Source organism: Saccopteryx leptura, chromosome 8, assembly GCF_036850995.1.
Source record: "Saccopteryx leptura isolate mSacLep1 chromosome 8, mSacLep1_pri_phased_curated, whole genome shotgun sequence".
Taxonomy (NCBI): domain Eukaryota; kingdom Metazoa; phylum Chordata; class Mammalia; order Chiroptera; family Emballonuridae; genus Saccopteryx; species Saccopteryx leptura.
In genome coordinates, this window is record NC_089510.1 from 49,507,076 (window position 1) to 49,651,254 (window position 144,179).

At 41.8% G+C, this 144,179-nt stretch overlaps 1 protein-coding gene across 3 annotated transcripts; it reads right to left on the reverse strand.

Moving 5' to 3' along the window:
- Positions 1 to 879: 879 nt before the first annotated feature.
- On the reverse strand, positions 880 to 108,825 carry GPR156 (G protein-coupled receptor 156). 3 transcript variants are annotated; one of them, XM_066347648.1, is made up of 10 exons: positions 108,637 to 108,825; positions 67,622 to 68,051; positions 67,276 to 67,412; positions 27,203 to 27,338; positions 26,816 to 26,926; positions 23,860 to 23,985; positions 22,830 to 22,925; positions 17,883 to 18,119; positions 9,379 to 9,537; positions 880 to 3,943 (listed from the first exon to the last, which is right to left on the reverse strand). In XM_066347648.1, exons 2-10 carry the CDS (start codon positions 67,715 to 67,717, stop codon positions 2,597 to 2,599), a joined length of 2,445 nt encoding a protein of 814 aa, XP_066203745.1. In that variant the 5' UTR covers positions 67,718 to 68,051; positions 108,637 to 108,825; the 3' UTR covers positions 880 to 2,596. The 3 variants fall into 3 exon arrangements, with proteins under 3 accessions (XP_066203745.1, XP_066203747.1, XP_066203748.1); XM_066347650.1 differs by lacking the exon at positions 108,637 to 108,825 and adding an exon at positions 104,263 to 104,361; XM_066347651.1 differs by lacking the exon at positions 108,637 to 108,825 and adding an exon at positions 83,901 to 83,987.
- Between the last annotated feature and the right edge of the window lie 35,354 nt (positions 108,826 to 144,179).

Consider the following 144,179-nt stretch of genomic DNA (forward strand, 5'->3'; position numbering starts at 1 on the left):
CCGGCCAGGGCACATAGGAGAAGCGCCCATTTGCTTCTCCACCCCCACCCCCTCCTTCCTCTCTGTCTCTCTCTTCCCCTCCCGCAGCCAAGGCTCCATTGGAGCAAAGATGGCCTGGGCACTGGGGATGGCTCCTTGGCCTCTGCCCCAGGCGCTAGAGTGGCTCTGGTCGCGGCAGAGCGACACCCCGGAGGGGCAGAGCATCGCCCCCTGGTGGGCAGAGCGTCACCCCTGGTGGGCGTGCCAGGTGGATCCCGGTCGGGCGCATGCGGGAGTCTGTCTGACTGTCTCTCCCCGTTTCCAGCTTCAGAAGATTAAAAAAGAAGAAAAAAAAAAAAAAAAAGGGTTTCTGCAATTAGCTAGCTGACTACTTGATTAAAAGGAGGGAAGTTTATTTCCTGACCTCACAATGACCTGTGTACATTACACATTATCCAATAAAAATTTGGTGTCGTCCCCCAAAACAGCTGTGATTGGCTCCAGCCACCAGCAACCATGAACATGAGCGGTAGGAAATGAATGGATTATCATACATGAGAATGTTTTATATTTTTAACATTATTTTTTTTATTAAAGATTTGTCTGCAAGCCAGATGCAGCCATCAAAAGAGCCACATCTGGCTTGCGAGCCATAGGTTCCTGACCTCTGTACTAGGAGGAAAGGAGCTGAAGTACCCCCGTGGGTTGAAGGGTCCAGGGTCTCTAGAGTTTCCTTTGTCCCCTGGGGCAGGTGTTTCTGTTACAAATGAAGTTTGGTAGAAGATGCCTTGGAACCCAGTGTGACCCAGTGGCAACTCTGATGACTGTTGGGTGTCCACTCTCTGTGCCTCTACTCCCCAGCCCAAGACCAGAATTTCTGAAGAGACGTGCCTTGGGAGTTGTTTCTCTTTTATTAAGTTATCACTTGGACAGCAAACAAACAGCACAAGCAGAAACTACAAACCCACACACAGAATAAGTTATGACATTGGTATGTAAAAGCAGACGACAGAAGGAGTTGTGCTACCAGGAGGGCCTCCCAATCCAGGGTCTGCAGCCTCTGAAAGTCTGTGGTAATTCTTCTGTGAGACATTTATACCAAATGCCCCCTCCAGGCATGTCTAATGAGACTCAAACTCCTGCTCATGAACATGTACACACACAAGGATAGGGCAGAGGACGGCCTCTAGACAATGACCGAGTCAGCAACAGTGAAGTGGACCCATCTGTGTCTTCCCTGGGGCTCTGGCAGGCGAGTTCCTGCACGCATCCCTCCCCAACCCACTGGCTCCCTGTGAGGTACAGGCAGGCCCCTGAGACAGTGAAGGCTGCTTCCCCGAAGTGTCCCCCAAAGTGAGGAGCCCTGTTTTGTCACCTTGGTGCAGCTGTCCTGGGCTCCAGCTTGAGCACGTCTCAGCTTTCCTCTGCTACCCTTGCCTTAGTTGTCTGGCCTGCCAAGCCCTGCTTGCCACTCCCAGAAGGAGTAAAGAGCTGTATCCCTGGGAAAACCTACCACCTTGGTGTCCCATGAGCTGCGGACAGGCCCCCACATAAGCCACTCTCCAGGGGTATGAAGTTGTGAGAGTTATCTCTGTTCTCGGAGCCTCCATAAAGATGGGAATGGGAGTGTCTTATTTTCCAGGATTGTCATAAAAATTATTGAAATTTGATACTGCCAACTACTGTGCCTGACTCAAGGTAAATTTTCAAAACCTGTTTTATTTCCTGCCTTCTTCTTCCCCGTTTCTTCCTATTTCCCCATTTTCTATCTCCAGGTTTATGTATCCATTGGCAGCCATACAACCCCAATGGCACCAAAAGCACCTCTTGACCAGCAGGGCCTCCCCTAGCCCAGCAGAGCCAGTGTGTGCTTCCTCCCAGTCCACAGCTGCACCACTGGCAGAGCCAAAGGGGTGGGCCACAGGACCAGAGGACGGCCCCAGAGGGGGATGTGGGTGGCCTGTGGTCACATGGAGACCTGACTGTCTCAGGGATGAGGGTGAGCTGCCCTAACAGTGGAAGGACATGAACCACGGTGCCGTAGAGGTGGCTGTGAGCAGAGTCTTGCCAGAAGCTAAAACCCAGAGGCAGTCCTGCTTATAACTGTTAGTAGAAACAAAACCATGACCCCCGAGAAGAACGGGACACCCAAGGATGAAGGAAACTTATCGTTGTAGCAGGTCTGCTACCAAAAGGCCAGTTTGATGCGGCATAGTCCACAACTTTGGTTCTGCAAAAATTTTCCTTCCATCTCTCCATCTGTCTGTCCAGCAGCTACCCATCTGGTAGAGAGTAGGAGTTCTGGAGAACACAGGCTGACCAGGGTGGAAAGGCTGTGCTCAGTTAGCACCTTTTATCCAAAGTGTATCTTTTATGGTCACTCCACTGGAGTCTTTTACAGAATGCCGTGAGGTAGTAACAAGATAGGCACTACCTTTCTTTTTATAGATCAAGAAGTGCTCAAGGTACTCAAGTGAACATAGCTGAAACATGGTAAGGGCTAGTCAAATGCAGGTGCTGGTGTGTTCCCCAAAGGCCAGAACTGGCCTTCCTCCTATAGGCCTTGGTACGGCTTGTCCTGGACTGACCTCTATATCCAGGTCTGCTCTGCTGTGTTTCACACCAGTGTGGGTTTTAAGTCATCTTTGAAGTTCACAATAGGCTTTGAGCGGGCCCAGAGCTTTTCCCAGGAAGCCAGGCCCCCAGCACACTCAGGGTCGATGTCTGATGAGCCGCTGTCACTGGAATCAGAGGAACTCTGGAAGCAGATTTCACAGTAGGGCCGGTGGCAGTGGCAGAAGAAGTCGTCTGAGCTGCTGGACTCGGTGTCCAGGTAGTTGCACGGAGAAGAGAGGGAGGGGCAGCCTGGGGACCCTGGGAGCTGTCGCTGTCGCTGTCGCTGTTCAGGCAGCTCTGTTGAGGCTCTGGATGGGCATGGGCCAGGGGGACACTGTCCCTGGCCAGAACCGGAAGGCTGGTGAGGAAAGCCCCTTCCAGCCGCCTCGGGCTCTGTCTGGCATTGCTCGCTGTCATCGAGGGGGCCTGGCGTACCTTGAGGATTTGGGAGTAGTGAAGGCTTCTTGGAAAAGGGCACTCTGGAATCAACGGCTTGAGGGTCCAAGCAGAGTCTGTCCCTGTTCTGCACACTCAAGCCACTTTTCGTGCCAGATACAATCCTATTTGTCCGATGCCCTACAAATGAGGATACAGAGCCCGGGAAGTGTGAGCGAGCCCGCTGCACTGCCCACCTTCTCCTCACCATGTGTGGGCTGAAGCCCAGCTCCTTGGAGAGCGGCAGCTTCTGGGGGCTGTGGCCAGCGCTGCTCTTCCAGGACTGCTGGGGACAGGACGGGGACGAGGGGAGGGCAGCCTCAGGGCCCAGGCCCAGATCTTGTAGGACTTCCTGCAGCTTCTCCCTGATCACTGAGTTGACCCTTGAGAGCCGCTTTGGGGGCTCCATTGAGTTGTCCAGCTGCCCCTGTTGCTGGGAGACAGGACCTTCTTCACCTGGTAGGAGGCTCTGGCAGGGGGCCACAGGTACCTGGTCTCTTCGTTCTGCACCCTGGTTTTGTTCAGCCTGTGGCTTCTGGCTGTTGCCCAAATTTAAATGATCAGAAAAGTCTTGCAAGTCAGACGTGTCCTTCTGCCCTGGGCAGGAGCCAGTGTCCTTCCCAGGCCCCTTGAGACCTTGTGCACTCGAGGAGGGTGCTGAGGCATTCTGGAGGTCTTGGGCGGATGCGCTGGTATCATTCTGAGAGTCAGAGAGGCATTCCGAATGCCTCTGACTCGCCAGGCCGTGCAGGGCACCCTCGGGGGCTGCAGCCTGGCCATGCTCACTGTGGGGAGAGGCAGGCAGGACAGCCCACTCTGGGGGCTCATAGGTACACTCAGCGGACATCAGCTTCACGAGCTTCTCTTTGGCATTGTTGACTTGTTCCTGCAGGCTTTCGATCACAGCGTTTTTCTGTAAGATAAAAGCAAAACCATCAACCAAAGATGCCACCAAGGGTTTTGACACTCTTCCCTGGTGGAGGAGGTGTGGCACCGGACAACCTTCGTTTACCTCCTGGTTCTGCTGGGTATTAGCTGGTGTCTTTAGACTCTGAGGAGGCACCTCCACAAAGTGGAAAAACGTGATGCACACAAAGTACTTAACACCGAAAATGACACATGGTGCTCGATAAAGTTTAACCGTGATTTACTGTCGTGTGATCTTCATCTCCCGCTAAGTCCGCACTCTGTGGCACTGACTAGGAGACGGGGGGCTGGCTTGCTGCCGCTGCACGCCCTCCTCAGAACTGAGAGCGTCAGCTTGCTCTGCGGGACACCAGTCGGAATAATGGCCCAACTCTGGGTTTATCACACTTTTGCAAATTACAGATGAATTTGAGGCACACTTCAAGGGGATGACTGAATGGAGAAACAAATATTTTGCCTCTTGCTAAACAGACTAGAAAGTGGAAAAACAGAGCGAAAGGCGGAGGTTCCTGGCCAAAGAGGTGAGACTGGAACGCTGAAGGGCCAGTGAGAATGTCAGGTTGGTGTTCTCACCTCCCTTGCTGGGGCTTTGGGGCGGAAGGCAAAGCTGCCACCTGGCACCATCAGTTACTAGTAGCACAGGCATCGGGCTTATTGGAGAAGCTTTTTTTCTTTTAATAGGATTGTTGGACCTAAGTCTCTGATAGCTCGATCCAACGCTCTCTAATGGAACTCAGAGATGAATGCGGCTGGGCCAGTTCTGTTGTTGAGCTGCCCACCTGTTGCGTGGAGGCCTGGAAGGTGCGAGCTGCAAAGGTGTGCTGGTACTAACTGAGCTCACGGGCAGGAAATAGGAAGAAAAGACCAGTGACAGGTGTGCCCTGAGCATCCTCTGTGGTACAGCAGCTGATCCCCCAACTCAGACCTATGTCCATCTTCTGAAATTCCTGTTGATCAAAGGCAGTGGAGCAGGGAACAGGTCACCAGGGGGAGCTGATGGTTTCGGGGCGGACACTGGGGTTAAGGGTTTGGGAAAGATAATAACAAGCACTGTGTTCTAGGAACTGCTTGTCCAAATCCCAAAGGCTGTCTCTTGGTTGCTATCATCTTTAGAAGCTGAGGATGAGCATCTGGTCATCCTTTTATCACACTCTAGAAATAAAAGGATGTTTCTCTTCATTAGGATACCTGAAACAAATTGCCTATGGACCAAACTTGTGGTTCCTTCTCACGTTCACGTGACCCTTTCAGAAAGCAGTGCATTAAGGAACCTAGTCCAGCAACAGTCTCTGGCAGCCACCCCAAGACAGGTCGTCTGCTCCCGTTCATAAGCAGGAAGGTGAGTTCTCTGACGTTGGAACTCCCGGTTATGTCCTGGTTTAGTCTATTCCTTTTATCATCAGGAGAGTCCCCAGCCCAGTGAGTAACTGGTGAGTAAGCGGAAGCACCTGCTTGCCCGGCCTCCCTTTTCCGCACCCACAGAGAGGCGAGGCCTGAGCATCACCGGGGAGGTGCAGATGACTCAGGACTCACCGGGAGCAGAGTGGATGAGTAACTGCGCGGCATTCGTTCAGGCTCTTCATGGTACCTGGTGCCAAACAGCTCAGGACTGTGCTGGTTGTCCAGGAGGACCCCCAACAATCTCCCTCCTCAGAAAGCCCACCCTGCACATTGCCAGGCTAGCCTCTGCTGCCTCACAGAGTTAGGAGGAAGCCACCAACCGGTGACAACCACTCTGGCAAGTGAACTCTGAGTGCTGACCGCTTTGTGCCTTATCTACAAATTGCTTTGAGGGTAGAAAAATCGGATAAATGCTGAGTTGGGAAGAATACTCTTCTCCCAGCAGACCAAACATCTGAAAGTGGCTGGTGATGGATTTAGAAATGTCAGTGTAAACAGTAAATTTCTCTTCTTTCAGAGAAAATAGTGGGCTCTTGTTTTCACCATGGCTGCATGCTAATCAGAGGTGTGGTGTGAGCCACCACCACTGTGACACCAAATATGACCCACCATGGCAGCTGCATTTAAATGAGCACATCTAGGGAAGCAAAACATCCACAGGAGTGTTTCACAAAGAGAAACAGAGACTGACCTGTGGTGGCGCAGTGTATAAAACATCGACCTAGAAGTCTGAGGTCACTGGTTCAAAGCCCTGGTCTTGCCTGGTCAAGGCGCATACAGGAAGCAACTACCATGAGTTGATGCTTCCCACTTCTCCCCCCTTTTCTCGCTCTCTCTCTCTTTCTCCTCTCTCTTAAAAAAAAATAAAAGCCTGACCAAGCGGTGGCACAGTGGATAGAGCATCAGCCTGGGATGCAGAGGACCCAGGTTCAAAACCCTGAGGTTGCCAGCTTGAGTGAGGGTTCATCCAGCTTGAGCACAGGCTCACCAGGTTGAGTGCGGGGTCTCTGGCTTGAGCATGGGATCATAGACATGACCCCATGGTCGCTGGCTTGAGCCCAACGTCACTGGCTTGAAGCCCAAGGTTGCTGGTTTGAGCTCAAGGTTGCTGGCTTGAGCAAGGGGTCACTGGCACGCCTGAGTTCCCCAGTCAAGGCATGTATGAGAACGTAATCAATGAACAGCTAAGGTGCCACAACAAAGAATTGATGCTTCTCATCTCTCTTCCTTCCTGTCTGTTCCTGTCTGTCTGTCTCTCTCTTGATAAAAAGAGAGAGAGAGATACGAGAGAGGGGGAGAGAGAGAAATGGAATCACCCTCTGTCACCCTCTATGGTTCAAGGAAGAAAAATAATAGATGGGTTTCCTCTGCTGTGGAGTATGGAAGGGAGGTCCTTATACTTCTGGGAAGGTTTGACCTGCTGGCTTTGACCCAGCCGGGGAAATCAGTGATGAGTGCTGCCTGAATAGCCTCTGGGGAACCCCTGGCCTTGGCAGCAAAGGGAGCAAGAACGAGGAGGTGGATTTCCTAGATCATGGGAAAGTAAGAGGAAGACAAAGTAAGGGTGGCAGAGGGGCTCCACTGGAGGGAAGCTGGAGTCAGGGTTTGTCACATAGCGAGGCAGGAGAGAGACCGTGTTTGTCCACCGGCAATGCAGAGCTGGGGGGTCAGGTACTGGAACCTCTGTGGGCCTGCTACAGGGTCCTGGGATGGCTTCTGGTTCTCAAGCCTCTTCTGGGAAACATGTACCATGTGTAGGGTGCTGGGGGGAAGCCAGCTTTCCATTGCCTAGGCATCTGCTCCCTATTAGGGCCCTTCCTCTGCAGACACAGGGCAACTCTGGGACAGAGCAGATTCAGTCACTACACGGGAAACGGGTGGTAGAAGTACAGAAAGCAAGTCATAAATGACCATAACGCTAAAGAATCAGGCCACTTGGCTGTTCCAACATTAGCTGATTGTGAATGAAAACCACCCTGGCTGTTCTCACCAAGTTTCTGACCTTCTGTTGCATTGGGGGGAAATGCTTCTTTGAAGACTTCACAGAGTATCAAAGGCAATGCTACTCCCTTGCTGGGTGGGGAGAAATCTGGCTTTGAAACAAAGTCCCAAATGCTTCATAAACTACAGAAATAGAGTCCTACGCTGATTTTTTACCATGGTTCAGACTACAGGCCTGGTGTGGGAGACTACAGGGGCACAGACAGCGGTGCAGGGAAGGCGAAGCCCTTCACGAGCTGAGTCGCTTCGTACCCCACCATCCTCTCACCCAGCAACGACTGACCCCCGTGTGTCAGTCCAGTTACAGGAAAACATCGTTTCCCAAATAGCACCTACTCGGGTATGTTCTGTACTGAAAAAAAAAAAAAAAATAAATAAATATAATTCAGTTAGTATGGAAAGACTAATTCTTCTGGGCCTCGCGCCTCCTTTTTGAGACAGAGCCTCCTCGGGCTTTTTGGAATGCTCTCTGCAAGCCACAGGGCTCCTTTCTGGGAGAGGTTCCAGCTCTCGCTCAAGTGCAGAAGAAAGAAGGGCTGGGGACCACCTGGCCCCCCTTGGGGCTGCTATGATACTCGCAGGCCCCGCTCAGCCCTCCTCCCCATTTTTTTTTTTTTTTTGTATTTTTCTGAAGCTGGAAACGGGGAGAGACAGACAGACTCCCGCATGCGCCCGACCGGGATCCACCCGGCACGCCCACCAGGGGCGACGCTCTGCCCACCAGGGGGCGACGCTCTGCCCACCAGGGGGCGATGCTCTGCCCCTCCGGGGCGTCGCTCTGCCGCGACCAGAGCCACTCTAGCGCCTGGGGCAGAGGCCAAGGAGCCATCCCCAGAGCCCGGGCCATCTTTGCTCCAATGGAGCCTCAGCTGCGGGAGGGGAAGAGAGAGACAGAGAGGAAGGAGGGGGGCGGGGGTGGAGAAACAAATGGGTGCTTCTCCTGTGTGCCCTGGCCAGAATCGAATCCGGGTCCCCCGCACACCAGGCCGACGCTCTACCGCTGAGCCAACTGGCCAGGGCCATCTCCTCCCCATTTTCAGACACTTGTTGACTCTCAGGGTTGGTGGGATGATTGACATCTCTAGTTAGAACCTGGAAATACAGGAAGTGCCCCATAGACCTTGTTGTGGAGCACACTACTCTAGGTAAGGGAAGAATGTACCATACAAAAGAAGCTAGCATCCACTGCGACTCAAGGCTTTTACAAGGCTGTTCCAAACTTGGAATGCTTTTCCCTGCTCTCTTTTCCAGCCAGTTTGTACTTAACCTTCAGCTCTCAGTTCAGAGAGTCTTGGTTAACAGCTCCAAATTAGGTTCCCTTGCTCTTATCACCCATTGTTCTGTCTTACCACCCTGATTTTCTTCTCCATTATTCTCTTGATCAGTATCTATTTCCTCCATTAGACTGTAAGTTCCATGAAGGTAGAGACTATTTGTTTTATTCATCAGCACTTAGCACAATGCCTGGCACATTTCTGTTCAATGAATGAAATGGGTGAGGGTCGGCGATGGGACAGTCACGGGGGAATGTTGAGGCTTTGCATTATGCTAGAGTGGGAGGGGCTAGGAAGTGGGGACATGCAAGGAGAAGAAAGAACATTAGTAATGAGACATCTGGGGCCCACAGGTGCACGATTGGACTTCTTTATAGAGAATCTACCAGGCAAGGGTGTAGGGAAAACAGCTGTGTTAGGCTTTCTTGCTTGCACTTTGCATGCTTAGTGTGTGAGCATGTGGCACAGCCATGTGTGGCTAGTTTATGTAAGGCTACAGGTGCTTGCCCTCAGTGCAGACTGTGGATTGCCTGCCCGCCACTGCGAGGGGCCGTTTTGCTGTCTGTTCGCCTGCTGCTGTGAGAAGCGGTTTTCCCCTGCTGATTTGCTCATCCACCGTTGGGAGACCCTATTAAACAGGAATGGCCCACCACTTTTTGGCTCTGCAGTTCCTCTACTGTCAGCCTGAATTCAGTGAGAACCTGCCCGGCCTCGGCCGCCGGCATTTCACTGGAGCCCCACTTACTTCTGTGAGGAGTCTTTCCATGGAGTCTCTCTCTCCTCTGCTGTGGCAGTTCTGTCCCTCCCCATGCTGGGTATGGCAGCCTCTGCTTGGAGTGCTGAAATATTTGGCCATGCACCTAGTTGTTTGGTTTTCCTCTTCAAATGCCTTCCATTGCTTCAGCTGTTAAAGAAAAGAACACATGCTATTTATTTAATTACACACCCAGAAACACATTCTCAAAAACCTGAAGGAATGACAGTGCTAAACAAACGCACAAACTCTCCTCTCCTCAGAATGCACTTTGCTCTGGAAAGCTCGTGGATTTTAATGACAGAATGTCCAGGGAATAGTAAGTTTCAAAAACGCCAAAGGAAGACAACAGGTAGATGAAATAGAGCAATCTTAGCTTGGCTCACCCATTGCTGACTGGCCCAAGAAAACCAGATTGAAGTATACTCCTGGGGGCATGGTCTAAAGCCAAAGTTTATTAGCTATAAACAGGGTTAAGCAATCTAAACACTATCTGTAACATGTGAAACTTTCTAGTTATATGTAGCTGTTCTTAATTCTCCTCATTTTTTGAGTAATGGTGTGCTTATAGAGATTGAAAACCCAGTTCCTTTTAGGAGGACTTCTAATCTAAATCAATAATCAAGCTCAGATAGTAAACCACAAGTGGCAATAAATATCAATAAAAATAACAGAACACTAGGTCTGTGATCTTTCCTTTATCCTTGACAAATGGAGACTCAGAAGGAGTGTGACTTACCCAGGCCCATGCAGTAAATCAGCGGCAGAGGCACAGCTGTAAGCAGGGCACTGTGCCACACAGCATGACCTCAACACAGCTGATGAAGAGAGATTGTTAACTGTGAAGTCCTAAGGAAAGATTTTCAGGAGAAACTGGTTTGAGAAACAATCTGTGGAAGCATGGGCTAGTTTCTTTTATCTTCTATTGTATTTTTCTGAAGTGAGAAGTGGGGAGGCAGAGAGACAGACTCCTGCATGCACTGGACTGGGATCCACCTGGCATACCCCATCTGGGGCATTACTCCGTTGCAACTGGAGCCATTCTAGCACTTGAGGCAGAGGCCATGAAACCATCTTCAGCACCCAGGCCAACTTTGCTCCCATGGAGCCTTGGCTATGGGAGGGGAAGAGAGAGATAGAGAAAAAGGAGAGGGGGGTGGAGAAGCAGGTGGGCATTTCTCCTGTGTGCCCTGGCTGGGAATCAAACCTGGGACTTCCACATACCGGGCTGACACTCTACCACTGAGCCAACTGTCCAGGGCTGCATAGGCTAGTTTCATTTGATAGGAATGTAACTGAATATAGAATGTTCACATACAGGAACCATCCTCCTGAGTCTTTGGGCCACTGGCTGGACCTGGTGAGTGGCAGTGACGTGGATGCTGGGAAGGCCACAGTGCTGGAGGCTTCTGCTTTTCCCTCAGGAAGTCTCATAGCTGAGAGTCCTAGTGATGTATGCTGGGCACTCCGGCATCTTGGAAACGATGCTGGTGCCTGTGTAGAGCCTTATGGGATCCTGGGACTTCTTTGCTCACTCATCAAAGATCTACTGACCCCAATTTGGTAAATCTCAGATAGGATTCTAAATCCTCCCCTCAATTTCAATACCACTTCTCACCCAAGTCTTTTCCGGGCTTCTGATAACTCAGCATGATTCTCTCATGCTGTCAGAAGTCTGTGTTATCTGTGCTGGGTCAGGCCGGGAACCTCCTCTCAGATGTCCTTCTCAAAAGCCTAGGGTGCCATCAGCTCATCACCCGACTTGGGAGTTATTGGAGCCTGATACCACAGAGTCCCTATATGGTCTTTATATTTTTATTTTTATTTTTTTTTTTGCGTTTTTCTGAAGCTGGAAACAGGGAGAGACAGTCAGACAGAGTCCCGCATGCGCCCGACCGGGATCCACCCGGCACGCCCACCATGGGGCGACGCTCTGCCCACCAGGGGGCGATGCTCTGCCCATCCTGGGTGTCGCCATGTTGCGACCAGAGCCACTCTAGCGCCTGGGGCAGAGGCCACAGAGCCATCCCCAGTGCCCGGGCCATCTTTGCTCCAATGGAGCCTTGGCTGCGGGAGGGGAAGAGAGAGACAGAGAGGAAAGCGCGGCGGAGGGGTGGAGAAGCAAATGGGCGCTTCTCCTATGTGCCCTGGCCGGGAATCGAACCCGGGTCCTCCGCACGCTAGGCCGACGCTCTACCGCTGAGCCAACCGGCCAGGGCTATATGGTCTTTTTAAAAACTTGAAATTGAATTTATTGAGGTGACACTGGTTAACAAAATTATACAGGTTTCAGGTGAACAAATCTACAACACATCATCTGTACACTGTATTGTGTGTTCACCCCCCCCCCCCAAGTCAAGTCTCTATCAACATTGATTGCAATTATGGCAATACATGACCCTCAGGTCACTATTTAAGGACCTCTTCATGACCCTTCCTCCAGAAGGACAGCCATATTCTTGGTTTTTCAGCCTCAGGCTATGTAGGTGTGGTAGGCTAAAAAATGCCCCGAGCCTCCAAGTTCCCCTCCTAACAATCCCTGGGACTTGTGAATATGCTGCCTTACAGGACAAAAGGGGATCTGTAAATGTGCTTCGTTTAAGAATTTTGAGATGGGAAGAGAATTCAGGATTGTACCGGTGGGCCCAATTAACCACAAGCTCTTATGAGAGGAAGGCAGGAGGGTCAGAGTCAGAAACGGAGAGACGACAATGGAAATAGAGGTCAGAAGGAGAGAGCTTCGGAGCTGCCACACTGCTGGCGCTACCGCTGGAGAAAGAAGGCAGGAGACAAGCAGTGCGGGCAGCCTCCGGAAGCCGAGAAGGCATGGAGCTGGATTCTCCCCTGGAGCCTCCAGAGGGAACAGAGACCCACTGACACCCGGGTTTTAGCCAAATAAGACCCATTTCAGATTTCTGACTCCCAGAACTATAAGATTATATTTATACTGTTTTAAACCACTAAGTTTGTATTAATTTGTTACAGCAGCAATTAATACAGTGAGATTAAATCTCAAGTCTTGAACAGGATACACTCAGGCCTTGAGAAGTTCACCGCTTAACCTTCGGCCACTCTCCCCTTCAGTTTGTGCCTCAAAAACTACAAAGATTTGTAGTGCTTCAAACACAGTCTGTTCTCTCTCCTCTTGTCAGAGTGTTCCTCCGTCTGAATGCCACCCACCAGCCTCCCCCAATCTGCACAGTGAACTCTTGCTTCTCCTTCAAGACTGGGCTTCTTTTCTTTTCTTTTCTTTTCTTTTCTTTTCTTTTCTTTTCTTTTCTTTCTTTCTTTCTTTCTTCTTTCTTCCTTCTTTCTTTCTCTCTTTTTTTAAAGATTTTATCTATTGATTTTAGAGAGAGGAGAGAGAGAGAGAATAGAAGGGGAAGAATGGGAAGCATCAACTCATAGTACTTGCTTCTCGTATGTTCCTTGACCAGGCAAGCTTCAAGGTTTCAAACCGGCAACTTCAGCATCCAGGTCAACGCTTTATCCGCTGTGCCACCACAGGTCAAGGTCAAATTAGACTGGGCCCGTTTTCTCTCTCTCTCTTTTAAATTTTATTTATTGATTTCAGTGAGAGAGGAAGTCAGAGAGAGACAGGAACATAGATCTGTTCCTGTATGTGCCCTGACTGGGGATCAAACCAGCAACCTCTGTGCTTCAGGACGATGCTTAACCAACTGAGCTATCTGGCCAGTGCAAGACTGGGCCCATTTTCTGGAACGATGTCATGGAGTTCCTAGACAGGCTGGAGCACCCCTTCCTCAGCATCGTGTAACTTACCTTCCTCAGACTCTTAGAACAAGCGTTATAATTCCTTTAATGTCCGTTCCAAACCCAGATATAGAGCCATGTGCTGAACTGCATGTTCCCAGAAGTTAATGAATGAATGGATGAATAAATGAACAAATGAAGAAAGTTTTCCTTAATAAAGTTCTCCTATCTAGCAGGGGTACTGAGACATACGCAGATAACTCTAAAGTAGAGTAGAAAGTCCTTAGTATTTACATGGAGGGGCAGATGACACTTGATCTTAGCCAAAAGGCTGAGAAGCAATGGAGGAGCAAGTGAAACTCTCTGGGGGTTTGCTGAACAATGTCCTCTCTTACGACCCATCTGCCTCCCAGAGATGGAGGTAGGGAAAGAGAAGGTATGTGTGGGGATGGCTCACATTCAGGTTACCATCAACCAAAGCAGAGGCTGGCACATTGCTGGTGATGACCTCAGTGTCTGGCATAAACACTCAGGCATTTCCTGAGGGCTTGTGTAGAATGCTCCTCGGTCCACTTGTTGCATAATCCATTTCACTCAGCTCGCTACCGCCACCTAGCCGCCATTGAGGTATCTGTGTCTTTGTTTTTATAAACCCCTCCCATGCAGACCAGTCTGAAAGCTCAGTGGCAAGAAGGAAGTCCCCTCCCCCGATCTCATCCCTCCCCATGTAGCTCTCCTCAGATACTTTTCTAAAGTTGCTCAGCTGTCTTACCCTCCTGGGAATACAGAGTACAGCTTTCTCTTCTGCCAAAGGCCAATAAAGCCAGCAAGGAAAGTCAATTCCAGGGCACACACACAAAAAAGACAAACCTTATAGTTACTTTTAGATTTTCAAGAATTTACTTCCTAAACCTAAAATACAATGGACTATAAAATATATAAATTCTGGATTATGGTCCGTTCAACAGGAGAAAAGGTGTGAGAGAGAAAACAAGAGGAAGAGGAAAGACAGAGTATGAGAAAGGAAGCTCCAGACAACTAGGAGGAAACATGGGAAACAGAGAAAAGGAAAAAGAAAGGCCAGAGCCGTCTGCCTATCCTCTTCCTGTATTCCATAGTAATTCTGCTTCCACTCTCACTTCAACAGATCAAATGCTTGTTGCTTAGTTCAGACCTGGAAGTCAGATTTCAAGCTGAAAATCAACCTGCATTTTTTATGTCTGTGTGTAGATGAGATTGTACCTGCTGTTTTTTTTTTTTGTTTGTTTGTTTTCTGAAGCTGGAAACGGGGAGAGACAGTCAGACAGACTCCCGCATGCGCCCGACCGGGATCCACCCGGCACGCCCACCAGGAGCGAAGCTCTGCCCACCAGGGGGCGTCACTCTGCCGCAACCAGAGCCACTCTAGCGCTTGGGGCAGAGGCCAAGGAGCCATCCCCAGCGCCAGGGCCATCTTTGCTCCAATGGAGCCTTGGCTGCGGGAGGGGAAGAGAGAGACAGAGAGGAAGGAGGGGGGGGGGGGTGGAGAAGCAAATGGGCGCTTCTCCTATGTGCCCTGGCTGGGAATCAAACCCGGGTCCCCCGCACGCCAGGCCGACGCTCTACCGCTGTGTACCTGCTGATTTAGGAGATGAGGATTCAAACACCAAAGAGAGCGAAAGTCTTGTGTCCAAGATTTAGGATGCAAAAGTGACAGTGACAAGTGTTCATAGAAGAGATATAAGTAGAGCCATATCATGGAAGTTGCTGAGTCACTGTTTCAGGTGGAGGTCTTGTTTTAGATCAGGAAGTCTTTTCTTCCCATAGTGTTTTGGTGATTACTTCTGTCCCAAATTATTTTTACCTTTCAGAGATTCCTATTAGCTCTAAGTTGGATCGTTAGATTTGTTCTTCATATTTTCTTATCTAGGCTCTCATTTTTGGAACTGTCTCCTTGTGTTCTGTTTCTTTAAATTAACTCACTAATTCAGTATTTTGCCATGTCCAATTGCCTATTCAATGCCTCTACTGGGGTTTTGAATTAACACAGTATTTTTTATCCTTATTTAATATTTCATGATCTAAAATTATGTTCTTCTTGTGATGGTTTGCTCTGGTTGAAGAGAGTCAATATTCTTTAAATCCTACTGACAAGACAAATCTGATGTCTTCTAAAAACCTCTATTTTTTTTTTTCCTGAAGTTGGAAACGAGGAGGCAGTCAGACAGACTCCCGCATGCGCCCGACCGGGATCCACCCGGCACGCCCACCAGGGGGCGATGCTCTGCCCATCTGGGGCGTCGCTCTGTTGCAACCAGAGCCATTCCAGCGCCTGAGGCAGAGGCCACAGAGCCATCCTCAGCGCCCGGGCCAACTTTGCTCCAATGGAGCCTTGGCTGCGGGAGGGGAAGAGAGAGACAGAGAGGAAGGAGAGGGGGAGGGGTGGAAAAGCAGATGGATGCTTCTCCTGTGTGCCGTGGCCAGGAATCGAACCCGGGACTCCTGCACACCAGGCCGACGCTCTACCACTGAGCCAACCAGCCAGGGCTTAAAAACTTCTATTTTATTCAGAGGAAATAGCTTCTCCAAATCTCCAGAAATTTGTAGACTTCTTATGAACTGCATAAGCACTTCATAGGTCCCTTCCCCCTGAATTTACAGTCTTACATGGGAAGAACTATAGTTTCCTAGTAAATACTTTCTCTTGACTTTTCCCTCATCATCACAAGATGGCTGCCACAGCTCCAGACATAACAAACGTTCCAAGTAGAAAGAACATAGAAGAGGTGGAGCCAGCCACACCTGTAGCTTTTTCAGGAAAGGAAAAACTTCCTCAGAAACCTTCCAGAAAACCTTTAGTATTCAAAGTAGTGTCACATGGTCACCTTTAGTTGTAGGAGAGGCTGGACAAGCAAGGGTTTAGTTGTTTCAGACTATATAGTGGAGGTGAGCAAGGAAGAAAGGGTTCGGCAGAGTGGATGGGTTCCTGATTCACAATATGTGCTACCGGGCGTAAAGGGTGGGTTTTCCCCAAGGACCCTCCCCACTCCCTTTCCCCATTCTCCCAGATGCGAATAGCCCTTGCTTTTCATAGCCCTTTTCTCTCCGTGGCTTCCTTTAATGCAGTTCTTGTAATATTCAGATTCAGCAAAAACTCCTCTAGTTTCTGGCACAGAGGCAATACCCATCCTTGGTTTTTAGTGCTAATGCTACAGATACTTCTGTATTTGTTTACTCTTTTGAGTATTTTCATGAGAATTTGTGAAAAGGAAGAAGAGTAAAAGGCTTAGGCCTGTGTCACATGATCATGCCCCAAAGTAAATCACGCCCTTTTTTTTTTTTTTGTATTTTTCTGAAGCTGAAAACGGGGAGAGACAGTCAGACAGACTCCCGCATGCACCCAACTGGGATCCACCCGGCACTCACGCCCTTTTATAAATACCCTCTAAAAATTTGTGGACCTCGTCTTATTGGTCCATTTCATCGGTCAGTGCCCTCATAGCAAAGTCACTCACAGTCAGTTGGAAGCTGCGGTGGGAACCAGAATGGGGGGTTGAGGGGGTAGTGGGATGAGGGAGACCTCAGGCGAAGAGAAGGAGAACTACAGGGAAACAGGAAAGGGTCTGATGCCCCATTCATTAACAGCTGTGTGTGGCTCAGTGGTACCTCGGGCCAAACAGGAACCATTTCACAGCGCCTTCCGTTGATAGCCTGGGGATTCCTTCGCCTCTCCCTCCAACTCCCTTTCTTCCTCTTTGCTGTCAGGACATTTCTGCTTCTACCTCCCTCAATAGTTTTTTTTTTTTTTCCTTTAATCCCCATAATATGAAACACATTTTTATTTAGTTTTTATTTCTCCTTATTATAAAAAGAAGAGGAACACGCTATACTTTTCTAATAATAAAGGAAACACTTAAAATTGCATAAAGCTTCAAATGAATTTTTCCCCGTAAACCTGCAATCCTAAACAGCAAAGAAGGAAAGGCTGTTCACTGCCAGGCAAGTGAAAGAACGACACGATCCACACGAGGAAGGGATGGGGGAGGAGGGAACAGGCTAGAGCAAGGGCCTCAAACTCAACTCAGCACGTGGGCCGCAGAGCAAGATCACAGCCGGGGAAGGGGGAACAGGCTAGAGCAGGGGTCTCAAACTCAACTCAGCATGTGGGCCGCAGAGCAAGATCACAGCCCTTCGGCGGGCCGCACTAGGTCTACAAAAGGCAACTGTTACGCAACACTTTTCTCACTGCAGTTGAAAACAAAAAAAAATCAGTACAACAAGCACAATCGTACATGCAGTTTACTCAGTGTCACAAAACAACCAGAAACTGTAGTTCGCGTCACAACTGCTGTTAACTAAGCTAATGTCTAGCTAGGATGCTAGAGAAATGAAAAATACAAGTAGGCCCCTAGGCTTACTTAATTTTATCCAAAATATTTTGAACTTTGTGGATTAGTCTGCGGGCCGCACAAAATTGTTCGGCGGGCCGCATGCGGCCCGCGGGCCGCGAGTTTGAGACCCCTGGGCTAGAGGGTGGATAGAAGAGCAGGTCTGCAAGTCAGCTGCCAGGGGAGGAAGTGTGGAAACGGGCGGCTGCCCGCCTCGCTGACTGGGAGCGGAGCTGCCTTCCTTCAGCAGAGCAAGGAGGGGAGCACAGGAGCCAGCTCACCAGGAACCCACCTTCCTTCTGACTCTCCAACAAATGGCACCCAAATGTCTTGATAGAAAACACAGTGAGCAACTTATCACGTCCATCAAGTCCTCCGGAGGACCAGCCCTGCCACATTCTCCCGAGAGCATACCTGGGGGATGAAGATGAAGCAGTTGATGGTGGTCGTGCAAACAAAGATTCCTCCAGATGTGAGGCCAAAGACCAGGTTGGGCCAGGAGTGCAAGTATCTGGTGACCACAAAAAGAAGCCCAGCAGCCAGGACCACAAGGTTGACCCCAACCATTATGGTTAAGGACTGATTCACGGGAGGAGAGCTGACGTGCTCAGTCAGGCCAGCCAGGTAGGCACCGTAGAGCAGCAGCAGACCCTGGGGGCAGAGAGGAGAATCAGAGGCTCAGGGAAGTGGAATAACAGATTCCGGGTCAACGAGCAGGAGCGTTGGGACCATTTAAAATAAAGATAATAATACCTACCTTAAAGGGTGGCTATGAGGATTTACTCAGACCCTTAGGGTGGCCCCTTATACCTAGTAAGCGCTTAATAAATGTTATTTTCCTTTCCTGCACTGAGAATTAGTTTACCAGAGGTTGGCAAGACAGAACTCCGCTAGGATGAAGCACAGGACAGGACGGTCTTGGTGGGCAGAAACCCTACAGAAAAGGCTGTGGACACTAGGAGGGCAGTGGACGCGTCACGCTGCTGGCACTGAGGGCTGGCACATCCCCTGTGTGGTTCTGCACTGCGTGGAGCAGAGGGCCATGTGGAAGCTGAAATAGCCCCACAGTCTGCTTGTTAAGCCATGTGCCATAGCAGGGGTAATGCCTGAGGAAGGGTCGCTTTTTTCTAATTTTCCCAAAGGCACCATCTGCTTGCCAAGCCCTGCACCTGCAAGATTGCATCTGCCGAAAGGGGATGACTTTTTCTAATCTACACAAAGGATCACTGGGCTGGCAATGGCTCTGTGCCAGGGGGTGTTTATGGAGGCTGGAGAGTGGAAACAGGAGAACAAAGGCAGGCTGGCACCTAGACAAGACTGTGGCGCAGGCACAGGCACTGGCAGCAGAGGCTCTGTCTACATCTTTCACCCTCTTTGTGACATTCCTGGCCCCCACCACTAGCACCCAGGGCCCTATTCTTTCCTCTTTCCCATGAATATAAAGCTGCTCTCAAATTCCTCATTTGTAGTAAGGAGAAAAGGAAGGAGCTGCATTTAAACAGAAATCAAAGCTTTAATCAATAATATATAATATATAGATTACATAATAGTACAATAACACATAATAATATAATAGATATAATAGTACATAATATATAGAACATATGTTCTCCTGACTACATGCAAAGTGTCAGGCTAGGTGGAGGGCAGGAAACAGTGCTACAAAGAGAAATCAGTTGTGCTCCCGCTTTTCAAGGAGCTTGGTCTGGTGGGGAGACTGAAGGCAAGACCCAAATGTCCATGTTTTATAACTGAATCTGAAGATGCCACGAGGGATGAGGTGGGTGGGAACAGTCGGGATTCGGGGCGAGAACTAACAATGACTCTGAGGTCAGGTATCAGCAAGGCATCTGCCAGTGACTCTGAAATCCCCCGACCTGACCGGCTGAACCTGCAGGGACGGTCCTAATAATAACTTCTGGGAGGACTGACCGTGCCTAGAGTGGAGGAGTCAGCACGGCAGAGATGCCGTGTGGGTGCCCATGTCTGGTGTCACAAATGGAACTAGGTATGCCACCCTGAAACCTTCAGTGGTTAGAAGATACACAAGTCAGGAGGCCACGGGGACCTGTCTTTTGGCTAACTGATGCCATCAGGTGGCATTTGGCAGAGTTGGATTCTTAGTCATTTAATCAAAGGCGAATGAAATGAACTCTTTATGATTCTGAACGGATGAAATTGGATTCTATTTAAAATCTTTAATTCCATTAAAATACTTGTCCAATGGGAACTAGGTATTAATAGAGCCCCTATGTATCCAGGATGCATGCTTCAGTGAATCATGTGTAGTTGTGTGTTGTGTGCCTTCACTGTACTCCTCACTGTACACTTCACAAGTGAGAAGTGTGGGCGGGGCAGCTGGCGGCTGATGGGCTCAGGTGGGGGCTCCTGGAACGTTACGAGGAGATCTGGGTCCTCCGCACGGACTGCTCGTGGACTAGGGAGCCCACGGGGGTCCTGCTGAGCCAGTTTCCTCGTGCTCAGCGCTCTTTTCTTTCTATGTCCTTCAGAAAGATATGACAGTGGAATAAAATAGAAATGGGAATACATAAGAGGTGGCAGAGAAAATAAATCAAGTTGAGTTGCAAAGGGAGTTGCGATGACGGGTGCCGGGCTTCTGTGCTGAGGGGAGCATGCTCTTCTCCAGGGGCTTGGGACCTGCCTGGGAGAGGGACTGTGTTCTTCAGAACTGTCTAGGGAGCAGCAGAAGATTAGTAATAATAACTAACAGTCACTGAGCTCTTACTACAGGCCAGGACTGGTTCAGAACTCTTACCATGCGTGAACTCCTTTGAAACTCAAAACGGTTCTGAGTGGATAGTATCATCATTCCCATTTTCTGTAAGGGAACTAAGGCTCAGAGAGGTTAAATACGGTTCAAGGTCAGCTAGGAAGGGGCTGAGTCAGAATTCCAATCCTGTTCTGTTAAATTCTGAGGCTCATTTTCTTAAGCATTAGCAAGAAACTAGAGATCAGGAGCTGTTCCTAGTGTTTTCTTATCAAAATGTTTCTATATGCACATAATTAAAAACATCTCCCTGTCCCAGCCCCGCCCAGCCCCAGGCCTATTGCTCTGAAGCAACCACTTGAAAACTTACCTTTGGAGACCGCATATTTCTAGGAAAAACCCTACTCTGCCAGCAGTCAACTAGGTCGTTCTGTCCTGATCATCGACAGGCAGCCTCCTGCCACGCAGAGCTGGCCCTGTCCATTGAAACAGGCCTTCCCTGTGCTCCCCAGAGCCAGACTCTCTGTCCCTCCAAGCTGAAAACCAGCTAATAGGACAACTGGGTCTAAGGACCTCCCTTAGTGCCCTGTGTAGGCGTCCTGTACCCCCTGGAAATAATATCCTATTTTAGCCACGTAACAGAGACAAATGAGTCGAATGATGGGAGATTCGGGGTGGCAGACACTTGAGGCAGCTAGAATCACTCAAAGGACACCATGGATAGTGTCATCTGTCTTAGGGCGAGTCCTGCTTCCAACCAGAGCGAGAAATTGGTAGATGAATGGCAGCTAGATACCTTGACAGAAATCTTCTTTGTAGGGATTTTGGAAGACAACTGATATTGCCAAATCAATTTTAACCCTTTGAGTAGTACAAACATTCATGTACGTCCGTCCTTGTGCCTCCTGACCATCCAGAGTACAATTGATTTATTTTAAAAATGTGTAAGGCAACAGTAAAAAAATGGCAAATGTATGTTCTTCTTGTTTCCATTAATTGGTTATCAAACAAACATTTTTAAGTTAATAAAATTGTAACCGGAACTAATCTCATTTTTTAAAAACAAAACAAAACAAAAAATCTCACTCCTGGGGATCAGCAAGCATGAAAAAAACCCACTACTGGCCCTGGCCGGTTGGCTCAGTAGTAGAGCATCAGCCTGGCATTGCAGGAGTCCTGGGTTCGATTCCTGGCCACGGCACACAGGAGAAGCACCCATCTGCTTCTCCACCCCTCCCCCTCTCCTTCCTCTCTGTCTCTCTCTTCCCCTCCTGCAGCCAAGGCTCCAAAGTTGGCCAGGGCACTGAGGAGGGCTCTATGGCCTCTGCCTCAGGTGCTAGAATGGCTCTGGTTGCAGCAGAGCAACGCCCCAGATGGGTAGAGCATCGCCCCCTGGTGGGCATGCTGGGTGGATCCCGGTTGGGCGCGTGCAGGTCTGTCTGATTGCCTCCCTGTTTCCAACTTCAGAAAAAAAAAACAACAAAAAAACCAAACCCCACTACTTAAAGGGTTAAAAACCAGGCCAAGCAACAGATATATGAAAAGATGCTCATCTTCATTAGTTATTAGAGAAATGAAAATCAAAACTACAATGAGATACCACCTCACACCTGTTAGATTAGCTATTATCAACAAGACAGGTAATAGCAAATGTTGGAGAGGCTGTGGAGAAAAAGGAACTCACATCCACTGTTGGTGGGAATGTAAAATAGTACAACCATTATGGAAGAAAGTATGGTGGTTCCTCAAAAAACTGAAAATAGAACTACCTTATTTATGACCCAGTATATACCCCCAAAACTCAGAGACATTGATACGTAAAGACACATGTAGCCCCATGTTCATTGCAGCATTGTTCACAGTGGCCAAGACATGCAAACAACCAAAAAGCCCTTCAATAGATGACTGGATAAAGATGTGGCACATATATACTATGGAATACTACTCAGCCATAAGAAATGATGACATCGGATCATTTACAGCAAAATGGATGGATCTTGATAACATTATACGGAGTGAAATAAGTAAATCAGAAAAAACTAAGAACTATATGATTCCATACATAGGTGGACATAAAAACGAGACTAAGAGACATGGACAAGAGTGTGGTGGTTACCGGGGTTGGGGGGGAGGAGAAGGAGGGAGAGGGGGAGGGGAGGGGGAGGGGCAAAGAAAACCAGATAGAAGGTGACAGAGGACAATCTGACTTTGGGTGACAGTATGCAACATGACTGAATGACAAGATAACCTGGAGATGTTTTCTTTGAACATATGTACCCTAATTTCTTGATGTCACCCCATTAAAATTAATAAAATTTATATAAAAAAAAACCAGGCCAAGAAATGGAAGAAGCAATAGGTGGAGCCCACTTAATTTGGGGGAGAACAAGATGAAGGAGTCCAAAGAGTTGAAAAAGTCTTATTGATCAATGTCACCCCTTTAAATGTAATTTTCTAAAAAAAGTGACCACCCCAAATAGTAGAGAAATAATAGGGGCCGTGACTTTGAGATTTATGTATCAACAGAGGTCTTCCTTGATTTCAAGATTCTTTGCATGAATCACCTCATTAATCCTTTCTTCATATTCATTTTGTTAGTGACAGAGAATACCCAAGGAGATGTGGGTACCCACCTTGCATCCCCAAACGAGAGCAATCCAGACGTCAGAGTACCGGGAAGCGCAGAAGTGTGTGCTGGTCAGCGAGCAGGACACCTCTCTCCCTGTCACCTGGGGGACACAGAGTCAGGACTGTGGGCACGCACGGTAACAGGGAACACACAACAGATCCCTGTGAAGATCCTGGAGCGTGGACTCCTCTACAGCATATATTTTCCCCCTTAATGTGTAAAAGTTATAAAATTTCGTTGGCCCCATTAGATTAATGAACATGACTATTAATTGGAGGAAAAGATGATAAAGTCGGGCTGACATGTAGATGCCGGGTGGCAGCAGGGCTTACGCCCTGTTGTAGGCTTTGCTACCACAATGGTTCACATTGGTGCCTCAGCAAAAGTATAAATTATTTCACATCATGTTCCTGCTATTTGTTAACAGTTGAAACCTTAAATATTAAATCTGCAACGTCAAGATTCCACTGTACTCCTCAGCCCCCTGTGAAGCTGGAGACATACTTCTTATAACTTACCACCAAAGCCCTACGAAACAGGTAGTATTATTATCTCTATTTTACATACATATGAGGAAATAGAGGCTTAGAGAGGTTAAATGACTTTCTCATGCTCACAGAGCTAGAAAGTGACAGAGTTGGGATTTGAACCAGGGTGGACTGACTCCAAAGATGACCTCAAAATACTGCTTTTCCCTCGCAACAATTAGGGGAAGGCAACTTCCTGTTGCTGAAAGTTCTCATTATTGATCATGTGGAAGCCAAGATTACTGCCGGGCAGATTCCAGTCTGCTGACAGTTCGGTGGATGCAGTTGGAAGACACCTGGGGCAGGAGGAGCAGTGGGAGGAGCAGCACACCCTCCGGACAAGGGGCAAGACATTCACAGCAGCCACAGCTCCTGACTCCCCCTCCTCTTTGGGTCCTGTGTTTTGTTGGGAGAATGTCCACACAGTGAGTGCTACTGGGAGAATGGCCCGCAGAAGCCACTCCCCACAGCTCAGGGATTGAATTATCCAGGGACCGGGCCCCTCACCGTCATACTGACACCAAGAATCTGCAGGCACTGGATGGGATCAGTCAATACCCACGTCACGAGCAGGATCACATCAGCTATCACCAGGGCTGCCACCAACCCCAACAGCTGCAGGTCTTTGATTATCTGAAAAAAAAGTCAAGGTCATAATATTCCTTAGCTCACTGGCTCCACAGGGGGCCGGAGTGTTCTACGTGTCGTCTGGGCTACAGACTGTGGGGTTTGCTCTCCCAACAAGCTTCAAATCCAGCCGTCCAAGTTGAAACAGATACTAAACATTTACAATGATTTCTGTGTCTAAATTATCACCATTAAATGTTTTCATTTGTTTATATTTTTCATATCTTGCCTATTTTCACAAAAGACTCAAGGGTTTTATAAAATAAATACTCTATTATTTCTAGATAGGTACATATGAGCAGATAGGGAGATCAAACCCACAACTCTGGTTTTTTGGAACGACTCTCTAACCAACTGAGCTAACCAGCCAGGGCCACAGAGTTTATTCTTGTATTACTACTAATTAATTCTCGTATTATTTTCCACATGAACAAACTGTAAACCTACTTTTGACCCACCCTATACACATGTGAAAATATGTTTAACATTGCATTAGAAAAATGCAAATTAAATCACAGCAAGATACTATTACACACACATACTTATTAGAATGGTTAAAAAAAAAAAAAAAAAAAAAAAAAAAAGACCAACCATGTCAAATGTTGGTGAGGATGCGGAAGAAAGGGACTCTAAGACTCTGATGCTGAGAATGTAATCTGGTACAATCACTTCAGAAACAGCAATTTCTTAAAAATTTAAACATACACCTACCATGTGATCCAACCATTCTGCTCTTGGGTTTTATCCAAGAGGAATGAAAGCATATGTCTACATAATCAGTTGTCCATTAATAGACATAGCAGTTTTATTTTTAATAACCAAACTGGAAACAGCCCCAAACATCCATCAGTAGGTGAATGGATAAACAAGCTGAAGTGTGTCTATACATTGGAATACTACTACTCAGCAATAACAAGGAAGGAACCACTGACACACACAACGACATGGACGGATTTCAAAATAATTGTGCCAAGTACACGAAGACAGAAAAAAAAAAGTACATACTGTATGATTTCATTTATATAAAATTCTGGAACATGCAAACTCATCTATACTGATAGAAAGCAAATCAGGCCCTGGCTAGTTTGCTCAGTGGATAGAGCATCAGCCTGGTGTGCAGACATTCTAGGTTCCATTCCCAGTCACGGCACACATGAGAAGTGACCATCTGCTACTCTCCCTGTTTTCTCTCTCTTCCCCTCCTATAGCCAGTGGCTCCATTGGTTCCAGCATTGGCCGGGAACTGAGTATAGCTCGGCTGGTCCAAAGGCATCAACCTCAGGGGCTAAAAATAGCTTGGTTGATTCAAGCATTGGCCTCAAATGGGGTTGCCAGGTGGATGCTGATTGGGGCGCATGCAAGAGTCTGTCTCACTATCTGCCCTCCTCTCATTTAAAAAAAGAAAAGAAAGCAAATCAATGGTTGCCTGGGGACAGGGACAGGGAATGTAAGGATTGGACAGGAGAGGGCAAGAAAGGTGTATGAGGAAGCTTTTGTAGATTATACACCACGTTTATGAATGTATACATGTGCCAAAACTTATCAAATCACACACTTTGAATATGTGCAGTTCATTGAATATCAATAAAGCTTTTTTTTTTTTTTTTTGTATTTTTCTGAAGCTGGAAATGGGGAGGCAGTCAGACAGACTCCCGCATGCGCCCGACTGGGATCCACCCGGCACGCCCACCAGGGGGTGATGCTCTGCCCATCCGGGGCGTTGCTCTGTTGCGACCAGAGCCATTCTAGCGTCTGGGGCAGAGGCCAAGGAGCCATCCTCAGCGCCCGGGCCATCTTTGCTCCAATGGAGCCTTGGCTGCGGGAGGGGAAGAGAGAGACAGAGAGGAAGGAGAGGGAGAGGGGTGGAGAAGCAGATGGGCGCTTCTCCTGTGTGTCCTGGCCGGAAATCGAACCCGGGACTTCCGCACGCCAGGTCAACGCTCTACCACTGAGCCAACCAGCCGGGGCCAATAAAGCTATTTTTAAAAAAGGAATTGATCGGTGTTCCAGAGGGATGGATAAACTTCTCGTCCTTTAGGCAATCTTCTTCATATGTATCAAAATCTCACAGCAGAGTTTTTGATAAATATTCACCATTATTCAGTAATTTTTTCTAAAAAAAACAAACAAAACCAAAAAGCATCATTCCAGAGAAGCAAGCTCCTACTGAACGATATATTGGGTCTGGGCAGAGCCTATAAACAAAGAGTTTGGTGGTCAGGCTTTGATGTTTGAGCAGCTCTATCAGGGAACCTGATAAAATGGGGGAATGTGGTTAGGATGACATCTGTCAACAGGGACATGTAGGTGACCTGCTGCCACGTTATCTTCTAGGGTTGATTCTGTCTGCTGAATGCTGTCCTCCGTCCTGCTCACTGCTCCAGGCCCAACCTTCTCAGTGCAGAGAGTGGTCTCCTACATGAAAAAGAACTGGACTCCACCGAGGGGAAAACTGCTTACACTTGCCAGAGCTTCTCTGCGCTCACTGCCCCTCCTTCCACTTTTCGGTTCACATCTGCGCCAAACAACAGTCTCTCCAGGCACCTCCTGCTGGTGCCGCATATTGGCCAGCTCAAATCCCGGGAGCAGGACCAGGGCCTTGGGTGCATATGAAGCAGGACCTATGTTCAAGGCCTCTCTCTCCAGGAGCAGTGACATACAGCCTTTCGGGTATGGGGGCTTAGGCCACATGACTCCAAGGTTTGAAGCAAAGAACAGGAACTTTAAACTATTGTAAAAGGGCCAGACCCAGTAATCTGGCAAAGCTTCTCCAGCTTTTAATCAATAGTGAAGCTGCCATCTGCAGTCAAGCAGGACGCACTTGCTGCCTACTTACCACTCTCTTGTCTGGGACCCTCTGGGTAAACACCTTGTAGAGTCGCCAGCTCTTCCCCAGAATGGGTCCAAACACAAGGGAGGTCCCAATGCATAGCATGAACAGTCTTACCTACAGATGGAAAGGGACAGGAGCAAGAGGCATGAGAAGAACCACTGTCATTATCCGCGCATTCTGATCTGCAAAGCCTCAGTCCACAGAGGACATGGGACAGAAAAGTGGGCCTCGTTGACTGAGCATTCCAGGGATGGCCTCTAAAAGTGCCCACACCAAGGACAAAGGTAACCGCCACCCACAGGAGTAGCTGATTAAAAAATTATCGAAGCTTAAAAAAAATTATCAAAGCCCCGGCATTATATTGGAAACAAAGTTTAAGACTTCACTTACCTGAATGAGAGTTTCCATTGAGCTTCCCACTGAAGCATCTCGACCTTGAATCCCAAAGAGGTAAGCACTACTGTAAGTCAGACCGCTGCCCAGTAAGGTCACAACGTTCAGATTGGGACTGGACATCTTCACAATCCTAGAGGAGTCAGGACGAAAGACACTTACAGCCGTGACCCTCTGCCCTGGGAGTGGACAGAGCTTTCCCACCAGCACCATGGCTGATGCAGCCCCGGCACGGGGCCACTGGGAAGAAACCAGTTTAGAGTCCCATAAAATATTGTTATGATTTATTTAAATTTATTTTCAAAGAGTACTAAATTCCAGCACTTCTTGCTTGTATAACTCCAAGTCTTTTATTTATTTATTTATTTATTTTTGTATTTTTCCGAAGCTAGAAACGGGAGAGACAGTCAGACAGACTCCCGCATGCGTCCAAAGGGGATCCACCCAGCACGCCCACCAAGGGGCTACGCTCGGCCCACCAGGGGGCGATGCTCTTCCCCTCTGGGGGGTCGCTCTGTCGAGACCAGAGCCACTCTAGCGCCTGGGGCAGAGGCCAAGGAGCCATCCCCAGCGCCCGGGCCATCCCTGCTCCAATGGAGCCTTGGCTGCTGGAGGGGAAGAGAGAGACAGAGAGGAATGAGGGGGTGGGGTGGAGAAGCAGATGGGTGCTTCTCCTGTGTGCCCTGGCCGGGAATCGAACCCGGGACCCCTGCACGCCAGGCCGACGCTCTACCACTGAGCCAACCGGCCAGGGCTAACTCCAAGTCTTTTAAAAGAAGGCTGATTTCTGAAAGAGTTAGGAGTTTTCCATGAAGTTTATGGTTGCTAAGAGACTGCTGTACGCAGCCTAGTGAATAAGAAACTAGCAGGTAGATACCTAAAGAGATACAGTTGGAAGTCTTTAGAAATGAGCTGTGAAGTAAACTACTATTTGGCAAAAGGTTTGGGAATTTTGTTTTCATACACTATTATTTTATTTGATAAGTAAACAGTTTTCCTGATTCTCCCTGACCAAGAGAGACAGCAGGGATCTAAAGGAGGAAATATGGCAAGGGTCTTTTCTCAAGGGGTTTTATATAAGGTTACAGAGCAACTCAAAGATTAGAGGGAGGTATGGACCATCACAGTCTCAGACAAAGGCTGGATGCCAACAGAGGCTCAGGGCAAGGTAGAAATTTGTAAAATTGGTTAACCTTAGGAGAGATCCAGGCTTCAGCTGTTTTTTGTTTGTTTATTTTTTGTTATGGATAACAATTAAGAAGTAAAAGTAACTGGTAACATCTAAGGAGGAATGTAATTGTACTTCAGAATTTTAGTCTAAATAGTGTATTTTACATAAATGCACTATTTATACTGATTCATATGCTCATTGTACCTAGTTATAATTTTATTTTTAATAATATTTGAGGAGAAAAGCATTGTTATCTCCATACCTGGATTACCTGTGACCACCTGAAAGTCCAGAGCCAAGGCGAAACCATCTGCTCAGAACAGCCTATTTTAATGGCAGGCAAAATATGTATCTAGGAGGCATTAAACCAGGGGTCTCAAACTCGCGGCCCGCAGAACAATTTTGTGCGGCCCGCAGACTAATCCACGAAGTTCAAAATATTTTGGATAAAATTAAGTAAGCCTAGGGGCCTACTTGTATTTTTCATTTCTCTAGCATCCTAGCTAGATATTAGCTTAGTTAACAGCAGTTGTGATGCGAACTACAGTTTCTGGTTGTTTTGTGACACTGAGTAAACTGCATGTACGATTGTGCTTGTTGTACTGATTTTTTTTTTTGTTTTCAACTGCAGTGAGAAAAGTGTTGCGTAACAGTTGCCTTTTGTAGACCTAGTGCGGCCCGCCGAACGGCTGTGATCTTGCTCTGCGGCCCACATGCTGAGTTGAGTTTGAGACCCCTGCATTAAACAGTCTGCTAGTGCTGGATCGCGACCATCGTAACCACCATTGGCCCAGCTTGATTACTTTGTGGCTGGTAGCATAGTTAGGTCCACACAAGTCAGAACACCAAAGCACTGGCCCAGGACACAGGCCCATGTATGGTCACCACGAGCCAGAGTCCATTTGAACTTTCCCTTGTCTTGGAGCAAAAACCTTGACATTTATTTTTCCCCTCTAAAGTGAAAACAACTTTCATGTATTCCCTTGATAAATGGGGATAATAATAACCCTTCCCCTCAAAGTTGTCCCTCACTCTCTATCCCTGCTACTATGTTTAATCAAGATACACTCGTGTTAGGAGCAATGAATGGAACTGGAGCCAGGTGTGACAAATGGGAATCCTGGCTCTGTCTCTCACAATTGTGTGACTTTGTGCAAGTCATTTAACTACTCCTAGGTTCCCATTTCCTCATTGTGAAATGAAGACAATATCATCTTTCATATCCACCGCACAGGTTATTGCAAAGATCACATGAGGTGTGTACCCAAACTGAAAACTCTAAGGTGATGCAAAAATGTTAATTTTTAAATTTACAGGGTAACCTTTTGCTCTCTGTAACACTGTTTTCTCTTGTCCTGATACCTCCTGTACATTATTTTCAGACTTATTTTCTTTTTTAAATTTTATTTTATATTTTAAATTTTATTTAGAATATTAAATTTAACAGGGTGACATTGATCAATAATACATAGATTTCAGGTAAACATTTCTATTGCATTTGGACTGTTGATTATGTTGTGTATCCATCACCCAAAGTCAAATCATTTTCCATCACTGTATATTTGTCCCTCTTTACCCCCCTCCCCCGAACCCCTACCCTACGTCCTTCTCCCTCTGGTAACCACTTCACTTTTATCTATGTCCATGAGTCTCAGTTTTATATCCCACCTATGTGTGAAATCATTCAGTTTTTAGCTTTTTCTGATTTATTTATTTCTCTCAGTATAATGTTCTCAAGTTCTATCCATGTTGTTGTAAATGGCAATATGTCATCATTTCTTATGGCTGAGTAGTATTCCATTGTATATATGTACCACATCTTCTTTATCCAATCCTCTACCGAGGGACACTTTGGTTGTTTCCATGTCTTGGCCACTGTGAATAATGCTGTGAGGAACATGGTGGTACATGTGTCTTTACATATCAATGTTTTCCGGTCTTTGGGGTAGATACCTAGCAGAGGGATTGCTGGGTCATATGGTAGTTCTAGTCTTTTTTTTTTTTACAGAGACAGAGAGAGAGTCAGAGAGAGGGATAGATAGGGACAGACAGGAACGGAGAGAGATGAGAAGCATCAATCATCAGTTTTTTGTTGTGACACCTTAGTTGTTCATTGATTGCTTTCTCATATGTGCCTTGACCGGGGGCCTTCAGCAGACTGAGTAACCCCTTGCTCAAGCCAGCGACCTTGGGTCCAAGCTGGTGAGCTTTGCTCAAACCAGATGAGCCCACGCTCAAGCTGGTGACCTCAGGATCTCGAACCTGGGTCGTCCGCATCCCAGTCTGATGCTCTATCCACTGCGCCACTGCCTGATCAGGCATGGTAGTTCTAGTCTTAATTTTTTGAGGAAACACCATACTTTCTTCCAAAACGGTTGTACTAGTTTGCATCCCCACCAGCAGTAAAAGAGGGTTCCTTTTTCTCTGATGACTCTCCAACACTTATTACCTGTCTTATCGATAACAGCCAATCTAACAGGTGTGAGGTGTTATCTCACTGTAGTTTTGATTAACATTTCTCGAATAGCTAGTGAGGATGAGCATCTTTTTATATATCTGTTGGCCTTTTGTATGTCTTCTTGGGAGAAGTGTCTGTTCAGGTCCTCTCCCCATTTTGGATTGTTTGCCTGTTTGTTGCTGATCTTTGTGAGTTCTTTATATATTTTGGATATTAACCGCTTGTCAGAGCTGTTGTTTGCTAATATCACCTCACATTTGGTTGGATGCCTATTTGTTTTGTTGTTGATTTCTTTTGCTGGGAAGAAACTTGTTAGTTTGATATAGTCCCATTCATTTATTTTTGCCCTTTACTTCCTTTGCCTTTGTGGTCAAATTCATAAATTGTTCTCTACAGCCAAGGTCCTTGAGTTTAGTACCTATGTTTTCTTCTATGTAATTTATTGTTTCAGATCTTATATTTAAGTCTTTGATCCATTTTGAATTAATTCTTGTGAAAGGGGACAAATTGTAGTCAAGTTTCATTCTTTCGCATGTGGCTTTCCAGTTTTCCCAGCACCATTTATTGAAGAGGTTTCTTTTCTTCATTGGGTGTTTTTGGCTCCTTTTTTGAAGATCATTTGTCCATATATATCTGGGTTTTCAATCTGTTCCATTGGTCTGTATGTCAGTTTTTCTGCCAATACCATGCTTTTTTAAATTATTATTATTGTGGCTCTATAGCAGGGGTCCCCAAACTGCGGCCCCTGAGGCCATTTATCTGGCCCCCACCGCACTTCCAGAAGGGGCACCTCTTTCATTGGTGGTCGGTGAGAGGAGCATAGTTCCCATTGAAATACTGGTCAGTTTGTTGATTTAAATTTACTTGTTCTTTATTTTAAATATTGTATTTGTTCTCATTTTTGTTTTTTTACTTTAAAATAAGATATGTGCAGTGTGCATAGGGATTTGTTCATAGTTTTTTTTATAGTCTGGCCCTCCAACGGTCTGAGGGACAGTGAACTGGCCCCCTGTGTAAAAAGTTTGGGGACCCCTGCTCTATAGTATAATTTGAAGTCAGGTAATGTAATACCTCTGGCTTCATTCTTTTTCCTCAGGATTGCTTTGGCTATTTGGGGGTATGTTTCCATACAAACCTGATAATTTTTTGTTGTATTTCTTTAAAAATTGGGATTTGATGGGGATTGCATTAAATTTGTATATTGCTTTGGGTAATATGACCATTTTAACTATGTGGATTCTTCCAATCTATGAGCATGAAATATTTTTTCCATTAAATTGTGTCTTTTTCAATTTCTTTCATTAATGCTTTGTAGTTTTCAGTATATAGGTGCTTCACATCCTTTGTTAAATTTATTTCTAGGTATTTTATTTTTTTGTTGTTGCATTTGGAAAATGAATTTTTTTTTCTGTTCATTTTCCAAAGTTTCATTATTGGCTTATAGGTAAGCAATAAAATTTTTGTATATTGATTTTGTATCCTGTGACTTTACTGTATTGGTTTATTGTTTCTAATGGTTTTTTGGTGGAGTTTTGGGGGTTTTCTATATACAAGATCATGTCATCTGCAAAAAGTGATATCTTTACTTTTTCCCCAATATGGATGTCTTTTATTTCTTTCTTTTGCCTGATTGCCCTGGCTAAAACTTCCAGCACTGTGTTGAACAGGAGTGAAGAGAGTGGGCAGCCTGGTCTTGTTCCTGATTTTAGAGGAAACGCTTTCATTGTTTTCACCATTAAGTATTATATCACCTGATGGCTGGTCATATATCACCTTTATTACATTGAGGTACTTTCCTTCTATACTCACTTTATTGAGTGTTTGAATCATAAACAGATGTTGAACACCTTTTCTGCATCAACTGATAGGATCGTATGATTTTTGTCCTTTGTTTTGTTGACATGGTGAATTATGCTGATTGAATTACATATGTTGAACCATCCTTGTGCTCCTAGACTGAATCCCACTTGTTTGTGATGTATCGATTTTTAAATGTGTTGTTGTATTTGATTTGCTAGTATTTTATTTAGGAGTTTTGAATCTGTATTCATTAGAGATATTGGTCTGTAGTTTCCTTTTTTTTATGCTGTCCTTGCCAAGTTTTTGGTATAAGAGTTATGTTGGCCTCATAAAATGTATTAGGGAGCATTGTTTCTTCTCTATTTTTGGAAGACTTTGAGAAGGATAGCAGATTTTTCTTAAAAATCACCTTCATCACTTAACAAGAGAGCTATATGTATAAAGGATAGTTTTCTATTGTTTGTCTCAACTCTTGTGTATCCAATTTAATATCTAGCCCTAAAATTTTTGGTCACTGTCTTCAAATTGTGGACTCATGGAGAGTAAGTAACCTTTCTTAGTTTCTTTATCTCTTCCCATAAGAAGAGGGAACATGTGGTGAAAATTGACCAATGAGAACAATGCTAACCAGCAGCTCTGCAAAGCATTTTTTTTTTTTTCATTTTTCCGAAGCTGGAAATGGGGAGGCAGTCAGACAGACTCCTGCATGCGCCCGACCGGGTTCCACCCGGCATGCCCACCAGGGGGCGATGTTCTGCCCCTCTGGGGCGTCGCTCTGTTGCATCCAGAGCCATTCTAGCGCCTGAGGCAGAGGCCACAGAGCCATCCCCAGCACCGGGGCCATCTTTGCTCCAATGGAGCCTTGGCTCTGCAAAGCATTTGTTAAGAAGAGAGTCTACTAAATCTGAGAGTCCAGTGCTGCCACTGATTCAGAAGGGAGAGTGCTGTGCACCAGGGATGGGCCACTCAGTGCAGTCAGAAGCTAGGGCACTGGTACTAACCGAGGCCATCCTTCCCTGTGGTCACCCATAAGCTCCTGGGCACCAATAAATATCTAATGATGATCTTCTCAATCAGTGGGTTTCACAACCACATATCTGTGTTTTCGAGATTGCTGATGGGTAGGTTTATTTCTTTATTCCTGCATTCTCTGGACCCATTTTATTTGAACACCACTGTAAAATCAGAGCTCCTTTTGTATAATTCAGTACTGCATGAAATCCTGATTTAGAACTCTTCCCCCTCCTGATTTAGTTAGGAAGAACTCAATCTAGTTATTTTAAACAAAAATATATATTACATATACTTCACATCTCAGAAGTTGATGCAAATTCATTTTTTGAATGGACATGATATGGACTTACATATATGTATGTATATTTCATAGTAAAACAATATTACTGGAAACTTGCCTCAGGAAAAAAAATGAATGAAAAATGATTTACCTATTTTGTTTGACCAAGTTAATACCTGTGAAGTCACTGAAAAGTAAATCATCTCATCTCTAATTCAGTAGGTAAATTATGTATGTCTGTGGAATGTCTTTGCTACTTTGATAGGAATTCTACCAACAATGTCATTTATAATTTTCTATTAAACTAAAAGATAAAACCACATTTGCTGTATATTTTAATCAACCACTAACCCATAATTTCCACCAAGCAAGAAGATTTAAATATTATGTACTTAATTATAAAGAGCGAGTAACATCTAGATTACTTGTGTTTATGAAGAGATAAAAGCTTGGACTGGGTTACTGGCAGTAAAAATCAAGCTGGGTTCTTTTTTTAAAAAAAGGATTACAGCCCTGGCCGGTTGGCTCAGTGGTAGAGCGTCGGCCTGGCGTGCAGAAGTCCCGGGTTCAATTCCCGGCCAGGGCACACAGGAGAAGCGCCCATCTGCTTCTCCACCCCTCCCCCTCTCCTTCCTCTCTGTCTCTCTCTTCCCCTTCCGCAGCCAAGGCTCCATTGGAGCAAAGATGGCCCGGGTGCTGGGGATGGCTCCTTGGCCTCTGCCCCAGGCACTAGAGTGGCTCTGGTTGAGGCAGAGCGATGCCCCGGAGGGGCAGAGCATCGCCCCCTGGTGGGCAGAGCATCGCCCCTGGTGGGCCTGCCGGGTGGATCCGGTCGGGCGCATGCGGGAGTCTGTCTGACTGTCTCTCCCCGTTTCCAGCTTCAGAAAAAGAAAAAAAAAAAAAAGGACTATATAGTATTCTCATCATTTTTCTTCATAAGACAAGAACTTTCTTGATATTTTTATTCTCAAGCAAGTTCTCAATACATAGAAATATAGTCACCTGCATCTGCAGAATTTATATGAACCTAGATTATCATCTCAGTAGTCTATGATGAATTTGATGCATAAGTGACATCCACCAGTTTATAGGCATGATGTTTTAAAGATATATATAAAATATTTGTTTTTGAACTTGGAGGTTTATGATAGTTAGAGTTATAGAGGACTGAGTGATCATGGCATTGTTTCTTTTTAATGATATATAAGAGTTGAGTTTGAAAATATGGCCTGCAAATAGGGCAGATGGTATTTCTTGGCTTGCTGTGACTATCGGAAAACTTTCCTAAGATGTCACAGGGCCATGCCTTTTAAAATGCTACACAAGTTTATATAAATGGTATCATTGAGCTTTCAACATATCTAAAATCAAATATGAACGTCTTTCCAAAAATCACTGTAATAAAGCAATGCAGAATAAATTGTAAAGATTTACTGAATTTCTTCTTTGATCTACTGTTTTTGATCTGTGCTACAATAGGATTATAAATCTATCTCATCTGGTTATATTCCAAACAGTTTTTTTATAATGTTGTTTGGTGTAAGCCTGGTCTGTGGTGGCACAGTGGACAGAGCATAATGTTGTTTGGTGTATTTCAGCAAATGTGATCATTTTTCTATATTGCTTATTTTTAGTCTGTTAGGTTCAGTATCTGAATCCATTTCAAATTCTGTATACCTCAAACTAATATTTGTGTAACCTCTAGTCATTTGTATTAAAACTTTGTATCATAAGGGCAATAGCAGCCTGCCTTTGCTCCTTCTTCTCCTGTCTGTGCCACCATCCTAGTAGACCATCCAGGGGATTTCATGAACCTTTCAACCTCCAGAGTTCTAAATTCTTTAATAATGATTTCATTTTGTTCCACTTTCTGCCATCCATCCTGACAGTCATATCCTGGGTCTTATGATTATTCAGAATGGTACCACTCCAGAAATTTTAAACATCAATCTCCTATTCTCTAATCACAATCCATCCAAAATTTAACTCCTTGTCTTTTAAAAACTTTTATTTTTCAATTACAGTTGACATTCAATATTACTTTATATTAGTTTCGGATGTACAGCATAGTGGTTAGACAATTATGTACTCTACAAAGTGACCCCAATAATTCAAGTACCCACCTGGCACCATACAGTTATTACAATATTATTGACGAAGTTTCCTATGCTGCACTTTATACTCCTGTGACTATTTTGTAACTACCATTCTGTACTTATTAATCTTTTCACCTTTTTCACTCAACCTCTCAACCACCTTCGTTCTGGCAACCATCAGCATGGTCTCTACATCTATGAGTCTGTTTCTGTTTTGTCTGTTCACTTATTTTGTTCATTAGATTCCACATGTAAGTGAAATCATATGGTATTTGTCTTTCTCCATTAGACTTACTTCACTTAGCATAATAGCCTCTTGGTCCATCCATGTTGTTGCAGAAGTTAAGATTTCATTCTTTTTTATGGCCAAGTAATATTTCATTGTGTATATGTACCACAACTTTTCCATCCAATTGTTTAATGATGGGCACTTGTGTTGCTTCCATGTTGGGGACTGAAAAATCAACAGGGTATTTTGCAGTTTGGATTTTGGGGACAGAGCTGACTGTAAGCTGACAGTCTACCCAACCCCCCACCTCACCTGCCTGATTAAGTTGCAAAGGGCTGTGCTTCAGTACTCATCCTGCCTGCCCATGTTCCCCGGAAGGACTGGAAGCTAGTTACTTCTTTGTCTAAAGTTAAGATGGTGGGAGTTTTTCTGCACCTGGTGGTTTTCTTGTGTTGCCTTGGAAATGTGATTGATTTGCTAATGGCCCACCTCATCCAGTAAGTAAAGAAGGATGTTTTCTGAGGGCGGCCATGTGTTTGCAGCTTGGCCAGGGTGGTAAATTTTACTGCTGGCAAGAAGCTGTGGCTTCCTCTCAAAACCCATCCTATATATGTCTTTAAGTCTTTGTTTACTTTTCATTCAATTTCATACTATTCCCACTTGAGACTCTGGAATAGACCTGTCGCATGGGTCGCAGCACTTCCATATCTTGGTTATTATAAATAACTTCAATAAATAGGGGTGTATTTATCTTTTTGAGTTTTAACTCCAAATTTCCCTACTCAACCCATTCCTCTCAAATTCTTCACCAGTTCAGACAATGTGAACCCCATCTTTCTGTTTGCTTGGACCAAGAATCCTTGACTCTTGCTCACTAACCATGTCCAATCTGTCATGAAATCCCACTAGCTCTATCCTTTAAGTACATCCAGAATCCAACTATACTACTTCTTACCACCTCTGCTGCCACCTCCCTGATCAAAGTCTTACTTTGCATTCTCATCTGGATTATTGTAATACTCTCCTCATTGGTCTCCCTGCTTCTACACTGGACCCTCCCTATGTCTATTTTCAACACAGCAAGAGGTGTGCATTAAAGGTGAATCAGATTATTTCACTTCTCTGCTCAAGATCCCACACTTTCTCACTCCAAGGTAAAGACTTTACACATTTGGTCCCTATTATCTCCGTACTTCATTTCCCACTTTGTCTCCCGTCTGTTTTACTACATCCGGGCCTCCTTACCATTCCTGGAAATACCAGGCACTCACATACTTCAAGTCTTTGAACTGGCTATTCACCCTGCCTGGAATATTTAATTCACACATCTGCATATTTATTCCCTCTCTCCCTTAATGTCTTTGTTCAAACGTTACCCTCTCAACTAGGGCTATGATGACAGGCCATTTAAAGTCACACCCTTCCCCCAGAATTCCAAATCCTTCTGATCCTGCTCTATTCTCTCCATCCCTATCCCACCATTGTACTTATCACCTTCTAATGTATTACATAACTTACATATTTATTATTGTTTATTGTCTTCTCCTCCCAATTAGAATTGTTCCTGGCATCCTCCCAGCACTGTAACACTACCTCAAAAGTTAACAGCACTCAATAAATACTTGACGAATGAATGAGTCAGCCTCTCCTCCTCCAGCCGCCTCATTTGCTTGCCTCTAACACACTTGCTCACTGACAGTCTACAGCCCTGTCAGGAAGCTCTTTTGCTGCCTCACAGTCTGTCAGCCTCTCTTCCTTTCTCTACCCACTTTCTCACCTCTGGTTGGTCATCTGAACTTTCCTTTCAACAACACCCAGTTCCTGCTGCAAACAAGCCCTTTTGCTGCATCAGTCCCACAATACTCTCATCAAAATTACAATCCACTGATCTGCTTTTATTTCCATGCAGGTGAGTGCTGGGGGAGAAAAGTATCCAACCTTGCAGACTGTTGCCACCAGAATCAATGGCCTCCAGCAGCAATCAGCCAAGCTTACTGTGCTGTCAGTTCATCTTCTTATTTTTTCTATGAGGCATTTCTTATCATTTTCTTTGTAAGTGACTCACCTCACTGGATTCAAAGAAATAAGAGCACGTATTTGTCTGGTTGGTATCCCCGGTCCAGGTTTGGTGCCTCCCTCTGTGTCCTTATAACACCTCAGGGTATATGAGCATTAGCCAATTGCCAAGATATATCCCCAGCTTTTTAGGTTTAAGTAGAAACTAGCCAGTTTCTACTCCTTAAAAATTCAGGCAGTTTTTTTTTATTCATTTGTATCTCAGGTCCCTGCACAGTCTTAAAATGGCAAGCATCCCATAACCATGTTAGTGATGAAGTGAATTCATTAATAGATATGAAAGGCTGATCTTTTCTTCCTTTCTGTATCCTCTTCCCTAATCTCATTTTCCTTGGCAACGCTCTCTGTTACGTGGCTAATGGCTGTAAAGCAGCAGAGATCCTTGACAGTCAGAGGGAGACTCAGGAGCTGGTCCAATGCCTCAGTGTTAAAACAACAGGGGAATTGTCAGGGGAGTCCCTTTGGCCCCTCCCGCAATAGCTGAGAATTCCCTGGCATTACTGATGAGAAAGGGCCAGAGATATTCTGGGGGCTCTGAGTTCCATGGACTTCCACAGACACTGGGTTTTGACCGTGTGGCAAATCCCCCTACTCTCAGCCTTCACTGAAAACCGTCTTCCTCTGGGTGAGCCCCTCCCTGGCTTCCCCATCAGTGTGGTGCTGAGGGGAGTCTGGAGGTAAAGGAGGGAGTCGTCATGCTTGTGGGGCTTCTGCTCTCCCATTCTCTTTGTATCTAGGAAAACGCAGCATCCTGGGGGGTGTATATTCACATATGTGCACCCACACATGTGTCTACTTGTCTCTAATGAAATCAGGCCACTGGACAGATTCCTTTCTATTGGTTGAATTCTTTCTGGAGAATTCCCCCAGGCAATGCTTTTGTTCAGTGTCTCTTACATCATGTGTTAAAGACCATGTAGATCTGGTGATATGAGGACAGTCCCTGTCAAGCAATTGATGGATGAGACCTCATCTTTACGACTACACAGATTAGACTCTCAGCTTACATCTGCTCAGAGTTCAACAACTGCACGACATTCTGTGGCTTTAGGAAATCTGCTGATCTTGGACCGATCTGCTGCTGGCAGCCAGGCTAGAAAGCACGCCTTCCCTGTAACATCCTTACAGCCAGTAAATTACGTTTTGTCATGAGCAGAACCACTCAGCCCTGCCTATTGTCCTGGCTGGGCCCGGCCTCTCTAAGTGCAGCTGCTTTCCCATAGTCTATTAAGCACTGGTTTAGATTTGTTTTTCATGAAGAGAGTGAGTGTCCTACCCACTGTTCTGTCATTTCAGGCCTACAGTTGCGGAAGCTGGAAAAGAACCAGAAGAAGAGAGGCATTCTGCCTGCACAACAGCTAAATGGTTAGCAACGGTTGGACCTGACAAATCTAAGGTCCCTTCTAGCTCTGCCCTTAACTTATTCCAGAGGCAAATTCCTTTTCACTGTCACTGGCTTATTTCCATTTTTGCTTTTCTACCTGAAATAGCAACAACAGGCTGACCTGGTTACCAGACATGTATTAGGGTTATTTCCCAATCAATTAGGTATCAATCAAGCAAAATATTTAGCTACTAAGTGCAAAGAAAAATTGCTACCTATCCTGCCCCCAAACTCCTTCAAGCAAATGACCTCAGTGTCTTTATGTTTTATTCGTTAGAATCTTTTTAATGATCTCCTTGCGTTAAACATTAATTCAACAATTCCTAAATATCTCCTTGTCAAGGTAAAGAGAACGGGAGGCTGGAAGGCAAATGAAATATAATTTCTGTCCTCAGCTCATTAGGACACCACCTCCCTGCTTTCTAACCTTTTCATGGCAAAGGCAATTTTCTTATTCTGTCTTTTTATCTTTTAAAATAGAGCAAAATTTTAATATAAGCAGTTGTTTTCTCAGGATTCACTGGGCCATTGAACAAAATCAACATACCTGAATGTATATTTATTATAGATGTGTATATGTGAATATGCATATATAAACTTCCAATGTACAATTTCAGAATGCATAGCTCTCCTGGACTATGGCCAGACCTAAGATCAATTTTAAAATGCATCCTTGCAAATATTTTTAAAGCTGAAACGTGAAAATTTAGAAATAATAGCAAATGCCATAACTTCGTTGTATGAGCTCAAGCTTAGGACAGTAGTGAAACATTATACTGGCAGAACCAGATGAGCTGGTGAGGAGAGAAAAGCCCCACGGGGCACCCTTAGTAGAAAACCTGCACGGCTTTAATTGGGAGCAACGTGGCCACATTCCACATCAAGTTTTTTTTTTAAATTAGTTTCCAAATGTATTTTTGTTATGTTTCATGCAATTGTAATATATTTTTTAATGTGTTTTTAAATGCCAGGGGAAAACACTAGAAACAGACAAACAAACAAAAAAAAATCCTCTCAAACTCAGACCCCAGAAGTGAAAGCAGTGTCGTAATTTATAAAGCAGCAGTTTCAACTTCCTTTCTCCCTTAGCTGCGGGAGAAGGCCCAGGGCAACTCCCAGCGGGAGCTGTCACACTTCCCAAAGGGCAGAGCAGATGCCCTGATTTTAAGTGGAGCACGAAGCATAAGCACAATTGGCCACAAGAAACACCCAATCACAGGGAGAGTGCTGAGAACCAGAGCACTATAGTCTACCAGGTGGCACGTAAGATTCTCTCACCTGCCACTGGAGAGGCTTCCTTTCCCTCTTACGTTCTGTCTCTTCCTCAGGTTGGCAGCAGGAGAATTTGGGGCCTTGGTGAATTTGAGAGGAATACTGAACAACTACAGCTGCTGGAATCATTCTCTAATGGGCTAGAACAGGGGTTGGGAACCTATGGCTTGCAAGCCAGATGTGGCTCTTTTGATGGCTGCATCTGGCTCGCAGACAAATCTTTAATAAAAAAAATAATAACATTAAAAATATAAAACATTCTCATGTATTACAATCCATTCATTTCCTATCACTCATGTTCATGGTTGCGGGTGGCTGGAGCCAATCACAACTGTCCTCCGGGACAACACCAAATTTTTATTGGATAATGCGTAACGTACACGGGTCGTTGTATGGCTCTCACGGAATTACATTTTAAAATATGTGGCGTTCATGGCTCTCTCAGCCAAAAAGGTTCCCGACCCCTGGGCTAGAATCTGGGAATTCCTGAAGCAGGGACTGGTTTTTACTTATCTGTGTCCCCATCAGCACATTCTACAGCGCCCTGAACCTAGTGGAAACTTACTAAAAGTTTGCTACCCTGGGTAAATCATTAGACGTAAAAGGGTTCTTAGATGTCCAGTACTAAGAAGAGATAAAAGGAAGACTGCTAGCAAGGCAGGACCTGCTCGCTCCCTACCACTCTGCCCCCATGAATGGCCTAGGTCACAATTTGTTTTGTTTTTTTTATAAATAAATTTTTATTAATGTTAATGGGGTGACATCAATAAATCAGGGTACATATATTCAAAGAAAGCATGTCCAGGTTATCTTGTCATTCAATTATGTTGCATACCCATCACCCAAAGTCAGATTGTCCTCTGTCACCTTCTATCTAGTTTTCTTTGTGCTCCTCCCCCCCCGTAACCACAATTTGAATCTTAAGGTTTTAAGGAACTCAGCTTGAACCAGTGATCTGACCTGACTCTTTCATTTTAAGATGAAGGGACTTTCATACAGTTTTACAGCTACGTAGGGACCACACTGGGACAGCTAATCCAGATGTCCTGTCACCTGGTTCCTCCAGTGTTCTCTTACACCCCCCTACTTTACCCCAGCCACCTGAGACCCAGTGTCCATCTTCCCAATCAATGGAGTTCTGCAAGGGGCCCTCCCGACCCTGGTTTCTAACGTCTAGCATGAGTGCTGGTAGGCCAAGGGTATTCAACTGGGTCTCCTCAGCCGAGCCTCCTCAAAGGCCCCGTTTAGCAAAGATTTATCAGAGGGAGGAGATAGAGAAGTCCTGAGCGCCCTGGAGTGTCTTCCTCCTGCTGGGCTTCACCTGCCCCTCCAATCTGACTGCTGCCTGGGACCTGGGACCTCAGACCTTGATAGGGTTCCCTTTCTGACTCCTGGCTTTACCGACAGGCTGGAACTCCAGACTAAATTCTTGCTACAATCAGCTTTGGGCTTTTGGTTTCTTCCATCCTTGTCTAGTAGCTCCAAGTCTTGGCCCCAGCAATGGCCTGGAAGTGACTGCCCTGGGCTGTGAGGGGTTGTGCGTTCTGTAATCTGATGTGAAAGGAACAACAGTTAGATAATCTCTCTGTGGTGTTTAAGCAGCTTTAATGGATTAGTACAGAGGGAACACGATGTAGTGGAGAAAGTGTGGGCTTTGAAAGCACACTGACTGCATTTACTAGGTGTGGATGGCGGGTGACTTGCCTAACCACGTGGAGGCAGTTTTGTCACATGAAAATGTGCAAAATAATGTTTATTCTCCTGAGGGCTATAAAGGTTAGAGATAATGTATCTGAAGTGAAAGCACATAAGAGACCTGTTATAGAAACTAACAACTGTCCATTTTTAAGTTAAATTATCTGTATTTATACATATATGAACTAAGTACTGAGAGTACTTAGAGTCCAAATGCTGAAGGATCCTGAAATATTTCTGAGTTGTCAAAAATTACATATTACAAAGGTTCTGGCTGTATGTTTTTTCTATTTCTTAGAGTATTAGTAATGACATGGAATAACATTAAAAAGAGTAGCCACCATGTGCACTAGGCAATTGCCAATTGCTCCACATATATTATCTAATGCAGTCTTCATGGCATTCTGAGATAAGTAGTGTCATTACCCCTGTTTTTAAGTAGGAAAATTGGATTCAGCAAAGTTCAATACAGGGATCAAGCCACATGACTAGTAAATGCCAGAGCTGGGATTTGAGGTGGAGTGTGATTCCAAAGCCTGAGAGCTTACGCCATTTAATGTTTGGCTGTTCACATACTTAACCTTTTGTGAACATTGTTAAGGATGAACTCTTATCCTCTCTCTCCGTTTTCCCACTTGGCCCTATTGAGGAAATGGGCTTTCTTCACCCCAGTACTCTCTCTACCCCAGGCAAGTGGGAGTGAGCAGTGGGGCTGGAGAGAGGCCAACAGGCCTGGGCTGAGTTTTACCAAATGGTCTCCAAGGCAGGAATCTCGCACTTGGCTCTTCCTTCCCCGCCTCCGCTGGGCAGGGTGTTCTCCACTGCCTGGGACCCACTTTAGCATTATGTCAAGTAATGCTTTCTAATTTAGCTTTCATCAGAAATCCTGGGGCTTTCTTTTTCTCAAAAAACTTTGTATTTTGAAATTATTTAAAGCTCACAAGAAGTTGCAAAACAAAACAGAGAGTTTCTAAGTACCCTTCACCTAGCTTTCTCCAAAGATAACATCTTACATAAGCAGAATACATGATCAAAACAAGGAAACTGACAGTGGTGCAAGACTATTAACTCAACTCTACAGCCCATTCAAATTTCACCAGTTTTTATATGTATTCTGTGCATGTGTAGTTCTATGAAATTTATCACATGTATAGTTTAATGTAACAACCACCATAATCAGAATACTGAACTGTTCCATCATGTAAACAAAACAAAACCTCCTTCTAAATACTCCTTTATAGTCACCCCTGGCAACCTCTGATCTATTCTTCATTGCTATAAATTCCTCTCTTGAGAATTCAATATAAATAGAATCATACAATGTGTAACCTCTTGAGACTGATTTTTTTTTCAGTCAGCATAATGCCCTTGAGATTAATCTAAGTTGTTGCATGTGTTAAAAGCTTGTTCCACGGTTATTTATTCACCTGATGAAGGAGGTTTGGGTTGTTACTAGTTTTTGATTATTACAAATAAAGCCGTTGTATTTGGATACAGGTTTTTATTCATAGATTTCATTTCTCTAGGGCCAATATCCATGAGTGTGATCGCTGAATAATACAATAAGTGTATTTTTTTTTGTACTTTTCTGAAGCTGGAAACGGGGAGGCAGTCAGACAGACTCCCGCATGCACCCGACCAGGATCCACCCGGCACGCCCACCAGGGGGAGATGCTCCGCCCATCTGGGGCGTTGCTCTGTTGCGACCAGAGCCATTCTAGCGCCTGAGGCAGAGGCCACAGAGTCATCCTCAGCGCCCGGCAAACTTTGCTCCAATGGAGCCTTGGCTGCGGGAGGGGAAGAGAGAGACAGAGAGGAAGGAGAGGGGGAGGGGTGGAGAAGCAGACGGGCGCTTCTCCTGTGAGCCCTGGCCGGGAATAGTAAGTGTATTTTTGATTTTTGTACAAATCGCCAAACTGTTTCCCATGACAGCAGTAACACGTCACACACCCACCAGCAATGTAGGCAAGTCCAGCTTCTCTGCATCCTTGCTGACACTTGATATTGTCAGGATGTGTGCTTTTGGCTTGGGTGGCACATGCCAGCCTTTAAGAGTAAAAACCTTGGACATCATTTGATTATCAGCCTGTGGATTCATATGCATTCTGACTAGACCAGATTCTGAAGGCAAGTGGAGTATGTTTTAGGCTCCAAACTCTTTTTCTTTTTTTTGAGAGAGAGAAAGAGAGAGAGAGAAAGAGAGAGAGAGAGAAAGATGAGACAGAGAGAAAGATGAGACAGAGAGACAGAAAGGAAGAGAAATGAGAAGCACCAACTCGTAATTGAGATACTTTAGTTGTTCACTGATTGCTTTCTCATACGTGCCTTGACCAGGGGCTCCAGCTGAGCGAGGGACCCCTTGCTCAAGCCAGAAACCTTGGACTCAAGCCAGAAACTTGGGCTTCAATCCAGTGATTTTGGGTTCAAGCCAGTGACCACAAGGTCATGTCTCTGATCCCATTCTCAAGCCAGTGACCCCACATTCAAGTCAGATGAGCCCATGCTCAAGCCGGTAACTTCAGGGTTTTGAACCTGGGCCCTTAGTGTCCTAGGTCAATACTCTATCCACTGCACCACCACCTGGTCAGGTTAGGCTCTGAATTCTTATCAAGCATCTCCTATGTGCCAGGTACTGTGGCAGGTGCTAGGAAATACACAAAGACATTGTATTTGACTTTGTGAATTCAGTATATAGCAGAGGAGAATAATAAATGAATAGTTAAATATGATTATAAAAGACTGAATAGGTAAGTGTATAGTAACATAGGTATATGCAAGTGCTATCAGCATTGATAAAGAACTGTGGTTTAGGACGATGGCTCTTAAACTTCAGAATTGATAAGAATCACCTAAAGAGCTTGTTAAAATACAGATCTGGTCATCATGCCCAAGTTTCCGATTCAGTGGGGTCTACAGTAGGACTCCAAGAATTTGTATTTTTACTAAGTTTCCAGATGATACTGATGTTGCTGGTTCAGTGACCACATTTTGATGGATAATATTTTGTTTTGCAGGATGAACAGGAGCTTATCAGGTGGAAATGAGAAGAGTCTTGAAACAAGAAAGAGTGTGAACAAAGGCATGGCGATGCAAGTGCCTGGTATGCTGGAGGAATGGCCATCGCCCTGTATGATAAGAGCACAATTTTACTTAAATGGAATAAGCAGAAATTGTGATGAAGACCACACTACAAAAGATCTTAAATGCTTACCTAAGGAGCTCTGTAGGCAGTAGAAGTCTCTGAAAAACCAAGTCTGTGTTTGAAAAGAAAAAAGGCTGGTAAGAGGGTAATAGCTACATTGGAAATGGAAAAGAGCAGTGAGGGGGCTACTGAATCATTCAGGTGAAAGACAGGTCAGGGCTACACTTGGGCAATGGAGATGGACAAGAGGAGACAGATTTGAGAGATATTTCAGAAGTTTAATATCTAAGACTTGATGACTAAGTGAATGTGTAGGGAAACAAAAAAAATCCCAGATGAGGAACAGATGGATGATAGTGCTATTAACTGAGATAGGAAAGACACAGAAGTGGAAAATGATTAGGGTGAGGTGTGAGTCTGGTTTTTGGTCACCGAATCTGAATTGGCTGAGGTACATCCATCTGACAACATCAACTATGAAGTTAGAAAATGGGATTTGAAAGAGATGGAGCTTGGGGATATATCACAGGAGGGTAAAGACCAAATGAGGGGTATAGTGTAAGAAGTGAATCAAGACTGGAAACCAGGCTGATAATAAACGTTACATGGGTAGGTGAGTTCAGGAGCCAGTGAAAGCAGTTGATAAGAAATAGAGAGGTAAAACCAGGGCATTCATGTATGATAAAGTCAAGAAAGGAGGAACAGAGAAGATGGTTACGTGTTATATAGCTTGAGGCTAAACACAGGATGGAATCTAAAAAGATCAGTTGATTTAATTACTTTGTCAAGCGTCATTTCAGTGGTACCAGGGCATGGGTTGAAGAATGAATGGGAGATGAAGAAGGGGAGGTGGCTAGTAAAAGATCACTCTTTTCAGACGGCTGGTGTTAATAGGAGCCAGAGAGCCTGACCAATAGCTTCAGGGAGAGGCACGACCAAGAGACACATTTCTTCCAGGGGTCTTCAAATGTCTCAAGAGGAATGCCAACAGGTTCTAGTGATTAATTAGTATTAATCTAGTGATAAATCAGTATTTATTTGTCTACCTGACTTAAAATATGCAAAACACAAAATAACTATTTGATCAATAACTACTGATTCATCCATGGGGGCAATTTGAATGTAGTATTCTGGTATCTTTCTCAATAAATTCAGAGGCACATAATTAGTTTAGTCTTATTGACTTTTGGTCTCCGAGAACTCCCTGTGCCCATTATTACTGGCAAAAGATCTCACAGTTATTCTAGTTTTTTCCTTTTAATAGATATAAATATTCCCTTTACGTGTGGGTGTTTTTATTATTATTAAGTGAGAGGCAGGAAGGCAAAGAGATGGACTCCCACATGTGCCTGACCAGGAAGCACGCCCTGTCTGGGGCTGATGTTCTGCCCATCTGGGGCTGCTGCTCTGTTGCTTGGCAATCTAGCTATTTTAGCGCCTGAGATGAGACCATGAAGCCATCCTCAGCGCCCAGGGCCAACTTGCTCATTTGAGCTATGGCTGCAGAAATGGTAGGGGGTTGGGGGGAAGCAGATGGGTCACTTCTCCTGTGTGCCCTGACTGGGAATTGAACCCAGGACCCCCACACGTTGGGCTGATGCCCTACTGCTGAGCCAACTGGCCAGGGCCCCTTTATGCGTTTTGAACTCTCTTCAAAGATGCTTCTCCTGACAAATTCTGTGAGGTCCCTGGTCTCTTGTGGGGAGCTTTTCAGTCTTTGAGGGATGTCCTCTTCCCTCCACTATATCTCCACTTTTCCTATGACTTTCAAAGCCTATCTTTCAATTTTCTTCTTGTTAATATTCATATTTTGTCAGTTTCCTCACTGAATAATTGAGATAAGTTTTCTGGGCTTATGGATTCAATTGTGTCGTGATTACTTGCATTTATTGGCTTACTTATAGTTATCTCCTAAGACCAACTCTTAATAAACAAGCAAGAACCACAGCCAGGGGATTTGCTCTAACTGTAGATATTTTGAAACTTCCTGTTATGGAAAAGTTTATCCTCTTAAAAAATTCTTATTAAAAAGTTCACCTGTCTCTTAAACTGATTAGGCTTTTTAAAATTCAATTTATTTCAATTTTTAACACCTGGCATGATTTCTAAATTTTTAAATCTTTAACGTGTCTATATTTTTATCATCAGCTTGGTCATCTAGTCTATAGCATTTGTCCTCAAACATTGGAATCACCTGCAGAGTTAAAAAAAAAAGTGCTGCTAGTGTATTACCCCCCCCCCCCCAGATATTCTGACTTAACTGGTTTAGGGTGAAGCTTGGGCATCTAAACTTTTAAAAGCTCCCTAGAAGATTCTAATATGAACTGAATTTGAGAAATCATTGGTTTAAGTATATTCTTATGACAAATAGTCTACTTTTAAAAATTGACAAAGGATGTAACAGACATTTCTCCAAAGAAGATATACAAATGGCCAATAAATACATGAAAAGATGCTCAACATTATTAGCCATCAGAGAAATGCAAATCAAAATCACAATAATTTGAGTAAAATCAAAACCACAAAAGCACTTTGTTGGCTAAAACAAAATAGATGGATGATAACAAGTGTTGACAATGATGTAGAGAAATTGGAACCTCCATACATTGCAGGTGAGATTGTCAAATATACAGTTTCTTTAGAAAACAGATCAGCTTTTATGTAAATACAGAGCCACAACCATATGACCTAGCAACTTCAGTTCTAGGTATACAGCAAAGATAAACACACGACCACACAAACACTTGTACATAAATGTTCATAGCAGCATACTATTTTTAATAGCCAAAAAGTGGAAACAACCAAATACCTATCAACTGACGAATGGAAAAACAAAGTGTGGGATATGCATGCAACAGAACATTATTCATCAATAGAAAGAAACGGAGTACTGCTTTCTACTACAACATAGGCGAACCCTCTAATCATTATGTTAACATGGTGCTAAGTGAAAGAAGCCAGACCCAAAGGTCACATGCTTCAGAATTCCGTTTATGAGTATTGATCAGATTAGGCAAATCTATAGAGACAGAAAGTAGTTGCCCGAGGCTGAGGGAAAGGAGGAATGGGGAGACACTGCAAATGGGTATAAGGTTTCCTTTTTCCCTTTTCCTGAGAGAGGCAGGGAGAGAGAGACAAGAACCTCATGCTGCTCCTGCATGTGCCCTGACCGGGGAAATGAACTGGCGACCTCAACACTCCGGGATATTGCTCCAACAGCTGCAGTATCTGGCCAGGGCTTAATTTATTTTTAATTTTTTTTAGAGAGAGAGAGAGAGAGAGAGAGAGAGAGAGAAGGGAGGGGGAAGGAAAGCATTTACTGTTCCACTCAGTTGTGCATTATTTGGTTGCTTCCCGTGTGTGCCCTGATCAAGGATCAAACCCGAACCCACACCCTTGTTACCTCGGGATGACACTATTCACCGACTGGGCTAATCAGCCAGGGCCTGAGGTTTCTTTCTGGGGTAATAAAAATGTTCTGGAATTAGACAGTGGTGATGTTTGCCCAACCTTGTGAATATACTAAAAACTACTGAACCGTATACTTTAAAAAGGTAAATTTCCTGGTATGTGAATTACATTTCAACAGAAAAAAAAGGATAAGTATAGTCTTATTGTTATCTTATGTCTGAGAAATGTTTAGCCATGGAAATTTGAGAAAGACTCTCTTTGCAATAAATTTCTGTTTCACTCCTGTTTGTTGTACATCTCACACCAAACTAGGCCACCTCCTCTCTTTCTTTTTGAGACTCTAAAGTCCAGGGTGAAGTCTCATGATGTGTCAGAATGAAACATCTGGCTTTGGTCACAGAAGGAAAACTAATCCTAGAGAAGGAAAACTAGAATGTCTCTCTGAATGACAGGCCATTATCCAGCCCCATGGGATGTGACAGAAACCTATTAAATCACCATAAGATCTTGAGTATGGTAGGATGAAATTCTGGAATAGCTGAAAGAGAGATACCACTTAAAAATTCAGATATGCAAATTTAGGACATGAAAAATGAAGTAACAATTTCACAAAACATGTATGATTTAAGAATGACCATTATCTCCTAAAAGATTGTGTAGGCAATAAAATATAGTTTAATAAAATGGGCCCATAACTGATTTGACTAAAATGTATTACCTACTAATGGGAACTTTTGTTGCTCTCTCTTTAAAACATTTAAAAAAGTTTTAATTTTGGTAAGATACAATAAAATTACATATGATAAAATGACGTAAAATGACCATCTTAATCATTTTAAGTGTATAGTTCAGTCATGTTCATTATATTTATATTGTTGTTCAACCAACCTCCAGAACTTTTGCATTCTGCAAAACTGAAACTTTATACCCATTAAACAATTCACTGGACATTAACTGAAACTCTGTACCCATTAAACAACAATTCCCCATTTCTCTCTCCTCCTGGCCCCTGACAGCCACCATTCTAGCTTCTATTTCCACGAGTCTGACTATGATAGATACTTCATATAAGTAGATTCACACAGTATTGTGAATCACATAGTATTTGTCTTTTTGTGGCTGGCTTGTTTCACTTAACATAATGTCCTCAAGGTTCAGCCATGCTTTAGGATGTGTCAGGATCTCCTTCCTTTCTCAGGCTGAGTAATATTCCATTGAATGTATGTAATACCTTTTATTATCCATTCATCTGTCAAATGGACACTTGGTTTGCTTGCTTCTTTTGCTGGGAGATGGGCCCAATCACTAAGGTTGATGTCAGAGTATTACCCTGCCTTTTCCTAATAAGGTGTTTGGTAAAATTATCAGAAACAGAAAGACGGTCAGAGTTGGGGCTCATATCATGGCTAAAGGGATTATATCAAGAGTAAATTCAGGAGTCTAGGCAGACTCGTAAGATTAAGACACATATACCAGATGTTGAGAATACAAAAAGTAAGGACAAGCAGTGATAACCTAGGGGTTGAAGATGAAGGGTATTTAAAACCAGGAGATCATTCTGAGAGTCAACAAAGAAGTAAACTGGGAGTGAGAATCAAGCAGGAGCAGGGAGTGCAGAAAATTAGCAGAGGTCCCAGGGAGTGAAGAGGGTACCAGAAAGACCCAAGCTAGCCTAGAGAGCCACAGCAAAGGTCTGGGATTCCGGCGGGCAGTGGGCCAACAGAAAGGAATGAACAGACTCTGAACAAGCACTGGCCGCCACTCTCTAACCTCTGCGCCGGAACATGCTGACCTGATAAAGAGCAGGAGAATATAAACAGATAAACAAGACCTAGGAAATTTATACTGGATTTTGGAACTGACTCCCAACATCCAAAAGGGTGTGACTTTGATGTCCATCCAGGCTGGTATTAGTATCCCAGGGGTTGGATTTGGGGAGGCTACAGGGTATTTATGTGATGGGGATGCTTCAGGTTCAGAGTGTGTTAGTTATCATCTAAAGGTTGTAGTGGGGTCTGTAATAAAATGAATTTATTTCTAGTTTAGAATGCTTATTTTCTTGTGCCTAGAACCAAAGTATGCCCAGATTCTGGGGGTGGGACTAAAATGGTAATTGGGAGTTAAGGAGGAGGGGCAGTTACAAAAAGAAGGGTATACAGGTTAGAAGACAGTCAATTCTTTGCAACCCAGGACACTGGTCCAATGTGAAATTTCTCAGGATGGGAAATAATGGTTCAGATGTTACATAAACAGTATTGCCAGCTTGTCTTTCTTTTCTCTTTTTCTTCTTCTTTTAAAGAGTTCAGAATATATAGGTACAGATGTGCAGAAAAAAACATGTTTCTAGAAAATTATATTCAGTTCTCTAATTTGCCAGTTTTTCTGTGCTGCGGCATGTTTTCCAGCAAACAAAATGTACAAATAAATCTATCAAGGGCAGAAAGGCAGTAGGAGACAGCTGCAGCCGCGGCATCCGGGAGTGACAATGATTAATTCCTAGATCTGCTCAGTCAGATAGAAACAAAGGTCACTGTGCATAGATTAGAATCCTGATCACCACCTCCTACCAAAACCAACACACACACACACACACACACACACACACACTCTATGGTTCACCATTGAGAATGGCAAAACTCAAATGCCTGAGGAATGTTTACTATCTGACAATTCCCCCTCCCCCAAAGCAAGCTCTTTAGTGGAATGGAGATGAAACAAGGCATAGAATAGGATCAAAAACTGATTAATGTCAGATTACTGTCTAATCTTGTTAGCATCCAAATTAAGTAAAATTCTGATGCTCAACTATATTTACAAAAGCAAAGGGAACAGAAAATTTAAGAATAAATCTTGATACAATAATTTGATCAAAGTATGAAAGTCTATTAGGGTGAAACAGTTGAACACATGTGAACATTTGATATTATGTAATGAAGGTATTTGGAAGTTGACTCTGCCCTCATGTTCAATAGTAGTACCACAAAGACATTGTCACTTCCTTTTCATGACTCCTATAATTGTAGATCCCTAACAGATTGACTTTTTAAATAAAAAAAATCTTGGGCTAGAAATAGTATTTTTTTTTTATTTTACCCATTGATTTGAGAGGGAGAGAGGAAGGGAGAGAGAGAGAGAAAAGCATCAATTTGTTGTTCCACTTAGTTGTGTACTCATTGGTTGCTTCTCATACATGCCCTGACCAGGGATTAAACTTGCAACCTTGGGACACAGTAACAATGTTTTATCCACTGAGCCACTGGCTAGGACCTAGAAAAGGTATTTTTAAATGCACAAATTATAAATATTTATCTCAGTGAATTATCACAAAGAAGATACATATGAACTAGCACCTGAGTCCAGAAAGAAAACATTACAACACCTCAAAATCTCAATTCATAATTATGTTTCTCACTAAAGGGAAATCACTGTCATGATTTTTAACACGATACTTTAATTATGCCTGGTTTTGAACTTAATATAATGGGAAGCGTGTAGTACATGCTCTTTGGTGGCTGGCTTTTTAAATTTGACTTTTGTAGATTTTTCCATGTTTTTGGAAGTAATTGTAACTCACTCATTTTCATTGTTGTGTAGGATTCCATTGTAAGACTACACCATGACTTACTTATTCCTTCTACTATTGGAGGTTTTTTGAAGTGATTACAAATAATGCTACTATGAATATTCTTTATACAACTCTCGGTATAAATAAATGTGGATACACTTCTCCTGGGGATAATTTAGAAGTGGATTTGCTGACTCACAAGGTATATGTGTTATTTTAGAAGATATGCCAAATTATTTTCCAAAGTGGCTGTATCTATTTGCACTCTCACTGTGAACAGATGAGAGTTTTATAGCTTTACATCTTTATCTTAACATTATCTCTAAAAGTGAAAGCCATTTGGTGTTATATCTCTGACAAGAGAAAAATCTGAGATGCCCCAAGTTGAATTATAGCAGGCTAGAGGATGAGAGGAAGAGAAAAAAGAGGTTAATCAGTTAACAGCCATGGGTCTAAAATCAACAAAAGACTGCTTCTACTCCTGAATATATATTGGAACTTTGAATCAACTTCCAGGAGGCTATTTCAGTGATTATCTACAAAGAATAGAAGATCACCAGATGCCAGCACATACTGCTTATGCATGAACTTTCTGGACTGCTGTCCACCACCAATTCAAAAGCACCAAGTACTTCTTCTTTATGGATTATTCACCTATTTCAGAACTATTTCCTCTTAACCTTCTCCTCTCCCCCTTATATACAGGCAATATAAATTCTTTCAAAACAATTGACATTTTTCTTCTCTAAACACTGTATTAAAAAGCCCTATGAGCCCAGGGTGGGGGACATGTCCATCTTCTGCACGGAGCCCGGCTGCAGGTGGTCTACACTGGATGGCCTGGGGCCTGGTCCTTCTTCTCTGGCTAATATATGGCTCAATAAACCTTTTCTTTCAGGACAGCTTTCAGCCTTGAAAGTTTTGTTTAACATCTTATTTTAATTTGCTTTTCCCATCCATAGGCAACTGCTAAATTACCTCCTGTCTCTACAGACTTGTCTATTCTAGACATTTCATATAGATGGACAATATATGGTCTTTTTGTGACTGACTTCTTTCATTTGGACATTTGAGTCGTTTCTGCTTTGGGCCTATTATGAATAATGCTGCTATGAACATTCAAATATTTACGTAGACATGTTTTCATTTTCTTGGGTATAACCTAGCCATTTAATTGCTGGGTAATGTGGTAACTATGATTAATATTTGGAGGAACTACCCAATTGTTTTCCATAACAGCTGCACTATTTTACATTCCCACCAGCAGTATATGAGGTTCCAGTTTATCCACATCCTCACCAACACTTGTTATTCTCTCTCGTTTTTTATTCTAGCCATCCTAGAGGATAGAAAGTGGTAACTCACTGTGGTTGTGATTTGCATTTCCTTCATGGCTAATGATGCCAAACATCTCTCCATGTGCTTATTGGCCCTTTGTGTATTTTTTGTTTGTTTGTTTGGAGACATCTATTCAGATCCTTTGCACATTATAAAATTGGGTTATCTTTCTAGTATTGAGTTATAAGCATTCTTTATATAGTCTAGATATATGTCCCTTATCAGATATATGATTTGAAAATATTTTCTCCCATTCTCTGGGTTCTTTTAACTTTCTTGATAGTGTTCTTTGAAGCACAAAAATTTTAAATTTGATGACACTATATGTATTTATTTTTCTTCTGTTTTTTTTGCACTCTCGATGTCATTTACTGATGTTGTCTTGATAAAAAAAATTCTTAGTATTTTTACTGCTATCAGTGGTGCCATAAAATAGTCTTAGGCAATTCACTTTTGCATTTATAGTATCCATTTTATCTTTCAATTTTCATGATACAAAACCTTAAGTGAGAATTTTTTTTGGAAAACAGTATTAAAAAGTTTTGTCTCCACTGATAAGCTGACATGTTTCTTCCTTTGGGATATTTTCTTTGTTTATTTAGGAAACTCCAAGATAATTTTTATAACTTTAATTGAAGAAAAACGTGCATAAGGAATAATATATTAGGCTCTGGTCAGGTAGCTTTTCAACCTTTTTTTTTTCATGGCACAAATACACACTAATTACTAAGGTCAGTGCCCCTGACTAAATACAGCCATTTTCATCTCATGGCACAAATAAATTAGTTACTAAAGAAGAAGAGGTCAGGGCCCCTTTTTCTTTAGTAATTAGTTTATGAGTGCGTAAGAAACAAAGGTTGAAAATCACTGGAAGAGCATCATCTCTGTACACCAGGTTGTCCACACGGTTTGATCCCTGGTCAGGGCACATACAAGAATCAACCAATGAATGCATAAGTAAGTGAAACAACAGGTCAGCGTTTCTCTCCCTCTCTCTGAAATCAATTTTTAAAAAGTACATTATAAGCATCTGACCTGGGTGGCACAGTACAGCTGGACCTGTGTTGACCTGGAATGCTGAGGTCTCCAGTTTGAAACCCCTGGCTTGCCCTATTAAGTTACATACAAGGAAAACAACTATGAGTTGATGCTTCCTGCTCCCCCACTCCACCTTTCTCTCACTTCACTCTTTTAAAAGTAAAGTATATTATAAACATATAATCCCTTGAATTTTTGAAAACCAATACACCTACATGCAACTAGCAAGCAGGTCAAGAAATGAACATTGCCAGCGTTCCAGAAGCCTTCTTCTTGTTACTGAGCTCCCCACCCCCAACCTCTAGAGCAGGGGTCCCCAAACTAAGGCCCGCGGGCCGCATGCAGCACCCTCTGAGGCCATTTATCCGGCCCCACCACACTTCTGGAAGGGGCACCTCTTTCATTGGTGGTCAGTGAGAGGAGCATAGTTCCTATTGAAATAGTGGTCAGTTTGTTGATTTAAATTTACTTGTTCTTTATTTTAAATATTGTATTTGTTCCCTTTTTTTTTTTCTTTAAAATAAGATGTGCAGTGTGCATAGGGATTTGTTCATAGTTTGTTTTTTTATAGTCTGGCCCTCCAATGGTCTGAGGGACAGTGAACTGGCCCCCTGTGTAAAAAGTTTGGGGACCCCTGCTCTAGAGTAACTACTATCCTGACTTCTAACATCATAAATTAGATTTACCTGGTTTTGTACTTCACATAAGTGGACTCATTCAGGGTAAATCTTTGTGCCTGGCTGTTTTTTCTTTTTCTTTTTTTCCTCAACATTATTTTTGTGAATGTTATCCATATTGTTGCACGTAGTTGTAGACTATTTATTCTCATTGTTGTATAGTAGCTGATCATCACATATACAGTGATTTATTATTACTACTGATGGACAATTGAGAAGTTTCCAGTTTGGGTCGATCATGAATAACACTGTTAAGAACATTCTAGTACATCTATTTTGGTGAATACATGTATGCAATTTTTGCTGGAATTTCTGACATGGTGTATGAACATGTTCAAGTTTAGAAGATTATACTGAACCATTTTCTAAAGTGATTATAACAATGTATACACCCACAAAAATGCAGAGGAATTCCAGATGCTCCCCATCCTTTTCAACACTTGGTTTTGTCAAACTTTAAAAAAATTCTTTCTTGTAGATATTCCAGTGAGCATGTAGTGGTATCTCATTGTGGCTTTACTTTGCATTTCTCCGATGACTAATAAAATTGAGCACGTTTTTATTTGTTTATTGGATACCTGGATGTATTTTTTGAAGCAGCTGTTTCTTTTCCCCATTAAAAAATTGTGTTCTCTGTGTTTTTATTATCGATTTATAGTTCTTTATCCTGGATAAATATCCTTTGATAATACTATACATGCATTGTGAATATATTCTCCCACTCTATGGCTTTTTCCTCTCTTAGTGGTATATTTTAGTGAACAAAAGATGTTCTCAGTATTTAGATAGAACAATTTAACAATCTTTTCTTTCATTAATAGTATTTATACTTTTGGGTCCTATTGAAGACATGTTTTCCTGCTCCAAGTTCATGAATATATTCTCCTTTATTATCTTCTTGAAGCTTTATTGTTTGACTTTTGCTTTTAGACATACAGTCCACCTGCAGATGATTTTGTTAGGTAGGATTCCAGTTACATTCCCCGCCCCCCATGTGAATAGTCAGCTGACCCAGCACCATTTATTTAAAAAGTGTCCATATGTGCTTGGGTCTGTTTCTAGATTCTCTGTATTCTGTTCCATCGGACTGTTTATCTATCCCCTGCCCCAACAGCATACTCAGCATGTCTTAATTACTAGCTTTGTAATGGATCTTAATACCCAAAAGAGGAAATTCCCTCATTTTGTCCATTTTTTTTCCCCAGGCTATTTTTAGCCCTTTGAATTTCCATATAAATTTGAGACTCAGTTTGGTGAGTTCACCAGAAAAAAAATGTTGGAACTTTCCTCATAATTATATTAAATTATACATCAGTCTGGGGAGAAATTATATCTTTAAAATACTGAATCTTCCAGTCTAGAAATATATAATTTATTTATTTAGAACTCTTTATAACTTCTCTTAAAATGTGTTATGATCTTCTATGTAGAGATACTGCATATCTTTTCCTAGTGTATTAGATAGGGTTAGATCAGAGAAACAGAACCAGTAGGCTATATATGGATTTGTCACAGGCAATTGACAATAACCATCAAACCAAAAATGATAGATGAGATCCCGGAAATCCTCGTACGGCACAATATAAGTGCAAACTTTCTTTTTTTCTTCTTTTTTTATTTTTTTTTGTATTTTTCTGAAGCTGGAAACAGGGAGAGACAGTCAGACAGACTCCCGCATGCGCCCGACCGGGATCCACCCAGCACGCCCACCAGGGGGCGATGCTCTGCCCCTCTGGGGCGTCGCTCTGCTGAGACCAGAGCCACTCTAGCACCTGGGGCAGAGGCAGAGGCCAAAGAGCCATCCCCAGCACCCGGGCCATCTTTGCTCCAATGGAGCCTTGGCTGCGGGAGGGGAAGAGAGAGACAGAGAGGAAGGAGGGGGTGGGGGTGGAGAAGCAAATGGGCGCTTCTCCTATGTGCCCTGGCCAGGAATCGAACCCGGGTCCCCCACACGCCAGGCCGACACTCTACCGCTGAGCCAACAGGCCAGGGCCAAAGTGCAAACTTTCTCAAAGCCAGCAAACCAGTACTGCCTTCCTTCCCCCCTGGTCACCTTCCCTTCAGCTCCAATTCCTCAAACCACAAAGTGGACAGATCTGAAACAATCGATATGAAAGGCCTACAGCTCCTATCCCTCAAGCAAGGCTTTATTTTCTGAAAAGCTGTCTTTATTTTTATTTTATTGGTTGATTTTGAAAGGGAGGGAGGAAAAGAGAGAGAAAGAGAGAGAGAAAAACATCGATTTGTTGTTCCATGTATGCATTCATCGGTTGATTCTTGTATGTGCCCTGACCAGGGATTGAACCTGCAACTTAGTATATCGGTACAACTCTCTAACCAACTTAGTTACCCAGCCAAGGGCCTAAAGAGTTATTTTTTAAAAAATAGAATATACTTTTTGGATTTGCTCATGTTTTTTTCCACCCAGGTGATGCATTTGAAGCTCTGAAGCTTAAAATCACATTTCCCATGGTCTCCTCAGCATAGTAGGTGTTTAGCTCAGGAAATTTTTACTGTAGATATTGATTAACCTCACTCAGGTGGTAGTATAAGACTTTAAGGAACAGAAAGAACAAACAAAAGATGAGGATGAGTCTAATCCTTTTCAAAAGTGTGTAGACCTTGAGGCCTTTTATTATAATAGAAAATAATGTGAAATCTGGTCTCAGAAGTACAACAACATGCTTGAGAACCATGAGTCATACAATGTGTTGGGTTTTCTGAAGGCAGAGAATAAATACAGCAATGACAGCGAGTAAACTCTCAGAATAAAAGATAGTCTTTTAATTGAACATGTTTAGCTTCATGCAGAACTTTTTTTTTTTTTGTATTTTTCCGAAATTAGAAGTGGGGAGGCAGTCAGACAGACTCCCACATGTGCCCCACCAGGATCCACCTGGAATGCCCCGCCCCCCAGGGGGCAATGCTATGCCCATCTGGGGCGTTGCTCCGTTGCAGCTGGAGCCATTCTAGCGCCTGAGGCGGAGGCATGAAGAATGTAGAAAATAGAATGCATTATTATATCTGACATTAATGTCTAGAAAAGTTATCAGATGGATTTTAGATCACCTAGAAGGATGCTCTGGAAAAGAATACCAGATACAATATACTTTTTTTCTCATAAGAACCTTCTCAGAAAAATAAGAATGTGTGTAGACCACATTTCCAAATAGCTTTATAGAGCCATCCTCAGCACCCAGGCCAACTTTGCTCCAATGGAGCCTTGGCTGCAGAAGGGGAAGAGAGAAATAGAGGAAGGAGAGGGGGAGGGGTGGAGAAGCAGATGGGTGCTTCTCCTGTGTGCCCTGGCCAGGAATCAAACCCAGGACTTCCCCACACTGGCTGACACTCTACCACTGAGCCAACTGGCCAGGGCGCTTCAGGCAGAACTTTTGACATTGACCTTATTTTATGCATATCAGAGGAGGCACTAAGAAAGCTACCCTCTGGGCCTAAAATATCTGCCTTGTTCCAAGAGTTAAGTCATTATGGTCCTTATTAAACTGCATGAAGAATGTAGAAAATAGAATGCATTATTATATCTGACATTAATGTCTAGAAAAGTTATCAGATGGATTTTAGATCACCTAGAAGGATGCTCTGGAAAAGAATACCAGATACTTTATACTTTTTTTCTCATAAGAACCTTCTCAGAAAAATAAGAATGTGTCTAGACCGCATTTCCAAATAGCTTTATTGAGTACAACTGACATACAATATACTGTACATATTTAAAGTCATGATTTAATAAGTTTTGATAAATGTATATACACTTGTGAAACATCACAATCAAGGTAACAAACATATCTATCACCCCAAAAGTTTCCACAAGTTTTTTTTTATAATCCATCCTTCCTACCCTTCTGTCTCACCGGCCACATGCCTGTAGGCAACCAATGATGTGATTTCTATCACTACAGATTAGTAAAGATTTGCTTAATTTTCTAGAATTTTGTATAATTGGAATTATATAATATGTAATCTCTTTTGCCTGGCTTCTTTCACTCAATGTAATTATTTTTAAATTCATCCATACTGTTCTAAGTATCAATAATTCATTCTGTTTAATGATGAGTAGTCTTTTATTGTACGAATATACCACAATTTGTTTACCCATTCACCTGTTGATGGATATTTGTGTTATTTCCAGCTTTGGGTTTTGAGATAAAGTTGTTGTGCCTGATCAGGTGGTGACACAGTAGACAGAGCCTCAACCTGGGATGCTGAGGACCCAGGTTCAAAACCCTGAGGTTGCAGGCTTGATTGCAGGCTCATCTGGCTTGAGCATGGGCCCACCAGCTTGAGCCCATAAGTTGCTGGCTTAAAGCCCAGGGTCGCTGGCTTGAGCAAGGGGTCACTGGCTCAGTTGGAACCCCCAGGTCAAGGCATGTAAGAGAAAGTAATCAATGAACAACTAAAGTGCTGCAACTATGAGTTAATGCTTCTCATCTCTCTCTCCCTTCTTGTCTGTCTCTTTCTCGCTTGCTAAAAAAATTAAAAAATAAAAGTTCGTTGTGAACATTGGTGTACAAGTTTTTGTATAGATATATAGTTTCATTTTGCTTGAATAAAATAGATTATATAGTAGGTGTGTGGTGAATTTTTAAAGAAATTGATAGACTATTTTCCAAAGTGGTTGTACCAGATTGCATGTCCACCAGTAGTGTATGTCAACACTTAATTTAGTCAGTCTTTTAAAATTTTAGCCATTCTAATAGGCATATAGTGGTAGTTAATTGGTTTTAATTTGCATTTCCCTAGTGACTAATGGTGTTGAACCTCTTTTCATATCCTTTTTGCCATTCATATATCTTCTTTGGTGAAGTGTCTGTTCAAATTCTTCACTCACTTTTTTATTGTTTGTTTCCTTATTATTGAGTTCTTAGTGTTTTTTTATATATATATTCTGGATATTTTTTTAATCAGATACATGATTTGCATATATTTTCTTCCAGGCTGTGGTTTTTGTTTTATTTTATGAAGATTTTCTTTAGAAGAGATTTTTAAATTTTATCTCCTATTTACCAATGTTTTCTTTTATGGTTTGTGCTTTTAGTATTGTATTGAAGGAATCTTTGCTTATTTCAAGGTCACAACATTTTTCTCTTATGTTTTCTTTAAGAAATTTTAGTTTTAGGTTTTATATTTAGTTAGGTCTATGATCAATCCATTTTGAGTTAATTTCAGAATGTGATATAAGATGTAGATCAAAGTTTATTTTCTCATGTGAATATCCAATTGTGTCAGCACCATTCGTTGAAAAGACTATTGTCCCTTCTCCACAAACTGGCCTTGGCACCTCTGTTGAAAACTAGTTTCCCATATATATAGGGTTATAATTTCCAATGTTGAATAAAAGTGGTAAGAGCAGAAATCCTGTCCTTTTTCTGATCTTAATGGGAAAGTAATCAGTCTTTTAAAAAGTAATCAGTCTTTTTTTTTTTTTTTTGTATTTTTCTGAAGTTGGAAACGGGGAGGCAGTCAGACAGACTCCCACATGCGCCCGGCCAGGATCCACCTGGCATGCCCACCAGGGGGCGATGCTCTACCCATCTGGGGCGCCACTCTGTTGCAACCAGAGCCATTCTAGTGCCTGAGGCAGAGGCCATAGAGCCATCCTCAGTGCCCAGACCAACTTTGCTCCAATGGAGCCTTGGCTGCGGGAGGGGAAGAGAGAGACAGAGAGGAAGGAGAGGGGGAGGGGTGGAGAAGCAGATGGGCGCCTCTCCTGTGTGCCCTGGCCGGGAATCGAACCCGGGACTCCTGCACGCCAGGCCAATGCTCTACCACTGAGCCAACCAGCCAGGGTGTAATCAGTCTTTTAATCAGTGCATTAAAAATGGTGTTAGCGCCTGACCTGTGGTGGCGCAGTGGATAAAGCGTTGACCTGGAACGCTGAGGTCACTGGTTCAAAACCCTGCACTTGCCTGGTCAAGGCACATATGGGAGTTGATGCTTCCTGCTCCTCCCCCCTTCTCTCTCTCTCTCTCTCTCTCTCCTCTCTAAAATGAATAAGTAAAAATAAAAAAATAAAAATAAATTTAAAAATGGTGTTAACTATTGGTTTTTCATAGATGTACTTTGTTAGACTGAGGAAGTTCTCTTGTATTCCTAGTTTGTTGATATTTATCAAGATGTTTAATCATGTCAAATGCTTTTTCTCTATTAAGATTATCATATATATTTTTTAAGCCATGTTGAATTACCTTGATTGATTTTTGAATGTTAAACCAACATTGCATTCCTTTGTCATGATACATTATCCTTTTGATATTTGGCTGGACTCAATTTTTTAATATTTTGTTTGGAATTTTGGATCTGTGCTCATGAGGGATATTAGCTTATAGGGTTCTTTTGTCATTGCTGTCGTTAGGTTTTCATGTCAGGGTAATGCTGTCCTCAAAATGGGTTAGAAAATGCTCCACTATTTTCAGTGTTTTAGAAGAGTTTGAGTAAAACTGTAACAATACAGGCACTGGGTTTCTCATAAGAATGCTGTCAATGGGTCAGCTATGGCTGCTGTTCTTCCAGGTTTCACTGGGCGGAAATCTGCTTCTACGCTCATTCACATTGCTATTGGAAGGCTTCAGAAGATCTACTGTCAATCTCACTGACATGGTTATTAGTAAGTTTCAGGTCCTTGCTGGCTGCAGACTGGAAACATCAGTTCCTTGCATTGTGGGCCTCTCCAAAGGGCAGCTCACAACATGGCAGATGGCTTCCCTCAGACTGAGTGACTGAAAGAGTGAGACAGATCCAAGATGAAAGCCATAGTCTTTTTGTAACCTTGTCTTAAAAGTGACATCTCATTTATAAGCAAGTCAGTAAGTTCAGCCTATACTCAAGGAGAGAGGATTTCACAAGAATGTAACTATCAGGATATAGGAATCACTGAAGAACATCTTAGAGACTGCCTACCATAGTTGTTCTTTTTTTAAGCATGTGAGAAAGGGGGGGGGCAGAGGCATATAGACAGGAAGAGAGAGAGATGAGAAGCATCAACTCATTGTTGGATCAAGTTTAGTTGTTCTTTGATTCCTTCTCATATGTGCCTTGACCAGGGGTCTCAAGCCAAACCGGTGACCCCTTGCTAAAGCCAGCAACCTTGGGCTCAAGCCAGCAACTTTTGGGCTCAATATAGTGACCATGGGATCTTGCTGATGATCCCACGCTCAAGCCGGCAACCCTGTACTCAAGCTGGCAAGCCTGTGCTCAAGCCAGATGAGCCTACACTCAAGCCAGAAACATCAGGGTTTCAAACCTGGGATATAAGCATCCCAGTTTGATATTCTATTCACTGTGTTACCACTGGTTAGGGTACTGTAGTTGTTCTTAATATCTCCTTATTCTTCTTCTAATACCTGTAGAATCTAAGGTGATGTCACTTCTCCCTTCTTTATTTGTTAATTAAATCTTCTCTCATTTTTTCTTGATCATGTGAGTTAGAGGTTGGTCAACTGTACCAATCTTCACAAAGAGCTTTGGTTTTACTGTTTTTCATTTTGTTTTCTATTTTATCAATTTCTCCTCTGATCTTTTATCATTTTCTTTCTTCTGCATACCTTGGGAACTATTTGCTTTTTATTCTGTTTTGTACAGCAGATCTTTCTTCTTTTCTAATATGGCATTTAGTACTATAACCTACTCCCCCACACACCAACCTTTGCCACCAAGTACTGCCTTAATGACATCCAAAAACTTTTTTTTTTATATATATATTTTTTTCTGAAGTTGGAAATGGGGAGGCAGTCAGACAGACTCCCACATGCGCCTGACCAGGATCCACCCGGCATGCCCACCAGGGGGCGATGCTCTTCCCATCTGGGGTGCCGCTCTGTTGCGACCAGAGCCATTCTAGTGCCTGAGGCAGAGGCCATGGAGCCATCCTCAGCACCCGGGCCAACCTCGCTCCAATGGAGCCTTGGCTGTGGGAGGGGAAGAGAGAGACAGAGAGGAAGGAGAGGGGGAGGGGTGGAGAAGCAGATGGGCGCTTCTCCTGTGTGCTCTGGCCAGGAATTGAACCTGGGACTCCTGCACGCCAGGCCGACACTCTACCACTGAGCCAACTGGCCAGGGCCCCAAAATTTTTGATGTTATATTTTCATTTTCATTCAGTTGAAAATACTTTATAATTTCTATTTTGATTTTTTCCTTGACATGAATTATTTTAAAGTGTTCTGTCTATTTTTCAAACATTTCAGTATTTTCCAGAGATCTTTCTGTTATGGATTTCTAATTTAATCTACTATAGTCAGAGAACATACGATATTTGACTTGAATCCTTTTAAATTTAATGAAGACTTTTTTATGTCCCAGAATATGATCTACCTTAGTAAACATTCCATGTATACTTGAAAAGAATGGGTATTCTATAGGTGTTGGGTGTAGGATTAAATAAATGTCAGTTAAATCAAGTCAGTTGATAGTTCTATTCAAGTCTTGTCTGTCTTTACTGATTTTCTCTTGCAGATTAAATTAAAATTTTTTTTTATCAAAAATGCATTATCTGCAAGAAAATTCAAATGTTAGTATTTTTTTTTATTAAAATATTTTTCTTTCCTTTGGTAAATGTATGTGTGTATATGCGTGCATATATACACACAGTCACAAACTTAGAGACCACAGAACTAGAATGAAATAAAGCATCTAATTGTGATGCTACACTTTTGAACAAATCTTATTACTTAAGAAAGCACTTTTGAAACTGAGTTGCCCTATCTTTCACTATTTGACCTTGTAAGTGACTTAACTGCAAAATGTGTTTTTATTCACAACATCTCTTAATATTTTACTCTTCATGCCAAGTCATGCTCCCACTGCAAGCAAGACAGGCAGTAAATATAGTTGTTCTACTACAACACTGTTTACAAGTGTTCTTATTTTAAAAGGATATAGAAATGATTTTAAAACCCTGTAGAATTTTAAAATTCTACAAAGTGCTGTATAAAAAATAATGTGTTTTGGGGGAAATGGCAGGGGCCAAGAACAGTTGAAACATATTTAACTTTGTAACCAGAACACTAATAAAAATAATTATTCTCATTTAAAAACTAGCACTCAGTAAATGTCCACTATCATTTGTACCCAGGATTATAGCCGATTCTTTCAGCTTTAAATCTGCAAGACATAGATCATCAAGGGTATTTGCCTCCAATAAATAACATTATCATTAAAATCGGCTCTGGATCTGGGCTTTCTTCAACAATCAGTTATTTAAACACAAAGGAAATGTCTTTTCTGCTTCTTCATCTACTACTACAGCTTTGCCAGGTAGCTTCATGTAGGAAGGACACCAGTGCCTAGAGCCATTAAACCAGCTGCTATTTGTTGTCAGTGAGGGCAGTGCCATAGTATTCTTGGCTTGAGGCTTCCTTTTTTTTTTTTTTTTCTTTTTTTTTGTATTTTTCTGAAGCTGGAAATGGGGAGAGACAGTCAGACAGACTCCTGCATGCGCCCGACCGGGATCCACCCAGCACGCCCACCAGGGGTCACGCTCTGCTCACCAGGGGGCTATGCTCTGCCCCTCCGGGGCGTCGCTCTGCCATGACCAGAGCCACTCTAGTGCCTGGGGCAGAGGCCAAGGAGCCATCCCCAGCGCCCGGGGCCATTTTTGATCCAATGGAGCCTTGGCTGCGGGAGGGGAAGAGAGAGACAGAGAGGAAGGGGGGGTGGAGAAGCAAATGGGTGCTTCTCCTATGTGCCCTGGCCGGGAATCGAACCCGGGTCCCCTGCACGCCAGGCCGATGCTCTACCGCTGAGCCAACCGGCCAGGGCCAAGGCTTCCTTTTTAACTGTAAGAAAGCTTGCCCCTAAATTCTTTAAACCATTGATTATCTGGGAAAAAATTACATATGAACCAATAATATTATTTTCTTATTTGCCAATTAGGTATTAATTGGCACTATAGAAATGTGTTGCAGCTGAAAAGATTGTATTTCATAGTTCTCTAACCTTGAAATGTGTGATTTTCCTAGTCATATTCTGGTAGCAGCCACCACTAGGATTAAACTCTCCTTCCTCCTAGAATCACTGAAAACATATTTACTAAGCACCTATTATATTCCAGGGTCTGTTCTAAATGTTGGGGACAGTGGTGAGCATAACAGACAAGGTCCCCATGTTCATAGGCTTTAATTCACATTTTGGGGGAGGATACAGATACTAAAAAGGTAAATCAATAAATATGGTAATATCAGAGAGTTAAACTCGCTATGAAGAAAATAAAACAGTAATGGAAAATTGAATGAGATGTGGTGGCTGGGTGTCCACTGGATAGAGAGGCTACTTTAGATAAGATGATCAAGGAAGGCTTCTCTGAAGAGGTGACATTTGAGCCAAGACCTATACAAAAAGCAATAACGAGTCACGGAAAGATCTGGAGAAGACTGTGAGGGGCTGGGAAACAGTCAAGGGCAGCACGTCAAAGGCCTTGAGATGGGAATAGGTTTAGTGTATCTGAAGAATAGAACGAGAGTGGCTGGAGCATCTTTAGGAGTACACTCAGGTCAGCGCGCCACATATCACTGCCATACTGAGGTTGGCCCAGCAGATCAAGTCACTGCTACTTAAAAATTCCATGGCCTCCAAGCTTCAAATGGCCAATGGCACCTCAATATGCCTGCTAGACACATTCAACTGACTGATGCTCATCTGATTGCTGGAACCAGGTAATGGAGTACGACACACTTGATCGCCGCTAAGTGTAAGGCTGGTGCAGGGCCAGACGAATTTGGCCTCTCTGAGGGTGTTGTTGAAATCTGATGTGGGCTCCATCCAGAAAAAAAAAACAGCTGAGGGGCAGGGAGAGAGGGCTGGAAGCAGCCTGGGGCAGCGAGGGCAGGATGAGGGTACAGAGTGTTAGACTGGAAGAGATGGATTGGTCCCTGAGACAAGGATCGAATAGCAGGGAAGGCAAGAGTTTCCAAGTCCCTCCAGAAGGAAGTTGTCATTTGTTTATTTACTCCGATGAGTCAGTGACTTTCCAACCAGTCAGACTGGCTAGCAGAACAGCCAGTAGTAGAGCTTCACTATATTTGCAGAAGCCTTGGGCCCCCCAGACTGGTTCCAATTGTGCTGCCATAAATGTTAGTATTCCTTTGGAAGATTTCTTTACATATTCTATTTTTTAATCTAAAATACTTCATCTTCATAGAAGGACTGTACTCTCCTTTATGAGAGACTCTTCACTCTCTTTTTGGGGGGGGGACCTTGTAGTAGGTAGTACAACATTGGACTAGATCTTTCTCCTCAAGAGGGAACTGTACCGCAAGGTCAGGACCACTGAGGGCGGAACTTCTTACACAGTTTAGTGCCACAGTAGGAGACAAGCTTTACTATACCGGCTAGCAGCTTACAGTGCCAAAATGATACTAACACCCTGGATTTCACGATGGGAGCTGAGAAATTAGGCATAGGGCTACTTACCTGTTCTTTCTGTAGCGAATTGTGAAGCCAAGAAAGAAAGCGATCAGAAGAAGTCCACAGCTGAGAAAAGTCCAAACAATACCCAAGAGGACAGGAGATAATGAAGAAACGGTCCTACTGCTATGGTGGGAAGAGGTCTGAGAACAGAATAAAGAGAAGTGGTTAAAAATGAAGGCTCTTCTACAGATAACACATGAACTTCCCCATCATCACCAAAGCCTGGAAATACATCCCCTTCATGAGCATTTCCTCCTCCTCTTCCACCCTAACTCCCCACCACCACCACCACCACCACCACCAACATCCATTCCTGAGCAGCCCTGACACTCCATGGCTGCTGACTTACAATTGTTGTCTTGCAGAGATCATGAATGGGTCTCTGATCCAGCCCCTGGCCAGGAAAACTGTCACACAATTCAGAGCAGTTTATTTCAGGCTCCATGTCATGCCCCTCTTGGTGCTCACTGATTCAGTCTTGATTCCCTGCTGGTAGGCAGCCAGCAGATCTTTGATGAACACATAAGAGCATCTCAAATCCTTTCTTCAGAGGCGCCATTTTGGAGCTGGTTCCTGGCTCAAAATCTTCCACCCATTCAGGTGGACGCGAAAGGTGATCTCACTAAGCTTCTTCATCAGCCACCCTCCGGGCTCTCCTGGTCCTCCGTTGCCAGTGCATACCATGTGAGTCAGGAGTGAGCGCCTTACTAACGACGAGGTGGCGATTCTGGCTTGCCACCAGATGGCAGTCGCTGCTCCAAGTGCTCTCACACAGATCCCTAAAGAAAGGAAAGCAATCAAATCTGTTAAAAAATTATATATAGGCCTGACCTGTGGTGGTGCAGTGAGTTAAAGCATCGAACTGGAACACTGAGGTTGCTGGTTTAAAACCCTGGGCTCGCCTAGTCAAGGCACATATGGGAGTTGATGCTTCCTGCTCCTCCCCACCCCTCTCTCCCTCCCTCTCTCTTTCTCTCCTCTCTGAAAAAAGAATTGAATAAATAAAGTCTTTAAAAAAATTATTAAAAAAAAATTATATATATACACACATAAATAATACATATACAAAAAATTATATATATATTAAACATCCTTATATACATATATGTGTAAATGGTTTCTTAGATTTAAATATTTTATATATTTTAATTATATTGTTATATGTTATTATATATATTTATATACTTTATTATATATAACAAAAGTTTAAAATTAAATATATAGTTAAACATATTTTAAACCTCTTTAATAAGCAGCAATTTAGAAACAAAGACAAAACATCTCTGACAATTAGCTATAAAGTTTTATAGAGATAAAGCCCTATAGCCTCTCTTCAGATCCTTTTTATGGCCCAGCACTGTAAAAACTTTAGTTTGGACATATAAGACACATCTTCCTTTCTTCCCTCCTATGAAGTCCCCTGTCCTTCCAAGATCCTTCCAGCAACTTGTCTGATCCCGGGAGGCAGTGGGCAATGGTGCCCCGTGCTGTCCGCCTGCAATGTCTGCCGGTCCCTCTGACTCTCGTTCTCTCACAGAGGGCAGGAACTTTCTATGTCCACTCAGCTGGGGTCACAGGAGGATACATAAGCCCTTTGCTGATCGTTTTTGTTTGTTTTTAAACCGCTAGACTACTACAAGTGGGGAAGACTACCCAGGTAGTAGGGAAAGAAACTCAGGGACTACAGGAATGCCCACAGAGCAAGTGAGTGGCCAGAGGATAATGTTTCTCTCAGAAAATGTTGCAAGAAGAATAATACTGTTATCTACAGAGAAGCTCCACCTTGCAGAACAAAAGTAGAAATAAAGAAAGGCTCAAATTAGCCCTGGCAAAAAAGGTAAACCAATCCTTAATTCTTTAAAGCAATCTGTCTGTAATACAGAAAACAGATTTAAAATTTGACCAGCGGAAATTTATAAGAGGATATCCCTTCTGCTTTCTGTGATTTTCAAACAGCTCAGCTCAGCTTTCTTTTATTGTGGAGAATAAAAGATAATAAAATAAAAAATAATATCAATTATTATTTCAATAGCCACGGAACATAGGGCCTGTGTTTAAGCCAGAACAATAGTGACAGGTGTAGAATGCCATCTTTGGATTCTGCATGCTTAGACAGCAACAATATACCAGGTGCTGCCCATTCACTGGCCTCTCAGATGGTCCTGAATTATTTACCAGGCTCATTACAATGAAATCCCAAGAGAACTAACAGCCACCATCTACTGTCAAGACATTTAAATTCTTGTGCAGTGTAGTCAGATTACTGAATGCTAATTAAGAAGTAAATATAAAAACATGACTATCTGCATCCTAATTTAGTTAAAATTGCCAAAAAGGTCTTTTGTTCATTTTCTTTTATTTAAAGTTAGACATCCCTTACTGTGTCTTCTAGCATAAGAGCAATACTGTGAGCCACAGGGAGGCCTGTTCTACATAATGGACTGGAAAGTATATTTTTCCTATATTTCCCTTTTAATCACACTGGCAAATAAGTACACTTATATTTGAAACATTATCAAGTCCATGTCTGTATATCCTTAAGTCATATTGAAATATATCTGTGTGTATACCTCATTTTTGTTCTCACTACGACAGCGTCATGTGAGGTAAACACCACCAGTCCCCTGTTTTCAAATAAGGAAACTTAAGAGCAGAGAATCTGTAGAGGCAGCCCTTGAATCCAAGAGTTTACATTATAAAACCAATATCCCGCCAGTATACAGCCTACATGGGACAGACACTCTGGACTGACTTCTCCCAAGAGGACACCAAATGGCCTGGTGGGATTTTTCATGTTTAGTTCCATGAGCTTCACCAGTATGGGTTCCCTGGAGTGTGGCACACAGCAGTCCATCTGTACCAGTAGTTCTCAACTGGAGTGATTCTGTGCCTCCAGAGGGCGTCTGGCAATGTCTGGAGATAATGTGATTGTCAAAACTGAAAGTAGGATGCTACTGACATATAGTAGGTAGAGGCCAAGCATCCTGCTAAATATCCTCCGATTCGCAGGATGGTACACAGTACAAAGAATTATTCAGCTCCAAATGTCAATAACGTTAAGGTTGAGGAGCCTACTCAACACTATGGATCCTAGAAAGCTGACAATCTTAAGCGCAATTCATCCTTGGGAGAGTCTGTGAATATGACGGGGTTGCCATCTGAATGTAAATTCCCTGAGGGATAAGTTTCTGAGTACATTTCAAAGGTCCCCTTGAACAGACTGAACTCACTGGCACGGAACTTTGAGTGCAAGGTTCCTCTTCAGTCCATGGATATCTGAAACTTGACATGATCACGATACTGGGCATTCCCATGGGCAGGCATTCAGCTCCAGCCTTAGCACACATTCACATTCACACATGAGGAGCTGGTAAAATAGTGAACGGCTCAGTAATTGAGAGGGGAAAGTTGAATGATTTCAAAAAGTGTGAAGTTGCATTCTCTTTCTGTAGAGCTGCCCGTGCCTTCTTCCTTCAGGCGTATATTTTTCCCCTTCTGTTTCTCCTAAGCTCTAAGGGTCCCAGTGAGACCTGTAACCAGGAGAGCAGAAGGCAGCACCAGCTCTTCTGGCTAAACCCTAGAATCTGTCTCCAAGCCCCCCTCCCTCTCTCTGACTTTTCAGAGACCTAACAGCAGCCCTGCCTTGGCTCACTTCCGTCACTATAACTTGTACTTCTCAGTGAGTCCATGCAGACCAGCATGCCTCATTTCTTTCCCATAACATTTCTATAGAGCCAAAGTAGAGCACTTCCTAGGCTGTGTCCTGTTGCTTCTTCTATCTTAAGCCCTTCTTTTGTGTCACTGTCCCCAGCTTTAATAAACATACTCTTTTTTCCTTTTTTTTTGTATTTTTCTGAAGCTGGAAACGGGGAGAGACAGTCAGACAGACTCCCGCATGCGCCCGACCGGGATCCACCCGGCACACCCACCAGGGGCGATGCTCTGCCCCTCCGGGGCGTCGCTCTGCCGCAACCAGAGCCACTCTAGCGCCTGGGGCAGAGGCCAAGGAGTCATCCCCAGCGCCCGGGCCATCTTTGCTCCAATGGAGCCTTGGCTGCGGGAGGGGAAGAGAGAGACAGAGAGGGAGGAGGGGGGGGGTGGAGAAGCAAATGGGCGCTTCTCCTATGTGCCCTGGCCGGGAATCGAACCCGGGTCCCCTGCACGCCAGGCCGACGCTCTACTGCTGAGCCAACCGGCCAGGGCCAATAAACATACTCTTAAAATAAAAAAAAAGAGAGAGAAAGGAAGGGATGGAGGGAGGAAATGAAAGGGAGAGAGAAAAAGAGAGACAGAGAGAGAGAGAGAGAGAGAGAGAGAAAATGAAAAAAGAAAAAAAGAAAAAGAGTTAAGTGACTGGGAAAGTGGGTGGGAGCAATGTGTCCGAGAGAGTAATGGTGAGGCATCTGACCACACAGAGAGAATCCAAGGCACAAAGAGACAGATCTACCCCTCCGGGAACACCCCCATATACACACAGTCTCTAAGAAGGAAAAAAACAAGGGGGAGAAAGCAGGGAGGCAAACAGACCTCTCAATGTTCATAGTTTTGATTCTGAAACCATGTAAATATTTTACTTAAAAAAATTAAAAAGAAAAAAATCAATCTTTAAAAATTAAAAATGAATTGAAAGAAATAAACCAAACTATATCAAGTTGATAGTATAACCACATAGAGAAAAATTATTTTAAGTAACAGTAAATTTATTTTATATCCTAAGGACAAAAATGCCCACAACGAAATCTTAAACTACATTAAGTGGGTATTGTTCCTATTTTATATGTATGGACACACACACATACACACATACATATTAGATAGAGCAAATAAGTAGTTATATTCATGTCATTGGGAACTAAGATTTTCAAAGTAAGAGAAAAGAGATACACAAATGAAATAAAATAAGTAAAATAAATTCAATCTTTAATTTCAATGGTAAATATCAGTACAAACTCAGAATTTTTTTTCTAAAACATTCATATTTTCCAGTCTGTTAATTGAGACTTGTAAGTAATTATAATCCAGTAACAATAAACACTCCAATTGCCCACATTGTGGTCTTTAACACCACTTTTAACTAAAAGGAACAGTTTTTTTGTTTAGCAAAATAGACAATTTATGGAGCCAGAAATATACAAAATGAACTTGGGACATCTTGTCATAGAAGAACATAAAAAAATTATCAGAGATTACAGAGTCATATCACGATGATACAGGTGTCAACTGGTTCCCACTAGCCAATGACAGGATAATTTCAGCATCAAAACTAATAACTGTAGTGTACTGAAATATACATGTCTATGGCACACAGTAGACACTCAGTAAATGCTTATTGAATGAATGAAGGACTTTAGCATGGTAGGTTTTAATAGGCTATTGTTGAGGGTGTGATCTACAACATTGACTTAGTGGACCCTCCATGAGGACACATGGTATCATTTCTTTTCCCATCAAATATCAGGAAAAGTTAACTTTTTTTTCAGAAACATTTTTATCTCATTCATACTATGTCTCTCTGTTTTCTGGTTGCTGGGAAGTTCAGAATCAAACACGTGACACACTTTATAGCAACTGTTAGGCATCTCTGGCTCATTTTATTATCCTATGACTATTTTCCTTTGTCCTGATTTCCTTATCTCTTTATTTTTCATCTCACTATGTATTTTATATTAGAAGCAAGAGAAAAGGAGGACAATTAGAATAACAGGGATGTTTCTACCCAATATGAGTAAATAGATACATTATTTGAAGTACCTCAACCTCAGGTTACCCACTAAAAGAAAGACAGAATCACATGCAAATGCATCAAAAATGTATCTATTCACAACACCACCACCAACAGCCGTGTACTAGATATCATTAAGGTTCCTTCTAGCATCAATGTTGTCGGAGGTATTAGCTCTGTGTTCACTATGCTAATGTAGGCAGCAGATACATGGATAATTATAAACAGCGGGGAATGTAAAATGCATTTTTAATCACCTTTGAATGCACTGTGTTATGTTCTGGCAGCAGATTTACAAACATACTGCATATGGGTCACTTACACTAACAGACAATTCACTTCTAGTTCCTGAGCATCCACAGCTTTCATGCGGGCAGCAAGCAGGTGTGAGCGGGACACAGGGGATTCAGCCTCCCCTAAGACCACCTGCCATATAGATCCTCAGCAGAGTTGTAAATACTTTCTAATAGAGCATCGGCATGATATTAGGGTGGGAAAGTATTGCATATTTAGAAAGAGGTAGGTCAGCCAAGGAAAGAAGTTGAAGTTACAGACTTAATGGAGCTGGAAGAAGCCTCAGATAAAGTCTAATCACTTCATTTTATGGATCAGAAAACAGTCCCACAGAGGTTAAGAGGCTCAGGATTACACAGCAAATATAAGAATAGAATCTAGGTCTCCCAAGTTCAATGCTCTTTCTATACTACTTTAAAGGAGCTTTAAAGGAAGTATGGTTGGCCTTTCACACATTGGGACAGGTGGGGCAGAGGCCCAGGCTTGGGAAAGCAGGCAGGGTCATAAGGGTAACAGTTTAGGGCTTGGTTAGAAGTCTGGAGGCAGTCCAAGAGAGACAAGAAACACAGTGGAAGGGAAAAGAATATTCCCTTGGGAGTGTATAGTTTTATTTTTTATTTTTTATTTTTTTAATTAAGTGAGAGGCAGGAGGCAGGGAGGCAGTGACAGATTCCCTGCATGTGCTGGAACTGGGATCCACCTGGCAAGCCCCCTACAGGATGATGCTCTGTCCATCCATCTGGGGCCACTGCTCTATTGCTCAGCAACTGAGCTATTTCAGCACCTTAGGCAAGGCCATGGAGCCATCCTCAGCGCCTGGGGTCAAAATGCTCCAACCATTGCAGCCCTGGCTGCGGGAAGGGAGTGGGGGAGAGCAAGTGGAGAAGCAGATGGGCGCTTCTCCTGTGTGCCCTGACTGGAATCGAACCTGGGACTTCCACACGCCAGGCCGATGCTCTACTGCTAAGCCAACCGGCCAGAGCTTAGTTTTGGAATTTATACATTTTCTCCCCAACAATGTAAAGTGGACTGAATTAATCTGCTTCTCAGAACCTCAGATTTGCCTTATAAAATAGAGAGATGATAAAAGTTTCCTTTTAGAGCCTCTGAAGTACCTCCAGTTGAGGTTTCCACACACTTTCATGATTTCTGAATAACCCTCCCCAGGCCCCTGAAGCAGGGCTCCTGCAGGGATTTCTTGATCCACCCGGAAGAGCAGGGGGAGGAGAGGTGGCTGCTCCAAAGACATCCTGCCTAGGGCATGTTAAAAGCAGAATGGAGGCCCTGGCCGGTTGGCTCAGTGGTAGAGCGTCGGCCTGGCGTGCAGAAGTCCCAGGTTTGATTCCCGGCCAGGGCACATAGGAGAAGCACCCATCTGCTTCTCTACCCCTCCCTCTCTCCTTCCTCTCTGTCTCTTTCTTCCCCTCCCGCAGCGAGGCTCCATTGGAGCAAAGATGGCCCGGGCGCTGGGGATGGCTCCTTGGCCTCTGCCCCAGGCGCTGGAGTGGCTCTGGTCGCAACAGAGCGACCCCCGGAGGGGCAGAGCATCGCCCCCTGGTGGGCAGAGCGTCGCCCCCTGGTGGGCATGCCGGGTGGATCCTGGTCGGGCGCATGCGAGAGTCTGTCTGACTGTCTCTCTCCATTTCCAGCTTCAGAGCACACTTCACGCACTCCCTTAGTCTGACGTACATCTCAAAGAGAACAAAATCTTGGGATTTGGGGCGCTTTGTGCAAACTCCTGAACTATACCACCATTCTTTCCTAATCCCTGTGTTCCAAAGCCTCTCCCCGCCTCAGCTTCCCAGCAGTTAGTGATCTCCCCACACTCTGAGAACATTTTTGCTCAATATTACAAAAGGCTGTACAAAACCTCTCAGCTTCATATTACTTGTAACTTTTCTTCTACTAAACCTAATTTCTCCCTTTGCTACACAGTGTTTAAACTTTTATGGTTGTTTGGTTGAATTATACTGAGAGAATTATGTTCTTTATACTGTATTCAAAATCAGATTTTGTAAGAATAATGAAGTACACATCCCCAATGGTAGAGACCATGTTCATTAACTGAATAACTATTGATTGGTCAACTATTATGTGCTAGTCCCTATGCTAAGATGCAGCAGGGAATAAGCCAACATGGTCTTGTTTCAGTGCCTAGCACAGTGCCTGGTATGAAGTAAGTGATCAATACCTATTTGTTGAAGTGGACCCAGAGACACTGAAAAATATTATCTAGGAGTCCTAGACTCCTAGGACTGATCCTTAAGACCATTTGCATACTCCTATAACTCAGGAGAAACAGGAAGTTTGATTCATGAAAGAGGGCTGGAATGTCTCCCTCTGATACAGTGACAGCATCTCCTGCTTTCTGAGCTCCACCCTGATGTGTTTTACTGACTCTCTCTGTACTCACAAGTAGAAGCTGACACAAACACACAAATTGGACTGTCAGTCACTACTACCTTATAGATGGATCCCAGAGACCTGTTAGTATTCCACACTATTGCCAGAAACCGGAGTTGGGAATTTTTTTTTCCCAGATACTCCACTAATGGTTTTTTCTATTAAGCTCATTTTTAATTCAATGCCTTGAATAAGGTGAGTCTTCTCTTGGATCATGCACATTAAATTGTGTTTCAAATGACCACCCCAAACTTCAAAGGCCCAGGCCAAACTCGCTAATTCTTTTTTTTTTTTAAAGACTTTATTTATTCATTTTAGAGAGGAGAGAAGGAGGAGAGAGAGAGAGAAAGAGAGAGAGAGAAAGAGAGAGAAGAGGGGAGGAGCAGGAAGCATCAACTCCCATATGTGCCTTGACCAGGTAATCCCAGGGTTTTGAACCGGCGACCTCAGCATTCCAGGTCGACGCTTTATCCACTGTGCCACCACAGGTCAGGCCAAACTCGCTAATTCTTCAAAAAAGAAATCTTCTTATCTGATCTAAAAGCTGCTTAGGAACATTTAGACTATTTCACCCATGGAGTTGGGAATTAAATAAACAAACAAACAATAGCAACCGAGTAAAACCCTTACCAACTATCCAGAATTGCACCATTACCTAAAAGCACTTAGGTACTATTATGCAAATTATATGTGCATGATTTCCATAAAAACCAGTCACTAATGTCAATTAGTGCTCATTAATATGCAATAAAATTCTCATTTGAAAACTATTAAGAATCAAGAATAATTCCACTTGGCTGCACTCCTTTGATGTGAACTGCTGTGAAGAGCTCTATGCTATTGCTCAGTGAAACAGTAAGCTGTCAGGACAAATCAAGATTCAGGCACCAGAAGAACCAGAGAGAATGATCATTTGAAGGTTGAGAGGCTGGTTTTGGACAGCTCAAGTTTTATGCTGCTACAGCTGAGACCTCTACCCTGTGGAATACTCAGGACATAGACTGAGAACTCATTAATATCTCTCTTGCAAGCGGATCCATGGTGCCTGAACATTAGTTTAAAGGACATTTGTGAGAGTGGCCACATAGTTGAAAAAAGGTAAATAAAACTTTGTTTTTGAGGGTCAGTGTTCAGGTGACTGAATGTTCTATCCCTCAAAGGAAGCAAAGACCCAAGCCCCTTGGAATTACTGAGGCTCATCCCTGAAAAGCCTCACACATATAGAATTTTTATATGTGAAGTTACATGCTGCATCTCTAAATTCCAGTTTTAGTTGGACACAGGATTTCTAGAAACTTGTTCACTGTGGCTGTGCAACCCAAGACACCCGTGTGAGAGCAATTCAGGCTCTTTGAGGATAAGGATGAAAAATACCCAAATAATATATGACTATGAAAATCAGCCAGGATTCTGTCCACCAGAGAGAGATGGAAGTCTGCCAAAGCCCCATGCATCCTCTTAAAAGGTCAGCAAACTCTCTTTCACAGCCACTCACCATGGGCTCTGGCAGAAGGAGAGAAGAGCAGACTAGACTCATGTGAAAAGAGACTAAGGTTTGTGGCTCTGGGGAGGGACCTAAAGGGACAGCCACCAGGGTTCCTGTGCTGAGTCATTCTCCCACACCACAGACACCATCTTTCTTGCGTGGAGCACTCCCCTTCAAATAACAACCGCCTGGGAATGCAATAGCCCTATCCTTCCAACTCCCTGTTGCCCCTCCCTACAGATCTCATGCCACGTGGAAGAGTTAACTGCCTGGGCCTCGGGTGTTGAGGTCCAGGCAAACTGAGGGTGTGCGGGGGGTCAGTGAGCTGAGTTTTGTGGCTCTGAGGCAGGGGCCACTTTACCCACCTTCCTGTGCCTGACTAGCACCTCCCCTTCACAGGATCCACTAGACCAACGGTCCCCAAACTACGGCCCGCGGCCGCATGCGGCCCCCTGAGGCCATTTATCCGGCCCCGCCGCACTTCCAGAAGAGGCACCTCTTTCATTGGTGGTCAGTGAGAGGAGTATAGTTCCCATTGAAATACTGGTCAGATTGTTGATTTAAATTTACTTATTCTTTATTTTCAATATTGTATTTGTTCCCATTTTGTTTTTTTACTTTAAAATAAGATATGTGCAGTGTGCATAGGAATTTGTTCATAGTTTTTTTTATAGTCTGGCCCTCCAACGGTCTGAGGGACAGTGAACTGGCCCCCTGTGTAAAAAGTTTGGGGACCCCTGCACTAGACCCACCCTCTCAACTCCTGGTGGCCCTGCCCTGCCAAGCTTAGGCTGTTCAGAAGGTCTGGGCAGAATCTGGGACAGACTGAGTTGTGTGGTCTAGCTCTGGAGCCACTTATCCCTCACGTGCCAATGCAGAGCCCTCCCTTCATATGGCCAAATCTTGGTCTGCTAGCCTCACCCTCATGCCTGCCTGAGACACCACCGTACCAAAAAGGTCTGTGGGCACTCAGTGGGTAGAAGCTAGCCTTGGTGTACTATAGGACTTTTGCTGAGCAGCCTCAGACCCAGCACTAACACCAAGTTGGAACCTGTATCAATCTGGTGTACACAACTTTCTTTTACCTGGTAAATTACTGAGAATCGACCTCTTGCAACTCAAGTACTTCCAGAGGCTCCTCCAGTGACTGAGCAAAACAGGCAGTGTTAGGCAGAGATAGGTGGAGGCAGACAGAGGTGGATCACAGGGTAATTTGGGCCTTTTGCTGATCTGCCCCTGGGCTTAGGTACTGGTAGAAGCTGGCCTTGGTTCATAGTTTTATTCTTCCCACACATACCCAATCCAACAGAGGCAGCTACAAACTCTGGATCACTCTGTAGATCCAAACAGGTTGCCCTGGGCCAGTCATAGGCAGCATCTGACGTTGACCTGTACCAGAGTACCTCTTACGAAGCCCCAGAACCAGCATACCCAGCGGCAACCTTCAGACAACATCAGAACAGGATCCAATTAGCTTCAAAAGCAGCACATCCAAAGGGAGATCTAATAAGCTCCAGACCCTGCTGAAGCAAACTCCACTTTGTGTGGTCAGCACCTGCACAGCAGCTCGTACATTGTGGTTAAGGTCAATCTTCACAGTCAGCAAGCCTGAGAGTCGACCCAGCACACAAACAAACAACAATCAAGACTCAATTACAACAAGAGGGCTCATTAATCTATGCAATGGACAGTCCTGGAGCACCTAGCTCAGGTGATCAGGGAGATAGTGCCACTGGGTCCCATAGGACATCTATTTTACATGAGGACAAACTACCAAGACTGGAAGACCTAGCAGATCTACCTAATATTCAAAAACAAACATAAAGAGGCAGCCAAAATGGGAAGACAAAGAAACATTCTCCAAGTGAAAAAACAGGAGAAATCTCCAGAAAAAGAGCTAAATGAAATGGAAGCAAGCAATCTACCAGTTATAGAGTTCAAAACAATAGTTATAAGGATGCTCAAGGAACTTAAGGAAAGAATGGATAAAATCAGTGAGAACGTAAAGAAATAGTAAGCATAAAAAAGGATATAGAATCCATAAGAAAGAACCAGTCAGAAACGAAGACTACATCTGAAGTGAAGAAAGTACTAGAAGGAATAAACAGGTTAGACCAGGGGTAGTCAACTTTTTTATACCTACTGCCCACTTTTGTATCTCTGTTAGTAGTAAAATTTTCTAACCACCCACCGGTTCCACAGTAATAGTGATTTATAAAGTAGGGAAGTTAACGTTACTTTATAAAATTTATAAACCAGAGTTATAGCAAATTAAAGCATATAATAATAATTACTTACCAAGTACTTTATGTTGGATTTTCGCTAAGTTTGGCAGAATAAATCTTTATAAAACAACGTACTATAGTTAAATCTATCTTTTTATTTATACTTTGGTTGCTCCGTTACCACCCACCATGAAAGCTGGAACGCCTACTAGTGGGCAGTAACGACCAGGTTGACTACCACTGGGGTAGATGAAGCAGATGATTGAATCAGTGATTTAGAAGACAAGGTAGCAGAGAAGAGTAGAACAGCCTAAAGAAAAAGAATTTTAAAAATGAGGATAGTTTAAGGGATCTTTGGGACAATATAAAGAGTAATAATATCCACATCATAGAGGTACCAAGGAGAAGAAAGAGAGCAAAAAATGAGAACGTATTTGAAGAAATAATAACTGAAAACTTCCCTGATGAAGGAAGAAGACACACAAGTCCAAGAAGTGCAGAGAATCCCAAACAAGATGAATCCAAAGAGGTCTATACTGAGACACATTATAATTAAACAGGCAAAGTTTAAAGACAAAGGGAGAATCTTAAAAGCTGCAAAGAAAGACAGTTAGTTACCTACAAGGGATCTCCCATAAAACTTTCAGATAGTTTCTCAACAGAAACATTTCAGAACAGAAGGTACTAGCACAAACTATTCAAAGTAATGAAAAGCAAGACCCACAACCAAGACTACTTTACCCAGCAAAGCTATCATTTAAATTGAGTGAGAAATAAAGAGCTTCCCAGACAAGAAAAGGCTAAAGAAAAAGAAAGAAAAAAGAACATAGTTATAAAGAACAAACTGGCAATAAATACACAATCAATAATCACTTAAATACAAATGTCTTTAAATGCTCCAATCAAAAGACATAGGGTAGCTAAATGAATAAGAAAACAAGACCTATATATATGCTGTCTACAAAAGACCTACATCAGAATGAAAGACATGCACAGAGTACAGGTAAAGGGATGGAAAAAGATATTGCATGCAAACGGAAATGAAGAAAATCTGGGCTAGCAATATTTATATCAGACAAAATAGACTTTAAAACAAAAGGGTACAGTTGGAGATAATATAATTAGAGGTACATAATGATAAAGGGATCAATCCACCAAAGGGATCTAACCTTTGTATATAGTTATGTACCCAACATAGGAGCGCCTAAATTTATAAAGCAAATCTTGATGGACATACAGAGAGAGACTGAAAATAATAAGAGTAATAGGAAGGGATTTTAACACTCCATTGACATCAGTGGATAGATCTTCTAGACAGAAAAACAACAGGGAAACAGTGGCCCTAAATGACACACTAGATCAGACGATTTAATTGATATTATCAGAGCATTTCATTCCAAAGCAGCAAAATATATATTCTTTTCTAGTGCACATGGAACAATTTCTAAGATAGGCCGCATGTTAGGACACAAAACAAGTCTTAGTAAATTGAAAAAATTTTAAATCATATCAAGTATCTTCTCTGTCCATAGGTATGAAATTAGAAATCAATCACAAGAAAAAAAATTGAAAAACACAAAAACATATGGAGGCTAAATAACATGAATAGGTTGACACGAGATCAAAGAAGAAATCAAAGATATTGTGAAACAAATGAAAATGTGAACACAACAACCCAAAATCTATGGGACACAGCAAAAGCAGTCCTAAGAGGGAAATTCATGGCATTTCAGGCCTACCTCAAAAAAACAAAATCTCAAACAAAGGAATTAGCAAAAGAATGAGCAGATAAAACCCAAAGTAAGTAGAAGAAAGCAAATGATAAAGATCAGAGCAGAAAAAGACAAAATAGTCTTTAAAAGATACAAAAGATCAATGAACTCAAGAGCTGGTTCTTTGAAAATATAAACAAGATTGATAAACCTTGAAACTAATGAAATTGGAACAGTAATCAAAAAGCTTCCAACAAACAAAAGTTCTGGACTGGATGGCTTCACAGGTGAGATTTATCAAACATTCAAAGATAAACTAACACCTATAATTCTCAAACTATTCCAAAAATGCATGAGGAGGAAGACTTCCAAGCTCGTTTTACAAGGGCAGCATTAGCCTAATTTCAAAACCAGATAAAGACTCTCCAAAAATAAATATATATTATAGGCCAATACCCCTGACATACATAGATGCAAAAATACTCGACAAAGTATTAGCAAACAGAATCCAGCAATACATCAAAAAGACCACATGTCATATCAAGTGGGATTTATTCCAGGGATGAAAATCTATTGGCATGATACATCATATAAAAAAATGAAGGATAAGCCTGACCAGGCTGTGGTGCAGTCGATAGAGCATTGGACTGGGATGCGGAGGACCCAGGTTTGAGACCCCGAGGTGGCCCGGCTTGAGCACTGGGTTGCTAGCTTGGGCATGGGATCATAGAAATGACCCCGTGGTCGCTGGTTTGAGCCCAAAGGTCGCTGGCTTGAAGCCCAAGATCGCTGGCTTGAGTCCAAGGTTGCGGGCTTGAGCAAGGGGTCACTTGCTCTGCTGAAGTCCCCCTCAGTCAAGGCACATATAAGGAAGCAATCAATGAACAAGTAAGGAGCCAAAAGAAGACTTGATGCTTCTCATCTCCCCCTTCCTGTCTGTCTGTCCCTATCTGTCCCTCTCTCTGTCTCTCTCTCTCTGTGTGACACACACACACTCACAAAAAATAAAGGATAAAAATCACATGATCATATCAATAGGTGTAGAAAAAGCTTTGACAAAATCAGCACCCATTTATGATGAAATCTCTCAGCAAAGTGGAATGTATCTCAACATATAAAGGTCATATATGACAAACCCACAGCCAATATCATAATCAATGGGGAAAAACTAAAAGCATTTCCCTCAAGATTAGGAACAAGACAGAATGTCCACTTTCACCACTCTTATTCAACATAGTCCTGGAAGTCCTAGTTACATCAATCAGACAAGAAGAAGAAATAAAAGCCATCCAAACTGGAAAGGAAGAAGTAAAAGAGTCATTATTTGCAGATGACATGACACTGTATATAGAGAGAGAACCCTAAAGATTCCACCAAAAAAACTACTGAAACTGATAAATAAATTCAGTAAAGTAGAAGGATACAAAATAAATCTCCAGAAATTAGTTGCATTTTTATACACCAATAATGTACTATCAGAAAGGGAAACTGAGAAAACAATACCATTTACAATTGAATAAAAAAATAAAATGCCTAGAAAAAATTTACCCAAGGAGATAAAAGACCTGTACTTGGAAAATTATACACTAAATAAAGAAACGGAGAAAGATACAAATAAGTAGAAGCATATACTGTGTTTATGAATAGGAAGAATTAACATTGTTAAAATGTCCATACTACCTAAATGTAACTATAGATTCTTTAGATGTAGATGAGTGGATACATCAGTAGTTGAGTGGATAAAAAAGCTGTAGTACACTTACACAATGGAATACTACTTGACTATAAAAAAGAACAAATTTTTACCATTTGCAACATCATGGATGGACCTAGAGGGTATTATGCTAGGTGAAATCAGAGAAAGAAAAATACCATATGATTTCATTTATATGTGGAATCTAAAGAACAATATAAATGAACAAACAGAAGAGAAACAGACTCATAGATACAGAGTACAGACTGATGTTTGCCAGAGTGAAGGGACTGTAAAGTACAGATTGGTAGTAAGAAAATAGTCATCGGGATGTAAATTACAGCATAGGAAATATAGTCAATGGTAATGGAATGACTACATATATTGCCAGTTGGGTACTGGAAACATTGGGGGCACATTTTGTAAGGTATATGATTGTATACACTGGAAACTAATGCAAAATAATATTGAATGCAAACTGTAATTAAAAAATATTTTTTTTAAAAAATTTAAATTTTAAAAATAAAAAAGGTATTTTCAAAGGATAAAATATTTTAATAATCATTTTAATATTTATTCTTTAGCTCAATGTTTGTCTTTTGATTGGAATAGCATATTTTTTTAAATGATTACTGACATAAATGAATTAAACATCTAATATGTTTCTATTTGTTTTTTACAATCTCTTCTCTGTTCCTTTTCTTGTATTTCTTACTCTCATTTCCCTATTAGCTTTATATTTATTTTTTTATTTTATTTTTTATTTTTTATTAATTTTATTAGGGTGACATCCATAAATCAGGGTACATATGTTCAAAGAAAACATGTCCAGATTATCTTATCAATCAATTATGTTGCATACCCATCACCCAAAGTCAGATTGTCCTCCGTCACCTTCTATCTAGTTTTTTTGTGTGCCCCTCCCCCTCCCCCTTTATCTCTCCCTCCCCCCCCCCCCCCCCCCCGTAACCACCACACTCTTATCAATGTCTCTTAGTCTTGTTTTTATGTCCCACCTACATATGGAATAATGCAGTTCTTGTTTTTTTCTCATTTACTTATTTCACTTCGTATAATGTTATCAAGATCCCACCATTTCGTTGTAAATGATCCGATGTCATCATTTCTTATGGCTGAGTAGTATTCCATAGTGTATATGTGCCACATCTTCTTTATCCAGTCATCTATTGATGGGCTTTTTGGTTGTTTCCATGTCCTGGCCACTGTGAACAATGCTGCAATGAACATGGGGCTGCATGTGTCTTTACGTATCAATGTTTCTGAGTTTTGGGGGTATATACCCAGTAGAGGGATTGCTGGGTCATAAGGTAGTTCTATTTTCAGTGTTTTGAGGAACCACCATACTTTCTTCCATAATGGTTGTACTACTTTACATTCCCACCAACAGTGGATGAGGGTTCCTTTTTCTCCACAGCCTCTCCAACATTTGCTATTACCTGTCTTGTTAATAATAGCTAATCTAACAGATGTGAGGTGGTATCTCATTGCAGTTTTGATTTGCATTTCTCTAATAACTAATGAAAATGAGCATCTTTTCATATATCTGTTGGCCATTTGTATTTCTTCCTGGGAGAAGTGTCTGTTCATGTCCTCTTCCCATTTTTTTATTGGGATTGTTTGTTTGTTTGTTGTTGAGTTTTATGAGCTCTTTGTATATTTTGGATATTAGCCCTTATTTGGGCTGTTGTTTGAAAATATCATTTCCCATTTAGTTGGCTGTCTATTTTGTTGTCAGTTTCTCTTGCTGAGCAAGAACTTCTTAGTCTGATGTAGTCCCATTCATTTATTTTTTCCTTCACTTTCCTTGCCTTTGGAGTCAAATTCATAAAATGCTCTTTAAAACCAAGATTCATGAGTTTAGAACCTATGTCTTCTTCTATGTACTTTATTGTTTCAGTTCTTATATTTAGGTCCTATTAGCATTTTAAAACAGCTCTACTGAGGTATAAATTATATATTATGCATAAATTGCATATATTTGTACTTATACAACTGTAAAATTATTCTTCCATTCAAATAATGGACAGGTATTGATATTCCTCTAACTTTGTTTCTTTTTTAAAAAGTTGTTTTGGCTATTCTAGAAACTGCACATTTTCCCATGAATTTTAGAATAAGATTATCAAGTTCTACAAGGTCACCTGGGATTTTGAAATCGCATTGAATCTATAGTTTAGGGGAGAACTGACATCTTAATATTGAGCCCTCTATTCCACTGTCTTAGTGGCTAACAAAATGCCATAGACTGCATGGCCTATAAACAAAAGAAAATTATTTCTCACAGTTCTGGAGGCTGGAAGTGCAAGATCATGGTGCCAGCATGGTTGACTTCTGGTGAAAGCTCTCTTCCAGTTTTCAGGCTGACTTGTTGTATCCTCACATAACAGAAAGAGTGCTACTGAGCTCTCTGGTGTCTTCTTTTAAGGGCACTGACCCCATTCAAGGACTCCATCTTCATGACCTATTACCTCCCAAAGTCCCTATCTCCAAACACCATAACACTGAAGACTAGATTTCAACATCTGAATTTGGGGGTATGATGCAAACATCAAGTTTATAGCAGCCAGGAACAATTTACATCTCTCCCTTTATTTAGTGCTTCATTAATTTCTTTCAGAAAGACTAATTTTTAGTATATAGGTCTGACATAATTTTAACCAATTTTATCCCTATATATTTCATAATTTTGGATGTTCTTATGAATATTTTTTTACCTTTAAGTTTGTTGAATATGAACAACTGATGTTTGTATACTGATACTCTATTTTGAAACCATGCTAAACTCATCCATTAGTTCTAGTAGCATTTCTGCAGATTCCATTGAATATTGTATATAGATGATTGATTGACTTTCTTTTATTTAGGTGAGAGGAGGGGATATAGCATGGCAGACTCCCATATGAACACAACCAGGATCTACCCAGCAACCCCATCTGGGAACCATGCTTGTGTACTGAGCTATTTTTAATGCCTGAGGCTGATATGCTCCAACTGAGCTATCTTCAGTGCCTGGCGCCATGCTCGAACCAATCAAGCTACTGGCTGCAGGAGGGGAAGAGGGAAAGAAGGGGGAGAGAAGCAGATGGTCACTTCTCCTATGTGCCTTGATCAGAAATGGAACCCGAGACGCCCATACACTGGGCCAACACTCTATTCACTGAGCCACCAGTCAGAGCCTGACTTTCAAATAAAGACAGTTTTACTTCTTCCTTTTCAAATTGGATGTCTTTCATTTCTTTTTCTTACCTTATTGCACTGGTTAGGATCTCCAGAACAATGTTAATACAATTAGTTAGAGTGAACATCTTTGTCTTCTTGATATTAGGGGAAATGTATTTGGTCTTTTATCATTAAATATAATGTTAGATACAGGTTAAGTACATTCTCTTTTATTCCTATTTTGCTGAGATTTATTTTTAATGGATATGGGCTATATTACATTACCTAATATTTCTTGAATGATCTTGGTAGTTTCTGTCTTTAAAGAAATTGGTGGCCCTGGCCGGTTGGCTCAGCGGTAGAGCGTCGGCCTAGCGTGCGGAGGACCCGGGTTCGATTCCCGGCCAGGGCACACAGGAGAAGCGCCCATTTGCTTCTCCACCCCTCCGCCGCGCTTTCCTCTCTGTCTCTCTCTTCCCCTCCCGCAGCCAAGGCTCCATTGGAGCAAAGATGGCCCGGGCGCTGGGGATGGCTCCTCGGCCTCTGCCCCAGGCGCTAGAGTGGCTCTGGTCGCAATATGGCGACGCCCAGGATGGGCAGAGCATCGCCCCCTGGTGGGAAGAGCGCCGCCCCATGGTGGGCGTGCCGGGTGGATCCCGGTCGGGCACATGCGGGAGTCTGTCTGACTGTCTCTCCCTGTTTCCAGCTTCAGAAAAATGAAAAAAAAAAAAAAAAAAAAAGAAATTCGTTAATTTAATCTAATTTAATGAAATTATTGAAATAAAGTTATTTATAATATCTGTAGAATTTGTAGTGCTATCACCTCTTTAATTCATATTAGTAAATTGTGTCTGCCCTCTTTTTATCCTGATCAGTCTGGTTAGAGGTTTATTGGTTTTATTTATATTCTTAATCAGCATTTCCTTTCATTGTTTCTCTCTACTGTTTGTTGTTGTTGTTGTCCATTTTATTGACTTCTGCTCTGATATTTTGTACTCTTGTCTTCTGCTTACATTGGGTCTCATTTGCTCTTTTTCAAGTTTCTTAGGGTGGAAGCTGAGGATATTGATTTGAGACATTTTTCTTATGAGTCCTTAGCACTATAAATTTCCAATTAAGTATTGATTTTGATACTAACTTTTCATTTTCATTCAGTCCAAAATAACTTCTTGTTTCACTTTTGATTTCCTCTTTGACTCGTGAGCTATTTTGAAGCAGACTGTTTAGTTTCCAAATATTTGAAGATTTCTGTTATTGACTTCATTAATTCCATTGTGGTCAAGACCATATTTTGTATGACTTGAATCCTTTTAAATGTATTGAGAGTTATTCTATCACTTAGAAAACGTTCCACATGCAATAAAATGGAATAAATGTTCCACATGCAATAAAAAGGAATATTTTATTGCAGCTGTGTATAGTGCTCTATAAAGATCAATGAGGCCAAGCTAACTGATTGTGTTGGTTCCTTCTTCTATGTTCTTGTGTTCTGTCTTATTATTATAGCCATTACTGAGAGAAAGCTAATGAAATTTTGGACTAAAATTATGGATTTGTCTATTTCTCTCTGAAGTTATATCATTTCTACTTCATGTACTTTGAAGTTCTGTCATTAGGTGCAGATATATTTAATATTGTTATATCTTTCTGAAAAATTCACTAATTTGTCATTATTAGCTTATTTATGGTAATATTCTTTGCTCTGAAATATACTTCATCTAATATTGCTACTAAACTATATTTTGATTATCAGTGCTAGCATGGTAAATCTTTTTCATCCTTTTCTTCTAATTTATTTGAATCTTAATATGTAAAGTGTGTTTCTTTCACATAGTATAGAGTTGGTTTTGCTTTTTTATTCTATCTGCCAATTTCTGTCTTTTAGTTGAAGTGTTGTGATTTACATCTAAAGTAGTTATTGGTATATTTAGATTTAAATGCGTTATATTGATATTGGTTTTTATTTATCTCATCTCTTAGTTTTTCCTTTTTACCTTCTTTTCTACCTTCTCTTAGGTGAATTAAGTATTTTTATGATTCCATTTTATCTCTTTGTTGGCTTATTGCTTATCCTTAGTTGTGTTATTTTCTATGTGATTATTTTCATGTTTATGGATATATCTTTAATTTATCACAGTCTACCTCCAAGTGATATATCACTTCACATGTAGTATAATAACCTTACAACAATATACTTGCATGACTCCACTCCCAGATTTTGTGCTGTTATCATCATATATTTCCTTTTACTTATGTTATACACTTCACAATACAGTGGTACCTTGAGATACGGAATTAGTTAGTTCTGTAACCAAGCCCATAAGTCAGTCAACTCATATATCAAACAAATTTCTCCCATTTAAAATAACTGAAATAGATTTAATCCATTCTAGCCCTGTGAAACATCCTCAAACCATCCTAAATTATAAAAAAAAAAGTCTTTAATTAAGAAACACACATGTATACTTTACCAATGCATAACAAATATATAAAATAAAAGAAAAAAAGTGTTATTTAGTATTGTATTCTTACCTTGGAGACAGACAAGTGCGGCTAATGGAGGTGAATGGCGGAGGGGGAGGTGGGGAGAAAGGGATGCAGGCACTATAGACACGTAAACTAAAACTGCACTTTCTTAACATTAAATGTAAACTAAAACTGCATTTTCTTTACTTTAAACAAAACAAAAACTGCACTTTCTTTACTTAAATGAAACCACAAAAACTTAATTGTAAAAAAATGCACTTTCTTAACTTTAAACTTAACCTAAGCTTAACATTACATATTTTTCATTTAATCATCACCTGTTTTTGCCTTTTGGGCTGCACTTTTGGCACTTTCACTTGCAGAACTTTTGAATAAAAATCTATCCAAAGAGGTTTGCTTTTGCCTGCCTTTTTAAAATGTTATGGAAATGTGACAAAGAAGTGTCATTAAAAAGTGCTAAAGCACAAAACTGAAGGCTTTCCCCCCCTTAAATCAGGAACAAGACAGGGTTGTCCACTCTCTTCACTCTTATTTAATGTGGTACTAGAGGTTCTAGCCAGAGCAATCAGACAAGACAAAGAAATAAAAGGCATCCATATCGGAAAAGAAGAAGTAAAGGTATTACTCTTTGCAGATGATATTATCCTATACATCGAAAACCCCAAAGAATCCACAAAAAGACTACTAGAAACAATAAGCCAATACAGTAAGGTCGCAGGATACAAAATTAACATACAGAAGTCAATAGCCTTTCTATATGCCAACAATGAAACATTTGAGAACGAACTCAAAAGAATAATCCCCTTCATGATTGCAACAAAAATAATAAAATACCTAGGAATAAACATAACAAAGAATGTAAAGGACTTATATAATGAAACTATAAACCATTGTTAAGGGAAATAGAAAAAGATAGAATGAGATGAAAGAATATTCCTTGTTCTTGGTTAGGAAGAATAAATATAATCAAGATGGCCATATTACCCAAAGCAATATACAAATTTAATGCAATTCCTATCAAAATTCCAATAACATTTTTTAAAGAAATGGAGCAAAAAATCATCAGATTTATATGGAACTATAAAAAACCCCGAATAGCCAAAGCAATCCTAAAGAAAAAGAATGAAGCTGGGGGCATTACAATACCTGACTTCAAACTATATTATAGGGCCACGACAGCAAGGTATTGGCAGAAAAATAGACACTCGGACCAATGGGACAGAATAGAAAACCCAGAAATAAAACCACATATATATAGTCAAATAATTTTTGATAAAGGGGCCAACAACACACAATGGAGAAAAGAAAGCCTCTTCAATAAATGGTGCTGAGAAAACTGGAAAGCCACATGCAAAAGAATGAAACTGGACTACAGTTTGTCCCCCTGTACTAAAATTAACTCAAAATGGATCAAAGATCTAAACATAAGACCTGAAACAATAAAGTACATAGAAGAAGACATAGGTACTAAACTCATGGACCTGGGTTTTAAAGCGCATTTTATGAATTTGACTCCAAAGGCAAGAGAAGTGAAGGCAAAAATTAATGAATGGGATTACATCAGACTAAGAAGTTCTTGCTCAGCAAGAGAAACTGATAACAAAATAAACAGACAGCCAACTAAATGGGAAATGATATTTTCAAACAACAGCCCAAATAAGGGCCTAATATCCAAAATATACAAAGAACTCATAAAATTCAACAACAAACAAACAAACAATCCAATAAAAAAATGGGAAGAGGACATGAACAGACACTTCTCCCAGGAAGAAATACAAATGGCCAACAGATATATGAAAAGATGCTCATCTTCTTTAGTTATTAGGGAAATGCAAATCAAAACTGCAATGAGATACCACCTCACATCTGTTAGATTAGCTATTATTAACAAGACAGGTAATAGCAAATTTTGGAGAGGCTGTGGAGAAAAAGGAACCCTCATCCACTGTTGGTGGGAATGTAAAGTAGTACAACCATTATGGAAGAAAGTATGGTGGTTCCTCAAAACACTGAAAATAGAACTACCTTATGACCCAGCAATCCCTCTACTGGGTATATACCCCCAAAACTCAGAAACATTGATACGTAAAGACACATGCAGCCCCATGTTCATTGCAGCATTGTTCACAGTGGCCAGGACATGGAAACAACCAAAAAGCCCATCAATAGATGACTGGATAAAGAAGATGTGGCACATATACACTATGGAATACTACTCAGCCATAAGAAATGATGACATCGGATCATTTACAGCAAAATGGTGGGATCTTGATAACATTATACGAAGTGAAATAAGTAAATCAGAAAAAAACAGGAACTGCATTATTCCATACGTAGGTGGGATATAAAAGTGAGACTAAGAGACATTGATAAGAGTGTGGTGGTTACGGGGGGAGGGGGGAGAGGGAGAGGGAAAGGGGGAGGGAGAGGGGCACAAAGAAAACTAGATAGAAGGTGACAGAGGACAATCTGACTTTGGGTGATGGGTATGCAACATAATTGAACGACAAGATAACCTGGATATGTTATCTTTGAATATATGTATCCTGATTTATTGATGTCGCTCCATTAAAAAAATAAAATTATTAAAAAAAAAAAGAAGGAAAATAAAAGTGCTAAAGCACTACCAGTTGAAACTTTTTCAGGGTGTTTCTTTTCAATAAAACTTGAAAGCTTCTCCCACATTGCCAATATGTCTTTAATTTCACTTGTAGAAATCACTTTCTTCGACTCTACCTCCTCACTACTAATCTCTTGCAGAAGATCCATATGTTGCATCATCTGTAGCTCCTTCAACTGCTCAGTTGAGAATTCCTCCTCATGTTCCTCGACAAGCTCATTTACGTCACTCTCATCTACCTCCAGACCCATCAACTTTCCGAGGGACACAATCTCCTCCAACGCTTCTACCTTGGTCTCAGTCTCTGGTTCGAATCCTTCAAAGTCCCTGTCTGCAACAACATCAGGCCATAACTTTTTCCAAGCTGAGTTCAAGGTTCTTCTTGTAACCTCTTGCCATGCCAAGTCAATAATGTGTAAACATATCACGATGTTGTAGTGATCTTTCTAAAACTCTCGAAGGGTTAGATTTGTATTCTCAGTCACCTCAAAGCAGCGGCAGAACAAGTACTTTGTGTAAAGTTTTTTAACGTTGGAAATAACCTTCTGATCCATAGGTTGCAAGATTAAAGTCGTGTTGGGTGAGAGGTAGAGGACTTTCACAAATTTGAACTCATCGAGAATGCCGTCCTCAAGACCAGGTGGGTGGGCTGGAGCATTTTCAAGGATTAGTAATGCTTTCATCAGGAGTTTATTTTCTTGAAGATATTTCTTCATTGCAGGACCAAAGACGAGATTTACCCATTCAATAAAAAACTGCCACATAACCCATGCCCTAGCATTGGCGTGCCACATAACCTGCAGTTTTTCTTTAAGAATCTTGTGAGTCTTAAAGGCTCGAGGATTTTCGGAATGATACACTAGCAGTGGCTTTACTTTACAGTCACCGCTAGCATTTGCACACAATGCAAGGGTCATAAGGTCCTTCATGGGTTTATGGCCTGGCAGCTTCTTCTCCTCTGTGGTGATGAAAGTCCTCCAGGGCATTTTTTTCCAAAACAATATTGTTTCATCACAGTTGAACACTTGTTGGGGGATGTAGCCTTCCTTTACAATAAGCGCAGCAAAATGAGCGATGTACTCTTCAGCTGCCTTAACGTCAGCACTCGCAGCTTCACCACCGAGTGGATGCCAGATCTCTTCTTGAAATTTTCAAACCAGCCGTGACTTGCCTTAAACATATCTTCTGCTGCCTCTTTTGAGGTTGATGGTTCTTTCTTCCTCAAGTTGCCATAAATAATACGTGCCTTTTCATGTATTACAGTCTCCGTCACTGTATCTCCTGCCAGCTCTTTCTCTTTCACCCACACCAGCAGAAGCTTCTCCATTTCTTCATGGATATTTGTCCTTAATTGGGACAGAATTGTAGTTCCTTCCACTGGATTTGCGCTTTGGATGGCATCCTTTTGTTTACAAAAGGTACAAATTGTAGATGTATTGTGGTCGTACAGCCTTGCCAGTTCAATCACTCATACACCATGCTCATGTTTTTCTATTATTTCTTGCTTTACCTCTATCGACATCATTCTCTTCTTCTTCTCAACACTGTCCTTTACACTCACTTTCTTCAGCCCCATGATAGCCACAAAAAAAGTTAGTAAAAAATGCAATAATGATGCAAGAACTAGTACAGCACACAAGATTCTACTTGATTCTGCGGGTAACGCGTGAGAAAGAACGAGATGCTGGTGTTGTGCCGCCAATACTGGACCCGTGCACCAACGCGCCAACTAGCGACAGCTTCCCAAATCACAACTTGTATCTCGGAATTTCGCTCAGATCTCAAATAAAAATACAGATAGAGTCACAGCTGGTATCTTAAAAAATTCGTATGTTGGTCTGCTCGTATCTTAAGGTACCACTGTACATGTTTTCATTTTTCTTTAAACTGTCAATTATATTTTTAAAAAGTTTAAATAACAAGAAAAATCTTATATATTTTCTCATGCAGTTACCATGCCTGATGCAGCTCTCTGCTGTCCAATACTCTGTCCTACACACCTAAGCTGCCTTGGCCTTCCTGGACTTGAGACTGTCTTCTCCATTCAGGGAGTTTGAATTCTCTCTTTTTGTATCATATTGTAGAAACTGTATCCTGGTATACTTGTTTTTCTTTTGTTTCACTGAATATCTGAAACCATGTAATTAAAACATGAAGGTTTCTGGGCCATGGCCAGTTTGCTCAGTCAGTTAGAACATCATCCTAAAACAACAAGGTTGTGGGTTTGACTCCTATTCATGGAACACATGGGAAGCAACCCATGAATGAATAACTGAGTAGAACAACAAATGAATGCTTCCCTTCTCCCTCCCCTCTCTCTCCCTTCCTCTTTATGTCTCTCTCAGTAAATAAAAAAAATTAAGCCCTGGCCAGATAGCTCAGTTGGTTGGAGCATAATCCTGAAGTGCAGAGGTTGCCGGTTTGATTCCTGGTCAGGGCACATACAGAAAAATATCAATGTTCCTGTCTCTCTTCCCCACTTCTCTCTTAAAAAATAAAATAAAATAAAGGCCTTGGCTGGTGGCTTAGTGAATAGAGTGTTGGCCCAGCATCCATATAGATGTTTCAGGTTTGATTCCTGGTCAGGGCACACAGGAGAAGTCACCATCTGTGTCTCTCCCTCTCCCCCTTCTTTCCCTCCTCCCCTCCTGCAGCCAGAGGCTCAATTGGTGTGAACGTGGCCCTGAGTGCTAAGGATAGCTCAGTCCAAGCACATCAGCCTCAGGCGCTGAAAATAGCTCAGTACAGGAGCATGGCTCCAGACAGGGTTGCCAGGTGGATCCCAGTCAGGGTGCATGTGGGAGTTTGTCTCACTATTTCTCCTTCTTTCACATTAAAAAAAAGTAAGCCCTGGCCGGTTGGCTCAGCGGTAGAGCGTCGGCCTAGCGTGCGGAGGACCCGGGTTCGATTCCCGGCCAGGGCACATAGGAGAAGCGCCCATTTGCTTCTCCACCCCTCCGCCGCACTTTCCTCTCTGTCTCTCTCTTCCCCTCCCGCAGCCAAGGCTCCACTGGAGCAAAGATGGCCCGGGCGCTGGGCATGGCTCTGTGGCCTCTGCCTCAGGCGCTAGAGTGGCTCTGGTCGCAATATGGCGACGCCCAGGATGGGCAGAGCATCGCCCCCTGGGGGGCAGAGCGCCGCCCCTGGTGGGCGTGCCGGGTGGATCCCGGTCGGGCGCATGCGGGAGTCTGTCTGACTGTCTCTCCCTGTTTCCAGCTTCAGAAAAATGAAAAAAAAAAAAAAAAAAAAAAAAAAAAAAAAGTAAAGAATAAAAAATAAAATAAAATAAAGGCTTCTGGATCATTTCTCCTTGCCAATGAATATGTGCTTTAGCTTCTGCTAGGGTGTTAGAATAAAAATAGATTACTTTAATCCAATCAGTGACTGATCTATCTGATTAAGGGTTGGATTTCAATATTTTCTAAGATCAAGTCTATTTCTGGGCTAAATCTTCAGACATAGTCTTTCTAGAATCCCAAATGAAAACTTAGGGTGTTTGTATTAGTCAGGATCCCCCAGAGAAACAGGACCAATATTTTATATATAAATAAAAGATATTATTATAAGGTTTTGGCTGATATAAGTATGGAGGCTGAAAAGTCCCATGATCTGCAAGCTGCAGAACCAACGATGGTGTAGTTCAAAGGCCTCACAGCCAGACAGCTGATTGTAGAGATGCTCGTCTGAATCTGAAGGCCTGAGACCAAGAGCACCGAGGGCAGGAGAAAATCAACGTCCTCGCTCAACAGTGAGGCAGAGAAATTTCAACCTTCCTTTGCCTTTTTGCTCTATTCAAGCCCTCAACAGACTGGATCATGTCCACACACATTGGGGAGGGCCAACTGCTTTACTCAGCTCACCAATTCAGATGCTAATCTCTTCCAGAAACACTGTCACAGATACACCTAGAAATTACGTTTGACCAGATGTCTTGGTATACCATGGCACACTCAAGATAACACATAAAATTAACCATCACAGTTTTTCAGGCCTTTTCACCTTGGTGGACCCTCCAATTTCTATCTCTCCGCCACAATAAAACTGTAAGTAGCTCTGATTAGCTTCCTGGCTATTTAGCACTTGCTTTCTCTTTGGCTTTCTTACCTCTTGAATTGTACTACTTATAAATTATTGAATGACTTGGAAAGGAAATTGCTCAGATTATTGGGCTGATTTCTCTGTGCCCCCTTTCATTCCATAATCATGACCTCTCCTGTTCTGACTCATTTAGTACCCTTCAATTCCTTTCTTTCTCCTCCCCCTCCCAACCCAATCAGAATATTCTGTCTAGCTTTTCTGACTCTTAGCAGGTGCATTTTGCTTGGGTTGTCAGCTTCTCCTCAGGTGCTACTTAAAAAATGGTAACTATCTCAAGGGAAAAAGTAACCTAGAATGTGGGACGCTCGAGTTTCTGTTCTTTTTGAGGTCTCAGCCATCTTACAAGGTCTTTTATGCCTTCAAATAGATTTTTAAAACGTAGTTTTTATGGATGTCCCTTATGGGAGCAATGGTCTACAATTGGGTTGCCCATTATAGACAAAAGCAGATGTTTAATGTCTTGTAATATATTTAACCTTAAAATATTTTTACTGCCTGACTGGGTGGTGGCACAGTGGATAGAACGTCGGACTGGGATGCAGAAGGACCCAGGTTCGAGACCCCGAGGTCACCGGCTTGAGCGTGGGCTCATCTGGTTTGAGCAAAAAAAAAAAAAAAAAGCTCACCAGCTTGGACCCAAGGTCGCTGGCTCGAGCAAGGGGTTACTCAGTCTGCTAAAGGCCCGCAGTCAAGGCACATATGAGAAAGCAATCAATGAACAACTAAGGTGTTGCAATGCGCAATGAAAAAAAACTAATGATTGATGCTTCTCATCTCTCCGTTCCTGTATGGATGTCCCTGTCTATCCCTCTCTCTGACTATTTCTCTGTCTCTGAAGAAAAAAAATATATTTTTACTGACAAAACCAAACTCTTCAAAGATAATCTTTATAGACACAAATGACAGTGCAATCAGAATAAGAAATAACTATCCTTACTATTAACTGTGACACCAATTAAGATACATTATAGAATCCCTAAGTTATAAAAGACAAGCCTATTACAGGGACTGGTTACTACAATCATTACTAGTCAGTGCATATTTGAAAATGAGAAGTTAATGTAAAGCTATGTATTAACACAAAAGCTAATGCTTATTCTGCATGTTTATACATGTTCAAACTATAAAGTTTCTCCTTAGAAATCAATTGCAATAATTTCTATTTTCATTTTCTTTTTTCCTTTAGTTTCTAATCTAGGACATAGAAATCCACTTCAAAGCTACTGAGTAAAAATTGCAGCATGTGTCATAGAAGACATCAAAATGTCTGCCACAGAACTTCATAATTTCTTTCCCTCTGCTTAGCTAATGTTTGTATTCTGAACACAGATGAACAATTATGTTTCTAATGTGGCTTAGAGATCACAGATTTCCATAAAATGCCTACGAGTTCATAGGCTCACTGGTCACACAGCAGTCTTTAGCTGAAGATTTTAAAATCTCATTTACTTCTTGCTGTTTTGTCTCTTTATTTTTTATATTTCACTTGTTTATACTCACCAGCTTCCCTTACAGCTTCTCTGATGTGTTCTCCCACCCTGGGGTGCCAGGGAGTCCCACTCCTCCCTAGTCTGGGGGACTAGACTCAAGTTTTACATCCAAACAAGAGAAAAACTAAATATGAAAGCCAAGTAGTCCTGAGAAGCTCACTCCTAATACCAGGTTTGTTAAAATCATTTGTTTAAAAATGTCTGCATCTGTTGCTTGGCACTGATCCTTAAGCTTCAAGACTCCCACCTTCTTAACTAATTGTCCTCATGTCAAGTCATCAGTTGTAGTTGATTGACTATACACTAATAAAAGTCCCTAAATCTCAAACTCTTCGAAATACAGGGATAACACTGAGATGGAAATGAAGAACTTTTCTCACTCCAACTATTACAGAAAGGGCATAACAAAAAACTAGCAGATAATGATGTTGTGAGAAAGCATTGTAATAGCCTATTTTCTCTGATCACCCCCCTACCCAGCCTCCACAATGATCACACTGCTCCTGTTACAGATGAAAACCATCTATAATTCCAAAGCATGGAATAAATGAGCAAGGGGAATTGTAAACAGTCTGGCCAACCAGAAGCAATAGAGACACAATACAACCAAGATACTCAGACCCAGCTCCCCACTGGGCTGATATAATCCAACCTTGGCAAGGATGAGTTCTCACCGCAGGGCTCTCCCGCCTAAATATGCAGGCTACCCTGGAGAGAGGCAGTGGGAGAGGAGAGAGACAAAAGTAGAGAGGAAAATAACTGCTGTAGGGGAGACTCACAGTGAGAATTAAAATTATGAGCATTCCCATTGACCTAGAAATGCCAATTATGTGCATCTTCCTGTGAAAATAAAAACCAAAGTGTAAGGATAAATGTCGAATGTTTATTGTGGCATAATTTGTAGCTTTAAAAAAAACTGGAGGAAAACCCGTAATATCTATCAACACAGAAAAAATGGGAAAAATTATGGAACTTCCTACAAAAAAATATTAGGTAGCTATTAAAAAGAATAAATTGAATTAATTAAATGTATATATCTAGAATGATGTACATAATATATTAAATCAAATGAAACAAATAATGGAGTAACTGGTATTACATGACTCATCTATATATGAAATAAAAAATAATTATATGTTTGTTTAAACATAGAAAAGGAATGAAGAAATTCACATTGAAAATTTAATAGTGGTTTTGTCAGGAAGATGGAAGGGAAGGAGGTAGAGATTAATAATATTTTTTCTTTAAGTTTGCTACAATGCATGTATATTATTTTTATAATTTAAAATGTAATGAATTTAAGATATAAAAATGATTTGAAACTTTAATAATTACAAATAACATTACAAGTAATGCCAGACCCCAGAGTTCAGTGAGATGAATAGTTCTCTGGCATTTGCTTTAAATTGATTCTGGTGGGTAGAGGTAAATAACTTCTGCTCTGGGAGAAAGGCCTCACCTTGGGTCCCTCACCGGAAGCCAATTAAAGCACAGACTTGACAGCGCCTCTGGAAAAGGCTGGGGGTTGTGAAATGAAAACGACATATGCCTCTCCAAGCTGCAGAGCTTCCCAAGGGGCCTCCTGAATCAGTGAGCAGCCAGCAGAGACATGGATGAGAACAGCCTGATATCAAAATTACTAAACTTCAGAACCACCCTTATTCAGAACTGTCTGAAATGTGAATGAAGTCCTACAACTAAGGGATTTAAAACAGCTACATCAAGATTGGGAGGAGGGGCAAAGATGCAGAACAGGCTGGTTCCACACCCAGGTGTGACAGATAAAAATTGGGAGGGATATCTTGGCTGCAGAGGCTCCCCCTGAGGAATGACAGGTCCTAGCCTCACACAAGCCCCCCCCCCCCCCAGCCCAGGGTTTCAATGCCAGAAATAGAAGTCGCCATAACTTCTAGCTGTAAAAACCAACAGGGATTGCGGCTGAGGGAGAAGGAGAGCTACTGGAGTTCCAGGCAGTTCCTCTTAAAGGGCCCACATGTAGATTTACTGCACTTACTTGCTTTGAGCTCTAACACTGGGAGGGCAGCTTGAAGGGCTCTGGAGACATATGGGAAGAAACTGAATTGTCTGGCATCAAGTTGAGAGCTGGGGGGCAGTTTTCTCCTAGACAGAGGGGTTGGCAGAGGCCACTGTTCCTTTGATGAGCCCTCCCCCACAGAGTTGGCAGTCAGGCGCCATATCTGAGACTCCACTAATCTAGTTCACACTGTTTGACCCCTTTTCCCCAGTTATTCTGATGTTCCCAACCCACCCAACTTTCAAGCCCACCCAAAATGTTTCCAGTGGCTTTTCCATACAAATGTCCTGTCTTGGATCATGCTTCAGATTTTCCTAAAATCTCTCAAACAAGCAGCATCTGACCTTAGCTTGCTCAGTACCTCTTGCTAAGTGGCCCCAGGCCCAGCGCTAGCAGCAGCTGGCCTTGAATTGCAGCTTGGCCTCACTTGAGCACCTACAAGCCCATAATAAGTAGCAGCCATCTGCAGACCACTTTGTAGTTCATGCTGCGTGGCCACAGGCAGAACACAGGTGGAAACTGACCTTGGCCTGTACCTAATGGGAAGCACCAGAGCCAGCACACCAAGTGGACAGCTTCAGACCGCATCAAAACACTACCACCCAATCACCTCCACAAGCAACATACTCAAGGGACAGACTCAGCGGGCAGCAGAGTCCTGCTGAAGTAAGTCCTGCATTGTGGGGTGGGCTCTTGCACAGCTGATCCTCCACCATGGTCAGAGGTCAGTGGTCAGTGGTTACAGCCAGCTGGCCTTGGGGTAAATCCTTCCAATTTAAGTGCCAACAGCAATCAAAGATCAACTACAAGAGGAAGGTGTACATACCTCAAGTGCCCAGCTTGGGTGATTGGAAAGGCTGTACACTGAACCCTACAGAACACCTACTACATTAGGCCACTCCAATAAGCCTGGGAGATGTAGCACTCTGCCTAATACATCGAAACAAACACAGGGAGAGTGCCAAAATGAGAAGACAAAGAAATATGTCCCGAATGAAAGAACAGAACAAAATTCCAGAAAAAGAACTAAACAAAATAGAGACAAGCAATCTACTAGATGCAGTTCATAACACTGGTTATAAAGATGCTCAATGAATTAGTGAGAACCTCAACAGCATAAAAAACAGGTCAGTCAGAAATAAAGAATATACTAACTGAAAAGAATAATTTACAGGAAATCAAGATTAAGCCAAGAATCAAATCAGAGATTTTAAATATAAGGAAGCAAAAAACACCCAATCAGAATGGCAAAAAGGAAAAAATAATCCAAAAAATGAGGCCAGTGTAAGGAGCTTCTGAGACTTTAAGCATACAAACATTCACATCATGGGGAAGCCAGAAAAAGAAGAGAAAGAGCAAGAAATTGAAAACCTCTTTGAAAAAATAATGACAGAAAACTTCCCTGACTTGGTGAAGGAAATAGACATACAAGTCCAGGAAGTACAGAGAGTTCCAAACAAGTTGAACCCAAAGAGTCCCACCCCAAGACACATCATAATTAAAATGCAAAAGGTAAAAGATAAAAATTGAATCTTAAAAGCAGTAAGAGAATAGCAGGTAGTTACTTACAAGGGAGCTCCCATGAGACTGTCAGAAGATTTCTCAACAGAAACTTTGGGGGCCAGAAGGGAGAGGCAAGAAGTAGTCAGTGATGAAAAGCAAAGACCTACACCCAAGATTACTCTACTTAGCAAAGCGATCATTTTTAATCAAAGGACAGATAAAAAGCTTCATAGACAAGAATAAGCTAAAGAGTTCATCACCACCAAACTGGTATGATAAGAAATTTTAAAGGATCTTCTTTAAGAGGAAGAAAATAAAGATTAAAAATATGAAAAGGAAAGTGGCAATAAATACATATCTATCAATAATTGAATCTAAAAAACAAAGTAAATAAACAAGCAGAAGAGAAACAGACTCATAGATACAGAGAACATTTTAGCATTTTCCAGATGGGAGGAGGGTTGGAGGATGGGTGAAAAAGTGAAGGAATTAATAATGGATTGATTGTTATAGAAGAATCATGGGGATGTAAAGTACAGCATAGGGAATATAGTCAATAATATTCTAATAATTATGTATGGTGTCAGATGGGTATGAGATTTATGGGGATGATCACTTAGTAAGTTATGTAAATTCTAATCACTGGGGTGTTCCGGTACATCTGAAACTAATACAACAATGTACATCAACTATAACTGAAAAATTAAAAATGATTAAGTAAAAAAGTACAAGCTTTTGTCTGGGAAAATCCCAACACTCCAACTTTTGACAGCCTTTGTTGGCTCCTGTTCCACACTTCAGAGTTGAGATGCACAAGGCAGGTGTAGCTGCTGCAGAAATAAAAGTTAAACTCTGTGGGAAGAATGCTTACACCCGGGTTTGAAGTGCTCTGTGTTAGTACTTTGTTGGAAGATTCACTGAGTACCACTGGAAGCTAGCTGTGGGTCCTCTAGATGTCATCTACAGGCTAGCAGTAAGGTCTTGAAAGTGTGACACTTGGCTTAATGTTTGCAATTGGTTTCATGCTAATGGAAACTTCCAGATCTTCTGGAGGGCAATAGGTATATGACATTCAATAATAATAAAAAATAATATGCAGAAACTATCTGTCCAATTCTCCCAACACCATTTATTAAATAGACTCTTAACCCCATTGCATGTTCTTGCCTCCTTTGTCAAATATTGACCCTATATGTGTGGGTTTATTTTTGTGCTATTTTGTTCCATTACTCTATACATCTGTTTTCACCATCTTACACCATACAGATGAAAAAGCTCAAAATGTTTTGTTTTTTGTTTGTTTGTGTTTTTAGCAAGAGAGAGAAAGGCAAGGATAGACAGAGAGAGAGATGAGAAGCATCAATTCATTGTTGCAGTACTTTAGTTGTTTATTGATTTCTTTCTCATATGTGCCTTGCCCAAGGGTGGGGAGGCTCTGGCAAAGCCAGAGACTCTCTTGCTCAAGCCAGCAATCTTGGGCTTGAAGCCTATGACCTTTGGGCTCAAGCCAGTGACCAGGGAGTCATGTCTATGATTCCATGATCAAGCTGGCGACCCTGTGCTCAAGCTGGTGAGCCTGCACTCAAGCTGGATGAGCCTGCGCTCAAGCAGGCGACCTTGGGGTTTTGAACCCAGTCCAACACTCTGTGCACTGTGCCACCACTGAGCACCACCTTGTGCTAGCTCAAAATGTATTAAAGACTTAAATGTTAGACTCAATACCATAAAAATCCTAAAAGAAAACATAGGCAATGAAATCTTGGACGTTTCTCATAGTGATATTTTTTTTTCTGATATATCTTTTTGGGCAAGGGAAACAAAAGAAGAATAAACAAATGGGACTAGATCAAACTAAAATGCTTTTGCACAGCAAAGGAAACCATCAACTAAATGAAAAGACAACCCACTGAATGGGAGAACATATTCGCCAAAGATGCATCTGATAAGAGGTTAATATCCAAAATTTAATTTTTAAAAAGTCATACAACTCAACATCAAGAAAGAAAGAAAGAGAGAGAGAGAGAGAGAAAGAAAGAAAGAGAGAGAGAGAGAGAGGAAGGAAAGAAGGAAGGAAGGAAGGAAGGAAGGGAGGGAGGGAGGGAGGGAGGGAGGAAGGAAGGAAGGAAGGAAGGAAGGAAGGAAGGAAGGAAGGAAGGAAGGAAGGAAGGAAGGAAGGAAGGAAGGGCGAGCACACAACACAACATACAGATGACATATTATAAAATTGTACACCTGAAACCTGTATAATTTTATTAACCAATATATCCCAATAAATTAAATAAAAATTAAAAAATTTGATATTAAAAACAGTAATGTAAAAAACTGGCACCTTGTGAAGAATAACTTTTTAAATCATTCATTCATCATCTTCCAACATCTTTTTTTCTTCCTGTACAATCTTACACTCCTGGACCCATGCTTCTTCTGTCTTCCTACTTAACCTCTTTAGATTTTATTTTACTTGACATCTTCTTGATTACCACAGAAATGCTTGCTATAACAAACATGGACAATATGAAAAGTTTAAAGAGAAAAGTAATCATTTGTAATCCCACCGCTGGTAATATTTTGGAATAGCTTCTTCTTGTCTTTAGACTTACCTTTTTAAGTAAGTCTGCATTTGTTTAGCTTCGCAACTGCAGCTGAATGTCTGCCATATATACCCAATATGAGGAATGAGTGTGAGAAAATGCGTGGCAGTGTGCAAGGAGTTGGTACAGCACATCACTGCAGTTAGCTATGTGGCTCCGGCATGGCTACAGACTCTGGGGTGTCAGGCCTACAGTAATATTCCTCGGCCTGACAGTGACAGCAGCCTTCATGACTCAGCTCTTCTTTTCTCCTCTCAGCTGCCTTGGAAGTCAGAAGGTCAAGTTTCCTATGGGTCCTTGTTTGATCTTCTTTCATCCAGTTTTTCACTTGCAGATAATTGGGTCCACAGGATCCCAGTAGGTCACTGCTCTCTACCCTTTTCTGTCTCAGGCAGTTTATTTTTCCTGCTTCCTCCTTACTTGAAATTCTGAGTTTATCCTAACAACATCCAAAAGCAGCCATCCATCACCAGCCTTGGCACAATCACAGAATCCTCGAAGTGTCCATTTGGAAAAGGCACGCAGTTGAGCATGCGTTCTGTTCATCTGTTTGGAGGAAATGCTATAGCTAACATGGCCCCTGGGAGACTCCACATTACACAGAAAATGAGGACTATCCTGGATTACAGCCAAGAAGGGCCATGCTAGTCTGAAGTCTTGTCAGACCAATACGTGAGGCTTTCACCAAACCTTCGGTCCGGATCATAGCTTCAGGCCCTTACTATTTCCCTAGTTAAGGTACTTGCTTCTCCAGGTCTTCCCAGTTGCCCTGGGAAAATCAACATGGAGAGCTGGCAGTACCAACTAACAGTTTGACATTCCAGCTTAGACATATGGCAAAGGGAAGGCCAAGAGTATTCTTTCCTGGGTATTCCCACTCGTTCTAGAATAGGTCCCCAGCCAAGAGAGTAATTCCGACCAGCAGAGCCCTGGGCAAATCATCAGGTTTCTCTTAGGGGCTTTCCCATGCCCTTTCCAGTCCTCACACTAAGAAATCCCTTTTCCCCGTCAGAACTCCGTTCTTTCTGGCTAATCTATATACATGCAAAGCTCTTCACTGCAGCACTGAAGACTGACTTCCCCAGAGCCATCACTTCCACAATTATCTCTTCTGTATTACAAACATCATGAAGTATAGATGATGATAGGCTTAACACCCCTCCCAACTCCCTCCCTCTTTTCATTATAAGGTAAAAAAATAAATATCCTGGGGCACTTCTGGATAGGCACCTACAATACACAAAGAGAACACATGTGGAAGGTGGCTGGGCAGTCCTCTCTATGGGTTATCAATCTGCATGACCTTAACCCTCTCTAGTCACAGCCCAGGAGCCTGGTCAACGCAACTCTGAATTCTGCAGGGATGGTCTCCCAGCCTTATCGCTTAGTCCTCTATTGTTTAACAAGCTACATCTGAACTCTACTGACCCAGGTGATAGAGGGGTACTTACCCTCTTAACTCCCTCCACTGAGGCTAAGTGGCCATGAAAGGGATTGGAGGATGCAGCATACTGCCTATGAATGCAGGTTGACCTGGAGCATTCTGAGTCACATACGGGATGCTGTCACATACAGTGGCTGGCTAGATCTGTTTCTGGTCAATTCCAGGAGTATACTGAATGAATCTGGATTCCCCCCTTCCTTATTTACCTACTTTAGAGTAGGCTGTACAAAGTCTCTAGACTAGACTGGACACAGAAAAATATTCTGAAAGTCCCTAGGACATAAACAGACCTCAGGCCTTGCCTGAGCTGGATGCCCTTCCCAAGAATTGCTTAAAATCTGACCCAGTCTCTGGTCAAAGTTACATGGTTCCCTATGTTTTCTGTTAGCAGAGATATCCCTACAACAAACATACTAAAGTCCACACTCTTGTGTCCCTAACAAGCTGGCCTGACCGTCCCCACCTCTTCACCTGTTCAAGCCACACCAGCATTTTGACTATGACTCAAATATTTGCTCAGGTATTCTGTCTTTCAGGAAATGCCCTTCTACACTACAGCTGCCAGTCAAAGAGCCACACCTCCTTCACAACTTAACTCAGAAGGAATCTCTCCCTTCTAGGAAAAGAACAATTCATCTTGAAATAGCTAGCTCTCTACCCCCCACTTAGAAACCCTGGGTCCCCTCCAATCCTTCCCCCATCTTTTCATAGCAGGTGTGATAATTTATTCATAGCACTCAGCATAATTGTCTTGTATAGACCTTGTCTATATCAGTATAAAAAATGTGTCTTTTACAAGGCTGACTCCTTCATTTTTCTATGAATGCATCCTATTTTAATTCATCTCTCCTCATTTTAACAAGTTCTTTTCCACCATCCTCTCTTCACACCTTTAGGAATACAATATAAACAGGCCCTTCTTTTCGCAATCCATTCCATCAGCACATGCAGTCTTTCTCCTGAGCCAGACACTATTAAAGCACATTCTTCTGTGTGCTCCTTCTTCCCCATGCCTAGAAGGCACAGTGCTTTGAAAGGTGGGGTTCAAAAACACGGATATTCTTTAGCCATATCAGCTGCCTCTGTCTGGGTACTTCATGATTATGACAAGCATCTCAGAAAATGCCTTGAGAAGTCTAGATGGAAACCAGTGCTCCATGGAAACACATAAATATTTTATAAGGCTCTGAACAAGACTCTTACTTATAAATATTTAAACTTGAAGGCATAATGCTCAGTGGCTGATAAGAGTCAACTTGTCCAGGGGAGAGGAGCCGAGAGGAGGAGGGGACTACAACAGCAAGCAGGCTTCTACAGAGTCTCTTTTAAGGATCTAAGAACACTGACAGTGCACCTGAAGGCTCCCAGATTTGCATGGATACTCATTTTCTAGAGTAGGAGGCAGGTCAGCGCCCGGTGGAGCTCTCTAGGGAAGGTACTTGCTGGAGTTCCCTTGGGTCGCAGCCCCCCTAACCTTGCTATACTTCTCTCAGCACTGGAGCACAAAGGCAAATTTTCAAAGAAAATGCACAGGACTCAAAACGAGGCAGCCCCTGTAAGAATGTTCATGGTAGCATTATTCAAAATAGCTCCCAGATGGAAACAAAATAGCCCCCAAATATAATGAATAAACACATGGTCAACCTTCATTTGATGGAATGCTATCTTGGAATGAAAAGAAAAGAACAACTGATATACTCAACAATATGGATGAATCGCAAAGATACTATGTTGAGCAAAAAGAAGCCAGACACAACTGTACATACCGTGTGAATTCATTTATACGATGTCCAGGAACGTAACACTAATGTACGATAACAGAAATCATTAAAAAGTTGCTTCTAGCTGGTGGTAGTGACTAGAAAAAGGGGGCATACTGAAATTTATGAGATTGAAACTTCTAACATCTTGTTTGGAAAGTAAATTTGTCAAAACTGGCGCAGCTCTGGCACAGGACTCAGCTTAGCAATGCTGTGAGGATAAAAGAGGCCACTGATCTCCAGGACATCATTTTCTTGTAAAATATTGATTGACTTGAATTACAAAAAAGGACTTCTAGTATTTTACTAAGGGTTCTGCAACCCTTATAGGAGTCAATGCCTTATTTGTGTCACTTATCTAATTAATTCAACAATTCTTTATTAATTGCTTACAATATGCCAAACTGGAGCACAGCCATGGATACAACAAAATTTCTTATCTTTATGGAGCTTATATTCAAGTGGGGGACACACAGACAATTAACAAAGAAACATATACTACAGAATGCCAAGTAATGGTAAGTGCAATAAAGAAATAGAGCAGGGTCTGAGGACAGGGAGTGACAAAGGGCTGTTTTGGATCAGGTGGTGAGGAAAGGCCTGATCGAAGAGGTCACATTTAAAAGAGACCTTAATTGAGAAACGAAGCAAGTATATTAGGGAATAGTGTTCAGACAGAGGGAAGAGAAAGGGAGGAGAGAGTGACAGCACATGAGATCAGACAGGCCAGATCAAACAGGGTTTTCATAAGCCCCGGATTTCAAAGTGAGAAGGGAGTCATTGAAGAGTGTTAAGCAGGGGAGTGATATAATTTAACGGTGTTTTAAGAATGGGAAAAAGAAAGCAATTAAGAAGATTCTTAGGGAATAGTCAAAAGAATAGTTCCTTATTTCTTAACCATCTTTTAATACAAGTTCCATCCCAGGCCAGATCATGTATGCCTGGATTCCAAACTCTGATTTTTATTAACAAGTTTATGTCTCAAGAGAGTTATAAGTTTATAAAATAAAATAAAAAGAGGAAGGATACTTTTTATATGTCTGAAATTATTCATAAATTGTAGAGACAAAAGAGGTAGGGATTTGAATACTTTATCAGGCAAAAGTTATCAGCAACTCGGTGTGAATGTGGTGGTTCTCAGCACCTATCTGGCAAGTGAAGGCTCTGATTTTTAACTAAAGGTAGAATATGCCTTTCAGCTTTCAAGTCAAACTTCTCTGCCCAACACTGTTCTATGTTCCATGGTCTCCATGGCACGTCAGAACCTCCTTGCTCCTTTCCTCTCTCCCCTTGCCCCCAATTAATTCTTGAAAACCTATAAAAGAATGGATTAAAATGTGAATAGGAGAACAGTTTTCGGAGAAGTCCTTATATGCCTCCAACCCCATCTGGAAGTGCCCTTAGGACCTAAGGACCTAAGGCTTAGGTCAAACAACAACTACAACAACAACAATAAAATATAAAACCCTCAGCAAGAAATAAACTGTTAAAGCACCTACTGTCCTTCCTAGAGAATTTCTTCCCCTCCATCATTACTCTCCCACTCTTCAGAGAGCTTTCTAGGCTGGGAGTCAGTGGTTCACACCACCAGCGCTCTGGGTCTCCCCCGGACCACAATTCTGCTTTCATGAGTTCTCTAACCGCCCAGGCTACCATAACTCTGCCTGGGACCAGGCTCAATTCTAGACTTTATTGAGGAACAGGGAGACACTAAAAGCTGGTTGATGGTAGAAGAGAAGGGGGGAACACAGGCAGCACTCCAGAGATTGCAGTGGCCCTGAAGTGGAATTAGGCTGGCAAAATGGGGACCAGACCACCGCCTCCCCAAGAGATCCCTAACTCAAGCAAAACCTGCCAAGGCATTTTATTCTCCAGACTCAAACTGCCTTACACTTTTTACAATCATTCCCTCAGTTATTTATCTGCACACCCGTTTGCTCCACTGCAGCAAAGAAAGAAGCTACTATCTTGCAAGTCTGGCTGCTGGCCGGCCTTCAGGGAAGCCTTCTATGCTGCATTTTGCCACTGATGGAGAAAACTTCATTTTCCTCTGCAGGCCTTGCTGCCTAATACATCCATCTTTTAATTCCCACCTGCAAATCTTTCATTTTTGCACAGGGATGCAATAATTTAATATTATTCTTCATATTCTGGTTTAAAGGACTACACCAGGAAAGCCATTTCATCATAGGGTAGGCTATAATTTCCCTATTAGTCATGCAGGCACTTACCTAGGAAACCAACAAAGGGAAGAGTAAGAGCATCATGCCACGACTTCTCTTCCCACAGATTTCTATTCAGAAAGGTTAACAACAGAACTCGATTCTACAGAGAAACCTCAAGGTCGAATTCTGCAGTAGCGCATGTATACCTAGACACACTTCATTCAAACAACCGAGTTCTAACAAGTGGTCCCTAGTTTCCGAGAGAGCTAAGTTGGAAACGATTGCTTGCCAGCATATAAGGATGCGGCAGCTCCCGGGCGACTCTCCTCAGCTCAGAACGAGGCAGTTCGAACAGGACGCAGGGCAATAAAACTTTCTACAGTGAGGACTCCACAGTCCGGGAGAGGGAGCCCATCCTATCTGCGGTGGGGACAAGTTCAAAGGTGCGCTGCTCACCTCACCGGGTCCTCGACCACTGAGAAGCGTCAAGTCCACGCTGCCCGGGTCTCTCGCGGGATCGCGGAGCTGGAAGGGACCGGCAGGGGTGTGGGCAGGACCAGAGCCGGGAGCCGCGCCCATCGCCGCGCCGGCAGCGGGGCGTGGAGGTGGCGGGACGGCGGGACGGCGGCGCCGGCCTCTGCGGTCCGCGCGAGCGTGCGGTGCCCGGCGCGGAAGCCTCCGGCGGGTCCCAGGCGGGGCCGCGCCTCCCGCCTCTCCGCTGGCTCCTCCCCGCGTGGCGCTGCGGGCCGGGCGCTCACCCGAGGACCGCTGGCACAACCTGCACAACGCCGGGCCCGCGGACCGACGCGCCGGACTCTCATCCAAGCGCGCGCTTCCTTTTCCTCGCCCCGCCGCGGAGTCCCCCGCTTCCAGGCACCCTGCTCAGACCCTCCTGCGCCTCCAGCCCGAGGCTGCCCCCGCAGCTGGCCTTGAGGCTGGGGAGCCTCGACTGGGGTTTCCAGCAGGCCTGTAACAATACTGGAGGATTCCATGCAAATGTTCAGTTTTTTATTTCTGTGGTGGAATTACTAATTCGTTTTCTTACTTAATACTGTCTTGAGTTTTCCAAATTATTTACGTTGAGTTTGTGCTTTTATACTCAGAAAGACAAGAAAGATACTTTTCCCAGAAATGCGTCACAGGAAGCCACAAATAAGATGTCCACCCATTAAAAAAATATGTGAGCCCTGGCCGGTTGGCTCAGCGGTAGAGCGTCGGCCTGGCGTGCAGGGGACCCGGGTTCGATTCCCGGCCAGGGCACATAGGAGAAGCGCCCATTTGCTTCTCCACCCCCACCCCCTCCTTCCTCTCTGTCTCTTTCTTCCCCTCCCACAGCCAAGGCTCCACTGGAGCAAAGATGGCCCGGGCGCTGGGGATGGCTCCTTGGCCTCTGCCCCAGGCGCTAGAGTGGCTCTGGTCGCGGCAGAGCGACGCCCGGGAGGGGCAGAGCATCGCTCCCTGGTGGGCAGAGCGTCGCCCCTGGTGGGCGTGCCAGGTAGATCCCGGTCGGGTGCATGCGGGACTCTGACTGTTTCTCCCCGTTTCCAGCTTCAGAAAAATACAAATATATATATATATATATATATGTGAGAGCCTTGTTTAAGACACTCTGAAGAAGTCATAGGGTGAAAGATCTGGAAAGGGTCTTGAGAACCTATTTAGGTTTTTGGTATTTTCATTTGTTTTATGCTGGTTGGGTAATCACATTTTTACTACCGTCTTGAGGAAACTCTTGGCTGGCGAGGGGGGAGGGAGGAAAGTGAGGAGAGGGCACTCTCACTCCAACAGGACAGTAGTGATATTAGATGTCTTGGGCACGATGTTATCCAAAATAATTCTTCTCACAGAAATGTTCAACAAAGGGAAAAAATAAGAGGAAGAAAGAGGGATAGCCAAGGATTTCATCAAGGCAGTCAGCAGAAAGCTGGATTTCCCAAGAGCAAGAAGAATGTCCACGATTTTACCCAGGACTCTGCAGAATTCTCATTCTCTACAGCCAGGCTTTTTCATTTGGATCGTGCAGAAACTGAGGGCTGGGGGTACGGTGGGGGTTGTTCTAGTAAAGAAAGTGTAAGGCCAGTAGCAGTGGCTACCATCACAGCCGCCAGGCTTTTGCAGGTAAGCATTTGGTCCGGACAGACAGTAATGAAACAACAGAGCCAAGAACTTGGTGGGCCATTTTCCTTTATTCTAGACCCGTGATGGTGAACCTTTTTATAAAAACCGCCACTTTTGCAGCGCTGGCCTACCATGACAGCTGGAACTCCCACTAGTGGGCGGGAGGGACCAGGTTGACCAGCACTGCAAAAGTGGGCGGTTTTTATAAAAAGGTTCGCCATCACGGTTCTAGACTCATACCGGCCAATGAGTAAAATCCAACACATGGGCACCAAAACCCATTCTTTCTGATTTTCCTAGAATCAAAAGCCTCACTAGCCTCAGTCCCCTCTGCAAGCCTCCATCTTGCTTGCTTGCCTCCTCTACGTGGTCTCTCTCCCTCCAACAACATGCTCTCCTCTCCCCTAAAATGCCTCCTAGCTCCGGCTTTTAAAACCTTTCAGCAGGACAATCCCCTCCTCCAGCCTACATTAGCATAACCAAGCCCCTTCCTAAGCATGAAGGTAATTAACTGTATCACCTGGCAAAGGCCATTCATGTGGGCAGCGCTATTTTTAATAATCAAAGAGAGCAAAACCAAGTAACAGAAATTTTACAACTTATTTGCCCAACAGAAGGCTTGTGTGTTCATCTGTTTCTTAGGACAGTTGACTTCAGAAACCAGAATCAGACCTTCAGTTCTGTGGTGCTAGATTGGAGATTTGTCCTTCTGATTTCTGTGATTTCCTTCTGACCCCTCAGAATTTCTCTATGGGCTCTTAGTCCACCATTCACGCCATCCCCTGTATATTCTGCAAGATAGTGGAATCATTCTTTGAATGTGGTTCCCACCTCCAATCCCAGTGTTCTCTGTCTCAGGTTGAAGTGTTCCCAACCCCAGTTGCCAGGAACAGAATGTTTCCCATATTCCACCAAGGCCTGCCCTGTTTACCTTAGAAATATTTATGGAATCTTTCTCCTCCTCTGCTTTCCAACATTGTTGCTCCTGTTAGACTTTGATTAACTTATGCTGATTTAATAGTTTCATTACTAGTTTCCTTACCTCCTGTCTCTTCCCATTCCCAACACACCCCTAAGAATGTTCCTCTGCTGTTAAAACAAAACATTCCCTCTTTCCCCTGCACACAATCCTATGGAGCTCCCCTCTGCAATTAGAATACAGTCTACACAATTGGGAACCAGCTTACCTTTCCAACCTTCTACCCATTCAAGATCAGTCTTCCAATTATACAGGGCCAGGCCAATTGCCCAATTGCCATTCTTTGAATACACCCTGGTTTTCTAATTCCTTTGTTTATTTTTCTCATTCTGTGCCCTTATCCTGGAATTTTCTTTACCCCCATCTTTACCTGTTGAATTGCTCCCAAGCCTTCAAAATCCAACTCAAATCCCTTCTTCTGTAATGAAATTCTTCCATATTTTCCCAGTCAGATCTGTGACATCAATTAATGTGTCCTTCCCAGCACTCTGTGGTTCTGTTACTAAACTCACCAAGTTTGGCTGTATGTTACAGCTGGATATGTCCTCTTATCTCCCCACTGTCAAAGCCTGCAAAGCAGGGCTTATTATTTCATCCTCCATAGCCAAAGTATAGGAAGGAAATAAACCCCTACACCCTAAATCAGCTACTGTAAATGTTTTGGTGATCATATCTTTACACATCTCTATGCACATGTATATCCATGTATGTACACATGCAGGCATTTCATGTAGGCTGTATTTTCTTTTGGACACCCCTTTACTAGCCTTGTTTTTTCTTACTTGACTCTCCTCTTACTCTCTTCCAACTGTTTAAAAAGGTAAGCATGCTATTATAACTTAATATATATGTTTTTGTTTTTATTTTACAAAAAGAGCTATCGTAGTATATACACTTCTTGACTTTCTCTTAATAATACATCATAAAAATACATTCAATTTAACTGGCATTGCTGTAATTCATTCTTTTATTTTAGAGGCTAATTTTGGGGTATACCAAAACAGATTTTTTTAAAAGAAAGCTAGGACAGAGGGGAGGGGCAGGCAGGAAGCATCAACTCATAGTTGCTTCTCGCATGTGCCTTGACAAGGCAAGCCAAGGGTTTTGAAATGGCAACCTCAGCATTCCAGGTCAATGCCTTATCCACAGTGCCACCACAGGTCAGGCTTGGTTATGCCAAAATTTATTAGAGAGTTTCCCTAATTATGATGTTTATATTCTTTTTAAAAAAATTGCCACTGTCATTAATGTTTGAGTAAACATCCTTATATTTATATAATATGTGTATCCAAATGCCCTGGTACTTTAATTTCTGAGGGATTGATTCCTAGACATGAGGTTGGTCTATTTAAAATATTAAGAGATTGCCTGACCAGGGGATGGCACAGTGGATAGAGCCTTGACCTGGGATGCTGAGGACCCAAGTTCAAAACCCCAAGATCACTGGCTTGAGCACGGGTTCATCTGGCTTGAGCATGGGCTCACAAGCTTGAGCCCAAAGGTCACTGGCCTAAAGCCCAGGTCACTGGCTTAAGCCCAAGGTCACTGGCTTGAGCAAGGGGTCACTGGCTCAGCTGTAGCCTCTGGTCAAGGCACATATGAATGAGAAAGCAATAAACAACTAAGGTGCTGCAACTACCAGTTGATGCTTCTCATCTCCCTCCTTTCCTATCTGTCTTTCCCTTTGTATGTGTCTTGCAAAAAAGAAAGAAAAAAGAAAATAAACCATTAATAAATTGCCTTCTAAAAGGCTGTAATAACACTTGCTCTGCATAATTTTAGCATTCTGATAAATAAATAGTGGTATTTTGTTCCTTTAATTTCTATTTCACTGACTACTAGTGAAGCTGCTCATGTTTTGTGTGTGTGTGTGTGTGTGTGTGTGTGTGTGTGTGTGTGTGTTTCACTTCTGGCATTTCTGTTCTGTGAATTGATTATTCAGATTCTTAGTTAATTTTCTTTTTTGAATCAAAATTCTGGTTAACAAAGTGTTAACACAGAAGTGCTCATCATTTCCCCAAATCCACTACTTTGAGAAAATGCCTCCTGTTGTCTCTCCCATCAATTCTAGAGGTCTGCCAATCTTGAAACCCCACTCTTCTGACCACAATAGTAATCATGACTCATACTAGGACAAATTCCTATCCCAGGAACTTAAAATTTGGATTTTAGGTCAGCAGTGTCTTACATTATTATCCTTAACCTCAGTCTCTAAAATCCTAAGATCTATCCTGTTTCTTTTAATTTTACATGTTTAGTTATTTTCTTAGTGGTTGCCCTGGCCATTGCAATTAACATATGAGCTTAATATAATCTAATTTAAAGTAATACCAACTTAATTTCAATAGCATATGCAATTTTTTGCTTCAGTATAGCTCTATTCCTTCCTCCCTCTTTTGTGCTATATTTTCACATAAATATTTTTATTATTTTAAACATAACCTATCAACAGTTTCATAATTTACTGTTTTATGAAATTGTCTTTGAAAGCAGATAGAAGAGTGGTTTGTTTTTTATGACAGAGACAAAGAGAGAGAGAGAGGGACAAAGAGGGATAGACAGGAAGGCAGAGAGATGAGAAGCATCGATTCTTTGTTGTGGCACCTTAGTTGTTCATTTATTGCTTTCTCATATGTGCCTTGATGGGAGAGGGGCTACAGCAGACCAAGTGAACTCTTGCTCAAGCCAGCAATCTTGAGCTCAAGCTGGTAAGCCTTGCTCAAACCAGATGAGCCCATGCTTAAGCTGGCAACCTTGGGGTTTTGAACCTGGGTCCTCCGTGTCCCAGTCTGACACTCTATCCATTGTGCCACCACTTGGTCAGGCCAGATAGAAGAATTACAAATAAAAAATACACTTATACTGTCTTATGTATTTACCTATGTAGTTATGTTTACCAGTGCTCTTTATTTTTTTCTTGTGGATCCCAGCTGCTGTCTAGTGTCCTTTTATTTCAGCCTGAAGGATTCCCTTTAGCATTTGTTTTGGGGTGTGACTGCTAGCCACAAACTCTTTCTTTTTCTGTGTTCTTGGAATGACTGAAAATTTCCTTCATTTTCAGACAGTTTTATGGATATAGAATTATTGGTTGATAGCTTTTTTCCTTTAGCACTTTTTATATGTCATCCCACTGCTCTATGGTCTTCATAGTTTCTGATGAAAAATCAGATGTTAATCTTATTGAGGCTCCTTTGTATGTGAAGAGCCGTTTTTCTCTTTCTGCTATAAAGGTTCAGTCCTTAGTTCTCTACAGTTTGACTATAATGTGTTTCAGCATGGACCTGTTTGTGCTTATTGTACTTAACATGTTTTGAGCTTCTTGTATGTGTAAATTAATTCTTTTCATCAAATTTGGGACATTTTTAGCTATCATTACTTCAAATACTGTTTTTGCCCTTTCCATTCCTTTGGAGTTTTGAGGCTCACATTATGTAAATAGTGTTTCAGTTGATTGTGTCATACAAATCTTTGAGGCTTTTATTTCTGTTTTTTTTTTTGTTTGTTTGTTTGTTTTTTTTCAGACTGGATTATCTTAACCTATCTTCAAATTTGCTAATTTGTTTTTCTTCCTGTTGACCTTTCTCAAGTAAAATTTTCACTTCAGTTATTGTAATTTTCAATTCCAGAATTTCTCTTTGGCCCTTTTTTTTATAATTTCATCTATTGATAATTTGTATTTTGGGAGACATCTTTCTCATTCTTTGTTTTAATTCTTTACACATTATTTCCTTTAATTATTTGAACATAATTATAATTCTTGACTTGAAAACTTTGTCTAGTAAGTCCAAAATCTAGGTTTCCTCAAAGACAATTTCTATTGACTGCTTTTTCCCTTCCTATGTATGAGCCATACTTTTCTATGATTTTTTTATGTCATATTTTCTGTTGAAAAACAGAGTGCTTTAAATTATATAATATGACAACCTTATCTAAGTCAGATTTCTGCCACCAACCTCAGGGTTTGTTATTTTTTGTTGTTGTTATTTTGGTTATTGTAGCTGTTGCTATTTTTTTGCTTGTTTAGTGACTTTTATGGAATTATTTTGTGAAATCTGTATTCTTTGTTCTGTGAAGCCAATGAAATTTCTGCTAGGTTAGCTTGTAGTCAAATAATCATTGAACAGAGTGTTCTTAACTGCCTTGAGCCAATAGGGTTCTTATTCTTTGCTGAAGAGCTGTGTGTGTGTTGGGGCAAGACTTCAGTGCTCCAGCAGTTTTCAACTCTGCCTCACCTCTTGCTTTTCAGAGCCTCTAGATCAGCCGGAGGGTAGAGATTTCTGGGTATGCACAAAGCCCTACATGTGCGTTTTGCTTTCTATCTCTTCAGAAACATTTTGGGTCTTTCAAATTCCCCTGTGGACATCTCATTCTCCAGATTTTGTTTTAAGGTTTTTGATGAGCCTCTTGTTTGTTCCAACTGGTAGTGCTGCCTCAGGCATCTGTGCTGTTTAAGAAATTGTCACTGATTGTTTTTGATCAACACCCTGGTGATAGAGATTTTCTCAGTGACCCAGGTCTGAGTCAGGTCAAATAAAGATAGGCCCTGTGAATGGGGCTTTTTCAGGGACCTGCCAGTTTGTCAAATAGTGACAATTCTCTTGGGACTTTTTAGAGAGCTTCAAATCTGTTATACTACTTCCAGTGGCTGCTAGATTACTGCTTTCCACAGCTATCATAGTTATAAATCTGTTGGTTTTACAGACTACTGCAGGACTAGGGTGTGGCAGGTGTAAGTAGGACAGGTTAAAATGCCACGAAGCATGCTATCTTTACAGAGATTCAGCCATTTTATTTGAGTAAATGTTCCTCAGATTGTCACAGGCTTTTGATTAATTTCCACAGTTCTGAAAAAGTTTATTTTCAATTTTTTTCAGTGTTCTTTTTGCTTTAAAAAAGGTGCAAGACGGGTTCGATTCCCGGCCAGGGCACACAGGAGAAGCGCCCATTTGCTTCTCCACCCCTCCGCTGCGCTTTCCTCTCTGTCTCTCTCTTCCCCTCCCACAGCCAAGGCTCCATTGGAGCAAAGATGGCCCGGGTGCTGGGGATGGCTCCTTGGCCTCTGCCCCAGGCGCTAGAGTGGCTCTGGTCGCAACATGGCGACGCCCAGGATGGGCAGAGCATCGCCCCCTGGTGGGCAGAGCATCGCCCCTGGTGGGCGTGCTGGGTGGATCCCGGTCTGGTGCATGCGGGAGTCTGTCTGACTGTCTCTCCCTGTTTCCAGCTTCAGAAAAATGAAAAATGAAAAAAAAAAAAAAGAAAAAAAAAGAAAAGAAAAGAAAAAGGTGCAAGATTTTTGGAGATACTTACACTGCTATTCTGCTAGTCACTTTCTAGTTAACTTATTACTAAATAGTTTGTCACTATTTTGAGAGGAATATTTTTCCCATATATAGCTCGGTGGGTTAGAGTGTCACCCAAAGCGTAGAGGTTACCGGCTTGATTCCCGGGTCAGGGCACATATAGGAAAGGATTGATGTTCCTGCTTCTCTCTCTCTCTCTCTCTCTCTCTCTCCTTCCTCTTCCTCTGAAATCAATAAATAAAAATACTTTAAAAAGAGTTGGATTATATATTTAAAAAGTCCTATACAGAGCCATGTTACCGAATTTTATTTTACTCCATTATGTTTTTAACAGTGTCTTTTGAAAATCTAGATAATCATATCGTCAAAAATAAATAATTTAAAATAAATAAATAATTTAATCTCCTCAGTATTTATAACAATTACAATTTTTTCTCATCTTATTGCATTTTCCAAAATCTACAAAACAATGGTGAACAACAGTGATGTGAAAAATTTCCTGTTTCATGACTGATTTTAACAGAAATGGCCTCATAGTTTTCATGTTTAGAGTAATTTATACTGCTGTTTATTAAATAATTTTATCATTTACTACTTATTTTAACAATGAATGTTGACTGGAATTGAACTCTTGGTTCACAGAGTTTTGGGAAGTTTTTTTTTTTCTTTTGCCTTTTTTTTTTTTTTTTTTTTTTTTTACAGAGGCAGAGATAGACAGGGACAGACAGGAACGGAGAGAGATGAGAAGCATCAATCATTAGTTTCTTGTTGTGCGTTGCAACTTCTTAGTTGTTCATTGATTGCTTTCTCATATGTGCCTTGACCATGGGCCTCCAGCAGACCGGGTAACCCCTTGCGGGAGCCAGGGACCTTGGGTCCAAGCCGGTGAGCTTTTTGCTCAAACCAGATGAGCCCGCGCTCAAGCTGGCGACCATGGGGTCTTGAACCTAGATCGTTACGCATCCCAGTCCAACGCTCTATCCACTGCGCCACCACCTGGTCAGGCAGTTTTGGGAAGCTTTTAAATTTAGGCCTTAACATCACTCTAGGCTATTACTTGAAGGTAGCTTGTGAAGTATCTCATAACCTGGAATTACTCAGGCAGCCAGCTGAATTATAAAGTGAGATATTACTACAGGGATCTTGAAAAGGACTAGGGAATATACCCATTCTTCTGAAAATAAAATTTCTGCCTGCATTGTTTGTTGCATTAATGACTAATTAAGTTGAGTGGGGAATCCAAAGTAGATCAAAAGGAAGGGAATCCCTGTGTGAGACTGACAGATGTGATGTTTTGTGATAGGCAAGCCATTATTCTTGTTTTAGAGTCTTTCATGCTATTTTCTGAGACCCAAAATATTAAGTCAGTGGAGTGGAGTTAGCATAGGAATTCTGACCAGTTTCAGCCTTAAAGATCCCCTCTTCCTCTAACCCATGCTAACCCTTCTCACGAAAAAGAATTTTTACCTTGAAATTGACCTTAAAGCCACTAGAATCCCCAGGCCTCACCCTCTTAAACCACCTAATAGCAACAGGCACTGAGACTCAAAACCAAGCTCAGAGCCCTGAGATGCTTGTTGCCTGGTGCCAAATCGACCTCCAAAAGCTGGCTCCACTTTTACCAGTACCTAGAGGCTGCAGGTAGTTTGTGAATGGTATATTCAAAATATGAACTGTTGTTAGAATGGCATTCATTCTTTTATTATTTTTCCACCAAAAATTTTATCAAATGTAGGGGATATCAGTCTTTCCTTCTCTATTTTTTTTAACTTTGGTCCAAAACATAGTTTTTCTGCTTTCTCAGAATCTCTTAGGGAGAAATCTGCAATCCTTTTCACTTTCACCTCCCACTTATATATTATGGAAGTTAGTGATTTTTAACCAGTGTGCTGTAGCACACTGGTGTGCTACAAGAATTTTTAAAACATGCAACCCTGATTATTTAGTCAAGGGCAGTGACCTCTTTTCTCTTAGATTGTCAACTAAAAAAATGACAGAGCTAACATAACAATAGCCATGTTCAGTGTGAATGAATCAAAATTATACCTATTTTTTTTGTCAGATGAGCCAAAAAAAATTTTTTTTGGTGTGCTGCTGAATTTTAGTAATAAGTTTATATGTGTTTTATCTCATGATGAAAAAGGTTGAAAATCACTAGTTTATATGATTGTTATTTTAGAAAAAGAATCATTGCATTTATTTGGCTAAGTCCCTCCTTGACTTACTTTTGGAATGATGCTGCCCACAGGAGATGTACATTCTTTTTTTCTTTGTATTGTAGACTAGCTAGAGCAAACCCTGCTTCTACATTCTGTGGTTGTATGGGTTATGCCTATAGGTTTAATTTGGGAAGAGGGAGTGTGAAATTGATTTTAATCTCTAATATATACTGTGTTCTCCAATCTCACATTGCCATAAAAGACTTGTATTTGGATTATTGTCTGATTCCTGAATTGATATTTATATGGTTAGAACTCAGAGGCAATAAGAATGTCATTCTCAATTTCAAACTCCAATTTCTGGTGTTCCTCATGTGTGGAAACAATGAAGAAGTTAAAGAACTATGTACATGGTCCCTGCCCTCAAGAAATGTACAGTTTTGTGGTGAAGATAAGACATTTACACAGATGACAATTTAAATGAGGACATTATCATAGACATCTTGAAATCATTTTTTGGCTTAAAGTTTTATGACAGAAGCCAAGAATATGAAATATGTTATGGTTTCTGCTTTTAAGGACCATACAGAGAAATCTTCAGAGAAAAGGAAATTTGACCTAGTCTAAGACAGATAACATTTCAAAGGGAAGACATAAGAAAGCTATTCCAGGTAGAGGATATAGCATGAGCATAAACTTGGAGGTAGGAATCAAAGCAAGCAGTACATGTTGATAGAACTAAATGAATCTTTTAGGAGAGCATGGGAAATAACTAGATAGGTTAGAACTAGATTATGTGGTTTCTTCATTACTGGCTTAATCAGAGGCAGTAGAGCTTAATGGTTAAGTGTCAGTGACTCTGGATTTAAAGAAGGGGGTTCTCAATAGAGGCTGAAAACTTTTTAAAAAATTTATTTAGAAAATTAATTTTAACAGGGTGACATTGATCAATAAGAGTACATAGGTTTCAGGTAAACATTTCTATAGCATTTCAACTGTTGATTATGTTGTATACCCATCACCCAAAGTCAAATCATTTTCTCTTACCATATATGTATCCCTTTTAGTCTCAGTTTTATATCCCACATATATGTGAAGTCATACAGTTCTTTTTCTGATTTACTTATTTCACTCATATACTGTTCTCAAGATTCATCCATGTTGTCATACATGGCAATATGTCATCATTTCTTATGGCTGAGTAGTATTCCATTGTATATATGTACCACATCTTCTTTATTCAATCTTCTATCGAGGGACACTTTGGTTGTTTCCATGTCTTGGCCACCGTGAATAATGCTGTGATGAACACGGGGGTGCATGTATCTTTCTGGACCAATGTTTTTGAGTTTTGGGGGTAGATACCTAGTAGAGGGATTGCTGAGTCATATGGTAGTTTTATTCTTAATCTTTGAGGAACCACCATACTTTCTTCCATAATTGTACTAATTTGCATTCCCACCCGCAGTGGATGAGGGTTCCATTTTCTCCACAGCCTCTCCAATATTTATTACCTGTCTTGTTAATAATAGCCAATCTAAAAGGTCTGAGGTGGTATCTCATTGTAATTTTGATTTGCATTTCTCAAATAGCTAGTGAGAATGAGCATTTTTTCATATATCTTTTGGCTATCTGAATGTCCTCTTGGGAGTAGTGTCTGTTCAGATCCTCTCACCATTTCTTAATTGGATTGTTTGCTTTTTTGTTACTGAGCTTTGTGAGTTCTTTATATATTTTGGATATTAACCTCTTATCAGAGTTGTTGTTTGCAAATAGTTGGCTGCTTATTTGTTTTGTTGTTGGTTTCTTTTGCAGAAACTTTTCAGTTTGATACAGTCCTATTTATTTATTTTTGCTTTTACTTCCCTTGCCTTTGGGGTCAAATTCATAAATTGTTTTCTACAGCAAGGTTCATAAGTTATGTTTTCTTCTATGTAAATTATTGTTTCAGATCTTATATTTAGATCTTTGGCCCGTTTTGAATTAATTTTTGTTCAGGGAGACAAACTGTAGTCAATTTTCATTCTTTTGCATGTGGCTTTCCCAGCATCATTTATTGAAGAGGCTTTCTTTTTTCCATTGTGTGTTTTTGGCTCCTTTGTCGAAGATGATTTGTCCATATATATGCGGTTTTATTCTGGGCTCTCAATTCTGTTCCATTGGTCTGTATGTCTGTTTTTCTGCCAATACCGTGCTGTTTTAGTTATTATGGCTCTATAGTATAATTTGAAGTCAGGTAGTGTGATACCTTTGGCTTTATTCTTTTTCCTCTGGATTGCTTTGGCTATTCGGGATTTTTTATGGTTCCAAAGAAACCTGGTGTCTTTTTGTTCTGTTTTTGTAAAAAATGACATTGGGATTTTGATGAGGATTGCATTAAATTTGTATATTGCTTTGGTTAATATGGCCATTTTAACTATATTGATTTTTCTAATCCATGGACATGTAATATTTTTTATTTTATTGTGTCTTTTTCAATTTCTTTCAATAATTCTTTGTAGTTTTCTGTGTATAGGTCCTTCACATCCTTTGTTAAGTTTATTCCTAGGTATTTTATTTTTTGTTGTTGCAATTATAAAAGGAATTGTGTATTTTTGTTTTTGTTTTTTTGGTTCATTTTCTGAAGTTTCATCATTGGCATACAAGAAAGCACTAGACTTTTGTATATTGATTTTGTATCCTGCAACTTTACTATATTGGCTTATTTTTTCTAATAGTTTTTTGATGGACTCTTTGCTTTTTTATAGATACAGGCTTATATCATCTGCAAAGTGATACCTTTACTTGGTCTTTCCCAATATGGATGCCTTTTATTTCTTTCTCTTGCCTGATTGCTCTAGCTAAAACTTCCAGAACTATATTGAATATGAGTGGAGAGAGTGGGAAGCCTTATCTTGTCCCTGATTTTAGAGAAAAAGCCTTCATTTTTTTCACCAATAGTATGATATTAGCTGATGGTTTGTTATATATGGCCTTTATTATATAGAGGTACTTTTCTTCTATTCTGATTTTATTGACTCTTTTAAACTTAAAGGGATGTTGCATCTTATCAAATGCCTTTTCTGGTACTATTGATAGGATAATATGATTTTTGTTCTTTGTTTTGTTGATGTGGTGTATTATGTTGATTGGTTTCCATATGTTGAACCATCCTCGTGCTCCTGGAATGAATCCCACTTAATTGTGATGTATCAATTTTTTAATGTGTTGTATTCTATTTGCTAGTATTTTGTTTAGGATTTTTGCATCTGTATTCATTAGAGATATTGGTCTATAGTTTCCTTTTCTTGTGCTGTCCTTGCCAGGTTTTGGTATGAAGGTTATGTTGGCTTCATAAAATGTTTTAGGGAGTATTGCTTCTTCTTTTATTTTTTAAAAGACTTTGAGAAGGATAGGTACCAAATCTTTGAATGTTTGGTAGAATTCACTAGCGTAGCCATCTGGTTCTGGTCTTTTTGGGGGAAGAGGTTTTTTGTTGTTGTTTTTTTGTTTTTACAGGGACAGAGAGAGAGTCAGAGAGAGGGATAGATAAGGACAGACAGACAGGAATGGAGAGAGAAATGAGAAGCATCAATCATCAGTTTTTCATTGCAACACCTTAGTTGTTCATTGATTGCTTTCTCATATGTGCCTTGACCGCGGGCCTTCAGCAGACCAAGTAACCCCTTGCTCGAGCCAGTGACCTTGGGTCCAAGCTGGTGATCTTTTTGCTCAAGCCAGATGAGCCCACGCTCAAACTGGTGATCTTGGGGTCTCGAACCTGGGTCCTCTGCATCCCAGTCTGACGCTCTATCCACTGCGCTACTGCCTGGTCAGGCTGGGGAGGAGGTTTTTGATAGTTGTTTCTATTTCCTCCCTGCTTATAGGTCTATTTAAGTTTTCCACTTCTTTGTGACTCAGTCTAAGAAGATTGTATAGTTCTAGGAATTTATCCATTTCATCGTGGTTGTTGAATTAGGAGGCATAAAATCTTTCATAGTATTCTACTATGATTCTTTGTATATTATGATATGTGTGGTAATTTTTCCTCTTTCATTTCAGATTTTGTTTATATGGGTTCTTTCTCTTTTTTTCTTAGTGAGTCTAGCCAGGGGGTTATCAATTTTATTGATCTTTTCAAAGAACAAGCTCTTTGTTGTATTAATTTTTTTTATAGTTTTTTGTTCTCTATTTCATTTAGTTCTGCTGTAATTTTTACTATTTTCTTTCTTCAGCTGACTTTGGGTTGCCTCTGTTCTTCTTTTTCTAGTTCCTTGAGATGTGATGTTAGGTTGTTTACATGGGATCACTCTTGTTTCTTGATATAAGCCTATACTGGTATAAGCTTCCCTCTTATTAATGCCATTGCTGCATCCCAGGAATTTTGATATGTCATGTTATCATTTTTGTTTGTCTGTATATATCTTTTGATCTCTGATTTTATTCCTTCTTTTACCCAGTCATTTTTAAAAAGTATGTTGTTTGATTTCCATATTTTTTGTGGGTATCTTTACTTTTTTATTGCAGTTGAATTATAATTTCAAAAACTTATGGTCAGAACATATGCTTGGTATAATTTCAATCTTCCTGAATTTGTTGATGTTAGTTTTGTGGCACAACATATGGTCTATCCTTGAGAATGTTCCCTGAACACTGGAGAAAAATGTATAGTCTGATGTTCTGAAGTGAAATGTCCTATAAATGCCATTTATATTTATTTGGTCTAGTGTGTCATTTAAGGCCAATATTTCTTTCTTTTTTTTTTTCTTTTCTGAAGCTGGAAACGGGGAGAGACAGTCAGACAGACTCCCGCATGCGCCCGACCAGGATCCACCCAGCACGCCCACCAGGGGCGACGCTCTGCCCACCAGGGGGCGATGCTCTGCCCCTCCGGGGCGTCGCTCTGTCGCGACCAGAGCCACTCTAGCGCCTGGGGCAGAGAGGCCAAGGAGCCATCCCCAGCACCCGGGCCATCTTTGCTCCAATGGAGCCTTGAAGGCCAATATTTCTTTATTGATGATTTTCTGTTTGATGACCTATCTAAAACCATCAGCGGTTTGTTAAGATCTTCAAGTATGATTGTGTTTTTGTCTGTTTCTATTTTATTTTTAAGTAAGTGAGAGCAGGGGAGGCAGAGAGAGAGAGAGTCCTGCATATGCCCAACTGGGATCTACCTGGCAAGCCCCATACGGGGCAATGCTCTGCTGATCAGGGACATTGCTACATTGTGCAGCAACTGAGCTAATTTTAGTGCCTGAAGCAGAGGCCACAAAGCCATCCTCAGTGCCCGGGGCCAACTCACTCGAATCAATCGAGCCACAGTGTGGAAGGGGGAAAGAGAGAGAAAAGGGAGGGGTGGAGGAGCAGATGGTCACTTCTCCTGTTTGCCCTGACTGGGAATCAAATCCAAGACATCCACACACCAGGCTGATGCTCTACCACTGAGCCAACTGGTAGGACCTGTTTCTTTCTATTTTTAGATCAGTTAGTAGATATCTTACATGTTTTGGTGCTCCCTGGTTTGGTGTCCCCTTTATCGTTATGACATGTCCATCTTTGTCTCTGGATACCTTTGTGTCTTGAAGTCAGTGTTGTCAGATATGATTACAACTACACCTGCTTTTCTTTGAATAGTACTTGCTTGGGAATCATTTTCCAACCTTTCACTTAGAACCTACTTTTGTCCTTGCAGCCTAGATGTGTATCTTGAAAGCATCATATAGTTGGGTTTTGCTTTTTGATCCAATCTGCTACTCTGTGCCTCTTTATTGATGAGTTCAGTCCACTTACATTTAAAATAATTATTGACACTTGAATATTTCCTATACCCATTTTATGTTTTGTTTTCTGGTAGCTGTGTCTCATTTGGTTCTTCTCTTTTTTTTTCCTGTCAGTTGTTTTTGTGTGGTGGTATTCCATAGTTCTTTACCTTGTTTTTTCTTAAGCTGTATACTTCAGTAGTAGCTTCTTTGTGGGTGGTTACCATTAAGTTATTAAGACAAAAATGTTCATCTGTACAAGAATCCATTGTCTTATGAGTGCTTCTACACTACATCCTCCTTTGCTCCTGAAGAACTTTATCCTCTCCATTTTATGTTGTTGTCAAAGGTTATCTTTGCTTTTATTGTGACCTTGTTGGAGTTTTTACTTGTAGTTTTAATGTGTTTTGATCTTTGTGTCTGGTCGAATAACTCCCTTGAGTATTTCTTACAGTAGGGGTTTTCTGGTGATAAATTCCCTTAGCTTTTGTATGTCCATTAAAGTTTTTTTTCTCCTTCATATTTGAAGAATAACTTTGATGGATATATTATTCTTGTCTGGTAATTCTTCTCTTTCAGTACTTTGAATGTTTGGGTCTACTCTCTTGTGGCTTGTAGAGTTACTGCTGAGAAGTCTGATGATAACCTAATGGACTTTCCTTTATATGTTATGTTCTTCTTTTCCATAGCTGCCTAGAGGATTCTTTCCATGTCACTGATTTTTTTTACACTTTTATTACGATGTACCATGCAGTAGACATGTTTGGTTGAAGTAACTCGGCATTCTTTTTGCTTCTTGGATTCAAGGCTCTAACTTTTTCCAAAGGCTTGGGAAATTTTCATCAATTATTTGTGTAAGTAGGCTCTCCATTCTTTTCTCCTTCTCATCTTCAAATATACCTACTATTCTTATACAGTATTGCTCTTTCTGATGGAGTTAAACAATTTTTTAGAGCTCTCTCAGTTTTTTTATTTCATGAATCTCTCTCCTCTCTGTAGCATCTCTAGTTGTCTATCTTTGATTTTACTGATTCTTTTCTCTATCTGGCTTGTTCAATTAGTTAAACTTGCTACTTCAGTTTTCAATTTATACATTGAATTCTTCTCTGTTTTTAAATCTTCAGTGTCCTTTGTGAGCTCATTAAGTTCCTATTAGTGTTTTCTTTCATCTCATTGAGTATTTTCAGAACTTTAATTTTAAATTCTCTATCATTTTACTCTAAGATTTCCTTGTGATTGAGATTTTTTTCTGGAGAGTTTTTATTTTCTTTCTGAAATACATCTCTGACTTGTGTAGCCATGGCATTGATTTCTTCTTCCTGATGGCATTTGGGAGTGGTACTGTTAAAAAAAAAACTAACAATAACAAAAAAAAAAACCCTAAAAATAAAAATGTACAAAGTAATGACAAATAAAAAAGAAAAACCACAGAAAACAAGGACCAAACACCAAAAAACCCCCCCCCAAAACCCAAACAAGTCAAATACAAGCAAAACAACCACAAAATACTAAGAATAAAAAATATATAACTTAGGCCTGACCAGGCGGTGGCACAGTGGATAGAGCGTCGGACTGGGATGCAGAGGAACCGGGTTCGAGACCCCGAGGTCACCAGCTTGAGCACGGGCTCATCTGGTTTGAGCAAAAGCCCACCAGCTTGAACCCAAGGTCGCTGGCTCCAGCAAGGGGTTACTCAGTCTGCTGAAGGCCCACGGTCAAGGCACATATGAGAAAGCAATCAATGAACAACTAAGGTGTTGCAACGTGCAACGAAAAACTAATGATTGATACTTCTCATCTCTCTCTGTTCATGTCTGTCTGTCCCTGTCTATCCCTCTCTCTGACTCACTCTCTGTCTCTGTAAAATAAATAAATAAATAAATAAATAAATAAATAAATAAAACTTAAAATGAAATAAATAGGCCTGACCTGTGGTGGCGCAGTGGATAAAGCATTGACCTGGAATGCTGAAGTTGCCGGTTCAAAACCCTGGGCTTGCCCTGTCAAGGCACATATGGGAGTTGAAGCTTCTTGCTCCTCCCCCTTCTCTCTCTCTCTCTCTCTCTCAACCTCTCTCTCTCCTCTAAAATGAATAAATAAATAAAAATAATTTTTTAAAAAGAGAAATATTAAAAAAAATAAAATAAAATGAAAAAAATAGAAAAAAAGTAGAAAGATAAAATAAGAAAAAAAGGGAGAAATAAATTTCAGTTTTGAGAGGTTATAGTTTTCTTCCAGTAGGTGTCACTGTATTACAAGTTTTAGCTCTGTAAAATTCTTGGGATGTTCTGTTCTTAGATGTTGCTATCCCAATAATGTAGGTGGGACCTCAGTCACCTTGGTAGGTGGGGCGTGTTGTAAGGGCTTTAAGGCATCTACGGCCATACCACCCTGAACACGCCTGATCTCGTCTGTAAGGGCTTTACAGATTCATTCAGCTTTCTGGTTTTACAGCTATAACAATGGCAATCTCAGGCTTCTGGGAACTCCTCCCCACATCTCAACAGACCCAGGGTTCTGACATGGATCACCTCTGTTCTTCAGGGAAGTGAGTGGCTCTGGAGAGCTAGCTGTGGGGTTTGTCTCTGCCACTCTTTTTTACTGCGAGGTGAGGGAGGTGGGATATGGAAGGCTGAAGGGGCCATACTTTAGTTTTCTCTGTCTCTGCCAAGTGTAGGCTACATGTAGACTGCAGGAACAGTGGCTGTAACCTCATGCTCTGGCTGCTTTGGTATAATTTCTCCCCCTCTGCCCCTCTATCTCACTGTTTCTCCCAGCAGAAGGAGACCTAGTCACTCCGAGTTTCCCTCTCCCTACCCCTCAGTCAAAATCCAGACAGCCCGAGCTGCTCTCTTCCCTGTAGTCCAGCAGAGGGAAAAAATACCCCAGTCAGTCAGGGTTTGTCTCCTCCCCAGGGCCCACTGCAAATACATTTTATCTTCCTCCCCCCTTTTCAACCTGTCCCACCTTTACTCCATTTGGTGCATGGATCTTTTAGTTGTGCTTGCAAATCCAGTTGGGATTCCTTCACTGCATTAAAGTTGTTCAATTTGTTGAAATTTCAAGGGGAGAAATTGGGAGTATCTCTCACACTGCCATTACTCTGACGTGATCTCCCTCAGAGGCTAAACTCATTAAGAGAAGGAAAATATCCCCAAAATAAATACTTTTATTCATTATACAATTACTGACTGGCAAAACCTTAGCGATATTCTGCTTTAACTTTCTCATTTTAAAAATAAAAAAAGAAGTGAATATTCATACAAATACTAGGAGAATACCTGAAAAACTTAAGGATAATGTCAGTGTGAAAAATGCATCTCAAGCCTGACCAGGCGGTGGCGCAGTGGATAGAGCATCGGACTGGGATGCAGAGGACCCAGGTTCGAGACCCTGAGGTCACCAGCTTGAGCGCGGGCTCATCTGGTTTGAGCAAAAGCCCACCAGCTTGAACCCAAGGTCGCTGGCTCCAGCAGGGGGTTACTCGGTCTGCTGAAGGCCCACGGTCAAGGTACATATGAGAAAGCAATCAATGAACAACTAAGGTGTTGCAACGTGCAATGAAAAACTAATGATTGATGCTTCTCATCTCTCTCCATTCCTGTCTGTCTGTCCCTGTCTATCCCTCGCTCTGAAAAAAAAAATCATCTCAAGAAAGAAAAACAGCAACAGCATCATCTTTGAATGAGAAGGGTAGATGTACTCCAGAATCTTAGTAACACAATGGGTAATGAACTGTTTCAGAAATACAAATTAAACAATTTCTTACAAACTGAGTGGGAAGATTCCTGGTTCTTACATGTGTGGACACTGGTCTTTGTGAACCAGAGGGACTGACTCACAGTAATTAGTAGATTATTATTAGGGTTTTTTTTTTCATGTTACAGTCATGCACGTAAATGACTCTAAGGTTAACTTTTCAACCCCCAGCAAGCCTTTAAAAGGTAAGAAACATCTTTTGTTGGTGCTTGCTAGGATGATTGGAGGCCATTGGAAAGGGTTGCCATTATGAGTCTTAATAGGGAACCTGCCTCCTAGGCCTCACTTGTCAGACAGTGAGTTCCATGGGACAAGCAGGAACAAGATACAGAGGAGAACACCTGTGGGAAACAGAAGTAAACATTATATTAAGAATAATTAAATTAATAAAATAGACATTCTCCAACCCACTTTCATCAGCAAATGTTTAATGCACTGTGGCCAGAGGGAGAGTTTTAATAAGTACCAGACACCCCGAAACTAGATGTCCAGAATCCAACAGGATTGAGGCAAACTGCCGGTCCTTTGAGGTTGGGACTCTTGCCGGTTTTCCAGACTTTCTTGAGGATGAAACTTGAGAAGGGCTCAGTCTATAGTGCTCTTCAGCAAATGCTTTTATTTCCTTTTAAAAAAAATCAGGTTTATTTATCAAGTAGCATACAATGAACCTATTTAAACTTTACAACTAGTAGTTTTTAGCACTTTCAAAGATATCTGCAACCATCACCACAGTCAATTTTAAGGTAATTTTATTACCTCAAGAAACCTCAGCTGGTGAGAATGAAATGTAGAATTGCATATGATCCAGCAATTCTAATCTTGTGTAATACCCTAAAGCAGCAATTTTCAACTTTTTAAAATCTCGTAGCATGCATACAAGTAATTACTAAAATTCTATGGCACACCAGAAAATGTATTTTTTGCTGATCTGACAAAAAATAGGTATAATTTTTTTTTTTTTTTTTACAGGGACAGAGAAAGAGTCAGATAGAGGGATAGATAGGGACAGACAGACAGGAACGGAGAGAGATGAGAAGCATCAATCATCAGTTTTTCATTGTGACACCATAGTTGTTCATTGATTGCTTTCTCATATGTGCCATGACCGCGGGCCTTCAGCAGACTGAGTAACCCCCCGCTCGAGCCAATGCCTTGGGTCCATGCTAGTGAGCTTTTTTGCTCAAGCCAGATGAGCCCATGCTCAAGCTGGCTATCCTGGGGTCTCGAACCTGGGTCCTTCTGCATCCCAGTCCGACGCTCTATCCACTGTGCCACCACCTGGTCAGGTGGCAAAAATAGGTATAATTTTGATTCATTGACACCAGCTGGCTATTGTTGCGTTGGCTGTTGTCATTATTTTATTTGACAATCTAAGGGAAAAGAAGTCCGTGCCCCTGACTAGTGAGGTGTTGCATGTTTTAAAGATTCTTTCGGCACACCAGTTGAAAATCGTTGCCCTTTAAAGAACTGAAAACAGACTCAAACAGATATTTGTATACTTATATTTATAGCAGCATTATTTGTAATAGGAAAAACCAAAAAGAAGTGGGAGCAACCAAAGTATCCATCACTGGATAAATGGAAAAACAAAATATGGTATATACATACAATGGAATATTAATTATTCAGTTCTAAAAAGGAATGAAAGTCTGACTCATGGATGAACCTCAAAAACATTATGATAGTGAAATAAGCCAGTCATAAAAGGACGAATATTGTATGATTCCACTTATATGAGGGACCTAAAATAATCAAATTCCTGTTGATAGAAGTATGGAGAATGGTGGTCACCAGGGTTAGGAGGGAGGAAAGGGAAAAATGATGAGTTATTTTTTAATGGGTGTCGAGTTTTAGTGGGGAAAGATGACAAGGCTCTGGAGAGGCATGGTGGTGATGACTGCACAAAAGAAGGAATATCCTTAAATGCTACAGAACTGAAACTTAACATAGTTCAGTTAGTACATTTTGTTATGCATATTTTACCACATGTTTTTAGAAAGATGGGGTATCATAAAGAGTCCCTTGGGAGGAAAGATTGTTTCCAGCTAAAGGTCAGAGCGCAGAAAGGGTGTGGCCTGCAGAGGCAGACGAGCTTTTTTGCCTCCACTATCAAGCTATGTGACCAACATACTCTATTTGCTCTCGAACTTCTGCTTCGTCATCTTGAAATGGAAATAATAAAGCAGCATGGTTCAGATAGTTGTGGAGTTTTCTTAAAATCTAAAATCCTGTTAGACCACTATACTGTATATTCCAACATAAAATGGCATAAAACATAAAAAAATTATATAAGTTAAAAAAAAAAAAAAAGGAAACTCCGTACTCTAGCTACCTCCCTCTCCCCCCAGTACTCATTCCCCCTCCGTCCAATCCTTCAGCCCTAAACAACTACTAATCTACTTTCTCTATCTGTAGATTACCCTATTCTGGGTTTCCAGGTAAATAGAATCATAAACTCTGTGCACGTTTATGATGGGCTCTTGTCTTTTTTGCTTTGAAGTAAGCTGCCTCTGGCTGTGAGAAGCTGCATTTCTGCAGTGGGAACACAGGAGCTGTGGGCAAGCCCAGGGCAGCGCACTTGGTATCATTAGGAACGAAAACTAAATGAAAGTCCTACAATTTAAAGCAGTTTTAAGTTTTCTGATTATAAAATGATATATTTATTGTGAAAATCTCAAAGAATACTGAATAGCAAAAATAACAAAATAAAAATCACCTCTAATCTCACCACTAAGAAATAACCACTGTCCACATTTTGATAAACATTTTTCAGATTTTTTGAAATGCATATCATATTCTTATATACACATATATCATATTAAATGTTTTTAAAATCTTTTTTCTGTTTATAAAAGTTATAGATGCTTTTCATAAAGCTATTGAAACAGTATAGAAATATAAATTTTAGAATGTATTTTATAATCCCTTCATACGAGTATATCTTAAGAACAGATCATTACGTTTTTCATATTAGCTCCTAGAAACTTATTTCATTTGTTAAACAGTTGCTTAGTAGCCTATGATTGTGCTTTTTTTAAAGCATTCTCCATTCATAAAATCAGTGTAACTCCAATTTTTCACTGAAATGACACAACCAAGATATTTACACTCATTTCTTTGTGCTAGTATTTCCTAAAAGTTGAATTTCTAGGTCAAAGTGTATAGAAATATTTTGTTACGTAACCTGCCTTTAAACAAAACCTATTAATATATTATGAACTTTTCATTTCAGGTCATTAAATATTTAATTTAGTTGCCTAATATTATAACCTATGAATGTATTAAAATTTATTTTCCTAATCTGTTAACACTAGAAATTGAGTTATTTCTAGATTTTCTCTACTATAAACAGCTTTTTGATAAACATTATTTTAGCTAAATATTTGAAAGCATGCTTAAAATTCCTAGATATAGAACTGCTCATTGAATGTGCTCATGCACGTTAAAAATAACTTTCATGGTGGTTTTTTTTTTTTTTATCACAGAAGTAATACCTGTTCATTCTAGATCAGAAAATACAGATAGGCAAGAAAATAAAACATACATAACCTTACCACTCAGAGGTAACCATTGGCGATGTTGTGGAGGTAACAGTTGGTAATTATTTTGTCTGCATACTTTTTTTCATGAATACAAATATAGAGTACATACTTCTTTGAACCACCTATAATAAGCATCTTTTCATTTATGTCCATTGTCATTTTTAATATTTACATATTATTACATCTTACAGATGCACCAAAATTTATCTCTACAATTTTTTTTTTTTTTTTTTTTTTTACAGAGACAGAGAGAGAGTCTATCTCAGAGAGAGGATAGATAGGGACAGACAGACAGGAACGGAGAGAGATGAGAAGCATCAATCATTAGTTTTTCATTGCGACACCTTAGTTGTTCATTGATTGCTTTCTCATATGTGCCTTGACCGTGGGGCTACAGCAGACCGAGTAACCCCCTGCTCAAGCCAGCGACCTTGGGTCCAAGCTGGTGGGAGTTTGCTCAAACCAGATGAGCCCGCGCTCAAGCTGGCGACCTCTGGGTCTTGAACCTGGATCCTCCGCATCCCAGTCCGACACTCCATCCACTGCACCACTGCCTGGTCAGGCTATCTGTACAATTCTATTGCTGTACATTTAGGTTGTTAATGCACATATTTTGAAAACTTTTCAGGTGAGTGCAGTACATATAGGGGAAATCATCACAGAGTCAGAGAGCCCAGAGGAAAAGGTTCCTGCCTCTTTATGGACCCATGGGCCAGAGGGAGGGAGGGAGAGAGAAGGGTTAGTAGTGGAAAGGTACTGAGTGAAAGTGGAGAAATGCCTCAGCCAAGATCCCCAACAATGAGGGGTCTGAAAGGAGGCATCTAGGTTGAGAATGTAAATATGTGTATGAGCATAGCTGGTTGGGGTGGGGAGAAAGAGGGCCAAGTCCTTGACTGCAGCTCCCTCCATGAACTCGAGATGCATTGGCAGTGCATCAAGTCTGGTATGGGAAGGGCAGCTTCTCCCCATGATGCCTGCCAGGCAAAGCCTTGTAATTTCTTATGACTGAGTCTGAAATATTACACATAAGATTTTGGCCTGGAGCTGGACTTCTCAATAAATAATGACAAATTTCCAAAACTTGTACAGTACCCCTTCCCATCCAAGTATGTGAGAGTGCCAGTAGAAATAGGAGTGTGTCAGGGACCCAATAGGGAGGATTAAAATGATTTCTCCTGAGGTTAGTATAAACTGACATCTGAGGGCAGGACGAGGAATTCCAACATGGCTGAACAACTGAATGAGCCCTAGAGAATTCTAAGCAGGAGCTGATGTAATGGGTCCTCCCTTTTCAGAAGATGAGACTGAGTCATCTCCATTATTCACTCAGCGGAGTGCTCTACTTTTAGAGTGAAACCTATGCACATATTGTGTGAATGTTTGGCTGTACTCCGTGACCTCAGAAAGATGTGATAAATCCTCTACATTTGTTATTTTTCCTTAAAAAATGACCTATTTTGATTCATCCCTCTTGAATTTCCTCTAAATTCTTTTGATATTTTTAACTTTCAGTATTTCATTGAGGAATGGGTTCTCTCAGTCCATTACCCACTGTGTATACTGCTTGTATTAAATTTTCCTGCTTTACAATTTAAATACTTTGCAATTTAATGGAGAGTAAGCATTCTCTGGTTACCTCCTCCACATCTTTCATGGTTTCATAAACTTTTATCACATCTCCTTTCATTCATCATTGTTTTGATCTGATCTATTCTTTTTTTTACCCATAAGATGAATGATTCTAAAGCCCTCTGGCCTCATATATGGACCTTCTTGAGTTTAATCAAATTACTACTATTAATATTACTAGTGTTAGTATTATTTATCATAGGGAAAAACTGTTGTAGGTTCTCAGAGAAGGACACAAAGTTGAATAATTTATGGTCCCTGAAGAACCTGCCATTCTTTTTCCTTGACCTGTAGAAGTAGCCAGTTGGACCAAGTCTTTATAGAAGAAAGGGGAGGATATTTCAGGTAGACAGTTAGTTTTGTCACTAAGCCAAAAAGCTGTTCAATTTTTCAGTAATGAACATAGATGGATATTAGTTTTTGTGTCATGAATTCTCCACAGGGGTAAGGATGACTGGCCCTACAGTTTCAACTTTTGCCTAGAAATTCTCTCTTCCTGTGAGTTCTGACTTAGGCCAAACTTCACAGGTTAAGGGCATACTCCTCCACAAGACTGCCCTCACTCAGACATCAACTGTAAGTTCAAAAATTCCCAGGATACTTTCTGACCTGCTGACTGCAAATTTAGGGATTCCCACTGTCTCCTAAGATTTGATAATATTCTATAATGACCCACATAATTCAAGAAAATGCTATAATTACAATTACAGTTTTATTATAGCAAAAGAATACAAATCAAAATCAGCTAAAGGAAGAAACAGGTAGACAAGTTTAGCAAGGGCTCAAAACCAAAGCTTCCATCATCCTCAAGGGTGCATAGTCTTCCTGGCTAGCATATTGATATACAACATGTAGGAAAGCTTATGTGAGGTTTGGTGTCCATAGTTTTTATTGCAGTCTTATTAGTTAGGAATAATTGATTGAATCATTGTCCTTGTGGCTAAACCCCATCTAAAGACCCTTTCCTTTCTTGGATGTTGAGCTAATATTACATAGCTTAGAACCCCAATCCTCTAATCACGGGGTTGGTCTTTCTGGCATAGCTAGCCCCCATCCTGAGTCACCTCATTAACAAACTATCTAAGGGTCCACCATGATTCACCTACCATATTTCCCCATGTATTATATATAAGACATGCCCTTTTTCAAAAAATTTGGGATCTAGGCCCTGGCCGGTTGGCTCAGCTGTAGAGCGTCGGCCTGGCGTGCGGGGGACCCGGGTTTTCGATTCCCGGCCAGGGCACATAGGAGAGGCGCCCATTTGCTTCTCCACCCCCCCTCCTTCCTCTCTGTCTCTCTCTTCCCCTCCCGCAGCCAAGGCTCCATTGGAGCAAAGATGGCCCGGGCGCTGGGGATGGCTCCTTGGCCTCTGCCCCAGGCGCTGGAGTGGCTCTGGTCACGGCAGAGCGACGCCCGGGAGGGGCAGAGCATGCCCCCTGGTGGGCAGAGCATCGCCCCTGGTGGGCGTGACGGGTGGATCCCGGTCGGGCGCATGCGGGAGTCTGTCTGACTGTCTCTCCCCGTTTCCAGCTTCAGAAAAATACAAAAAAAACAAAAAAACAAAAAAAAACTGGGATCTAAAAACTGAGTGCATCTTATACAGTGGTTATAGGTTATTTTTTACTTGCATTTCCCGCTTTTTTAAATTTAATTTTATTTATTTATTCATTTTAGAGAGGAGAGGGAGAGAGAGAGGAGAGACAGAAAGAGAGAAGGGGGGAGGAGCTGGAAGCATCAACTCCCATATGTGCCTTGACCAGGGAGGAGAGGGAGAGACAGAGAGAGAGAGACAGACAGAGAGAGAGAGAGAGAGAGAGGAGAGGAGCTGGAAGCATCAACTCCCATATGTGCCTTGACCAGGCAAGCCCAGGGTTTCGAACCGGCGACCTCAGTATTTCCAGGTCGACGCTTTATCCACTGCGCCACCACAGGTCAGGTGCATTTCCCGCTTTTTTTTTGCACTTGTTTTTGCACTCATTGTTGAAGACAGTGATTTGTCATCAGACACGGATGAGGACAAGGTAATGGATGGGAGTTTTTACAGTGATGAGAAGTTGTATGAATTTTATGATGAATAAAACTTGAGTTCAATAACTTTATGTAATACTTTTTTTTTTCAAATTTCAAGCCCCCAAATTAAGGTGCAGTGCGTCTTATACATGGGAGCATCTTATACTTGGGAAAATATGGTAATTAGCATAAACTGTTAGGCATGGTCTGAGGGGCCAATCAAAAATAACAAAGACACTGCTATTACTCTGAAAATTTCAAAAATGTATTGTTTATCTCCCAGGCCCCAGGAACAAAGGCCGGTCTGATTTTTTATAACACACTCCCCTTGGGGGGTCTATCCCTAAGCACCTCAACATTGGCTTCAAGGACAGCTGGTTTCTCCTCTATACTCTAGGCCTACCTAGTATTCACAATAGATGCACTGCCTTCTGGTGGTACCTGCTCCCAGGCTTGCAGAAACAAGATATTATTCCGTAGTTAATTATTGGCATTCAAGGATATCAACAAATGGTGGAACAGGCTGAGTTGAAACTGTAACACCACATGGGGGACCTGCAACAGAGAGGGAGGCCTCAGAAGAGCTCCAAATATTGATGCCTGCCACCAAAGAACATCAACCATCTGCCTGAGCTAACCGGAGAAGCAGTGCAGCCAACAAGAAATATTTAAAGTCAAGGTGTTTGCCTTTCTCCCATCTCCATCCCTCCTTCATTTCTATCATTGAAGAAGCCCTCCTAAGTCTTTCAAGGGAAGGGGAAAGCTTTGAATCAGCTTTGAATTTTTTAATGGACTAGAAAGTTATAGAGTCTGCTCAGGATGCCCTTAAGAGCCCAAAAGGTATTGAATATAACATAGTCGAAAATGATGATTGGAAAAACAATACCACTTCTCATTGTTTATTCTTTACCAAGAGAATCTTTAAAAATAAACCAATTACATGCACGTCCACTTTGATCCTGCAATTCCCGTTAGGGGCTGAGGCTACAGATACAGAAGCTAATGTATGACAAGTTATATATACAAGGATAGTTATTGCACTACCATTTGTAATAGCAAAACAACAGTAGTAACAACAACAAAACAACAGTGACAAAAACCTGAAAAAAACCCACAACGTTATCAATAGGATATTGATGGTTAAATCAATTTCCTCATAATCACACAACAAAAAGACTGAGGTAGAGCTGTATGTGTTGACTTAGAAACAACTCCAATAAAAAGCAAGGAGTAGCACAGTGTGCATAATTTTTTAAAAATAAAATAATTGCTTTTATAAATATTTTTTTTTCTTTCTTTTTTTTTTTGTATTTTTCCGAAGCTGGAAACGGGGAGGCAGTCAGACAGACTCCCACATGCACCCGACCGGGATCCACCCGGCATGCCCACCAGGAGGCGATGTTCTGCCCATCCGGGGCTTCGCTCTGTTGCGACCAGAGCCACTCTAGCGCCTGGGGCAGAGGCCACGGAGCCATCCCCAGTGCCCAGGCCATCTTTTGCTCTAATGGAGCCTTGGCTGCGGGAGGGGAAGAGAGAAACAGAGAGGAAGGAGAGGGGAAGGGGTGGAGAAGCAGATGGGCGCTTCTCCTGTGTGCCCTGGCTGGGAATCGAACCTGGGACTTCCACACGCCAGGCCAACGCTCTACCACTGAGCCAACCGGCCAGAGCCTTTTATAAATATTTTGAAGTATTTACTGATAAATAAATTTAAAATATTTCTATAAGGACTTACAAGAAACTTAGCCATTTACTGTGGAATGAATGACAGGAAGATTTTCATTTGATACCTTTAGTTGCTATTTGAATTTGTTATTTAGGGCATGTGGTCGTTTTTTTAAAATGTTAAAAGTAAATAAGTAGGTTGTACAACAACATTAGTACACTTAATGTCACTAGACTAAACACTTAAAATGGTTAAAAGGTGCCTGACCAGGCGGTGGCCCGCGGTCAAGGCACATATGAGAAAGCAATCAATGAACAACTAAGGTGTTGCAACGCGCAACGAAAAACTGATGCTTCTCATCTCTCCGTTCCTGTCTGCCTGTCTCTGTCTATCCCTCTCTCTGACTCTCTATCTCTGTAAAAAAAAAAAAAAAAAAAAAAAAAGGCTAAAAGGTAAGTTTCATGTTATGTATATTTTTCCACAATAAAAAGTAGGTAACTATATGTAATTCATTTTAAATAAAAGAAGTATCAAGAGAAGAATACGGACTGAGTGTGTGAGAAAGCTCCCAGGTGTCAGTAAAAACAAGTTTAATCCTTGTCTTGTGACTCTCATTGAAGGTATTGCACAGGAGGCTGACTGGGGCTTTAATAGGGGGTTAAGCAAGGAGCCAGGACATGCATATTTGTCTGGAATAAGTTGGGGAGGGGAACCTGGTAATTTTTTAAATTCCATTTGAGTTGTGGTTAGACTCTACACTGTTGTGTGAAATTAAAGAGCAGACGGATTTATTGGGCAGTGTGACCAGTTTTGTACCTGACTAACCCAGGGTTTGGCTTGCCCAGAGTCCTCTACAAAACCCGGGTTGGATTCTTAGTGGATGAGCCACTGTCTTAGACTCATGGACCCCAGACTATCTGCATGGTAAAGAACCTCAAGGACACCCTCCTTTTACTTGAGGACATTGAGACCCAGCAGTGACATATACAAGGATGCTAAGGAACTGAATGAGGATTGTAACTCAGGTCTTGGGGCCCCTGGTCAAGTACTATTTTCCTTAAAAAATGTTACCATCACCATATGGTCCGGGCTTGACTATCCTCACTCAATTTTTCTTCCTGTTTATTGCCCAACTGTCCCTCAGAATTGAAGGTCTGGTATTTGATCTTTTTTTTTTTTTTCATACATTTCAGGATTCTGGTTGCTAAGGCCCTATCTAGAATGTTTACACCTGTATTCCGTATGTGAAATTAGTCTATAGATTTCTGTTTTTGTAATACTATTTTTACCGATTTGGTGATACATATTTTTTCATGTTTCATTATCTCTGAAATCAGGATGCAGCTGACGATTGCCAGGCCAGAGTCACGACAGAGCTGCCATTGCTTGTGCCTGCTAAACTTGTCCTAAACCTTTCACTGACACTTGCAGCAAGAGGAAGAAACCCAGCATCAAAACTTCCATGTGAATGTCAGCAGGTTGGAAAGAAAAATCTAGAGACAATAATGGGCTCTGCTTTAATGAAAGGTAGTATGTACAGTGTGTCCGTAAAGTCATGGTGCACTTTTGGCCAGTCACAGGAAAGCAACAAAAGACGATAGAAATGTGAAATCTGCACCAAATAAAAGGAAAACCCTCCCAGTTTCTGTAGGATGATGTGGCAGCATGTGCGCATGCGCAGATGATGATGTAACACTGTGTATACAGAGGAGCAGCCCACCGCCATGCCAGTCGAGATGTGGACGGTACAGAGGAAAGTTCAGTGTGTTCTGTGGCTCACTAAATTCGAATCTGTGACCAAAGTGCAACATGAATATCGGCATGTTTATAACGAAGCGCCACCACATAGGAATAACATTACTCGGTGGGATAAGCAGTTGAAGGAAACCGGCAGTTTGGTGGAGAAACCCCGTTCTGGTAGGCCGTCAGTCAGTGACGAGTCTGTAGAGCAGGGGTCGGCCCGCGGGCTGCATGCGGCCCCCTGAGGCCATTTATCCGGCCCCCGCCACACTTCCAGAAGGAGCATCTCTTTCATTGGTGGTCAGTGAGAGGAGCATAGTTCCCATTGAAATACTGGTCAGTTTGTTGACTTAAATTTACTTGTTCTTTGGGAGCATAGTTCCCATTGAAATACTGGTCAGTTTGTTGACTTAAATTTACTTGTTCTTTATTTTAAATATTGTATTTGTCCCTGTTTTGTTTGTTTTTTTTACTTTAAAATATGTGCAGTGTGCATAGGGATTTGTTCATAGTTTGTTTTTTTTATAGTCCGGTGGTCTGAGGGACAGTGAACTGGCCCCCTGTGTAAAAAGTTTGGGGACCCCTGCTGTAGAGGCTATATGGGATAGCTACCTAAGGAGCCCTAAAAAATCTGTGCGTGAACCCACATCGAACTGCACTGAATAGGTATAAAACTGGGAGAGTTTTCCTTTTACTTGGTGTAGATTTCACATTTCTATCATCGTTTGTTGCTTTCCTGTGACTGGTCAAAAGTGCACCATGACTTTATGGACACACTGTATTATCAATGCTTTTGATGACATAGAGAGGATGAGGTTGTATGGAAACACACAGACAACAGCTTTGAATTGAAGAGTGATTGACAAGAGCTTGAGAATAAATATGAAGATGTTTTCTTTTTGTATAAATACACAAGAGTGATAGAAGATAATCCATTAAAATAAGCCTAAAGTGGCCCTGGCCGGTTGGCTCAGTGGTAGAGCGTCGGCCTGGTGTGCAGAAGTCCCCGGTTCGATTCCCGGCCAGGGCACATAGGAGAAGCGCCCATTTGCTTCTCCATCCCCCCCTCCTTCCTCTCTGTCTCTCTCTTCCCCTCCCGCAGCCAAGGCTCCATTGGAGCAAAGATGGCCCGGGCGCTGGGGATGGCTCCTTGGCCACTGCCCCAAGCGCTAGAGTGTCTCTGATCGCGGCAGAGCGATGCCCGGAGGGGCAGAGCATCGCCCCCTGGTGGGCGTGCCGGGTGGATCCCGGTCAGGTGCATGCGGGAGTCTGTCTGACTGTCTCTCCCAGTTTCCAGCTTCAGAAAAATACAAAAAAATAAAATAAATAATAAGCCTAAAGCAGTGCTTTCACTAAATATGAAATAAAAATTCTGAATGCTAAGAAAATATTTTTGTAATGGTATATAAAATAATGTTGGTTTTACAATTATTGGTGTCTTAGTTTAGATGAAATATGTCAACTAGATCAAACTTTGTTAATAACCCTTAAAATGAATGAAAAGAGTCTGATTTTTTTTTGAGCATTTAAAATAACATCAGAATTAAATAAAAGATCAACTAATGCTCAGCTGGGAACCCATATCATCCTGTGGTCTTTTCCAACGCACGGTTTTCAAGTACCATGTCAAGTTTTTTACAGTATTTCGTCTATTTGTAATTTTCTTATTTTAGGATCCATTTTGGTTATTTGTATTTTTACTAGGAAATCACCCAATTTTTTAAGGATTCAATTTTTTTGTTCCTCTTATCTCTTTTTTTTTACTTTTAATTTATTGTGTTAACATGGTTTCAAGTGTTCCACTCAGTATCACACTCCCCCCGCCCCCGCATCTTGCCTCCCGTGCCCCATGCACAGTCTCTCTCCATTCCCGTCCCCCCCACCTTCACCCCCCCCTTTCCCTCTGGACTTGCAGCCCTGTTATCTATATCTATGTGTCATGTATGTATAACATACACCTTTCACCTTCTTTGATCTCTTCCTCTCATCCCCTTTCTCTCTGACAGCTGTCCTGTTCCTTGTGACACTGCCTCTGTTTCTGTTTTGTTTCTCAGTTTATTGTGTTCATTAGATTCCATATATAAGTGAGATCATATGATGTTTGTCTTTCTCTGCCTGGTTCATTTCACTTAGAATTATAATCTCCAGGTCCATGCTGTTGCAAAAGGTAAGATTTCCTTTTACTTCATGGCTGCGTAGTATTTTGTTGTGTATATGTACCACAGACAGGCAGAAATGGGAGAGATGAGAAGCATCAATCATTAGTTTTTCGCTGCATGTTGCGACACCTTAGTTGCTCATTGATTGCTTTCTCGTATGTGCCTTGACCGCAGGCCTTCAGCAGACCATGTAACCCCATGCTCGAGCCAGCGACCTTGGGGCCAAGCTGGTGAGCATTGCTCAAAGCAGATGAGCCCGCACTCAAGCTGGTGACCTTGGGTCCTTTCACATTCCAGTCCGACGCTCTATCCACTGCGCCACCGTCTGGTCAGGCTGTACCACAGCTTTTTTATCCACTTGTCAATTGTCAGACACATGGGCTCTTTCCAGATCTTGGCTATTGTAAACAGCTGCAGTAAACATAGGAGTGCATATCTCCTTTTGAATTAGTGTTTTTGGATTCTTAAGATATAATTCTAAAAGTGGGATAACTGGGTCAAAAGGCAACTCCATTTTTAATGTTTGGAGGAAACGCCATACTGTTTTCCATCCACAGTGGCTGCAAAGGCAGTGCAGTTGGGTTCCCTTTTCTCCACACCCTCGCCAGCACTGTGGTTTCTTGATTTGTTAATGAAAGCCATTCTAACAGGTGTGAGGTGGTATCTCACTATGGTTTTAATGTGCATTTCTCTGATGATTAGTGAAGTTGAACATTTTTTCATAAGCCTATTGGCCATCTATATGTCCTCTTTGGAGAAATGTCTATTCAGGTCTTTTGCCCATCTTTTAATTGGATTGTTTACCTTTCTGGTATTGAGTTTTAGAAGTTCTTTATAAATTTTGGTTATTAATCCCTTATCAGATGTGTCAGCAAATTTGTTCTCTTATTGAGTGGGTGATCTTTTTATTTTGTTAATAGTGTCTTATGCTGTGCTAAAGCTTTTAGTTTGATATAGTCCCATTTATTTATTTTGTCTTTTATTTCACTTGCCCGTGGAGAGATATTGGCAAAAATATTGCTTTGCGAGATATCAGAGAGTTTACTGCCTATGTTTTCTTCCAAGATTTTTTATGGTTTTGCAACTTACATTTGTCTTTTACCCATTTTTGAGTTTGTTTTTGTGAATAGTGTAAGTGGGTGGTCTAGTTTCATTTTTTTCATGTACCTGTCTAATTTTCCCAACACCATTTGTTAAAGACACTGTATTTACTCCATTGTATACTCTTGCCTCCTTTGTAAAATATCTATTGACCATAAAGGTGTGAGTTTATTTCTGGGTTCTCTGTTCTCTTTCATAATTCTGTATGCCTGTTTTTTTGTTTTGTTTTATTTACAGAGACAGAGAGAGAGTCAGAGAAAGGAATAGATAGGGACAGACAGACAGGAACAGAGAGAGATAAGAAGCATCAATCATCAGTTTTTCGTTGCGACACCTTAGTTGTTCATTGATTGCTTTCTCATATGTGCCTTGACCATGGGCCTTCAGTACACCGAGTAACCCCTTGCTCAAGCCAGTGACCTTGGGTCCAAGCTGGTGATCTTTGCTTAAACCAAATGAGCTCGTGCTCAAGCTGGCGACCTCGAGGTCTCAAACCTGGGTCCTCTGCATCCCAGTCTGACGCTCTATCCACTACGCCACCACCTGATCAGGCTGTATGCCTGTTTTTATATCAGTACCAGGCTGTTTTGATTCCAATAGCTTTGTAGTGTAACTTGATATCAGGAAGTGTGATACTTCCCATTTGTTCTTCATTTTCAAGATTGTTGAGGCTATTTGGGTGGTTTTTTTTTTTTATTCCATATAAATTTTTGGAATATTTGCTCTAGATCTGTGAAGTATACCATTGGTATTTTAATAGAAATTGCATTGAATCTACAGATTGCTTTGAGTAATATGGGTATTTTAATGGTGTTAATTCTTTCTATCCATGAACATGGTATATTCTTCCACTTGTTTTATCTTCTTTGATTTATTTTTTCAATGGCTTATAATTTTCTAAGTACTGTACAAGTCTTTTACCTCCTTGGTTAAATTTATTCCTAGGTACTTTATTTTTTGTTGTTACAATAGTGAAGGGGATTGTTTCCTTAATTTCTCTTTCTTACAGTTTATTATCAGTATATAAAAATGCCACTTATTTCAAAATATTAATTTTATATCCTACCATCTTGATGAATTTATTTATCAGATCTAGTAGTTTTTTGGCTGAGACTTTAGGGTTTTCTCTGAACAGAATCATGTCATCAGCAAATAATGACAGTTTTACTTCTTTTTTTCCAATTTGGATGCCTTTTACTTCTTTTTGTCTATTGCTGTGGCTAGGACTTCCAGAACTATGTTGAATAGGAGTGGTGAAAGAGGACACCCCTGTCTTGTTCCTGATCTAAAGGGGATTGCTTTCAATTGCCCATTGAATATGATATTGACTGTTGGTTTGTCATATATGGCCTTTATTATGTTGAGGTATGTTCCCTATATTCCCACTTTGCTGAGAGTTTTGATCATAATTAGATGCTGGATTTCATCAGATGCTTTTTCTGCATCTATTGATATAATCATATGGTTTTTATCCTTCTTTTTGTTTATATGATGAATCACATTTATTGATTTGTAAACGTTGTACCATGCTTGTCTCCCCAGAATAAATCCCACTTGATCATGATGTATGACTTCTTTAATGTGTTGCTGGATTCAGTGTGCTAATATTTTGCAGAGAATTTTAGCATCTATGTTCATTAGGAATATTGGCCTATAGTTTTCTTTTTTTGTAGTGTCTTTATCTGGTTTTGGAATGAGGATAATGCTTTCCTCAGAAAAAGAGCTTGGAAGTCTTCCCTCTTCTTGAATTTTTTGAAATAGCTTGAGCAGGATAGGTGTTAGTTCCTATCTTTGAATGTTTGGTAAAATTAGCTGTGAAGCCATAAGGTCCATGACTTTAGTTTGCTGGGAGTTTTTTGATAACTGTTTCAATTTCATTTGTTGTAACTGGTCTGCTTAAGTTTTCTAATTCTTCCATACTCAGTTTGGAAAGATTGTATGTTTCTAGAAATTTATTCATTTCACCTAGATTGTCCAATTTTTTTGGCATATAGATCCTCATTGTATTCTCTTACAATACTTTGTATTTCTGTGATGTTAGTTGTTACTTTTCCACTTTCCTTTCTAATTTTATTTATTTGGGTGCCCTCTTTTTTTCTTGA

Excerpts from the sequence above, each read along its gene's own strand:
- GPR156 (XM_066347648.1), bottom strand. The coding sequence starts at position 67,717 with ATGGAGCCTGAAATAAACTGCTCTGAATTGTGTGACAGTTTTCCTGGC. Across the intron at positions 18,120-22,829 it reads CTCTCGTTTGGGGATGCAAG|GGTCTGCTGCTGCTCTACGG; the intron begins GTGGGTACCCAC and ends CTCTGCCCCCAG. Across the intron at positions 3,944-9,378 it reads TGGAAAGACTCCTCACAGAA|AAAAACGCTGTGATCGAAAG; the intron begins GTAAGTGGGGCT and ends TTTATCTTACAG.